Here is a 112476-nt window from a genome sequence, read left to right as displayed (position 1 = left end):
TTAACCGCTGTGCCACCCAGGCGCCCCTAATCGATTTTAAATTTTAAAAAAAGACTGGAATAAGAGAAATATGCAAGCGAAAGGAAGAGAAAGGGAGGCTACAGGGAGGTCCTGGGACTGACTTCCTGAGGGTTCAGAGCTGCAGCAAGGCCGTGAACTTGCAGGCTGGCTTAGGGGCCACTTTGCCCTGGGAGACAGTTTCCTCATGCATAAGGGGCGAGCTGAGATCCCAGGACCCTGAGATCATAACCTGAGTTGAAGGCAGATGCTTAACTGACGGAGCCACCCAGTCGCCCCTACGGCGTTCTGACTCTTGAACCCACGGCTCACCTGCCTGATTCCGTCCCCCGCCGTGTGGAAAACAGTGTGTCCTGGTGGCCGTCTCGCACATCAGTCTAGAACACCAGAGTGAAGGAATGTGGTGAGGGTGGAGAAGGAGAAGCGTGTGCCCAGGGCCCAGACCTGAGTGAGCGCGTGTAGAGGGGGGACTGGGAGGATGGTCTCAGGGACAGGCAGCGGGGCTGTAGGGGGTGGTGGGGGCTGGCTGGAGGGAAGCAGGGGAGGCAGAGGAAGGGCTGTGGACCGGTCTGCCCATTGCTGGTCAGGTGGCCTTGACGGAACCTGCTCTCCTGTCATTCCCACAAACTGTGGCTCAGCTCATGGGGCAGCTCTTGGGATTCACCAGAGTGGGTCCCCCACTTGGGTGGAGGCTTCAGATTCTCCATCATTAGTGTCCTGAGCCGAAGTCCCCAGCTCTCTCCCTGACCTGTCCTCAGGGTCTAAACACTTGGATCATAAAGAAGTGGAAAAACCCCAAACCCTTGAAAAGGGCTCTGTTCTTTCAGTCAAGACAGCGGGTGTGAGTCTTACGAGACCCAACCCAAACATGTCACATCATCCCCAGATACATAATTCCATTCATTCTCCTTGTGGTAGGGATCTGGGCAGAAAGACGGCCTCCCCCACGACGAGGAAGGTAAATAGAGGAGTCTTAATTCGTAACCAGCTCTGTTTGAAGTTCTAATTTTGTAGCTTTCCAGGGTGAGCATTATTTTGTGGTCTCACATTGTCTGGCACCTTCTTTGCTAACCCAAGCCACCATCGTTCACCTCAGCCGGCCTACATTCCTGTTCTTTAAACGTTCTGCTGCTCCAGGCCCGCACTGGGCTGGCGTTGTCCCCGATGAGTTTGCTGGATCTTAACCCACCACCGTGCTGGCCGCCAGCAATGGATGTCCTCTCACCGGGGCCCCGCAGGAGACCTCGCCAAACCTAGCTGGGACGTCGAGGCGCCAGTCAGAGCAGCTCCATGCCGTCCTGAACAGATTTGCACAACCAGAAAGCAAGGAAAATCATTGCCACACACCGAAGACCCACTGTTCTCATTTGTTCAGCTCAAGATTCCTGACTCCAGGGGAGCGCCCCTCATTACTCTGACGAGTCAGTTTCTCATTCCTCTGCTTCTGCACCGCCCCCTCCACCGCCGGATGTGGTCACTTCACACCTGAGGGGTTGCCGGGGGCTGGGCTTCTGCATTCATCCTGTAGGGACCCCTGACCCCCACCGCAAACTTCAATGCCTGTCCATTTCCCCAAGGCGTTGTGTGTTGGGGATATTTCCCATCAAAAGTCTTCTTTGGCGTGATCTGTGCCCACGCGCTCAGGTTGGCCGCCCTCTGTGGTTACCATCCTGTCATCTGCTGACAACACCGCAGACTGTGACTTCCCACCCTCCGTGCTGATTATCACAGAGCATCGGCGCGAAGCACGAGTACGGGCCCGCGGGGTCGTGGTCCTGAGTGGTTTTCTTCTTGTCTGGTTTCATCGTTCCCATCGAGTCCACATTAGTGGACACCGCACACCAGGTGCTTGGGACAGGCGAGCTGTGCCTTCAGTCGGGTTCCCTGGAAACTGGTGATGTGGGAGCTGGAGGCTTAGTGGTCACTCTCCTCCTCCTCCTTTTTTTTGTTTTTTAAATAAGCCCTTGGAGAGTGATGCGGGCACGGGCCCCGTACTCATCCGGGCTCCACTGGAGAAACAGACCAGGAGGAGGGGAGCTCTCTCTAGCTGTAGCTTTATCTGCGTATCCTTATCACCTATCTGGAGATTCACTGCAACAATCTGGCTTGCACAGTTGTGGGGGCAAGCCAGCCAGATCCCAGATTCAGCAGGCAGGCCCGCAGGCTGAAACTCTAAGGCAGGAGCAAACGCGGAATTTCTTCTTCAGGGAAACCTTGGGGTTGATCTTAAGGCCTTTCAACTGATGAGATGGGGCCCACCAAATTATCCAGGATGATCTCCTTTACTTAGAGTTAACTGACTTGTAACTATTAAATAGCATCACAGCAACACCTGGATTAGCATTTGGCTGAGTAAGGATACTCTACCCTAGCCAAGCTGGCACACAGAACTAACCGTCCCAGGCCCTGTGGCAGGAAAGGCAAACCCATTCTCAGAATATGTGTTGATTCCAGTCATGATTAATTGTTGCTTCAACAGTTGGAAGGGAGCCAATCGAATCAACTTGTCATCAAGTGGCTAGTTGATCTTTTTGAGGGATGGTGATGCCATATTAAGGGCCTGGCATTGGTCTCTTATTGAGAGATTGGTTAGTAGCTGCATGAATCGTGGAGAGTGGGAGCTCATGCTGGTTGGCCCACTTAAAACTTTCATCAGTTACTCCCGTTGAGTGAGCACTGGGCTGACCAATGACAGGGGCTGGTTCATGTCCACTGGGCGGGCCATTCAGTCTACTTAGTTGCGTAAGTGCGTCCACCACGATAGATGCCCCGTGATAGGCACTGATGTGTAATGTGAAGATCTTCACAGCTCATGCCCCTTCCCACAGGCCTGTCCCCCTGTCTCATCACCATGCCTCTTTGTCCCTGACCTTCTAAACTTTCTCTCTCAAGCCCCTGGCCAATTAGTCAAGCCATTTGCTGCTATCCATGTCTCCGATATATTCTCACCTTGGGCTATTTTTCTTCCCGCACGTCGTGAACGTCCAGGTGGACTGCCAAAGCTCTGCCCGCTGGCACTTTTCCTCACTGCTGTTTTCCAGGATCACCCCGAGTAGGACCGTAGTGCAAGCAATGTCTCTTCCCAGCTTGCATTCGGCAAGCCAGCCCATCAGTGAGCCAAACTCTGCATTTTTCCCCTGTACCTTCAGACGATCATAAAGGAGCCTCCACCCTCCATCCCCACCCCCGCTCCCAAGTAGCCACCACACATGTAAGCTGAAGGACAGATACCAGGGTCACAGTGGTGGATCACGTGGGGGGCTGGGCCACATGCCTGTGGAGCTTGCTCCCATATCTTACTTGTGTCGCCTGTTTTTGCCCAAGTTCACTCCTGGTTATATTCTTTGCCTCTTAGAGTGTTGCTAGGCCCGTGTGACATTATGGATCTGACAGCATTGAGCTCATGAGGGGAAGTTCTGGCTGCATGAGCACTGATGGCCGTGGTCAGGTGTTCTGTTTCTACCAGGATCCAGCAGCATTCCAGAAGCTGTTTCGGAAAAGGTTTCTAATGATCTAAGACAGATGGCATGGCCCGTGTCTACATAATTCTCCTAATGGGGCTTGCCATAACCTCCGTGTAATTTCTTCATAGTTGCCTCTAGCGTCACAGCTGTATGGCCCTTACCTGGCAAGCGGTAGGCCTGCTCGCACCGTGGCCTGGACCTCCCGAAGACACCCTTTCCCATTCTGGACCCCACTCTGTGCCATCAGTGTTATGAGTTGAAGCGGCATGACTAAAGTATGGAAAGATGCTTCCAGAATCCAAAAAGGCCTACCAGGCATTGCACTTGTTTCTTTGGGGTGGAAAGTACAGGATGAAGTAATGTGTCCTTTATTTTGGATGCCCTGGATCACTGGGCCTCTAGACATGTCATTGGCACGGCGGGTCCATAAATCATAAGGTTTATTTTCCACCCTTTAGAGTATATGTGTCTTAGCAGAGCCTCAACGTACTTGCCGCTTCCAGCCCATGCAGTCTGATTAACACGGTGCCCCCGAGAGCGGGTCACTGTGATACGCTCCAGGATGTCAGGTAGGTCCCTTTGGACCACATTATATGGGGGGGGGGACACAGGTAGAGCGTAGGGGGAATTAGACCATAATGTATACTTTTACCTGTCCGAATGAATGTACGTTTTTCCTGATTCTCCTTGGCAGGGATGGAGGGGAAGGTGTTCAGTAGATCCGTGGCTGTAAAGTCAGTCAGCTTTAACCAAGATACCACATCTGGCGCGGCCCTTTCTAGCGGGTCTCCTAGTTGTTGAGTTTGCCGTGGTCTGTTTGAGCCCCGGAGGCTCTGTCTGGTCTCGGCAGGGGCCAGACTGGTGAAGGTAGGAGGCTATCATGGCGATGACCACTCGTGACATGGTAATCCCCTCCACAGCTCTCTGCAGACCAGCACCCCGCCACCCCCGCCCCGGGTCTGACACGGCCTCTCCTTATGATTGCTGACCTCACCTGCTTCGGGCGTTTGCTGCCATCTGGCCTCTATCATGTAAGGCTCCCATCATCCCCGTGGCTGCTGGGGAGTCTAGTCCAACCTTCCACCACCCGACACCCCTTGACCCCAGCCCAGAACCCTGACCCACCTCCTATCTGTACATGGCGGCTGGGTCCTGCAATTTCACGTGTCAGACAGGGTCCAGTTGGGAGACAGAAACCACGCGGTCATCTGAACGGGGCAAGTTTAATAGGTAAGTAATGAAGTGTAACAGGGACCTGGAGTAATGAAGGATTGACTAGTGAACAAACAAAGAGAACTCCAAAGTGTTTAAGAACAGCAGCTAAAAGAACCCGCCCCTACCCCTGATGCTGAGATAGAGCCGGTAAGTGGCCTCCCCAGGACTGAGACTTCGATCTCATTAAGAAGACACAGCCATGGCTTGCCGGATGGCAGGAGAGTCATCGCGCCGAGCAGATGGGTCTTGTGGGAAATTTGCTCCGCAGAACTCACCAAAATCTGCCCTCTGGGGGCCTGGAAATCCGTGTAGGAGGAGGTAGGTCCTGGGAGGCAGTCCCTGCTGAAATGCCTGAGGGCATTGTGGGGAGGCTGCTGGACTCTGAGTGCTGCTGACTGCCGGGTCTTAGAATCAGAGCATGGGTAAGCTGCCCAGGCCGCGGAAGGCGGGAGCCGGAGAAGCTGCTGGAGCCTGCCAAGAGCTTCACCCGAGAACTGCGAAGAGTACCCCTTTCTCCTGCAATGAGGCAAAAATTGACAACTGGCCCAGTCCTTTTCTTCCTTTAGTAAGGCCAGCACTGTCCTAGCTGGGCTGTGACTTGACCTTCGCTACTGGTCTGGTGGCCAGGAGCAGAGGTGGGGTAGACCCAGAGACGCGGATCTGCGTTGGCTCCCGGCAGAGGGGAACGTTATCCTCTTGCCGGGAGGGATGAACCACTTCTGCAGTCCCAGAGGGTTAAAAGAGATCTGGAACTTACTAGACCCAGATGTCCCCAACACAAATGCCAGAGTCCCACCCCTTCCCAACCGGGCCCCTGACCTTGTCATGGTAGGTTCTCAGTGGATAAGAATTCAACTTTCTCTAGAGCTCTGCTATTTTAATAATTAAGTCTTGGACCTGAGCCCGATCTTCAGCTTTTGTGCTTGCTGGCCGCAAGAGATGAGAGTCGCTCCTTATATTCCTAAAGCAGTTAGTTTTCTAAGGCTGCATAAAAATTACTCTTGGTTTTGGCTCAGGTCATGATCTCAGGGCCGTGGGATCAAGCCCCGTGTAGGGCTCTGGGCTCAGCGTGGAGACTGCTGGATATTCTCTCCCTCTCCCTCTGCTCCTCCCCCTGCTCTCTCTCTTTCTCAAATAAATAAATTAAATCTTTTAAAAAAAATTACCGCAAGCAGCTGCTTCAAACAGCATCCACTGAATATCACGTGATTCTGTAGGAGTCTGGGCTGGGTTCTGCCCGGGGTACCAGGTCAGCTGTGCCATGAAACATACATAGCATGATTGTGGGAGTAGAATTTCATCATAGCGACAGCTTATGGGGTTAGGACGTGGAATCTGGGGCGCCTGGGTGGCTCAGTCGTTAAGCGTCTGCCTTCGGCTCAGGGCGTGATCCCGGCGTTCTGGGATCGAGCCCCACATCAGGCTCCTATACTGGGAGCCTGCTTCTTCCTCTCCCACTCCCCCTGCTTGTGTTCCCTCTCTCTCTCTGGCTGTCTCTCTCTCTCTGTCAAATGGATAAATAAAATCTTTTTAAAAAAAAAGGTTGTGGAATCTTGGGGGGCCACTGGTAGACTTCTGCCGACCATGCTCCTGCAGATTCATGTCCCTCCCAAATGCCAAATACATTCACCTCCCTCCAGATTTCCAAGCGTCAATTCAAAGTCCCAAATCTCATGGAAGTATCATCAGCTCCAAAGTCCAACCTGCATCATCTAAATCAGATACAGAAGAGGTCCCGAGTACAAGCCCTTCCAGAGCAGCTCCTGGACGCAGCTCCTGTCCACCTACGGACCCGGAAACTAAAGATTTAAGTCACGTAGCCCCAACATTCCCAACACAAGGGGCGAGACAGGCATAAAGGGGGTTCCAAAAGGGGGAAATGTCACCGGTCCAAAGAAGTTTTAAAATCGCGTCAGGCAAACTCTGTTAGGTTTCAGGCCTGGGAATAACCCCTCGTGCTCTGACTCTGCTCTCAGGGCTCTCGGAGCTGCCCTCTGAGTCACTCTTCCTCTCTCGTGAAAGATCGCGCACGTTTGTTGCACGTTTTACCAAACTGCTTTCTGTCAGTAAAATCTGGGGAGGCCCAAAGCTTCTTTCATTTTCTATGGTCTCTTCCAGTCCATCCTCATGCTGTTTCTCCAGGGATAAAGTCTTCAAGAACCGGTGGGTTCCGCTCCGTTAGACCAAAGGCTCTCCCCACCGATCTTTCCGTGATGATCTCTTCTCTTTATTTAACTTCTGCTGAGAAGGCCAAGGGGCAACACCCCCCAAGCTTCCTAGAGCACCCCCCCCCCGGTTTGATTGAGACCGTGAAGAATACCGTTGGTACAGATTGAATTGTGCCCCCTGAAATTCCTACGTTGAAATCCTAACCCCCTGCACCTCAGAAGGTGACCTTCTATGGAAATAGGGTTGTGGCAGATGTGATTCGCTAAGATGAGTCAACCTAGAACAGGTAGACTCTTAATCCTATAGAAGTGGGAAAGTTGGACACACACACACACACACACACACACACACACACACAGGGGAGCACCACGTAGGGGTGGGCACAGACACGGCCGACGCTTCTAAAAGCCAGGGAAGCCCAAAGATGGCCAGCAGCCGGCAGAAGCTGGAAGAGCGGCACGGGGGACGGGTGCTCAGCTTCGACAGGAACCAACCCCACTGACACTTTGATGGTGCTTTCGTAGCGGAGACAATACATTTTTATCACAGAGGCTGCCCAGTCCGTAGTCCTTCGGCCCGGCAGCCCCAGCACACGGCACAACCCTTGCTCTCCTGTGACTGGCCTTTGGGTCCTTCTCAAGTTTCAGCAGAAGGTTGCGGTGTCACGTCCCCAACCTCGCTCCTCGCCAGTGCTGGGCGGCCAGTTCCGAACGTTAGCACCGTGCGTGTTCTGGACAGGCCGAGCGTCTCCCCGCTCATCTAGTCCTGCCTGGCTCCTCTTTCAGTGTTCCCCTTAGTTTCTTTCTCTCCCCCTTGCATTTTAACATAAGCAGCAAAAAGGAACCAGACTTGGTCTAGAAAATCTCATTGAAAACATCCCGGTGTATTGCTTATATGTTCTGTGTTCGGTAGAGCTGTTGGGCACAGCCCTGCTAAGCTTTCTGCCGCGAGCAAGAATGGTCCTCCCTCCAGTGCTGACATGGTCCTCACCTCCTTCTGAGCCCTGGCCATCAGTGTCCTCACACCCAGGTGTCAGGGCGCCGCACTGGGGTCACGGTCAGTGGCGCTGTGGCAGCGCTGTGTGGGGACGGGAGCGCAGCGCAGCGTGCAGATGTGTGGAATCACTGTGTTGCACACCTGAGACCAGTGTAAACCGTGGGTCAGCGACAACTCAGTCAAAAACAAAACAGGGGCGCCTGGGTGGCACAGCGGTTAAGCGTCTGCCTTCGGCTCAGGGCGTGATCCCGGTGTTATAGGATCGAGCCACGTCAGGCTCCTCCGCTGCGAGCCTGCTTCTTCCTCTCCCACTCCCCCTGCTTGTGTTCCCTCTCTCGCTGGCTGTCTCTATCTCTGTCAAATAAATAAATAAAATCTTTAAAAAAAAAAAAAAAAAAAAAAAAAAAAAAAAAAAAAAAAAAACAAAACAAAACACCTGCCTTGGCAGAAGCTGCTGCCTCGTGCCGGGTGTGAAATTGTCCTTCAGCGCCCGGCACGGAAGAGCCAAGTTCATGCACCGAAGTCACGGCAAGGACAGCGGAGCAACCGAACAGATCTGCTGTTGTTTGGCCAAAATAAGAATCCTTTGTTTTTCGCTTTGTAAATATATACCCTGCAATCGCATTTGCCACGAAGCTTTTTATTACACATTTTTATCAAAGATTTAAGAAGAAAAGGAGTCCAGGTTTCCACTAATGGTCTGTTGGTGGAGATTGAGCGTCTCCCTCACGCAGTTCAGGGTCGGACTTTTCCTCATGTTCTTCTGACCGGCAGTGACTTTAACATGTATATTTCCAGGGGCGCCTGGCTGGCTCAGTCGGTTAAGTGGCTGCCTTTGGCTCAGGTCATGATCCTGCGGTCCTGGGATCCAGTCCCGCATCGGGCTCCCTGCTCAGTGGGGAGTCTGCTTCTCCCTCTCCTTCTGCTGCTTGTGCTCACTCGCTCTCTCCTTGCACACTCTCTCGCAAATAAATAAAAAATCATTAAAAAAACCACACAAACATACATATTTCTACTAATGGTCTGTTTAGAGCAATCTAAGCTTTTTTCTAGAAGGCTAGAATGCTCCTCATAATTCCCGCAGCCTCCACCCCCTGCCGATTCCAGAGCCATTCCCATATCTTTAGGTATTTGTCATGGCACTCTGCTTCCAAGTACCCCCCATCTGTTTTACTTTTTATTGCTGTGTAACAGATATCACAATGCAATGGATTTAAACAACCCAAGGCCCCTGTGACTTTCCCATTTGCCTTTCATTGGTGATTAAATACTCAGCCGTTCATTAACTTTCTCTGCTCCGGCAGCAGTACTCACCAATGGCCTTCAGATTCTACTGTCCTTAGAATGGGTACTCCCCCCAACCTCCCAAAAGCCTGTAGTATTGCCCTCTCCCCACACCGAGTGCATCCCTTCTCCCAGTTCACCGCTAGTGAAACTTCGAACGATTGTGCCACGCCAGCAGGAATGCGCGTCAGTTCCACCTACCACTAGTGGCGGGGTCTTCAGCGCCAGCTGCCCAGCGAGGGTCCCAAATCCCAGCTTGGACTCTGCTTCCCCCAAGTCAATCCTGGCACCGACTCTTAGGAACGGACTTCAGTGCTGAGAATCAAAACCTGGAGAGTGTTCCGTGAAGTAGGCTTGGACAGAGGTCACGTTGGACCTGGAGTTGAGCTGTTTCTGAAAGGCGGAGAATCTGGGTGGTGCCCCACAGCATGCACTATAGTTATTGTCTCCTGTATCTCCTAATAGCTAATATTTGCACTTTGTATTGTCTATTGCTGCTTAATAAATTACTCCCAAACTTAGGAGTGAAGAGCAGCAACCCATCATCCCATAGTTTCTGTTGGTCATGAATCTGAGCTCAGCTTAGATGAACATCTCTGGCTCAGGTCTCTCGTTAGGTCATCAAGCTACGGGCTGTGGCTACAGTCAACTCAAGACTGCTGTAGCTGGCGAGCCCACTTCCAAGCTCACTCCTGTGGCTGTTGGCAGGCCTCCGAGACCACTTCCAAGTTCACTCACGTGGTCGCGGGCAAGCTACTGTTCCTCGCAGTGTCCTCCGTAGGTGGCCTGTGTTTTCATGACAGAGCTGCTGGTGATTGGAAAGAGAGAGGCCACACCCAGTCTTTCTGTAACTAATCTGGGAAGTGACATCTATCCCTTTGGTCATATTCTATTCTGCAGAAGCAAGTCACTGAATCCAGCCCAACCGAAGGGGAGAGAACCGCACAAGGGCATGAATGCTAGGAGGTGGGGATCACTGGGGCCATCTTGGAGCTGCCTGTCACAGACACGACTTGCCAAACACTGAGCTGAGCATTTTACCTGCATTGCGTTATTTAATTCTCACCATGACCTTCAGGGAGCTGCTATTAATATCCTCTTTTAGCAGATGTGGAAACAGGCTCAGAGTGGTTAAACAGCCTGTTCACAGCCACACAGATTACTGTGTGGGAGAGAAAAGACTGAGCCCAGATCTGCCTGGGAACAAGCCTGTGTTTCTCTTTTACTACAAGGTCTCCCTCAATAACATCTTCGGAAGGATCCAAGTCGTTGCAGGAAGTGGAAGCTGAATAGGGCGTCACTAAGCTTTCAGTGCCTGGACCGAGGCTGACATGGACCGGTCAGGGCTCCACAGCCAGGCATTCCCTAACTCAGGAAGTTCAGGAATAAGGCTGGGAACACAGAAGAGCAGGCCAGATGACCGGCTGGAGGGGAACTCTGAAAACCAGCTGCAGACAGGAGGAAACCCTCCTTCCTTTCCAGTTCGCAGCTACCATAAGCATGGACTGGAAATAGGGGGAGCAGGAGCCTGAAGACAGAGGAGCGATAGGCATTATTCAGATACGGCTGGAGAAGGCTCAGCTTCTTGCATAAGGAACTATGCAAACTTACAAGCTCTTCATAACTGCTGGACCTAAATCCTAGGGCTGTTCTGAGTTATCTACTGCTGTGTAACAAACCACCCCAAATCTCAGTGGCTTACGGCAATAATAATTACTTCTGGTGATTCTTTGGGTTGGCTGGGCGGTTGCTCTGCTCGTCTACCTGGGCTCCTAAGCATGCATTCAGTTGGAGGGTCAGCTGGGACCTCTCTCTCCACACAGGCGTCAATCCGTGGTCTAGTCTGGGCTTCTGATCTCACTGGGCAGTCATGTTCCAGGATGCTACGAGACAGCTTGAAGCATAGGCTCCGGACCTGGCACCCCATTTTTGCCATTCTACTGGTCAAAGCAGCCGCAAGACACGCCCGGATTCGACAGAGTGGAAAATGGCCACACCACTAACTGGGAGCTTACTGGGAGGAAGGTCGGGGACACACTACGACAGGGTGGGCACACCAGGGTGTGAGACTCATACAGGGTCGTTATTAATCTCATTTATAACGGAGACCTTGAAAGGGGGTTCATGTTTGAATCGCGATGAAGGACAGTTGACCCTTGACCCACATGGGTTTGAACTGCGTGGGTCTGCTCATCATGTGGATTTGGGGGAAACAGCACAGTCCTGTAAATGTCTTCTTTATGATTTTCTTAATAACATTTTTTTCTCTAGCTTACTTTATTGTAAGAATACAGTAAAAATGCATATCTAAAATATGTGTGAATCGACTGGTATTGGTAAGCCTTCCAGTCCACAGAAAGCTATTAATAGTGAAGTTTGGTGGATTGGGGGAGGGGAGAGTCCAAAGTGATACACGGATTTGTGACTGCACGGAGGGCCAGCAACCACAGCCCCCATGCTGTTCAAGGGCCAAGTGCGGTCCTAGTTACCCTGGTGAGGGCAGTGAGTCACAGGCCCCATGAGAAAGGACTGCCCTGTGCCTGCGGTTTGAACGTCTCCAAGGCAGGGTGCTGGAATGAGCAGTGGGCTAATCTGTGCAGGGAGGTCCGAGTTGGGACCTCGTCAGAAATAGAAACCCGTTAAGATGTTGCATGTTCCAGTTACAACGGGTTCTATATGAAAGCGAATGCAGGCTGCTGTGGGAAGAAAATAATACACATATACGCTGCCTTAGAACAGGAGTCTTCAAACTGCAGGAGAACTTATGAGAGATATTCGCCTTGAATTTTTAATTCACTTATATAAATAAGCTTATAGATCTGCATCTTGGATTAGCTGAGTCATGAGAAGATCCATTTCTTACCACGGGTCACAAAGTTTGAAAGCCACTGATTTAGTCTCTATTGAGGTGGGGGTGGGTATCTACTCTCTCTCCGTGGAAAAAAAGGCTGGGACACAGGGTGCTAACCTCTGTGTTAAAGAGCAAGAGTGGTAGTCCTATGATCTGGACGGTCTCGTTCCCCTCTAAGAGGCCTTACCCAAAGGGAACTTGAACAGTAGGACTTCTTTCCCACTGCCTTCACTCCCTCGCTGGAAAGGCTTGTGAACAGCCGATCCTGCAGTTGGACCAGCCTCTCCCCACCTGACGTTGTATCACATCGTATTTGTTTATTGTTGAGTTTCCTCTACTCGGGACAGAAGCTCCATGGTCTTGTTCACCGCGTGAATTCCCAGCGGCTGGAGGAGCGCCCAGTGCATACGAGGCATTCCGTGAACATTCTGGACTCGACCGCTGAGGGAGGGAGTGAACGGGGCGGGGGGGGGGCGCAGGAAGAGGGGCCTCGGCCCGAGGGCCCTACTTTACGATCCGTGCTTTTCGGGGCCGGGACTCTGGTAAGCTGTGTCCGTCCGGGCTTCCGGGCTTCAGACCTCAGTCGTGATCCTTTTCTCAAACACTGTTTTCTAGGATATGTTCAGAAGGCCGCTCGCCTGGTCAGAGTGGGCGGGCGGGCAGCCCCAGCGGACGAGAACTCCCCACATTCTGTGGCCGGCAGCCCTGAAAACGTGTCATCCTGCAGACGGAGGCCGTCGGGTTAGTGAGCTGCGCAGGACTAAAGGCCACAGATGAGAGCAGATCAGGACGGCTCATCTCGCAGAAAACAAGGACCATTCACTGAGCAAGGAGACCTCAAAATGGTGCTCACAGAGGGTGAGGAAGAGAGGAAGGTAAGAAAGACACACGACAGATGGGGCTGCTTTTTTTTTTTTTTACTTTGAACATTAGCATTAAGTTTGTTACCGTACACATCCAAAGGCCCAGCACGTCGGAAATAGGAAGTGGCACACCTTGTACCAGAGTCTCACAAGAATAAAACAGACAATGCTACATCGAGTGGTTAAAAATACACAAAAAAAGTAGTTTTAACAGTCTATAAATTTTTTATACTTAAAATCATGATTGAGTTGAAATAAAAAAGTGCATTTCAATTGTTAAAAAAATAATATTGGTATAGTTAACACGAGGGGGGAGAAATCAGTACGTTGAGGGATCTGACAGGATGCTGGAAAGAGATGACTCCGGGAAGCTAGGCTAACTGGGAGATGCAGGGGGGAGCCTGGGTCTGCCTGGCCACAGCTCCCTGGGGCCAAGAGTTCTCCTCTCCCCAGCATCTTCGCCATCTGAAGAGATCCTGTCTTACCTCCCTGTCACCTCCCCAACTGAAAGGCTCCTCTACACTTTGCAGCAAGAGAGATACCTGCCCTACGCGAGTCCAACTTGACCTTCAATGGCGTCTTCGCAGAGGTAGGAGAGGGACACTGCCCCCTTCTGGACTTGACACAAGTACCCCAGCCGCATGGCCTGAATCCTTGCGACCTAGCAGGCGGAACAGGGACCAAGCAGCTTCTGTTTTGTCAAACTCCTTTGGACAAATGTTCAACATTCAACAACAAGCTTTGTAAACCTAACGCTAAACAATTCCTGGCAAGCAAACTGGGTTTTCTTTTCTTTAAGAAACGAGGAAAAGTGCAAGTGATTTCAGTACTGTTGGGGAAACCAAAAATAAAAACCAACAAGTTACACCTGGCCACCTGTTACCTAAACCAATCACAGCTTCAGTTTCGCTCACGTTTTGTCAAGTGTGGGAGTGGGTCAGAGGGGGTGGGGGTGGGGTGGGAGGTGGGGAAGGAGCCAGGCAGAGATCGGGTGAGAAGGCCATTCCGGGTGCAGATGCCTCCTGCCTCGACGGGGTAAACAGTGGTGCTGTTTGACGCTGAGTGTTTGCCCTCAGTCATGACGGGCTGTGAGGAAGATGTGGTGAGGACAAACCTCGTGGTCAGAGCGCTGATGAGGGTCAGGAGCGGCAGGACAAGTCCTGGACAGAGACGGAACGGAGACTGAATTCCAACCTGGAGAAGTGGCTGCTGCTGGGGACCTCCCGCGGGTCAGGACTTGCTCCCTGGCATACCAGACCTGCCCTGGAGCAGAGGGGAGAAGCATTTCCTCCGTCCTACTCCAGAGTCAGCCCTGCTGCTTGTCCCTCTCGGATGGGATCCTCCCGCAGCGATGGTGGGGTGTGTGAGAAAGAAGTAAGGAGGGCCGCCTCCCTGCTCTGCACAGTAGAGCGCCCAAGGGGAGGTCCTAAGCTCTCCATCTCAGGCCACCGTTGTTTAAAGATGCCTGACCCACGAGGACCTCTGACCCACGCATCAGTCTTTGTTTGCATCCTGAAGGCTGAGCAATCACTCGACTTGGCAAGAAGGGAAAATGTCTTAAACACACAGACCTATAAACAAGCTGGGAGCCAAGAGAGGCTATTCTGTAAGACTTCAAAGAGGCATCTCCCGAAGTTTTGAGAAGAAAGGCTCTAAAGGACTCTGTTGCCCTCTTGTGGACAGAGCCAGTACTGCGGATGGAAGAGAACCATACAGCCCTTGTCAAGAAATGAGTAAAATGCATATTTCAACTGATGGAAGATTGAGAGGAATTCATCTGATTTTCAGAGCCTGCGGATCTATCCTTTGGGATACAACTTTAGAAGTAAACCCCTAAATCATGCCACACAGTCTCTTTCTTTTTCCCTTTTGGCAAAACCTAATGAGTTGCATCATCAAGCACAAAAAGGATATTTCCATTAGCGTCAGAGATGCTAAAAGAATAAAATGTTTCCCACCAACCTTCAAACGCAATTAAACGCAGCCCTGACTCCTCTGCAGGATGTGATGGGACGTCCCTGTTCACCTGTGAAAGGCAGGCAGGGAGGAAGCTGGGGCGGCTCAGGGGAGCTGGATAGTCCCAAACAACTTGATTCTTTGGCACATCCGAGTCAGAGGGCGGCTCTCGGGCTGGTCAACACCAGCATTCCCTTCTGAAGCGAAGCACAAGTCAGCTTCTACCTCTTCTAGCCCCATTCCCATTTCCTTCGTGTCCCCAAAACTGTTTTCAAGGAATCTGTACCATCCCCTATCTCACCGAAGCTCGGAGAGTGTGGAGGGAACCAGGAACTAGAAGCGGAGGGGACGCTNTTTCGGGGCCGGGACTCTGGTAAGCTGTGTCCGTCCGGGCTTCCGGGCTTCAGACCTCAGTCGTGATCCTTTTCTCAAACACTGTTTTCTAGGATATGTTCAGAAGGCCGCTCGCCTGGTCAGAGTGGGCGGGCGGGCAGCCCCAGCGGACGAGAACTCCCCACATTCTGTGGCCGGCAGCCCTGAAAACGTGTCATCCTGCAGACGGAGGCCGTCGGGTTAGTGAGCTGCGCAGGACTAAAGGCCACAGATGAGAGCAGATCAGGACGGCTCATCTCGCAGAAAACAAGGACCATTCACTGAGCAAGGAGACCTCAAAATGGTGCTCACAGAGGGTGAGGAAGAGAGGAAGGTAAGAAAGACACACGACAGATGGGGCTGCTTTTTTTTTTTTTTACTTTGAACATTAGCATTAAGTTTGTTACCGTACACATCCAAAGGCCCAGCACGTCGGAAATAGGAAGTGGCACACCTTGTACCAGAGTCTCACAAGAATAAAACAGACAATGCTACATCGAGTGGTTAAAAATACACAAAAAAAGTAGTTTTAACAGTCTATAAATTTTTTATACTTAAAATCATGATTGAGTTGAAATAAAAAAGTGCATTTCAATTGTTAAAAAAATAATATTGGTATAGTTAACACGAGGGGGGAGAAATCAGTACGTTGAGGGATCTGACAGGATGCTGGAAAGAGATGACTCCGGGAAGCTAGGCTAACTGGGAGATGCAGGGGGGAGCCTGGGTCTGCCTGGCCACAGCTCCCTGGGGCCAAGAGTTCTCCTCTCCCCAGCATCTTCGCCATCTGAAGAGATCCTGTCTTACCTCCCTGTCACCTCCCCAACTGAAAGGCTCCTCTACACTTTGCAGCAAGAGAGATACCTGCCCTACGCGAGTCCAACTTGACCTTCAATGGCGTCTTCGCAGAGGTAGGAGAGGGACACTGCCCCCTTCTGGACTTGACACAAGTACCCCAGCCGCATGGCCTGAATCCTTGCGACCTAGCAGGCGGAACAGGGACCAAGCAGCTTCTGTTTTGTCAAACTCCTTTGGACAAATGTTCAACATTCAACAACAAGCTTTGTAAACCTAACGCTAAACAATTCCTGGCAAGCAAACTGGGTTTTCTTTTCTTTAAGAAACGAGGAAAAGTGCAAGTGATTTCAGTACTGTTGGGGAAACCAAAAATAAAAACCAACAAGTTACACCTGGCCACCTGTTACCTAAACCAATCACAGCTTCAGTTTCGCTCACGTTTTGTCAAGTGTGGGAGTGGGTCAGACTCGGCCGGGGCGGGGGTGGGGGTGGGGGAGACTGAATTCCAACCTGGAGAAGTGGCTGCTGCTGGGGACCTCCCGCGGGTCAGGACTTGCTCCCTGGCATACCAGACCTGCCCTGGAGCAGAGGGGAGAAGCATTTCCTCCGTCCTACTCCAGAGTCAGCCCTGCTGCTTGTCCCTCTCGGATGGGATCCTCCCGCAGCGATGGTGGGGTGTGTGAGAAAGAAGTAAGGAGGGCCGCCTCCCTGCTCTGCACAGTAGAGCGCCCAAGGGGAGGTCCTAAGCTCTCCATCTCAGGCCACCGTTGTTTAAAGATGCCTGACCCACGAGGACCTCTGACCCACGCATCAGTCTTTGTTTGCATCCTGAAGGCTGAGCAATCACTCGACTTGGCAAGAAGGGAAAATGTCTTAAACACACAGACCTATAAACAAGCTGGGAGCCAAGAGAGGCTATTCTGTAAGACTTCAAAGAGGCATCTCCCGAAGTTTTGAGAAGAAAGGCTCTAAAGGACTCTGTTGCCCTCTTGTGGACAGAGCCAGTACTGCGGATGGAAGAGAACCATACAGCCCTTGTCAAGAAATGAGTAAAATGCATATTTCAACTGATGGAAGATTGAGAGGAATTCATCTGATTTTCAGAGCCTGCGGATCTATCCTTTGGGATACAACTTTAGAAGTAAACCCCTAAATCATGCCACACAGTCTCTTTCTTTTTCCCTTTTGGCAAAACCTAATGAGTTGCATCATCAAGCACAAAAAGGATATTTCCATTAGCGTCAGAGATGCTAAAAGAATAAAATGTTTCCCACCAACCTTCAAACGCAATTAAACGCAGCCCTGACTCCTCTGCAGGATGTGATGGGACGTCCCTGTTCACCTGTGAAAGGCAGGCAGGGAGGAAGCTGGGGCGGCTCAGGGGAGCTGGATAGTCCCAAACAACTTGATTCTTTGGCACATCCGAGTCAGAGGGCGGCTCTCGGGCTGGTCAACACCAGCATTCCCTTCTGAAGCGAAGCACAAGTCAGCTTCTACCTCTTCTAGCCCCATTCCCATTTCCTTCGTGTCCCCAAAACTGTTTTCAAGGAATCTGTACCATCCCCTATCTCACCGAAGCTCGGAGAGTGTGGAGGGAACCAGGAACTAGAAGCGGAGGGGACGCTTCTCAGGGCCCTTTGAGACTACTTGAGAAGACAAAGACCAAGCCAACAGTCTGTCTCAGGGATGTGGCTCCCCCAAGAGTGAGGCCGCCGTGCCTCTCCCCAACCTGTTGTGCTGCTTCGGACTTTGGAGAGAAGCCACACGTTTCAAAGTGGTTACTTCAGGTGGCCAGTTACAAGAAAAGAGGCAAACTTCCAGGTCAGTAACGGGGACCATCGAGGCAGATTAAAGTGGAAAGGATTTAAAACATGAAACTCTTGTTACTTATTTCTGTAGTCTACTTTTTATGCATTCTGTAAACTGGCCTTTCAACTCCAAATAGTCAGGGAGGCCTTCAGATATCTTGAATTGATTCATTATCAAACATTACCCAATTCTTACAATTTTGCACCGTCTCACCAATTTACATACTGTCGCCAGGCAAAAAGGGTTAGGAGTTTATTAACAGCTGCCTTCATAGACTCCCACTTTGTGTGGTTATTAGTCTTGAAAACCTGAGTATTAGTATTATCAACTTTAAGAAGGACATGACATTTTGGGTCAGAAAGGAACAATTTTGACTACGACCAAAATACTCAATAGCTTTCATTCACTTAAAGAAAAGAAAATGCAACCCCATTTCCTCATTTTAAAGAGTTCTACTTGTTTTCAGTCTTAGAGGAGAACCGAACAGGAGCAAGGGGCCTGCACAACGACACACACGTCAGTTCTGACTGTGAAAGATGAGCCGATTGCTACCAGGGTTTACCAAGAAGGTGCTCCTATCACGTGGAGAACACACTGCAACCCCCTTTTTATTACATCCTTCATATATTATGAATCACACTTTTAAAATTCATGAGATGAGAACAAGTAGCAAGGAAGGTAACTGGAAGTTTCTGAGGGACAGGCGGATGGATGAGAGGCAGATCGACAACAATAAAGGACTTCTGATCAACCCAGAGAGCGATTTCCAATTCACTTGACTGAACTAGAATTATGGGTGCAATCTTCCGGAATGTTTCTGGAAGAGAGAGTGCATGCAGGAGCAGGGCACAGCAACAACAGCTTTTGGGATCCCTTCATCAGAAAGGGGAGGCATTCAGGGAGACCCACCATGAGAAGAAGATGTTCAAGGCAGGTGCTCAGTGACCCTTAATTTTAAAGGAATATCTTGTTTTTGATGAAAGAAAAGCAAATGAGGAGTAAGGATAAAATCTTTCATCACTAGCGACGGACTAGGTCAAGAAATAAGATGTAAGCAAGAGTGTAAATGTAATCTGCAAGTGACACGGGGCAACAGAACAGGAATAGGTCCAGAATTCGCATCCAAGGGTCTAGCAAGTTTGGGGAGCCACACCAACGGGAGTAAGGGTGACTTCCAATACTCAGGAGAATGAAATAATCAGAGGTAGGATTCAGACCAGGGAAAGGCTGTTCCGGGATGCTGGCTTTTTGAAGGCACTCAAGAACAGAGTGAAAGACTGAGCTGCAGTGAGCTAACGGGGTGGGAGTGGGGTGGGGGAGGGAGGTCGGGGGGAAGCGTGGACTCACTTATCTGTCACAAGGAAATAAACACAACTCCAGGAACGTTGTGACAATACATATATTATCGAGGAATACATAGAGTAATAAGGTAGTAGAAATCCACTTTGTAAGTAGTTTCTTACAACAAATATAGCTTCTGCTTAGGGAATAAGAAAGAGAAGTCTGTTTTCTGGATATGCCACTCTGCAAAACAGCTGTGACTTAAATCAAGAATTGGATAAGTGGCACATTAATCTCATTCTTTAAACAAATTTACTGAAGCTAAGGCTTCAAAATTGGGACAACCAAGGAGTTTGCTTTTCCTTTGAATCTTGCAAAACCTATCCTCTAAGACAAAAAGATCTGATCATAGAGTCTATAAAAAGTCTAGAGAGTATAAAAGGACAGAACTATGAAAGTGGACTTATTGATGGCAACTTTTATGGCTTCCATAGAAAGTGTGGAGAGGATCTCTGGTTTGCTTCATCGAGGTAGTGTCCAGGGCCGGAAGGCCGTCGTTACTCAGTTCAAATGCTACAGATGACAGGAGCAGGGTAGTACGGGTGTTCTTATTGCATAAAATGCCACTGTCTCTGGTGGCTAATGACCTTTCATTCCTGAAAAGACATGATCTTTTGGGAAATTTCCTATCTTAGTTTAGGCAAAGAGAAATTAAAACCCGATATTTATTTGCTCAATTTTATCGTCCGAAGAATTCCAAGCGAGCTGGCTTTAGTCATGGTAGAAGGGTTGATAAAATTCTTAAATGTAACTTATCCCCCTTTTCATTAAATACTCCCATGCGGTCTAGAACAGCACCGCAAAGTTCATCGTGTGGATCAGCGACGCAATACAAGTTGTCTCTTCTGCACAGTAGCTCAAACAGGAGGGTTTCCCCTAACTTGTTTCCATCCTTCTACCTCCTCTTCTTTTTACAATAAAATCCCCTGCCTACCATTCTGGGGAAAATAAATATCATCGTCAATGGATTTCTATTTCTGCCTGCTCTTCTCAAAATTTAAAACTTCCAGTGACATAAAAATGAAACACACATATCCATTTGACAAACAGAGGAACTGAAAACAATTTCAAGAACTAGGAAACTCAAAGTGGACAAGCATCTCTTCAGCGTATTTTGCCTTCAGTTAGTATCCTAGGGACAATAAAATTATAGGGAGCCTTCTAACCCCAATGAAAAGGTACTTCCAAAAAATGTCTTTTTCTTTTTTTTTAAAGATGGTACAACCACGGTAATGTAATGCTCAGTCATTAATTTAGGACAATTCGTGTAAATGGTAGACTGTGAACGTATACATAACTGATTTGCACAGATTTCTTTGAACTTCCATAAAGTCTTATGTGGAGACTCCCTGCTTGCTAAAAATAAGAATCAAATCACAAATATACATAGAAATGAAGCCACGTGCCTTTAAACTGCTCATCTTATTTTCTTCATTCAAATTAAAAAATCTAACTCAGAATGAGCCTACCTGACTCAGTTTGAGAAAGCAGCAAGCAGCCTTTTGTTAAGGCTGAGGAAGAGTTTATATTTGAATGATAAATCTATGAGAAAAAAGAATAGAAAAAGGAAAAAAAAAAAAAGCAACATCAACTCAAGAAAGTCCTTGGGAATTTTCCTCGAGTAAGTCTTAACCCTATCAACGATATAAGCCTTTGAAGACAGTAAAATTAAGTAATGAGAAACAGCCTCAACTGGGTATCTATATAATGCTGAAATGTGGCCTCTCTTGTCTTTAAGAGACGGACAGATAAGGGCTGAGAACTCAAACTCCTCCATGGTTCTTTTTTTCATAGACAGACAGCAAGCAGGCATGAAGTTCTGAAGTCACAGGGCGCTGTGCCCTATGTCGGAGGGAACACACCACAGAACACAACTTGCATCTTAGTGAAGGACCCCAGTCAAATTTCCAACCCTGAGTCTGAGTCTTAAGCACGTTAAACCTGATGCACAATTATGTTTAAGGCTTAATCCTGCAGTTCTTGTACTCAGAAGCACGGATGCTGTGAACATTCTTAATGCATTTCATTATATATATGTGATAGGACACTGACGAGGAGCCATTATGTTCTGAGCAGTGTTCCTGAAGACCACAATTCCCAAGTCAGGGAAGGTATACTTATCTAGGGAAAAAAATTAGAAGTTTCTAGATTGTTCCATAATACATTTCACTGTGAACTGTATTATGTGACAATGCTTATTAAAAAAAAAAAAAATCTTTTTTTTTTTTTGCTTCTGTTAAGGGTGGTGGTGATTATTTGCTTAATACTGGTTTTCCTATGTAGTAGGCATTTTTTTATGGCTATAATCACTTGGATGAAAAAATCAAATATGACTACCTGAATTTTCCAGTGTATAATTATAGTACACTTCATAAAATGGTTGATTTAACGGTCTCAAGTCTAGAATTCAGAATTGCTGCCCAATACGGTAAGTTTATGTAGAATAAAATAAGGTACTAAAACCAATTAAGTTGCAATTTACATCTTTAAAAAAAAACCATCTTAGTATTACAGGCTTGGCCATTAAGTAATGACATGTCTACATGAAGGTGTAGACCCGCCCACAAACTTGTCGTGGAATGGGAGGAGCTTGTGGGGTAAGGGGAGGCAGCCACTAAAGAAATAACGGTCACAAACAAGAAGTTAACTTTCCTTATTGGTTTGGGTACCTGGGTGTCCAGAAACTGTATACAAAGACTTAAAATAACATTCTTTAAAAATGACATCCACAAACAGGAAGAAAAGTAGGTCCTGGGATACTTTTCGGCCTCATTCCAAAATTTTCCTATGCTCATCATAGAAGAGGAAAGGCAATAACCAGAAGGAAAAAGTGAGGAAATTTTAAACCAAAAAGCTAGTAGTGAACGTGGTATTTACAAAATAGGGACTTGACCTCACTTGAGAGTTCCATTTTTTCCTACCACAGAGCTAATCAGCCAGAAAAGTGCTTGAAACATATCTGCACATTTAATATTAAAAATAAATAAAAGCCAGGGTTCTGATTTAGGCAATGATCTAGGAGCCTGAGGAAACACAAATGAAGACATGTCCAGATTAAAACACAGAGGGAGAGAGAGAGAGAGCAGACCTAGTTTTGGAACTCTGTTCTCTGAGATAAAAAACAAAAACCAACACCACGGTTTTTAGCTATACTGAGTCTGGAGAAATCTGATCAGTTAAATACGAGCAAAAAGTGAGCCCTTCTCTTCCGCCTTCCCCATAGAAGCTCCTGATTGACCGTGCTTCTCTGAAGCTTCCCAAACCTGAAAAAGGAGCCTGTCTTAAGGGTGTTAGAGACGCTGCTCTCCCCACCTGTGAACACTGCTGTCCCATAATTATCTGCAGAGAACAGGGTAGCCCAACGTAGGCATTTTCTTTCCCTTGCTACAACTGACCCTGTGACAGAAGGGCTCCAAGCTGTGGCTATATCCACAGATGAACAGACATCTGAAAGCCCAGAGTCCATTAGTTCTCCTCCCAACTTCTCAGCTACTGTCAGGACACCGTGTTTGTGGTCTTAGTGTACTATTTTACCTTGTCACAACAACTCTAGAGAAACGCAGCAACCTCAAAACCAGCAGCGTGTCGTGACACTTCCATCTGTCGTCACCACAGGTGGGACACGAGCAAGCTCTGGGGACAGGGAGACACAGACATGACCGAGGACACGAAACCTCCACCACTTCTTCCTCCTGACGGCAAGCAGCTTGACTCAGAGTTTTAAAACCCACAAGCTTGAGGTGACCCCCCCTGGAAAAGGTCCAGCTCCCTGCAAATCTTTGTTCCATGGAACGCGGTGACCCCACCAAGTGAAACGTGGAGGACAGGAGCATGTCGACGAGCCTAACACACAGACACTTGAATGTGACGCAGAGATCTGAAAACCTAGCAAGGACTTAACGCCAAGTTCGGAAAGTGACACCTCATCGTGCAGTGACCTGGTGTCTGGAGACCCTCGCACCTACAGCTGGTCTCTCTGCAGCACCTTTGAGTTGTACGGATGTAAGAATAACTTTGAACTATAGAAGTTATATGCATCTTTAAGAATCACATTTTGATGATTATAAAAATTTTTTTTTCTATTTTACAACATAGGCCCAGCTACACTGAAAAAATTACACCGCTTATTGAAATACATTTCATTTTAGAAACAGACCACTAAAGAAGTCTATACAAAAACTCTAAAATAATTTCTGTAGTAAAATAAAGAGTGCGTTAGGAGAGCTACACAAAGAAGACACTTCCCGTCTTTCTCTATAATGCTGGATATACTGGGAAACACGGCCGGCTCCATTCCGAAGCCAGCCCCAAAAGCTGAAAAGAATTTGTTACGATACACAGTGATACAATTAATGCTCTGGATTAATCTCACAGCCTTCCCGATTAGTACAAAGGAAACCAGGCCTGTCCCCTCTTTGAGGAGAAGTCCGGGATATAAAAGCAAGCATACCTCATGAGCTGATATGAAATTATAAAATTCCACAAGTCTGAGTATTTGAAATTTATAAAAGTCACCAGAAAATGCGAGCAAGACGGGCTTGAGTTCGGTGGTTCCCCTGGTTTAGATGACAGTTCCCTCCGTGAGCTCAAGGTAGTCTTCGCGTTCATTCCCTCGGACGTGCCGATTCACCAAGACGATGACAAAGCTCTCGGTGGAGGCTGAGGGGAGTCTGGCGGCGACAGAAGTGCTCACCAGCTCCCTCTCTGCACACGCACACGCGGGCACACGACTCGGGGAGAACACACGTGAGGAGGCGGACGTTAATGATGCTGTGCGGAACTGTTCTTCTCGGCCAGGTGCCGCAGAAAGTTGTCCTCGCCCTGGCCTCTGTGATTTAAAGGCTCGCTCTTGAAGAGAGCGGGAGGTGGGGGCAGGTGCGGGACCGGAGGGATGGGAAGGTGGTGCGGGTGGTGAGGGTGCGGGTGGATGTGGAGGTGTGAGAAGGGGTGGGGGATGGGCCGGGGGGGGAGAGCGCTCACAGGATTCATACTGATCGGAGGGGTGGGGGTGGCGGGTGTGTTCACCACAGAAGGAACTGGGGTGGCCGGGGAAGTGGTCAGTGGGATCTGGACAGCAGGCGGCACGTTCACGGGGCTGGTCACCCGGAAGCATTTCTCCTTGTGGGCCTTAAGCATGTTGGAGAAGCGGAACCGCTGGCCGCACACGTCACACGGATAGGGCTTCTCGCCTGTGTGAGTTCTGCGGTGCCTCTTCATGTTGGGGCGGCTGGTGAAGCTTTTGCCACAGATTTCACAGATAAAGGGTTTCTCTCCTGAGACGAACACAGACACAAAAACATGATTAACATACTAGGCGGTAATTATGTGCTCCCGCCATCCCTCATCTTTAACCAGGAGATTAGCGCTCCTCTCCCTTCAAGGCATGTTATAGTCTAAGTGCCATGAAAGAGTCTCCCAAAGTTGGGAATTCACAAGTAAGAGCAGACAGGAGTGAAACTTACACACAACCTACCATCTGGGCATGGTCTAAAAAAAAAAAAAAAAAAAAAAAAGAGGCCCCCTACAGTAGCAATCCTTCACATGTACGTGAAGAACCGTTCCCATCGTTCTCCCATGGTCAAGGCAGCTAGGACCGTGGACATGTTATCTCTGCGTCTTGAATTTGGGCCAAGCTCGTCTGTTAGCCATTTCTGAATTCCAAACAAAAGGAAGACTGCTAGACATGTCCCGTGGAGCAAAGAAGTCTCTTCGTGTCTCCTCACACATAATCCCTAGCATGTGGCGTACTTTTTGGTGCTGGACTTGGAAATGCTAGATGGCTCGTCCGCCACCAGGACTCTCCCGCCGCAGCAGCTCCCGGTGGGGGAGTTCCGGCCGTTCCTACAGATGATGTCTTGGGTCTGTGGGACTACCTGGCACACCTGAGCAGCACACGGCGTTCCTGGGGCCAGTCTCCTAACTGCCCCCAAGAGACTCTGCCAACCCCGACTGTCCTCACACCACTCCCAAATGTCCAAGGGTGTGGGGAGGGGTGGGAGGGGGGCTCCTGGCCCTGGTTGGGAAGCGTGGGGCCCATGAATCAAAAAGGAAACAAGGGGTGCCTGAGTAGCACAGCGGTTGAGCGTCTGCCTTCAGCTCAGGGCGTGATCCCGGTGTTGTGGGATCGAGCCCCACATCAGGCTCTTCCGCTATAAGCCTGCTTCTTCCTCTCCCACTCCCCCTGCTTGTGTTCCCTCTCTCGCTGGCTGTCTGTACCTCTGTCAAATAAATAAATAAAATCTTTAAAAAAAAAAGGAAACAAAATTCCATAATTCTAAAGGCACTGAGGGAGGAAATAAGGGGTTAATTTTTAGGGTTCCTAAGTTTCCTTTGGACCATGGCACAGTTCCATGCAGTCTGCTTTTCTACCCGGGCCACAGGGGGAAACGAAACGGTTTCTGAACATCTATGTCCATTCACCACTTCATACGGAATGCTACGGTGACACCTGTGTGCACGTGCTTCACGGACCACAGGCTTGTACTGATGAATTCCTTCGTCAGTGCTCAGTGGACGAAGCTTGGACCTTTCCTGGAACTCCCGCTGCGAGAGGCTGTTCTCACCGCAGTTACGGCTCCCTTTTGTTCTGACAGTGTCCTCACTCTACTCTGCATATATGATAGCTCTGGTGTACGGAGGCTTCCTGCGTGCCTGGTACCGTTCCAGCCACTTTACACCTATGAGCTCTGGTGATCCTCACGGCGACAGCCCGTATGAGGCAGCTGTTACCATTCCTATTTTACTGATAGGGAAACTAAGGAGTTTGCCCAGAGTTCTACAGCTAGAGGGGAGCCAGGATTTCATACTGCAGTCTGGTTCCATCCACAGCATGCTTTTGACACACAAAACATGGCACTGCACACCTTGACGCTTTGTGCATCCCCGCACAAACGAGGGAAAATCACGTCCCTCCTGTTCTCCAGTCTGGGACCCCTTCGTACACGAGCAGAGAACACCTCTTCACCATAGCGCAGTTCTTATTTCTTCTCTCTGCCTTTGGAAACTGGCAGCTCCCACTGCCCTCCTTCTGTGAATGCCGGAATTGTCCTCGCTTCCTCAAGAGACTGGACTGTGCAGTCAGGAGGGAACGGTCTCGGCTGTAATCACCAGTACTAGTTCCTGACATCCTTCTCTCTCAGCTTTTCATTATTCAGTCGCTGCCACGGCTAGGCTCTTCACTGTGATTCATATTCAACTTTCTAGATAACCTCAGAGCCCACCTTGTTTTTCCATCTTTTTAACCCGTTTCTTCCAATTACCTTAAAAACTTCAAATCTCTGTTAAACAGAACTGATTAAATCAATATGGCATACCCATCTGATGGAAAGCGCCATTAAAAACAGTATTATGAAAGTACAGAAATAGAATTACTAACAGGAAAATACATAATCTATTAAGCTTATAGTCTACGAAGTAAATTGAGCAAGTTATGAAAATGTACACATGGTATTATCCACTTTTGGTTAGAAACAGGTATAGAAAAAATATGGAAAGAACCACAACAAATGTCGGTGATTCTCTCTAGGTAATGGGATGATGAGTGATGTTTTATTTTTTGTGCTTACACGCACTTCCTGTTTCTCTCACATAAACACGATTTACTAGTATAATACAAGGTTTTAAAAGCACACCTGTCTGACAACCTCTCAATCCCCCCCTGGGCTCGCCAGAGTTAGCACTCTTTACTCCCAACAGCTATAGGGAAACAGAGCCAAAGGACTCACTCTCTGAATTATTAGTCTAATCAGAGCACGGGCTCACTTGATTCACTAATCACTTCTTAGGCACACTAGACCCTGTGTCCACAAACAGCACGGATTCATCATAAGCTCACTGAAATATACAGACACTAACTTTCTGCTGCGTGTTCCAACCGGGATCAAATCCAGGATCTCTCTAACCATCGCCCGTTTGCAGTCTTCTCGGCTATAATGATTTGCCACAGAAAGGCCAAAAACTATTAGAACCCACCTACCACAAATCCATGGATTCAAATTAAAAGTGGGTCCTTTTTATTGCTTAGTACTCTTTTATTCATTTCTTGAAGTCCTACCAAATTTTCCACATTAGTTGTTCCAGACATAAGCCTACAATCCCACTTACCTCTAAGTCTCCCTACTCATCAGGCCCCATCTCCTGATTGTACTAACGAGTGATGTTAAGGTCTCCGTGAGACCTCGAGGTAAGATTCCAACGAGGCTGAAATGAGGAAAACTAAAAATGTAACATTTGCAATCAACCACCTGCACAGTGTCCCACTTTAAGGGAGAGCTGGTAACCGGGTGGCTGGAAGATACACTAAAGCTAAGTCCAGCGAGGTAACTGGAAAAGTGTCTATGTCAACATCAATACACTTAAGGACGTGACCTCGCTGCTACATAAAAAGCGAAGCTGATTTTAAGAAGCAGTACTGTAATGAGTCTGAAGAAAGACTGACACACGAAGGCAGAAGTCTACAGCGAGACAGAAAAGAACAAGAATTTGGCTGGCCACCTAGCTGTTCTTTGCACTGTTCAGAGGAGAAAGCGATCTGGCTTCCGGTCGGCTTCGTATGAGCTGCCTTGAGCAGCAACCAGAAATCTGTATGTCTACACATGCAGCCGAGGTCTCTCTCAAGTCTTTAACTTTAAACCCAGTCTGCAAACTGCCTACTGGCTATTTCCACTTGACTGTCCCGTAGGGTCTCAAAACTAACTAGTGCAACATTAAATTCATTATCCCACTTAGCAAACCTGGTCAGCCCTCTACCCTTCTCTATCTTGACAAATGGCATTCAAGACCCAAATCTGGGATTATCCCTTGATCCTTCCCTTCTGCACCACCTTTATCCAATCAGTCCCCATACTCATCTAGCCCTATCTTGTGTACCACTTTCATCTCACCCACTGCCATCACCACAGTCCCTATCACCACCCTCACTCGCCTCCATTCCTGTGACATCCATCTGACTGGTTTCGTCATCTCTTTTCTTGCTCCCTACCTTCCCGTTTTCTAACCCGTAGCCAGGGTGAACTTTCAGACTCGTGTCGCAATCTGCTCATCCCACTGTCCTTAGAATAAAGTGCAAACTTTTTACATGGCTTATGGGTTTTTTTTGGTGACGTGGCACCTGCTTACTGCTCTCCAGTCTCATGTCTCATCAGACTTCCTGCCTGGCCGCCCCCATCCACCAAACTCTAGCCAATTTCGTTTAGTTCCATGCACTTGCTGTGCGCTCTTTAGTGAACCCTGCGTGTCTACCCAGCCAGCTCTATGCTGCAAGCCCTGTGAACCTGGGGACCTTTCAATCCCGTTCCCTACAGTAGCCCAGTTGAGTAGGTTCTTGGTTAATGTTTATATTTAAGTATTTGTTAATTCTCAGACATGCGTTCCGTGGCATACTGCCATCCCTGAAACAGATCGATACCTTACACTCAGGGGCCTGCCATTTTCATTTGCAGCGTTTCCTTAGCAGTGTACAAATTAAGTGTGTCTTACAAGAGATGGCTTCTTGGACTTCTGCATGCAGGGTACTCACCATTAAGATCACTCGACTACCTTCCTCTGCTGTAATGCCCTGTCCCTACCAATCTTCTGATGATAATTTAGCTTCTAATATAGATTTTTATTTAGGCAAAGAACATGTTGACCAAAGAAATAAGAGTTCTGAACCATCTGCCGCTCAGCCTTTTCACGTAAATAAATCAGCAATTTTATCTATATGTCATTAAGGCTATTTAACGCATTATCAATCCCTCTGATCTTGATCTGCTTGAGTGCACGGACTCATTCTGGAAGCTGAGAACCAGACTCTGGAATGGTGCGGTTTGCCCTTATGGTGTCCTGCACATCCCTCCATTTTATGACTCGCTACATTAAATTATATCAGAATCATTAAAATATGTGGTTCTGGAATCAGACTGCCTTGGACAAGTGATTTACTCTCCGAGCCTCGGTTTCCTCATTTAATAAATGAAGATAATAATAGGTGATTGTGATAAATTGGAAATACAAGGAAAGCGCTTAGAACAGTATCTGGCACATGGCAGACAATGCATTGTAGTGCTTCTATGATCACGATTACGATTATTACCACCACCAGCCCTGTCCCTGGACTGTAAGCTCCTTGAGGGCAAAAACCAGGTCTGAATTCATCCTTGTGTGGCCAGGCACTCAGCGCCGTACACGGTACAAGGAGAATCAGCAATTATTCTATGTTGAACTCACCCCACGTCCCCAAGGTCCTAGGAAACCCCGCCTGAGGGCTGGGTGGCCTCCCTAGACAGGGTCTGCCTCACTTCTCTTTAACTGCAAAGAAACAGCCCAATCAAGGGCAGTTCCTGCAATGGCTTAATCCCCAACAAAACATACTCTAAATGTGGTTACGCCCAGCCTCAAAAGAGCTCTTTCTTTTCTTCTTCAATGCTAATCCTTCTCTTTGTATTTTCCCAGGTCCCTTATTTAACACCAAAAACCAGAGACCCGCGAGCCTGTAGCGAACGGCAGAGCCAGGTGTGCCCAACCCCACTGGCCGGCCACTTTCCCAATTTGAGTATTACGAGCAATATTAAAAGGCAGATGACAAACCAGGGGAAAGTACTTTAATACTGGTGTGAAATGAGGTCCAGTATATGTAAATATGTATAAAGAGCTATTAGAAACAATAAAAAGAAGTCAAACACTGCAATGGCAAGATAAATACAAAAAAGGCACAAGCAATTCAGGAAGGAAAATATACTCACACTCACCAAGCACATGAGGAAATGTCCAAGCTCACTTAGCAATGAGTTAAATGCAAATTAATACAGTCAGAAACCATTTTCCACCCATCAAATCAGCAAGGGTTTTATTTAGCACTGGAAAACGTTGGGGAGATGGGCGCCTTCATAGGCAGCCGGTAAGAGCATATGTGGATGGTTGTTTTGGAATACGTACCACCAGGTCTTAACACTATGCCTGTCTCTTTGCCCTAATAATCCCGTTTCCGGGAATTTATCCTAAGCAAATAATCATGGATGTGTTATTTATAACACAGTTTTCTTTCTTTCTTTCTTTCTTTCTTTCTTTCTTTCTTTCTTTCTTTATATTTTTAAAGATTTTATTTATTTATTCGACAGAGATAGAGACAGCCAGCGAGAGAGGGAACACAAGCAGGGGGAGTGGGAGAGGAAGAANAAGAAGCAGGCTCACAGCAGAGGAGCCTGATGTGGGGCTCGATCCCATAACGCTGGGATCATGCCCTGAGCCGAAGGCAGACGCTTAACAGCTGTGCCACCCAGGTGCCCCAATAACACAGTATTATTTATAACAGCAGAAAAACTGGAAACAGAAATCATCTAAATGTCCAGCAGTTTAAATAAATGTCCAGTTGGCTAAATAAAATGGAAACGGCATTCTTTACTTTATAGGACTACCGTAAAAGTTACACTGATTATGTGAGGTAATGTACGTAAAGCACTTTAGATAGTGCCTGGCATATATGTGCGTAATAAACAATGGCTATTATTACAGCAAATTTACCAGAAGGAATATTATACAACCATTAAAATTATATTGCTGTTAATGACATAATACAGTAAAAAGGAAAAATCAACTACAATAAAGACCCAGTTTTTGTTTTATGTCTATATACATAAATACATAAACACTTATGTATAGTATCTATCTACATGTGTATCAAGAAACTAAAGAATTTTTTAAAAAAATGTTTGCCAAAATGTTAACAGTAATGATATTTCAGTGATGATTTTTGTTTTTAACTTTCACATTTTCTAATATTCTTTTTAGTAAGTATATACCACTCTTTCAATGAGAAGGATATTAGGTGGCTGTATTTCTTTGGAAGAAACAGGCAATGTTAAGCTTGCCTATTTGGTTAAAGAAGAATATTTAACATAAAATTTTATTCAACAAATATGTTAATCATAAAACATATACTCTGGTTTATATTATGGACATTTCAGGGTCTAAAGAAAGAAGGACAAAGGGGAAGGGAGAAAGAGAAAGAAAGGCAGGAGGAGGAGAGAAGAGGGAACCGGGAGAAAGACGCCTAGGAGACGCGCAGAGAGGAGGAGGGCAGCGTGGGGACAGAGGTGTCGCTGGCTGTGGGTTCCTTCCAACAAGTGATGCGGCCACCAGCTCTGGGGCACCCACCACGTCCCAAGCATTGTGTATCAAAGTGACACAACTTCTGCCTTCAAAAAAGCTTATTTTCTATCTAGTTCCATGGCATCCTGCTTTACAACAAAAAACTGAATCCTAAAAGCGACTCAGAACTAAGAGCCCATCCAAGAGTCACCAAATTAAAAGAGGAGAATTTGTTAATTACTCTGCTATGTCCTGCTGTCTATCCACTCAGGTCTCAAAGTTCTCATTACCCTTTAAGGTGGAATTTACTTAATTAAACTCCTCTCATGACCCTTCATCTAGACTCATCCTTAACATCGGAGGGTGCTCTGCTCTGAAAGGGAAAGAAGCCCACCAGGCAGGCATTTTTCTCTGAACTTCAACAGGAGAATGGGAGCTAAAGCGATCCAGCCACGGCACAGTTTCCTCACCTCTGTTACCCCGTGGACTAACAGGATGTAGAATCCTGTGAGGAGATTTTATTTACAAACCCGAAAAATGGTTCACACTGTTCAGTTTGTACAAAGACAGCTAACCCCAGAATATCAAGTTAAGGCTGCGATACAATGATGCAGTGTTTACAGGGGGCGCTACTCCTTCAGCCAGTAGTCAAATGCTTACGAGATTCACCTCCATGCTAGGAAGCAAAACCCCCCAGAAACACAAAATAGTTAAAATACGATTTAACTGCAGCTGATGGGAGTTGTTTCTGAAAAGCGGTAATTCTGGGGAAATCCAATCTGATCAAACTTTAAGCACACCGAGGGGGTATTCTATTTAAAGAAGTGTCCTTCAGTTTTGAAAGGTCCAGAAGCCTTTCCTTAAAAAAAAAAAAAAAAAAAATCGCATACATTGTGTACAATGCACAGTCACGAAACAAACTGCATACAATTTCAGGAGACCCTGTGCCCCAAGAAAACAAGCCAGGGTCTTGAAGGGACCCACGGTGAAAAGGCACTCACAGATAATCCTTTTTTTAAATGAACAGAGTGATGAAAGCCCCATTTTTCAGGCTAAAAAAATCTGGATTTTTATATGCCAGGTTTCTTGCAAGTGGAATTTGCACTTGGAATGCAAATCCGTGCTTTTGGTTTTTACATAGACAGACTCACAGGTGACCGTCAACGAGTGTCCGAGACATAGCTGTACTTTCCCCAAGAAATTCTTACCAGTGTGTGTTTTCATGTGTTCGTCGAAGTACTGCTTCATGTTGAAATCCTTGCCGCACCACTGGCACATGAACTGTTTGTGCCCGATGTGGATGCTCATGTGGGAGCGCAGCTGGTACTTGTACTGAAACCTCTCGTCACAGTTCTGCATTGGACACAGTGGAGAGTTTTGAATGCCGAGCACGGCAGCTTTCCTCGAGCCCACCCTGCAAACTCTCTGAGATTAGGCTTCTCTTTCACACTTAAAATAGAAGCTGCCGTGTCAACTATTTGGCTCTGCTATATTCCTGCCACTCAGTTATTCATAAAAGGGAATTTTCTCCCATAATTAGCACTGAAGTTACACCCAACTTCTCTGGATTACTGAGGGAGGAAACATAACCCACCGTGTGTTATTCCCGGGCTTAACCTTATCTATGAGGGTTAACAGCGTGTTAAAGATGACCTTTCTCTACCTGGCAGTGAAGGTGACATCTGGCGCTCCGAGCGCGTGCCTGCAGGGCCCGTGGAAACGCAGCCTCGCGCCTGTACTATGCATGTCTCTCTCTCACTGCTCACCACATCTACAAAAGCTCGCCCCTAGGCCTGGGCCTGGGGGCAGCACGTTCCTTACCTCGCATCTGAAGGGCTTCTCTCCAGAATGCTGCAAGGAGTGCACCTTGAGGGACATGCTGCGCTTGAACGACTTTCCACAGGTCTCGCACGTAAAGGGCATGTCTTTCGTGTGCGCTGCAACACAGAGCGCACCACACTCAGAATAAGCCCACCGAAAAGCTCACACGGGGAAAGCCTCCTGTCCTACTGCCAGGGCCGCGTGCCTTTTGGACTTTCTACACTTTAATTTGTGAGGCGTAATAGCAACATTCTGAAGAGAAACCGAAATAACAAGGTTGGAAAGGCACCTGTCCCGTGTCAGTCGGTGACGCTTGCTGGGGACGTGTCGCAGGTAGCTTCGACAAGTCAGAACGGATTAAAGGGAGGCCGTTCCTCAGAGCCTGCCCCATGCGAAGCATAAAACACACCAAAGAACAAGGAAAAATTATAGGCGTGAGAGAAAAGCCACAGAAGAAACTTACCAACCATGTGTTTCCGCACGTGAGCCATAGTATAGAATTTCTTCTCACAGATTTCACAGGAAAATTTCTTTTCTGCATACCCATGGACGATCTTGATGTGTTCATGAAGGGACCAGAGTTTCTTGAAGGATTTGTTACAGGAAACACACTGAGCAGGATAAATAGAAATAATCTTTATTTACGGGGGCTTGCAGAAAGGCATAGCTGCCGACTGGCTGATGAAACGGGCGTGCCTGAGATTCGAGGCACAAGGCGAGAATCCAAACAAATGCCAGTCCTCCGAGGAGTCCAGATGCCAACACCAACATCTGTATGTTCAACTTCCCAAGAGGCATCTTTTAGAGACGCTTTGGGAGTACGAAAACACTGGCAAAAAGTAAAACGAAAAGGAATGGAAAGTTCCACTAATATGAGAGACTTGATTGCTTTTATCAAATTAGTACAGTACCAGTGGAGAAGAACCAAGTTTTTAAAAATAAATGGATTACCAAGAGCAGCTGCCTTCTACACACAGTCACTAAGCAGTTCACAGGTGTTTACCAGGGAATACAAACTAATTTTAAATGAGCATAAATAAAAACGAGATAAAACACATATTAACGGTTATAGATCTGCAGAAGTGTAACAATGTTTCTGTACCTTAAAGAATGCATCGGAAGCCTTCGTTAACACAGTTATTGAGATTTTATTATACTTTCCCATATCTGATTTACTCTGTGAGACATGTCCCTCTGGCAGAATTTCCTGTGACTTCTAAGCTGTCAGTATCATCCTCCCGCTCCCTGGTAGCCAGCCCCAGATCGACAGGAGACACACGCAACAGTGCCTCATTCCTTGTATTACGAATCAGCAACAGTCTGGAATATCAGGCATAACATGTATCAAAATAAAGTGCTTCCGGTGAAAGCAAAACAATACTAGAAAGTTCTAGGTAACCACCAGCTCAGAGACATTTAAGGGAACAAGTTAGTTACTCACTAGAAATAAAAATCTCTGAACATCACAGTCACTTCAGGAAACAAGGACTCTGAGGAGTGGGGGGAAAAAAAGCCTCTGGTTGGACCCGCTTGAGAGGAGGACAGACCTGCCCCTACAAGGCACTGCGCAGGGCAGGCTTTCAATTTTCACTCATGACTGGCTCTCCGGGATCATGAGGAGCTGTATGTATGGACAGAGCAGCATTCTTCAGGAAGGTAAAGAGAGCTCTTTCAGCAGAAGCCACAGAACCTGAATGCAAGCTGAAGTGCCGCACGGTGAGCAACAGTGAGGAAAGTCACAGAATGAGGGTGTAGTCAGTGTTTCCTTTCTGCAACTTAACAAAGCACATTTAAGTAAAAAAAAAAACCAAAACCCCAAAACCCCCCCAAAACAAAAAACAACCAAACAAAAAACCCCACAACTATATGGACATCAAGATACAACTTTCAGCAGTGAGTCGGTGGTCGGAGAAGCCAAGGGTGACCCCTAGGGAGCAGCACCGCCTCACAGCGCCCTCGGCCTGACCGGTCACAATCAATCTGTAACCAAGCAAGGGCAGCGGTAGTTACCGGAGGGTCTGGGCGCCACGACTCAGCCTTCTTTCATTGCCAAGCGTGTCAGAGACCAAGTCACAAAAGCAGCGGATTTTTGGCAAACATAATTTATATTTAAAAGAATCTCTTTCAAGTAAAGCAGTGATCTCAATTGTTGATTAAAAGCGAGAGGTAAAGTGAAAAAAGGAGGCGCACTCCAGATGCAGCGCACGCCAAGAAACCAAGCAAACCAAAACAATCGCATTTTTCAAAGGAAGTCTGGCTTAAATACGGCACAACGCATTTGCATTTTACATATCTTACGGAGACAGTAATAGACTTACCTTTTATGAACATTCATTAATATGCATTCACATGTACAAACCAATACAGCTCAACATAAGATCATTCACTCGACATAATTAGCACACCTCTGAACCTATCACAATACAGTCCTTTCAAGACACCAGCCTGGTTTGAAAGCCACATTGTTACCTTAATAATACTGCACATAGCATTAGTAACCCTACTGCCAGGTGGGCAACATTTTCAACCAGCTCAGCCTCTGTTTAAAGTCTGCATATTCCCATGGGCTCAGCCTCTTGATAAATTTAATGTTGTCATCTCTCCACTGGTAAGAGCAAACTCACTCCTGGAGATCTTCCATTTTTCACCGGTCTGAGTCATTACGGTTTTTGTCCCCATCAGCTGCACTAGAATCTGGCATCCTTTCAAACCTAGAAGGGGATCTCTCTCTATTCCTGACCTTTACTCAGTATCTCCCACCTTGACAGAGAAGATGCCAGAATGAATTACGTATTAAACGTCTCACAACAGTGAATCTCAGTACAAAGTCGGTGTTGACTTTACCTCCCGGGCAATCAATCACCTACAACAGATTCCCCCTTCCAGTGTACCTGGGTTCCCACTAGTCCAGCGTCAGGTAAATGTAATACTTTTGAAAGAAAATGTTAAGCCTGGGTTTTGAAAAGACCAAAGCAGGAGCTTTTTAAAAAGAGACATCGGTGAAAACTGTCCCTTCAGCCTCTACTGTATTTATTCTCTTGGGCAGATACCAGGTGAGTCTCAACAGCCAGGTTCTATCCTGGAAAGTTTGCCCTCTCGGTGATGAAACCTACCTGAATATTTTTTTCACAGTCTGTTTGCTGGTGAAGGGACAGCTCACTTTCCAGGACAAACTTCTTGCCACACTTATCACAAATCTGCATACGCCTGTGAGTAACGTTCATGTGCTTCTCCAGGTACCAGCGAGTATTAAACACCCTGGGGCACTTCTCACAGGTCAGAGTCTCTTTCTCTTCACACTTGGCCTTCTGGACTGGCGCTTTGGGCTCCTTGGCGGCCCTCTTCTTCCGCTTCGGCGGCTCCACGCTCTTCCTACGCCCTCTCGTAGTCCTGGGAGTCGGGGAAGTGGTCGCCGCAGCCACGGAGCCGGCTCTCCTGGTTCTCCTTTGTGTGACGCTGGCCTTCTCCGCCGCCTTCTCCTTCTTCTTCTGTCTTCCGTTCTCTCCATAGTCATTGCTGTCATCGGTGGCCTCTTCCTCACTCTCCTCCTCCTCCTCCTCACTGCTTGTCTTAAGAACAGGAGTCTCTTTGGACTGAGAAGAGACACCCTTTTCCCCTTTAGAGACATTTAATGTTTGATTATTAAGGTTTACCTCCACTATGATCTGCTCCCTTTTGTAAGAGACTTCCTCCTCCTCCTCCTCTTCCGTGTCATCAGAATTCTCCCGGTCCTCCTTCACAGCGCGCACGTCAGACACTGCTCTTGGCTCCCTGAAATACGGCTGTTCCTCGGCTTCGTGGAGATGGGGCTTGCTCATCTTGGTGTCCACTAACACAGAATAAGGACTTCCTGATTCCCTTTTGTACACTTTGGTGGACAGGTCAAGTTCTTGGTTGGCACCATGGTAAAAGGTAGATGGCACTGGGGCACGACGGCTGTCTTCCTGTGCCATTCCTACTGCACGCGCCGCGCAGCTCTCCACCAGCTCCTGACGAGAGCTGGCTGTGTGGCTCATGGGTGAGTGGCCCGATTTATGACGCAGTTCAGACTGTAGAGAAACAGCTTTAAAACAGGGTAGTTATTAAGACTCAAATCTTTTTCCATCCACAAAAAATCACTCAAATGAAAAAAAAAAAAAGTATTCCTGGAACCTGTGTGCAATCCCTCCAGGGTGGCAGCACCAAAGCAGAGGTTGGAAGGTTTGGTATCACGGCAAGAGCAGAGCGCTAGCGACTTTCTTTCGAGGAGAGCTGCAATGGACTTGGAGCATCTTATCTGCAAAGAAAAGCAAAGAAGAGAAAAGGTCAGATACCACGATTTCCTTCTCACAGCATGCACGTACATCACACAACACAACTGAAAATGACTCAACTCTTTACAGAGGCGATTCCTTATCCTGCTTAAATGGATCCGTGTGGGCTACTGGTTTGCTAAATTCAACACAATTTTGTTAGAATGTAAATTCTAAGAAAGCAGGAGTCTATCTGTCCAGTGCACCGAGCTATCCTTAGAGCTTAGCGTAGTGCCAAGCGCTTAGTAGGTGTTCAGTACGTATCTGATGACAAAACGAACACGTACTATCACATGGCATTCGTTATGCTAGATGCTACAGGACACACTGATACGGCAGAATATACGGTCTCTGTCCACAAGGAGTTTACAGTCTTGTCATATAAACAGGTGTCCTAGGTGAAACGCACCAGAGTTTTATGCTGGCTGGCTTTGTTTTCAACATCAGTCACTACCATCCACCACAGTTAGGACTCAAAGAACAAAGCGGGCCGTGAGCTAGGCTGGGGACCAGGGAAATAAAACAGCTTTTTTTTTTTTTTTTTTAAAGATTTTATTTGACAAAGAGAGAGCCAACCAGCGAGAGACGGAACACAAGCAGGGGGAGTGGAAGGGGAAGAAGCAGGCTCCCGGCAGAGCAGGGAGCCCGATGTGGGGCTCGATCCCAGGGCCCTGGGATCAGGCCCTGAGCCGAAGGCAAACAGCCTCAGCCACCCAGGCGCCCCTAAAACAGCTAACTGGTGTAACTACAGAAGAGACAGAAAATGTCCGTGGCCTTAAATGATGCATAATCTCGGCAGAGATATTATTATAGATATTACTGGTTTCAGGTTCATCAGCGTAATTTCAAAGTTGCTAAGTGTTTTTAAGTTTGTTCCATGGGTAGCTCACTAGATCCACTCAATAGCCGGCAAATTTTTTCATGTGTCAGTTGCACAGAAGTCTAATAAATTCTAAGAAACAGTAACCATCAGGTCGATACGGTTCCAAGAAAAATGAAACCATCCATTAAAAAAAAACAAAAAACAGGGGCGCCTGGGTGGCACAGCGGTTGGGCGTCTGCCTTCGGCTCAGGGCGTGATCCCGGCGTTATGGGATCGAGCCCCACATCAGGCTCCTCTGCTATGAGCCTGCTTCTTCCTCTCCCACTCCCCCTGCTTGTGTTCCCTCTCTCGCTGGCTGTCTCTGTCTCTGTCAAATAAATAAAATCTTTAAAAAAAGTGTATTTAAAAAAAAAAAAAACGAGAAGGGCGCCTACGTTGCTTTGACATAACTCACACTGCTGTTCAGTCAACCGCCTCGCCCCTGAGTCGTGACTATCGCCAAAAGCACATACCCTGTCCCGCCGACACAAGGGCGGAAATGCGTTCACGGAGGGCCTGCCATGTGCACCAGCAGGCAGACGTGCCTCGCCTTATTCCTATTTAACAGCCACCACAAGACTTGGGGGATGCTTTTCAAACTCATTTTCGATTTTTAATCGAAGTAATCACAAAGAAAAGAAAAGCACACATCGCTGTCCAAGTCACACACACGGCCAGGTCTGTCACAGAAACAGTAGCCCTCTGTCGACTCCATCCTATCTGATCCTGCAGCCCGGAGATGAAAATGTTCAACTCCTTTGGCTCCTCCTCCCCAGTATTTCCTTCCATATTGCTAAACATGATGATATTTCGATTTCTTGACTTTTTTTCATTTTAAGATGTTACTACTTGTCTGCCACTATAGTTTTTTCCCACCTATTGCTCCCAATCCTCCCGATACAGTCATATCACTGCTTTTTGTTACATCAACATTTATTCTTACATGACGATGACTCTAATATGTAGTCCACGACTACTGTCATTCCTCTCTTACTATCTTCTGTTTTCTTTGTCCTTACGGATTTGTTCTTTTAAAAAAAAGGGATTTGGGGCACCTGCATGGCTTAGTCGGGTGAGCGTCCAAGTCCTGGTTTTGGTTCGGGTCATGATCTCAGGGTCATGAGATTGAGCCCTGTGTCAGGCTCCTCGCTGTGTGTGGAGCCTGCTTGAGATTCTCTCTCTCTCTCCCCCTGCCCTTCCCTCCATCTCTCCCCCCCCAAAAAACAAATTAAAAAATTTTTAAATTAAAAACAGGAATGACTGGGTGGCTCAGTTGTTAAACGTCTGCTTTCAGCTCAGGTCTTGATCCCAGGGTTCTGGGATCAAGCCCCGCATTGGACTCCTGCTCAGCGGGGAGCCTGCTTCTCCCTCTAGCTTTGCCACTCCCCCTGTTTGTGCTCTTTCTCTCTGACAAATAAATAAAATCCTTTAAAAAATTAAAAATTAAAAAATTTTACTTTCATCTCAGTGGAATTCTGAAAGGCCTGGTGATAAATGCCACCATGTTTTTTACCTGACATCTGTAGATATATTTGTACTTATTTGTATTTATAAATGAGCAAATTATGCCTCTAAGAGGCTAAATAGTTTGTCTAAGATTACATATCTATTAAATGACAGAAGACCTGCCTGACACCACGGCTCATGGTCTATTTCTACTCTGGCAAATGACACTCCAAAATAACTTAAACTCAGTTGTCCCTACAACCACATATCTTTTTGCACATATCAAAATTTCACATCTCATATTTTAAGTAGGAAGATCTCAGTGGCTTCTAATTCTACTTAGCCTTATTTTGCATGTGCCAAAACTTCTGACCCATGGAACTAATCTAAACTACTACAAATACCATTAAACTTACTCACATTAATTATCTCAAATTAAGCAAGGGAGGAGAGACTGTAAAATTCAATTAACCAGCAAAAGCCAGGAATTAAACAAAAAGCAGGAAGACAAAGAAAAATAATTGAGGGGAAATCCTCTGTGGTCATAATTAATGTGTTCTTCCCAAAGACCTCTGGGCTCTCAGCCTTCTGGGCACGTGGCAGGACTGCGTGTTCTGGCCCTGCCCCCTCCCCTGCCGTTGGGTGGGGCCGTGTGACTGCTTCTGGACGGCAGGACATCATGAGCAGAAGCGGTGCGCAGGAGGACAGGGCATTTTCTAACCAACGAGACCCTCTAGACCTCTCTTCCCTCCGCCACAGGGACCACCAATCTTCAAGATGACCACGGCTGTCACTGCTATCCACCCGGGTCCCGGAGTGACTACGATGACCTACAGGCTACACACGGCACAGTGGATTTTCTTTCTCTTTTTCATTTAATTTTACACAGACTGTGTTTCTAAAACCTCAGAGATCTTGCGTTGGCTAGTATTGCAGCGTCGTGCAGAACATGGCCTCTCCCAGCTGACACAGCTGGGATCCGGAAGTGGGGTGCTGTCTCATCCAGAGAACGCAAATATGTGGCAAAAGCTTAGGAGCTGGTGAAAATGGGCAAGGCAACAGGTACAGGAGGCTAACGGGACAGCAGTGGTGAATTCTCAGTGAGACGATCACCTGTCTCAGAAGATCGAGGACTCACAGCTCCCACAGGAAAATGGACGGCGAAGACAGTGTTGGCTACCGTTGGCTCTACCTGACAAATCATTACAGGCAGAGGATGAATTCAGAAAAGAACCGACGGGTTTACAGTCGGGATGAAAGGAGTTCAGAAAGTCAGCAATATGTAGGGTTAGAAGAAGCAGATGCTTATTGTCCACAATAGCTAAATCGTGGAAGGAGCTGAGATGCCCCTCAACAGATGACTGGATTAAGAAGCTCTGGTCCATACATACAATGGAATATTACTCAGCCATCAGAAAGAACGAATTCTCAACATTTGCTGCAACATGGACGGCACTGGAGGAGATAATGCTAAGTGAAATAAGTCAAGCAGAGAAAGACAATTATCATATGATTTCTCTCATCTATGGAACATAAGAACTAGGAGGATCGGTAGGGGAAGAAAGGGATAATGAAAGGGGGGGGGAATCAGAAGGGGGAATGAAGCATGAGAGACTATGGACTCTGAGAAACAAACCGAGGACTTCAGAAGGGAGGGTGGTGGGGGAATGGGATAGACTGGTGATGGGTGGTAAGGAGGGCACGTATTGCATGGTACACTGGGTGTTATTAAGCAACTAATGAATCATTGAACTTTACATTGGAAACCAGGGATGTACTGTATGGTGGCTGACATAATATAATAAAAAGTCATTAAAAAAAAAAAAGCAGCAGCAGATGCTTAATAAAAACAGAGAAGGTCTTGAGCTACAAATGCCGACTAGACCTCAGTCTTGAGGCAGAATCACGCCAAAGCCATACCCCCCACACCCACCGATACAACGTCCCAATGGATTAAGGCGGTGCCCAGTAAAATAGCTTTTCTGAGAGAGACACGAGGAGGTTCTCTCGCTGAAGCACTTTCCTGGTGTATTTTGCTACAAAGCCTGTTTCTCTAACGTGAATTAGTTCAAACGCTATTAGTAAATAGGGAAATGATGTCAGTGTAACACCGAAGTCCTGCTGGTTAATACGAGATTTCCCCTGCAAGTCGATGTTTAAAGGGATCAAGAGAAAGCTTTCTCACAAGGAACAAGATAGGCTTAGCGATGAACGAGGACCTTAAGAAAGAAGCTGAACATCCTACCTGTGTTCCTTTAATGCAAGTAGTGGCTCGTTCACCGGCTTCACGAACCACTAAACTTTCCACTTTGTATCTGGTGAACTTGAGGGCATATGTTTCCCTTCCTGTGTTTAAAAGTTTTCGATCGCCAAAACCTACACATCTCATACATCAAATTTTTAATTATAATGAAATCGGTCTCTATTGTAAGCGAATGTCTTCAAGACCCCACCCAATCTCAGAGGAGGAAACCACCCCCAGGGGATTAAGTCTGGAAAGGTTCAACCGATGGATGCTGGGTGCATATGGCAATGGAGATTTAGTATATTTATAATTCTATTTAATATATTTATTGTAATACATTTATTATATTATTGTTGTTTCTATTAGCATACTGGTCGCAGTGTTTCCCAGATTTTGAGGGCTCTGCCCCAACCTGATTTTTTCATAAGCCCCATTGATTTTAAAGTATGACTTTGCAGCATCCAGGAAGGTATATATGGCATTACAGCAGAAATACCCGTACTCAAAACTAAGTCAAGGAAGAAGTACTAAGACAGAGCTGTGTAGCAAATTCACGTGTGATTAGGAAAGAACTGTGGCTGCAGCGAAGGCCCATGAAGCTGACGGGAAACTACTCTATCAAAAGTCGATTAAGTTTTTGAGAGTTATACTGCCAGAAGAACTTCCAGGCTGGGTTAAAGAGACAGTGACTGTCAACACTTACAATGGTCTGTGGGTTCTCAAGCACCTATGGCAGGAGGCAGGATAAGAAAGCTGCCCGCTGTCCATTCCCCTAAGGGGGCAGAGTCTTCACTGTCCATTTCACATACAACCAAAGATAACAGGAAAAAAAAAAGAAAAGGAGGAACCAAGAGGATGAAGCTAGGGAGCAAAGAAAACACAGACAGACGAGCTACCCCTAATGAGCCAAATCAGGGTCTATTCCAGAACATTCCCCAACCCCGAGGAGGCCCGCTCAATGACTGCTCAGAGATTTCAAAATTTGCTACATATCTCCTATTCTTCCCCCTTACAAATGGGAGTATTTTTATTATGCTGCTGATAGTCATGACCGCGTTTTGTATGCGGGGGCAGTGATCATGTGTCCATTTTCTTCCCAAGTCTCTGGATGGAGAAAAGCAACATCTGGAGCCAGTGCAGAGACGACTGCGCACCATCTCCTCACTGACAGACCAGCAACCATCAGACCCTTGTGTTGCTCAGAGATCCTGGACTTTGAGCTTGATGCGTGACTGGATGGGATCTCGGGGTCCCCTCCCTTGTGGAGGGACTGAGTGTATTTTGCCTATGAGAGAGAGTGGACTGAGGATCTCATGACCAAAAGGTGGTTTATCAAGTGTTTCCAGCTGTCTCTCTGGCGAAGGCAGTGCTGCACCTGCGGCCCCTGCCGTTGGCACGAGGGACTACCTGACCGGTTCTGGCCATCGTGCTGTGAAATAAGAGACGAGCATCATTGCTGAGCTGTTGTATCTCATGGCTAACGAGAGACCCTCAGACCTCTTTCCCATCTCAGGCATGGTGACCAGTCATGTACAAGAAGACGGTTGTTTCCATCAGCCTGCATCACTGAGCGATATGCACAGAGCTTCCCCGCTGACTGACCGTGGCCATGCAGTGGGAAAGAAAGCCTTCCCTGACTTAAGCCGCCGAGCCTGGGGAGTGATTTGTCCCGGCAGCATCACCTCACTACCGTAGTTCTCTGTGAATGTGCACGTGTACCCGTACTACATGCATCAGCCACCTCAGCCCTCAGCTAGACTGCACAGACAGGAGAATTACTGAGTGAAAAGTTAAAAAATCAGAAAGACAAAGAGCTGAATTCACAGGGGAATTCTCTACTCAGTAAGTTAGAAAATAAGACTATTCTTTCTTCAAAAAATTACAGTTAGAGCTCTTTATTCTATTTTAAATGCTACACACGTATATGCATTCGCATATGAACCTGAGACTGGTATCTCCCACTATTACAATCAGGGAAACTCACAGAAACATTAATAAACCACACGGCCACGATAGAAGATGGAGTCTAACTGTTCACTCTGAAACACACATAGGCTTTCTGCCCACATTTTACTTTTTTCATTCGATTTTGGCACCTTTTGCCTTATCTCAGTTTTGAAGATAATCTTCCTTTATTCTCCTTCCAGAAGATTTAAACTATCTCCTAAGAGCACAATCGCGCGTAACCTTTACAAAACCAAAAGCACATTAGGGAGATTAGAACATTCCATGTTTCATTACCCAACTCTTAATGTCTATCCTCAGTTCTAACTTACTTACTACAAATCATCTGAACTTGAGTGTTTAGAATACTCTCTAGGTGAATACACTGAGCTCTAAGAACCTGAAAGCAGACAGAAGCAGCAAATAAGAAATGACCCTCATTAATACTTAAAGCTGTTTTAATTCCTCTCTCTTTGGTATTAAAACAAGTTCTTAGAGATCATTTTCTCCTGCTTCTTAAAATAAATTCTAAACTAAAGCAGGTCATTCCTCAGTGTCTTGCTATAATTAACGTTATACAACTTAGGAAAAAATGTGGTATGTTTATTAAGAGGTATACAAATCGAGAAGCAACCAGTCCTGGCACTCTACATTCTTGACCAACTAGTAGGAAGAAAATACAATCTTAAGGAAAAAATTAGGGGCTCCTGGGTGGCTCAGTCGGTTAAGCACCTGCCTTCAGCTCAGGTCATGATCCCAGGGTCCTGGGCTCCCTGCTCAGCACGGAGTCTGCTTCTTCTTCCCTCCCCCTCTGCCCCTCCCTCCGCTCATGCTCTCTCTCTCTCTCAAATTAATAAATAAAATCTCTAAAGTAAATAAGTAGATCTTAAGAAAAGAAAAAACTAGAAAATATAATAGCATATTATAGATAGTAAAGTGCAACTTCCAGAATGTGCTTCTTTCTCATGCCATTTTCCCCCAAGTGGACTACAAAATCAGTTTACAGCGTCTTCAAGAATGTTTACTTACATTTAGTCTTAGAAGAAAAATAACTTTGTTCCCTGAAACGTTTTCATAGTTAATTTTTGACAAATCCAACAGTTTTCTCTCTATTAAAATATGTACCTATGCAACCTCCTCGTGTGTTAGAAAGATTCTATTTGGGGCAAGTCTTTTCAGGTTGAAAGGGCAGCTGCGTAAAGTGTATCACTCTGCCACCTGTGCTTACCCACTGGCAGAACCGCCTCCACCGGCCTGTCTCCAAAGCTCAAACTACCCGCGGTCCTGCTGAACGCAGAGCTTTCTAAGGCGTACAACCATCCATGAGGATCGGGCCAGAAGAACAACTACCAAGAAATGGAAAGGAACAAGGAGGGAAAGGTAAGTGCATATCGGCAAAATTCGCCCCCCAAAAAGATCCACTAGGAACGATGGGCAGGAGGACAGGTGGGTCTGTGCTAATAATGGTCTGACACTTTACCCAAAGCTTTATGGCTTTTCCAGAAGGCTACTCACTTCTTTCTTATTAGGAAAGTATGTTAGTGACACATTTGCCAAGTAACAACTCATCTCAAAGTCTTGGGCAGTCATATAACTATTTAACAACTACTATACACTTGAGTAAAGAAAAAGTAGAAATCTGAAAGCTTAGAAGAGAAAAATCACTTCTAGTTGGAGAAATCGGGAAAAGTCTGTGAAGGACAGTGTATTTCAAAAAAGCCTGAAGGGCAGATATAGATATGTATATTATATTACATGTAATAAAACAAACACACAATTAAGCAAGATAAAATAAATTAAAAATAAGTAAAAAAAATTGAAGTTGAGGGGCGCTTGGGTGGCTCAGTCGTTAAGCGTCTGCCTTCAGCTCAGGCCGTGATCCCGGCGTTCTGGGATCAAGCCCCACATAAGGCTCCTCCACTGGGAGCCTGCTTCTTCCTCTCCCACTCCCCCTGCTTGTGTTCCCTCTCTGGCTGGCTGTCTCTCTCTCTGTCAAATATATAAATAAATAAAATCTTAAAAAAAAAATCGAAGTAGGAAAGATAATACTGGGAATTAGGATAAAATAAAAGCATAAACCTTTTTATACTAAATTTTCAGTACTGACAAAAATAAAAATTTAAATATCTGAATTGTAATTTTAAAAAGATTTTTTATAAGAATGCGTTCCTTATGACATAATTATTTCATTTCCCTACCTGTAATTACGTTGAGTTTAAAACTCATGTCCATACTAAAAGCTTAATTTTTTCTTTTACTTTTTTAGATTTATTTATTTGAGAGAGAGAGAGTGCGTGAGTGGGGGGGGGGAAGGGGAAGAGAGAAAGGGAGACAGAGAAAGCTCAAGCAGACTCCATGTAGAGTGCAGAGGATGACCCAGGGCTGGATCCCAGGACCCTGAGATCATGACCTGAGCGGAAATCAAACGAGAGCTGACTGCTTGGGATGCCTGGGTGGCTCAGTTGGTTAAATGTCTGCCTTTGGCTCAGGTCATGATCCCAGGGTCCTGGGATTGAGTCCTGCATCGGGTGCCTTGCTTAGCAAGGAGCCCGCTTCTCCCTCTGCCTGCCGCTCCCCCTGCTTGTGCTCTCTCCCTCTCTGACAAATAAATAAATAAAATCTTAAAAAAAAAAAAAAAAAAGAGCTGACCGCTTAACTGACCGAGCCACCCAGGTGCCCTTAATTTTTTTTTTTTAAGATTTTATTTATTTATTTGAGGGGGCAGAGACAGAGGCAGAGGGAGAGAGAAGCGAGCTCCCCACTGAGCAGGGAGCTGATATGGTGCTTGATCCGAGGACCCCGGGATCATGACCCGAGCCGAAGGCAGATGCTTAACTGACCGAGCCCCCCAGGCGCCCCTGAGATTTTTCTTAATACAGTAGATTCTACTTGTCTGAAATGACTGGAATCTCACGGTGTCCTTGTCTTTTTCTTAAAAAGAACCTCTAAGAGTAAGACAACTTTGAAGATACCTACGGTGAACAACGGAAGACTGACTACTTAAGACCCTGAACTGCTACGTAATTTTATCAAGTACAGTGAGAATCACTTAGACCTCTCTGACCTTGTTCTTTTACATAAAACAAGCTATGTTATTATGGCAAAGAATGCGTGACCGAACAGGCTTAATGACGGGACCCATGACTATAGCTCATGTTTAACCCAAGTTTTGGTACTGTCAACCCTTAAATTTTACCAATCCAAACCTCAGTCTGCCACCTTGAAAAACGGGAGCCAAGACAACAAACTGCAAAACTGCAAGGTCGGTAAACTGTACTTCTGATTTACCAAGTGTATATGGTAGTGGTGATAATAATTCACATTTATACGATGTTTTACAGTTTACACAGAGCACATTTATCACACACCTGTTAAACATTTATTAAGTGCCTACTATGTGTTTGGTATTGTGGGAGCTGGAGTAGTTCAAAAGTCTAACTAGGTAGGCAGACGTGAAAACCGGTAATCACTGAACAGCGTAACAGGGACAACGACAAAACACAGCCCAGCCCAGCGGTGAGGAGCACACACCGAGGCCTGACTGCCTGCACTGGAAATCTGGCTCTGACACACACCAGAGCTCGGGGGCCTTGGGCGAATTATTTAACCTCCCTACGTCTCATTTTCTGCATCTGTAAAATGGGGATAATAACTGTGTCTGCCTCATGGTGTGTTACTGGGATTAAATGAGTCAGTAGGTATAAATGCTCACAAGAGCCCTCTTGTGTTTCTTGAATAAACACACTCACCTTTACATACAAGGCACAGACGAAGTGCGGAACGAGGAGGTGAGTAACTGGTGTAAAAGGTGCTGGGCCTGTCAGAGGAAGTTTCAGAAATGAGCTAAAGCTGGAGCTGGTTCTGAAGGACAAGCAGAAGTCAGAGAGATGGAGAAGGGAAGTAGGCAAGTTGCACAAAAGAAACTCAACATGAAAAAGACAGGAATGAAACCACACAGGGTTTTGTTTATCTCGTTTAAGCATCACTGCCCTACAATGACTTGGGACTGTTGTTCCTATTTTACAGCTAAGGCTCAGTGTAGTAACGTTCCCGTGGCATTGCTGGTTAAGTGATGGAGTAAGGGCTGGAATTCTGGTTTTCTAACTCCTCATCCCAGCTAACCAACCCTATTGAGCTAACTTGGTAAATAACAATTACTTTACACAACGTATTTAGACCTTGAACAACAACAACAAAAAATCTCTAATGACACAAAGTAAAAAATAAAATTCTAGACTAGTATTCAAGGGTCTAAGTTTTAACCTTAGCTAGTGAACACCCATCTCCCTCCACAAGGTCTCGAACGTTGGATGAGTTCAGATGGAGGGGCGCATGGTGGCCCAGTCAGTTAAGCATCTGACTTTCGGCTCAGCTCATGATCTCGGGGTCCTGGGACTGAGCTCTGAGATCAGCAGGGAGTCTGCTTGTCCCTCTGCCTCTGCCTCGGCTGTGCTCTCTCTCAAACAAAAAATCTTTAGAAAAACTCACATGGATACATTTCAGTTTTCAGAGTGACTCATCTGCACTTCGTGTTCCACAGTAACCAGGTTGACCAAGTGAAGATTTAAATTGTTTCAGTTCATCTTCTTGGAACAAAATTCTTAGGCTTTCAATGGATGAAACCTGAACAAATCTGTGGACCTTAAACTTGATGTGTAAAGTGCAAGTTACGGATACAAAATCTACAGTGAAAAAAGTTGTCGCAAGATCCATAGCATTCTATAAATGTCCTTCATTTCCAAGGGTGAGCACAAAATCAGCCTGGGTTGCACAGCAAAGCTACCAACACAACATGTGGGAGTCAACTTCACAACAAGCAAAACCTCAAAGGACACACATCACTGCTCCACATTTTAGATCAATGTTGTAAAACGTTCTCAGATGCCTATATTTTATATAGGTGAAAAACAACTAATTTTAATGCAATCTCACCTAACACAATTTCGTACATCAATTATTTTTTAAGCAGTCCATCTAATCGGTTATCTGTAAGACATGGAACTGAGAAATGCCTGTCACCTTCAGTTTCAGACAAAGCTTTTATAAAAATAAATTTTCACTGTAGTTTTTTTACACATGCATTTAAATGAGACTGCCATTGTGTTTCCTCAATAATACGCAGGAGAAGCTAGGAGAAAGAGGACAAAGAAGAGGTGCTCCCCCTAAGGCACTACCTAATTACCTTCAAGCGTCAACAGTCCCAACATTGCCATAGAAGACAATAAAAACGAATACGCATTACTCATCCCAGTGGCTTAAGCAACCTTAACTTTCACCCGTAACCCCCTGGGGCAAAGAAGAAATCAAATACTAAGTAGGCTACCCTGCAGGACCTGGGTGATCACAAGGTGTATTCAAAACATCTTTCCATTATTCAATTCACAAACATCACCCACGGACAGGAGAATATAATTTAAACAAAGGAGTCCTTTTAAAAAGAAGAGTAAGAGTTTTGTATTAGTGCCATCTTTTCCATTAAAATCTGACAAAGTCCTGGCTGCAGGAATGCTCAAATGAAATTCTGTGCCCTTGGAAACAGTCAGAACATAACCATAAAATACATAATCTGGGAAAGTCTCAGTCTGGCCTTGACCCAAGGTACTTTATGGAATGCAGGGAGTTAATGCACTAGTCTGTTTTCAACATGGCCAATTGTGGGAGTGCCCTGATCATTATTAACTGATATTCTGCTCATTAGCTTTATTAAGAAAAATCAGAGGCTTTAAGAGGCCTTGTGAATCTTTCTTCAGACTGTGGCTACCTATAATGTAAGCCATTATGAGAGGCCTATCTATATGTTAACTGACAAGATCATCGTGAATGTGAATGAAAAACTCATTCAGAAAATGAAAACTGAGAAAGGCCCTCATTACATTCTTGTATTTTATAGAAATAAAAATGACAAATATTTCAGATGTGTAAACAACATCAGGAAATGCTAGAATTAAAAAAAGGAAATGCAAGAATTTACATATTAGACCTACCAAAAGACAAAGGACTGTTACTGTTTTCTAATTAACAGAAAATTTTTTACACTTCAAAAATTAACACTTGGAAAAAAAGTTTAACAGAAATAGTCTTCAACCAGCAGGCATAAACAAAGAGTCTAAAACAAAAATATCTGACAGCAGATGAGAAGTTTTAACCCAAACCATAACATACCCAAAACATGGCCGATGGGAAAAGACAAATGCTAACATACTGCTTGTCTTTTCCTTCCCATAAATCTGTATGTTACTCTTCTTAGCAGCAATTCTTCAACTTTTGAGAATCTTTGGAAAATTAAAAATCTTCTCCCCCAGAAAAATGAACATACAAAATTTTATGTGCAATTTCAAGGAGTTTGCCAATTTGGTCATTTCCAGAAACCCATCCATGGAACCCCTAGGGATCCATAAACCCCAAGCTAAGACCTCATATTATAGAGCAGATTTTTCCTTTTCCTTATTTGTAATGTATATTTAAATCAGGTTTATAAATTAATTTTTTCTCCTGTTCCTACACTCCTCTCAATCTCTACAGCATATCCATGATCATAAGTGAATTAACAGCTGAATGAGAAAGAATAGTGATAAGTAACACTAAATGCAAAATAATGATCTTGTATGAACCCCAATATACTACTTAGCCAGGTATATGACTTTGGGCAAGGCAATTGGTCTGACCCAATTCCACCCTGTAAAACTAGAATAACAGTACCCACACTGATATAATCTGATAATAGGCAAAGTTCCCAGTAGGTAGGGGGGAGGGGTTCATTGCTGGCTCCTTTCTCCTTATTTGAGAAACTCTTTCTTGAAGAAGTTATAAATTATGGGTGGCAGAGCAGAGATTTATGTAATTTTAGGGTTTGTTGCATGCATTTTTCCATAGTGAACATGACGTAATGAAGATGAAAAAAGGCAAGAGATAGGGAAGGGTAAATAAGTTTGAAAAATGAAATGGGCGGGGCGCCTGGGTGGCTCAGTCAGTGAAGCGTCCAATTCTTTTTTTTTTTTTTTTTTTAAAGATTTTATTTATTTATTCAACAGAGATAGAGACAGCCAGCGAGAGAGGGAACAGAAGCAGGGGGATGGGAGAGGAAGAAGCAGGCTCATAGCGGAAGAGCCCGATGTGGGGCTCGATCCCATAACGCCAGGATCACGCCCTGAGCCGAAGGCAGACGCTTAACCGCTGTGCCACCCAGGCGCCCCTGAAGCGTCCAATTCTTGATTTCAGCTCAGGTCATGATTTCAGGGTTGTGAGATCGAGCCCTGCATCAGGCTCCACACTCAGTGTGGGATCAAAATTCTCTCTCTCCCTCCCCCTCTGTCCCCCCTCATTCATTCTCTTTCCCTCCCTATAAATACATAGAATGAAATGGGCTAAACAGGCACATGAAAAGATGCTCATCATCACTCGTCATCAGGGAAATGCACATCAAAACCACAATGAGATACCACCTCACACCTGTCAGAAGGGCTAAGGGGCGCCTGGGTGGCACAGCGGTTAAGCGTCTGCCTTCGACTCAGGGCGTGATCCCGGTGTTCTGGGATCGACCCACATCAGGCTCCTCTGCTATGAGCCTGTTTCTTCCTCTCCCACTCCCCCTGCTTTGTGTTCCCTCTCTCGCTGGCTGTCTCTCTCTCTGTCGAATAAATAAAATCTTAAAAAAAAAAAAAAAAGAAGGGCTAAAATCAAAAACGCAATAAGCAACAAGTGTTGGTGACGATGTGGAGAAAAAGGAACCCTCGTGCACTGTTGATGGGAATACGAACTGGTGCAGCCACTGTGGAAAACAGTTCGACGGTTCTCAAAAGGGGAAACATAGAGTTACCATATGACCCAGCAATTTCACTCTTAGGTATACGCTCAAGAGAACTGAAAATAAATGTTCATACAAAAACTGGCATATAAATGTTCATAGCATTACTCATAATAGCCCCAAAGTAGAAACCATCCAAATAGACACGAACTGATGAATGCATGAATAAAATGTATATCCATATAATGGAATATTATCTGTCAAAAAAAGGAATGAAATACTGACACACAGTACAACATGGATGAATCCTGAAAACATTATGCTAAGTAAAAAAGCCAGACACAAAAGGCTACACGTTATATGATTCCATTTATATGAAATGGTCAGAATAAGCAAATCCATGGAGACAGAAAGTAAATTAGTGACTGACAGGAGCTGGGGGTAGGCAGGAGAGGACTGCTAATGGGTTCCAGGTTTCTTTTCAGGGGATGAAAATGTTTTGGAATTAGATACAGGCGATGGTTGCACAACTTTGCGAATATACTAAAAACCACAAGACTGTACTTTTTAAAATGGCAAGTTATGTGGTAGGTGAATTCTATCTCAATAAAAAGAGAGAAAACGAAATAGGCTATCTGGACACTAAGAGTCTCAAGGTGGTCTGAGAAAATAAGATTATCTGAAAATTATGAGAGTTTGCATAAAAATGACATTACTAGATGGCAAAGCAGGCCAGTAACGAAGAGCTGTGCCCTAACAGCAGGAATGCGGGGACACTGAGCGGAACAGGGACCACACCCTGCACGCCGAGCCGGGCTCTGCTGCGCTCTTCCACACCTCCTGGCAGGCTACTTGACCTTGCCCGCCCTTGGCTTCTTCAGCTATACAGTTAAGGGGTTCCCTTCCAGCACTGACATCTACTGTTTGGGTTATTTGCTTCCATTCTTTTGCCTAATTCATCTGGTCACCTACTGCCACACAGTCATTCCCAACCTTTTCAACAAGAAGGGCTGTCATACACGCCCCTCTCCACCCCCAACTCTCCTGTCACGTTCCCATGGAGCACTGCTTTTAAAATATTGTCTCAGAATTTGCATTTAGATCATACTTTTTTATTTCTTTTTTTTTTTTTTAAGATTTTATTTATTTGACAGAGATAGAGACAGCCAGCGAGAGAGGGAACACAAGCAGGGGGAGTGGGAGAGGAAGAAGCAGGCTCATAGCGGAGGAGCCTGATGTGGGGCTCGATCCCATAACGCCGGGATCACGCCCTGAGCTGAAGGCAGACGCTTAACCGCTGTGCCACCCAGGTGACCCATACTTTTTTATTTCTTATAACCAAATATATAAAAAAAAAAACCAAACAGCCATCTAACTTTTTGGTTAGACTGTCCAGCTTCACCATGATTTCCATTTGACTTTTGAACATTAAAATTAGGTTATTGGGGTGCCTGGGTGGCTCAGTCAGTTAAGTGGCTGCCTTAAGCTCAGGTCATGATCTCAGGGTCCTGGGATCGAGCCTGGTGTCAGGCTTCCTACTCAGCAGGGAGTCTGCTTCTCCCTCTCTCTCTGTCCCTCCCCCCACTCATGTGCCGCACGCTCTCTCTCTCTCAAATAAATAAAAAAAAAATCTTTAAAATTAGCTTATAAATCTCAGGTTGGGGATGCCTGGGTTACGGGAATATATTATGTATGGTCTTGAAATACGTGTGATACAAATGAGATCAAGCCCACAACCTTACCCGTGGTGTAGGTCAGGTTTTTCCAAAAAGTTTTTCTAAAACTGGGTCCACCACACTTTCTCAGGGTGGAGCGACATGACCACACTTAACACCATTCCGTGGAAGATTCTGTTCAGTCCTTTGCCTTAGTAAGAAAGCATTTAAGGCAAGATGCCCAACAGGATGTGGAAGAAATCCATGAAGCCTCAGATACCGGCCAATATCCACTGCTGCCTCTTCCTTTTTTTAATGGTCCTTTTTTTTTTTTTTTTTTTTTAAAGATTTTATTTATTTATTTGACAGAGATAGAGACAGCCAGCGAGAGAGGGAACACAAGCAGGGGAGTGGGAGAGGAAGAAGCAGGCTCCCAGCAGAGGAGCCCGATGTGGGGCTCGATCCCAGAACGCCGGGACCACGCCCTGAGCCATAGGCAGACGCTCAACCGCTGTGCCACCCAGGCGCCCCGGTCCTTTTTTTTTTTTAAACACAAGTTGCAGGCTGAATGAAATAAAACCAGGTGACCATGCCACAACTATGCCAAAATTAAAGGCAAAAGTGGTGGCATAGAGCACAGCTTTATTCAGTACAGGCGTTCTACACTGGATGCTGGCAGATGGACCCGATGGATCCTCTCTCCCTTTTGGGAACTAGAGCTGAACAGAGAGAAGAATGGATGGCTAGGCTTGGGGCTGTTGCCCTCAGCACACTGAGTTACAGTTACGAGTCTCACAAGACCGTATATCCAGCACCCCACAGTCCTGGAAGTGACGGGACTCTGTTTACTAAAACTGTTATCAAATACAAGGCTTATTTATGAATGCCCAGATCTCCTTTTTCCCCTCCAAAGAGAGAAATAGCTTTTTGACTTTTTTTCTGATTATAAAAGTGACATTTATAGTCAAGAAGAGTTTACACATTAAGCATTTTTTAAAAAAGATTTTTTAATTTATTTGAGAGAAAGAGAGTTGGGGAGAAGGGCAGAGGGAGAGAGAGAGTCTTAAGCAGACTGAGCACTGAACGTGGAGCCCCATGCAGAGCTTGGTCTCATGACCCTGAGATCCTGACCTGAGCCGAGACCAAGAGTTGGACGCTTAACCAACCTGCGCCACTCAGGCACCCCCACGAAGCATCTTCTTTTTTTTTTTTTTTTAAGATCTTATTTATTATTTGACAGAGAGAGAGAGACAGCCAGCGAGAGAGGGAACACAAGCAGGGGAAGTGGGAGAGGAAGAAGCAGGCTCCCAGCAGAGCAGGGAGCCCAATGTGGGGCTTGATCCCAGGACTCTGTGATCATGCCCTGAACTGAAGGCAGACTCTTAACGACTGAGCCACCCAGGCACCCCCCCCATGAAGCATCTTCTGTGCAATTCTCACACTCTACTCTTTATTCATAAGCTTTGACTATCATCTACATACAAAGTACCAAGAATCTAATATAAGGAAAAGATACTACTCATTCTTTCAAATAATTACTGTGTTGGCCCTAATCTTTACAAGCTTAAAAAGTGTTTGGAGAGCAAGCAACTATACAGAAAAAATAAGTCACAATTGCCAAATAAATGCTATTTCTTTTAAAGGTGCCATATAATTATTTAAAAGGGCAGGAAAGACTTTGGACGCCCAGGCTATGGGAGGCCCTGTGCAGGGCATGAGATCTGAGCTAGGTCCTGACAAGCGGGAGGGATCCGAAAAGGCAGAGAGGAAATTAAAAGACTGGCGGAGGGGAGGGCTGTGTGAATAAAGGTATCTTCAAGAATAAGCATAGTATATCCCGGGGGTGATGAAGACAAAGGCCTAGCCAAAGGAGTCTGGCCGGGGATTAGGAGGTGACAACGTTGTAAATACAGAGTAGGGACAGAAAATGGAGGGTTCTAATGGCAGGCCTGAGAAATACATGTAACACCAAAAGGTGGCAGAGAGGCAAAAAAGGAGAAGTCAACAGAATTTGCTTATTGATGTGATGGATAAAGAAAGAACTAGATCAAAGATGATGTACCCAATTTAAATTTCCCTTCCTACAGCTAAGAGGAAAACACAGGTGGGAGAGGCAAAGCAAAAAATATAAGACAATCAGCCTCAAATTCAAAGAGAGTATCTCTTTCGCACAGTGACTAGAGAAGTCTTTTGCTAAATACTGCTAAAATTCCTTTACAGTGACAACTACTCCCAAAAAATTAAGGCCAAACCTCCTTCAAGGTTAGACCCCTCATCTTACTTCTCTAATCTCATTTCCCTCCACATCCCCCCACAAACTCTATGCATTGGTTTTGGGGTCTACTCAATGTTCCCTGAACATCCTAGAATTTCTCTATGCCAGTCATCAGTGTATGTTGTCCCATCAGTCAAGAATGCCCTTATCTCCCTCCCTAACAAGTGAACCTCGCTAGTTTTTCAATATTCAGTTCAAACACTACTTCTTCTTTCTGAAATTCCCCAGTTCCATCACTTCCCCTTTATTTGTAACTACTACCTCTAGTATACTTATTCCTTCTATTTTGTATAAAAATTGTTTACATGTCCATATTCCCACTGCCAATGATTGGTTTAGAGGCGGGCCTGTGACCAAGTTTTGGTTAGTGAGATTTACGTGGAAGTCAGCTGGGAGGCTTCTGAGAAAGATTTCCAAACTCTTAAGCAGCAAAAAGAAAGCATTAACCACCCCCTGCTGGATGTCCTCTTGTCTCGAAATGATGCCTAGAATGGAGGTGCCCATCTTGTGCACATGATGGGAGATGGCCCAAGGACAAAGTAGACATCTCGAAGACGGCACAGTAGAAAGGTGGAAAGAACGTGGGTCCTTGATGATGTCACTAAACCAGACTTAAACCAATCCTAGACCGAGGCATCTTGTTCCTTGTAATGATACATTTTCTCTATTTTAAAATTATTTTGAACTGGATTTTCTATCAGTTGAAACATCCTATTTGATACAGTCACGTGTAAGATGCAAACTAGATGTCTAAGTAGAGATGTCAGTTGGCTGGAAGAGGGTGGAGATCGAGAGGAAGTCAGGCCTAGAGGTGACTATTTGGGAGACATTGGTATACAGAAAGAATTTAAATTTGGGGGCTGGGAAGACAGGATAAATAAAAGAAAGCTTTGGGGAGCCCTCAGGGCAGAGGAGAAAGCGCCAACAAAGAGAAGAGAAGCGAACACAGCTAAAAGGAAACACGCAACTGCAGGGCACAGAAGCTAGGATATAAACACATTTTCTCAAGAAAGAAGAACTGGTCAACTATCGTAAATGCTGCTAAAACACCGAGTAAGACAGAGAAAACTGACCACTGAATTTAGCGGCTGAATCATTCCCTAACCTGAAGGCCCACTTGTCCTCTGGCGAGCCTCTTGTTTCCCTGATAAAACCGCAGTCTTGAATTACTTAGTACACTGGCTCAGGGCTCAGACTCGGGCTGGGTTCTGCAGCTCTCGCTCCCTAGCTGTGGGGCCTCTGCTACCAGCTGGCGAGGGAGTGACCAGGACAGAATGGAAGCTGAGGGACAGAAGCTGGAGTCGGAGTCAAAACAGACACAAGGCTTGAGTTTGGTCTCTAAAGATGGGAGAGACCTGAGTGTGTCTGAATGCTGGTGGGAAGGAACACCTCTTAGCACAAAGAAGCCTTTACAAGAAAACATTCTGTAATTCGCTATAGTGGGAGGTTCGTTTGTTTAGCTTTTAAAAAATTGTAAGTAGGAGAAAAAGTATGATAAAGCCACAGTCTTAAGCTCTACCTCATTTCAGAACCTATCAACCAAAAGAAAAAAGATGGTACGTTACAAAAAGTAGTAATAGGGGGCGCCTGGGTGGCACAGCAGTTAAGCATCTGCCTTCAGCTCAGGGCGTGATCCCGGCGTTATGGGATCGAGCCACATCAGGCTCCTCTGCTATGAGCCTGCTTCTTCCTCTCCCACTCCCCCCTGCTTGTGTTCCCTCTCTCGCTGGCTGTCTCTATCTCTGTCAAATAAATAAATAAAATCTTAAAAAAAAAGAAAAACAAAAACAAAACAAAACAAAAAGTAGTAATAGTAAATGGAAAGCGCCTAATTTTCTCTTGGTTATACTATAAAGATGGTTCTAACGTTAAAACACACTCAAAGTACTAAAGCACAAAAGTCCAGATATCAGAAGCGAAGGAGACTATAGAGCAACCTAAAACCATTTGGAATACACTCCTAAAACACTGTCAGTGTTCAATACTTCCTCAAATCTTCAGTATTTTTTTCTTTTGGTCTTATTGAAGAAATATGTTGTCTGGAGATAAGCTTTCTATAAACTTGTGTACAACAACCACATAAGAAAATATTAAAACATTTTTATGTTCACTTCAGGAAATTCTAAAATTTAAAACCACTCCAAGTTAAAATATGACCACTTCAAAGAATAAGGGATAATCTCAAAGTTAAGACCAAAACAGCTTTTGATACAAACCACTGCATGTTACAGAAACAGTAACCTAGTTTCATTTTGAGTGTAGTGTTTGTTGCCCTCAAGGGACCTGCAACTTTCGAGCAAGTTTTTTCATTAAGTGCCAGATAACAGGTAAAGTATAGGGGGGGAATTTCAATACATCTTCATGCGACAACTCATCCTAACTCTTCAGGTTAAGGAAAGAAAGGCCCAATCCTTATGAACACACACACACACACACACACACACACACACACACACACACTGACAAACCTCTGTTAGTTACTGGTGACATAACACTAAAATTTTAACTCCAGGCTAACCTACAGAGCATGCAGCAACTTAACAATCTGCTTGTTAGGAGGGGGAAAAAAACTCTCGGCATCACACAAAATTATTCTTGGCTATTTGCTTCTTGGCCCAACAGTTGGTCAGTAATAACCTGAGCAGGAAAAGCTGATGGAAGATGTTCAAACACAAAAGTTATCTTTCCACATAGAATTCTTAATTACCTTTTCCCAAACGATTCTCTGTATTGAATTGTGAATGACTGTACATGTTTCAGTAAGACAAAAATCCCAAACATCCAGGCCTCTGAATGAACGACATGTTTTAAGACACTATCTGCTCATAAACTCCAAAGAAGTTACTTTTAGGGTATGAAATGAATTAATTAGTAACAATACACACTTTAGAGATTTATATTTTAACTGCACTGGAATGTCTAAAAAAAATGAGCCTACAAACAGCAAAGGCACCGAGCTCAAGAGGAAGTGAACAGACTCCTGGCTTGCAGACAAATGAGTAGGTGGAGGAAACATTTATGTGGGGAGGATGATTTTTATATAATGTCTCTTAATCTAAGGAAAACCACAGCTCTTCACAATATAAGTGCTATAAATAGATGTAATAAAAAACCTGCATAAATATTTATTTGCTCGCTTGTTTTTAAAATAACTTTTGTCATTACTCAAATCCAATGAGTGGTCAAGATAACCAAGCCAACATGACCAAGCAGGTTACCCAGTCAGAGGCCTGAGGACATATGACTAATTTTAATTCCCCTTCATCTATTTATGTCGGAGAAAAGATTTCAGTCAGTAACTTGGACTCCACATATACGTCCTTTACCACAATCAAAGAATTTTCACAGTAGTTCACATCAATGCAAATTTTCTATCACTACTTTTGGCAATATCTTTAAGAAATGTGGCTACAGCGACCAAAGATAGTTCTGATCACAGAAACACTGTTCAAGTAATCAATCACTCCCTCCTTCCTCAGCTCCTCCCCACTAAAAAACCACATTTATCTAAGAGTCACAAAGTTCCTGTCAGATAAGTACTAGCCTCTTTTATAAATGGAGGAAACTAAGGCCCACTGGCTAAAAGGTGAGTCAGAGGGATTCTGAAAGATCAAGAACTAGTCGAATATATGACTGCTCTGCTCTTTTCTCCCCTAAAATCCAACCAGAAGACAGAAGACTTTTTTTTTTTTTTTGTAAGTGTAGGGGAGAGGTGGTGGTGAGATTATCTAGATTTTCTCATGTTTTTATAACGAACATGTATTATTTCTATAATAAACAAAACATCTAAATCTAAACTAAAAGAATAAGGGAATTCATCATATCTATTCAGATTCAATATATAGGATCATTTAGATGCAAGTGTTAATGAAAGAAAATTTGAAAAAATTGCAATCATAATTTAAGCACAAAAAAACACTTAAAATCTACACCGAACCTCCAAATATCTGCAGGCTTTTTGTAACAGCCAACAAAAACTTACTGAGCACCAACAGTATGTGAGGTACCACAGACATTATTGTGAACGTGACAGATACGACCCCTGGTCTCAGGAGACCTATGGATATTGTCAATTAGTTTATAAGCAGGGTGAGCATATGTTCAACTTTGCTGGGCAAAGTCCTGGTTTATACCTGTTTCTCCCAAAGTAATTATTAATAACGCCCCTCTCACGTATCTCCCAGGCTAGACAATAAATTATATGGTTACCTACTTATGCAAAAACAAACTACTCTTCTCACAGGGTAACATATTTGTAAAATGTATATCATTTCAAGGTTTTATCTTTCTAAATTCATTTTATTCCTTTTTATTACACATTAAATTTTCTTAAATTATAAAAATTACTTATTTTAGACAATCATCTCACTTTACTATAGGTACTTGTTATATAATGAAATCAGAGATTGGCTATAATCGAGTAAGAAGAAATCAAAAACTGATTTTATCACATCAAACAATGTATACAAATAAATCAAATCAATAAAAAACCAAAAACTTTAAGGGCTATGAACCCCTGAGGGCGGGCAGTTCTTTTCAAAATACTACTTCAACATTCTAACCTGCGCTTAGCTCAGCTCTGAGAACATATTGTGGTTTTCAGATATTTCCTATTAAAAGGAAAGAGGACAGAACATGTATAAGATGCATCTGGAACACCTTGTCATAATGGAAAGCAAGGAAGCTTTCAAAGATTACAAGGGCTGTTTCAAAAGACTCAAGGGGTGCCTGGGTGGTTCAGTCGGTTGAGCGGTTGAGTGTCTGACTCTTAATCTCAGCTTAGGTCTTGATCTCAGGGTGGTGAGCTCAAGTCTCATGTTGGGCTCCACACTGAGCATGGAGACTACTTAAAAAAAATAAATAATAAAATAAAATAAAATAAAACGCAACTCTGTGATATTGAACATTTAAAAAGACTTAGGAGCCAGCCTAACAAACTCCTAATGGACAAAGAACAACTGAGTATCAATGAGGATTAACAAATGGACTGAAACACATCAAATATACTTAAATCTTTTGGTCGTCTTTAGAGGACGCTAAGAGAAACAACTCAATCCTTTGAAAACTGGTAAGTGAAGGGCAAGAATCAAGCACTGAGTCTGCCATTCCTATCAGATCTAAACCTTAAAGAAACTAAATACTTGTTGAGGGAAAATTTCTTTTTATAGAGGTATTCCAGCTAATAGTTGAAGGAGAAATTATAGGATTTGATATCATTTTACAACCCCTAATGAGTAGGCAAAGATCACCACTGGCTGATTAACAGTACCAAAAAAGAAACCACCAACACTCTATGTCTCCAGGTAGACTTGTATGCCAGCACCCATTAAACAGTCTTGCCCCACACCCATGAGAAAAACGGAGCCTCAATCTGATCAAGCTCATAGATTTAAAAACCAATTTATAAAAAATAGAAGGGACTGAGGATCATGTTAAATGACACAACATGGATGCAATCAGCAAAATCCAGACTATGAGAAATGATACAACAAATGATCCGGATTCTTCAACTAAAACTGCAAGAAAAAAAAGAGAGAAGAAAGGAAGGAGCACCTACAGATTAAAGAGACTTAACAGGGGCGCCTGGGTGGCGCAGTCGTTAAGCGGTCTGCCTTCGGCTCAGGGCATGATCCCAGCGTTCTGGGATCGAGCCCCACATCAGGCTCCTCTGCTGTGAGCCTGCTTCTTCCTCTCCCACTCCCCCTGCTTGTGTTCCCTCTCTCACTGGCTGTCTCTGTCCAATAAATAAATAAAATCTTAAAAAAAAAATAAAGAGACTTAACAGACATATTAACTAATCACTCTTCTTTGGACCCTAATTCAACATTCTAGCCTGTGTCTGTCAAAAAAACAAACTGGAGAAACAATTATGAGTTATTACTGGGAAATACAGACACTGACTGAATACTCAATGATGTTCAGGAAGCTTTTTAGTGTAATAATGGTGTTGCAGTTGTCTTATAAAGAAAGAATTCTTATATTTATAAATGATATGATATGATGTCTAGACTTTTTTTAATGTAATCTCTACCCCCAGCATGAGGCTTGAACTCACAACCCAGAGATCATGAGTCAGATGCTCTACCAACTGAGCCAGTCAGGAGCCCCTAGAATTGCTTCCAAGTAATTGGAGAGAGGAGTGCAGTGAGGGTCGCTATATATGAAACAAGACTGGCCATGGGAAATGGGCATATTAGGTTTATCACACTTTTCTCTTTATTTTTTTTATATTCGAGAATTTCTATAATGCAAAAAAGGTTTTTTTTTCCTTTTCAAAAGCAGCATTATCTCCTATGAAAGACCAAAAACACTATCATAATTTAGAAACATAACAAGACTCTAACCTGACAATGGAAAAAAAAATATTGTAACAACCACAATTAAATCTAAATTAACTTTTTGGTATGACTAAGAAATTAGAGAGCAAGTCAAATATGGTGTGAAAATCCCTTCATATTAGGACTACTGTATATTTTATACAACTTAAACTCATATCTCTAACAACTGTAATGTGGGCAACATGGTGTATTTCTTTTTTTTTAAATTTTATTTATTTATTCGACAGAGATAGAGACAGCCAGTGAGAGAGGGAACACAAGCAAGGGGAGTGGGAGAGGAAAGCAGGCTCCTAGCAGAGGAGCCTGATGTGGGGGCTCGATCCCATAACGCTGGGATCACGCCCTGAGCCGAAGGCAGACGCTTAACCGCTGTGCCACCCAGGCGCCCCAACATGGTGTATTTCTGATTTAAGAAAACTTTGATCCCAAATATGCTCACACATAATGACCAAACATAAAGGAAAAATTCAACATGTTAGAAGTAAAACAATTCGCTTAGGAAGGTCACAGCTCAGTCACGATTAGAATCCGACCTTCTAGAAAGTAGCCACCACTGTACTTTGCTTTTAATTTTCCAAGGACAGAACAATAAAACCCGAACTCTGTCTATACGTGGAACTATGCAGATCTACACTGCTCAAGTGCACAGCCAAGATTTCCGCAGGAACTGGCACTCGAGCCGCTTTCTGTGCGCTCTCTAGCCGATACACTACACAGCGGGCTCTGCCGCCGTTGTATGTACAGGTCCACCTAAGAGACTGTTACTCATACACAGTACACACACGTTTACAGACACACAGGTGCGAGCAGACGATCGTTTCAGATCGCCTCAATGTGCCACACCGTGAGATGACCAGGGATTCTCTTACTCAGGGCTGTGGTGCTGGCGTTACTGTCTAGAGGGGCTGAAGCATTTCACTGCACAAAAATCGGACATAAGCACAGGTGATAGCTACAGCTCTGTTAAATAAAAACCCACTTTCTTCCCTTCCTGGTTTGCTCCCTCCATCCTAAGTCAGCAACTGTCATGTATCCTCAATTCTAAGCCACATATTTTATTGCTTCTGAAACAAGACTGCTACATATTTTCCCTCAGTTCTCAGATGTTATGAAGTTTTTATTTTATGGTCAAGTCTATGAAGATCCAAATGAATCAACTACAGTCTCTGACTGAGGCCCCAAACCGCCTGCTCATTTTTGGCTGTTCCCTCTACCTTACCCCACTGTGTAATGAACCCACAAGTCCTAGGTTTACAAATTGTCCTGTCCTCCCTGTTCCAATTGCCAACACAACCTCCCAGTTCAGGCCCTAATCACCTCATACACAGATTATAAGTTTCTCTGACTCCCTCTTTTAAACCACTTTACACAGAGATCTTCTAAACGACATTTCCCTAAAGAATTTGGAACATGTAACTCCCTAGCTACAAAGCCTTTATTGGTTTCTAAAGCCTTCGAATAAAAATACAACTCCTCAGCAGAGCATTCCAAAAGCCCTCCACCATCTGAGCCCCACTTTTTCACTCTTGGCTCCCAAAGGCCTCTTCTATCTAACATCCTCGTGCTATTTCTCAAACACACCTTGATTTTTTTCCACCTCTAAACCTTTGACTATGTCATTCTTTCCTTCTACCTAAAACATTGCTCCCCTGCCATTTGATTATAAAATCCTAGCCATCTTTCAAGACCTAGCTCAAATGCACCTTCTTCTTGAAGCTTTTCTTGACCACATTGTTTCCTAGAATGCTTAAGAGGATTTTTTTTTTTTTTTTTTTTTTTTTTTTTTTGGTTTAGAAAAAAATGTAGCATGTCAATGGAGGGAACACTCAAGAGTTCTGCTTATTCTGGGAGGAAAAGTGATTTTTAAAAATCCACATCTACTTGATGCTGCCAATTCCTTCCTCCTCTTCCACAAACCAAACAGTTTCAAGGAATGATTCAAATTAATATCATGAGTTTAGATGCCATGGTTTGCCTCAGGAGGGATTCTTTGCATTAGCAAATGCGAGTGAAAGATACCCCGGTACTTCCCTGTCTAGAATGGTATTCTGCCTCACGGCCAGCACCTTTTTCTCAAGAGCCACCTAATACTTAAATTCTCTCAGAGCCAGTCATCGCAGAGTGTGAAACCAACCAGCATAGTAGACTGGTGACTGCCACTCTTGATTAACAGACAAGTTAACTTCCTAGTAAACAAAAGATGGCTTGTCCCATGTTTTCCTGGAGACAGCAACTTGTAACTATATTGGAAGGGGTACCACCGTGCAAGAGTTACACTCATCCACACTACAGATCATGTTTTTATATGGAACACAGAGGGGTGGGGAAAAAAATCTTCAAGCGTATCTAAAACGGCCTTGGGCAGAACTGTCTGTAAATGCCAAAAGATAACTTTCAAGGTATTAATGTTAAAGATAACTTACATTTATCTAAGTGGAGATCTACACACATTATATTTGGTGCCTACTGTGTAGGACTAAAATTAATCTATGAACAGATATTCAAGTTCATTTAAGCATAGAGTTTGAAAGCCTGATTTAGGATGTCTCCAAATAGAAAAGGGATATTCGTTGAAAACCTAGTGAAATCTGAATGAACTCTAGAGTTTAGAGTAATATACCAATGTTGCTTCCTCAGTTTATGTAATACTTTAACATGGTTAGGTAAGAATTTAACAATCAGGGGAACTGGATGAGGGATATACAAATACTCTTTCTGCAACTTTTCTGTAAACCTCAAGCTATTCCAAAATTAAAAACTTATTTTAAAAAATTTAAAAAGAAGGGCACCTGGCTGGCTCAGTCGGTGGAGTGTACAACTCTTGATCCCGGGGTTCTGAGTTCAAGCCCCACCTTGGGTGTAGAGATTACTTAAAAATAAAATCTTAAAAAAAAAATCTAAAAGGAGACATTGGGATAACACAAATTGAGTTATAATCACTTTAATTAGAAGATTTTCTTTGAATTAAAAAAGCATGTTGCTTTATCTGTTTATTTTTCTCCAAAGTGAGATTTTTTTAAACTGACTTGGTCTTTTTAAGCTTTGATGCTTTTAAACATTCTCAGGTTTACTTGGTAAAGACTATCAATTAGCAAACGGGCTGGGTTTTTTCAGCAGGATCCATGTGCGAACATGTGTACATACGTTTTGTGGCTTGAATCCCAAACTGGCTAATGCCAAGATACCCCGACTGATATATGACATGACCTGGCACAGCCGATTATCAAAGTATGGTGCAACCTTCCTTACAGGGGTTCAGTGCCATGTTTCTAAGGGTGAAGTGTACATACTTTTGGACCCAGCCATCTAAGAATTCACCATTAGAAGAAAATGCCACAAGCATAAAGTGATGTGCATACAAAGGCATTTGCTGTAGCATTATTTATTATAACAAAAAACCTAAAACCTAAATAAGGGTACACACAGACATTGGAGTACTACGTATCCATCCAGATTATGACATAGATTTATATTAATTAACACAAAAATAAGTCCATGTTGGAAAAAAAAAAGACTAAGGGACAGGATCATGCCATCTCATTAATGTAAAAACCATGTCCTTACATGTAAGCATATGTACAGTCATACCTAGAGATTCCTCAGGATGGGGTGAGGGTGGGGAAGGAGATACTTTATTTCTTTATATTTTTCTGTAATCCTTAAATAGTTTTAAATAAGCACGTGTAATTTTTTAGAAAAATAATAAAGCTATTCTTTTTCATGCTCTACAGGAGCAATTTGTCTCACTCGAAAAAGTCATTAAGGTCAAGTTCCTAAATATGTAATCTTTAAAAAAAAAAAGTGATCCCTCATTCATGACAGGAAATGGCAAAATATTTGTGATTAAATTTTATAAACTGTAACCCTAGAAAGCTAAGAAATAGTTATATTATAAAAACATCAGACATTAGCCAAAAGATTATAGGTTGTCAATGTTAACAGTAACATTAGCTATGTAATTTTTGCCTCTCGATGTGACACACACCATCACAATATTACGTTTCACTCCCAAAGACAAACTATAGTTATAAATATCAAGTAGTTTCATATGGATTCTATTTATAAATATGTATGCTGCTTATAGTGTTTTTACTTTAGCTCAGAATATTGGTCGATAGACTTTTGGTGCAAAAGCAAACACAAATCTGTCCTCTTGCCAAGGATTTCTCTTTCCCTATCAATGAATTTGGGAACCGCAGGAGAGCTTACAGCACATTCAATACTCCCTATTTTATGAGAGACAAGGATACAAGAGGCTCAGAAAAGTTAAAGGGTTCCTTTAAGGTCTAGCTAGTTGACAGCAGAGCCAGGCCTACCACCCAGATTCTGGTCATAAGGCTCAAAAGGAATGATTTCTACACACCTGCTAGATCGGCTAAAATAAAAAATACCGACAATATCAGCTGCTGACAAAAATCCAGAACAATTGGAACTTTCATGTTTTCGGTGAGGATGCAAAAGAGCACACTGACTCTGGAAAACAGACTGACAGACATACTACGGTGTGACCCAGCGATCCTGTTCCCAGGGATTCACTCTAGAGAAACGAAAACTCACATTCACCCTGAAACCTGTCCACGAATATTTATGGGGGATTTGTTTGTAATTGCCCAAAAATGGAAACAATCCAAACGTCCTTCAATGGGTGAATGGAAAAACAATCTGTAATCCATCCACATAATGGAATATTACTTGGCAATAAAAAGGAACTGCTAATATACACAAAAACCAGGATGAATCTCAAAGGCATTAAGCCAAAAGAAGTCAGTCTCAAAAGGTAACGTATGGTATGATCCCATTTACAGAACATTCCCCAGAAGAGAAAAGGATAGGGATGAGCAACAGGTCATCACTTGCCAAGGACACCGTGTGGGGGAGTGTATAAAAGCAAAGAGGCCGCAGCAGTGAGCTATTTCAGGTGATGGAACTGTTCTCTATCCCGACTGTGCTGGTGGTTACATGAATCTATAACACGTACTGATATTCACAGAACTGTACACACCAAATGTCAATTTTACCGTATGTTAATTTAAAAATTAAAACAAATGACTTACTTAGTCTCTGGTTTCTAAAAGCCAGAAATATTTATGGATTTTTAAATTCTTTTTTAAACTTTAGTTTTTTTTTTTAAGATTTATTTGAGAGAGCGTGCGTGTGTGCAAGTGAGTGGGAGGAAGGGGCAGACGGAGAGAGAGAATCCTCAAGCAGATCCCCCACTGAGTCAGAGCCCCACACGGGGCTCCATCTCACAACCCTGAGATCATGACCTGAGCCAAAAACAAGAGTCAGACGCTTAAGTGAGACTAAGCTGCCCTCTAAACTTCAGTTTTTAATTAGTAAAATCAAATGATTGAATGGGTCCTTTCTTATAAAACCTCATTGCCAAGAAAAGAACATATTTAACTTGGCAAGTTACATAACTTCACTTTGTCTCAATTTCCCTGCTGGTAAAATGGGGTAATAATAATACACAACCTCAAAGGCATATATGAGGATTAAATGGCAAAGGCTTTGTAAAGGTTGATAAATAACAAAAATACAGACAGTATATAGAACTCTGGGGACAGAAATGAAAGACAATGCCGACCAAGCAACTTTAAAGTTTTATCCTTCTGGAGAACCTGGTTCTGCTGAGTGCTTTTCTGATAGAGCCATCTCTGAAATAGTCCAACCCTGGAGTCGGATTTTCACACAGAAGTAAACACTCACTATTGAGTCCTTGGCAGATTTTTATTCTGTAACCATCCTACAGAAGCAAATTATTGTCTAAATCAGGCTCTGTGTTAAAGAAAGTCATATTACAGAGTTAAAAAAAAAATCTTTCCACATATTCATTAATCCCCTCAGTTCTACAGGCAGACAGTGTGTGTGCGTGTGTGCGCGCGTGTGTGTGTGTGTGTGTACTAAGCAATAGTAGGTGTACTACCCTCCTGGAACACCATAGTTTAAAAGATAGGCAAAATGAGGATCCAACCTCAACCCTTCTAGAGTTTTTGGTCTTTTAAGAATTCCCTTTCTACATGGAATAAGGTCATAAATACAATGATTTTCTTCATGTCGCATTACTTGGATTTCTACTTCAGACTTACACCTCTAAGCATAGTTTTTACCTTTAGCACTCTCCCAACCCCCATTTAATCCAGGAAGCATTTGCTCAGCATCTACTTCAAGAAAATAATTTTTCTTAAGCACAAAAGGGTGACTTTCACACAGCATGATTTTCAAACTGTCTGATCCACCCCAATTTTGAAAAATGAAATGGAATAAAAAAAAAACAACCGACTGCCTCACAACCAGTAAGGGTAAGTACTGTCTCATGAAGTTTTCGTTTCAGTTGTGGGTGGGGGTACGAATGTGAGAGAACACACGTGACCACACGTACGCGGCTTCTCACTGGGCGTCACAGTCAAAAGGCTTAAGAAAGAGGGCTATAGGAAATTCAATAGATTGAATTTCATTCATCTCAATGGATTGAGAACAGTCCAATTCTGCAATATTTGACTTCTGTGGACAAGTCTTTTAATGCTCACTGCAGCACCTGACCTTAGACACAGAAGTCACCTTCAAAGAAAAAAGATCTAACTTTCCATTTGAGTTGACGAAAAGGTTGAAGAGAGACTGGGAGGCAGAACAGTCTTTTGGATATTGTCATAATACCCGACAAGGCGGAATTGATGCAGAAGTGTATATTCTTTTTTTTTTTTTACGATTTTATTTATTCCTGTATTTATTTGAGAGAGCACGCACGCATGCGCGCAGCGGGGGGAAGGGGAGGGGCAGAGGGAGAAAGAATGAATCTCAAGCCGACTCCCAGACCTTATGACCTAAACCGAAACCAAGAGCCAGACCACGTAACCGACTGAGCCACCTGGGCGCCCCAGAAGTGTATACATTCTTTACCATAACCTGACAAGAAGAAACTAGCCATTTGAAAGTAGAAAATGTTTGTACTATGCATGTATTTTCCAAATTTAATTTAAACATTATGTCACTTGCCAATATTAACTTCCCACATTATACAAGATTTAAATATATTTTATGTCAAACAACCAAATATTTTCTTTTAGGGAACAAGATACACCTTAGGATCATGAAAGTTAAAATGTGGGGCGCCTGGGTGGCACAGCGGTTAAGCGTCTGCCTTTGGCTCAGGGTGTGATCCCCGCGTTATGGGATCGAGCCCCACATCAGGCTCTTCCTCTATGAGCCTGCTTCTTCCTCTCCCACTCCCCATGCTTGTGCCCTCTCTCGCTGGCTGTCTCTACCTCTGTCGAATAAAGAAATTAAAAAAATCTTAAAAAAAAAAAGTTAAAACGTATCTGCTTTTTTAAAAAAAGTCTTCACACTGTGTAAAATATATAAAGAATTTTTCTTTTTGTGAATAGTCTTGTAGATAAGAACTATCTTCCAAAATAATCTGGTTTTACCCACTAGGAGACTCTAAATAGCCTATTTTTAAAAAAGATGACTAGGAGTGCCTGGCTGGCTCAGTCAGTAGAGCATGCGATTCTTAAGACCTGGGGTCATGAGTTCGAGCCCCACGCTGGGGGTAGAGTTTGCATAATAAAAAAAAATTTTTTTTTAAAGATGACTCGTCCACTAAAACTTATACTAAAATCAGTTTTCATACTTAAAACCTTATTACAATTTAGACAATTTCCTAGCTATTTCTTCCCTAGACTAGATAAACTAAAGATGACTTTCCAGTGCGAACTCTAACAAAGTCAGTGCTAGAAATTGCTGCCTGCCTCACAGCATCGGCTTAGCTGGCTGCTGTAGAGCAGTGTTTCTCAACCTCAGCACAGCTGACGTTTTAGACCAGATCATTCTCTGTTGTGAGGGGCTGTCCTGTGCGCTGTAGGATGTTCCGCGGCCTCCCTGGTCTCTGACCACTGGATGCCAGTAGCACCCCCCAGGCCCTGCTTGTGTCAATCAAAGATAATCCCCAGACATTGCCCAACGTCTCCTGGAGGCAAAATTGCCCTTGGTTGAGAACCACTGCTTTACAGGTTTATATTTTAATCATTATTTCCATGTTTGGGCAATAAGAGGGAGAAAATGACAATAGTGCAATTACAGCCAAAAAATGTGACCAAATGCATTTTTCAATAGAAACGATGGCGCCCCAGCAGTGATTACAGTGCCTGGACCCGCACGAGCACTTCCCCCTGTCCGGCTGGGTGGCAGGCCCCCTGCACTTCACAATATTCCAAACCAGGTTAACTATATTTGAGTAAGTTTCTCCTGCTGTTATTTGTTTAAAACCTTGGGTTTCCAAAAAGTTTAAATATACAGAGTTATAAAAATATTAAGTAAACATTTTTAATAATTAGCAATGCAAGAAGGATTATTATTTCATTATTATGAAATGAGGCAATGAAAGAAATATTTAGCAGTTACAAAGATAAATCTTTCAAGAGATGTAACTATTTTTAAAACTTATTCTGTCACATTTTACCCCTCTTTAAGGATAAAAGTATATAGGGTTTGCTCTCAGGTTGACTTTGGGATTCTCTTAATATTGTAAAAATCCGAGCTAGGTCTTTGAGAATGTACTTAAAAAAAAGAGGGGGGGGTGCCTGGGTGGCTCAGTAGTTAAGCATCTGTCTTTGGCTCAGGGCGTGATCCCAAAGTCCTGGGATCAAGCCCCACATGGGGCTTCCTGCTCTGCTAGGAGCCTGCTTCTTCCTCTGTCACTCGCCCTGCTTGTGTTCCCTCTCTCACTGGCTGTCTCTCTAATGAATAAATAAAATCTTAAAAGAAAAAGGGAGGCCTGAAATTATTTTGCCCCACTAAATATTTCAATATTTAATTTGAAATTGGACATTATAATTTTCCTATGGATAAGTTTAGGGATATTTTTTAAATGCAAAAATTATTTAGTGGGTATACATTCACACGGATCAAAAGTTTTAAGTACAGAAGAAAATACAGTGAATAGAGCACCATTACTCATGATAGCCAAAACCAGAAATAATCCAAATGTCCATCAGTAGTAGAATGGACAATTATAACATATGCATACAAGTGAATAGTGTATGAGCAAAACTAATTATTGTTACACATGAAAACGAGTCAATTTTATAAACATAATTTTGAGCTAAGGACACCATACACATGTAAGTACATACTGTATTCCACTTACATATAGCTTAGAGATTTTTCCACAGCAATACGTAAAGAGTTTCCTCATTCTTTTTTGCAGCTATAAAATTTATTCTACGGCATGAATATACCCTAATTTATTTACCAATTCTATACTGACAGACATTTAGGTTTTTTCCAAACTTCTGTTGGGTTTATTTAGATGAATTTGTATGCTAGAAAGAAAACTGTAGGGCTCTCTACAAAGAGGATCTTTCAGGCGAGGTAACTTCAAATCCCAGTTAATAGTATATTAATACAGGAAAAGTCCCGGGGCATCAAGGTCACAGTCTTAACAGGAATTGGGGGAAAAAACACAGATTCACCTATACAACTAAGATCACACACACTCTCCTCATCCCCTCAAAAACAAACAAACAAACAAAAAACCCTCAAAAAAACCCAACACTTCACCATGTGTTTCAATGTTTACAGGCCACAGGCATTACTTCAGATACATTCAAAGGGTACACTGGAAAGGATGAAAACAGTTCATAAGGGCCTAGTTATAAATCTCATTTTGTAGGCCACACAGTGTAATTAAGAAGTTTTATTCCACTGAATCTCCAAAACTGAATCAAAATTCCAAAGCTGAAAAGTCTCAATTCCAAAGCGGTTAAACGCTCTATTCTTCACTAGCATTAAAGATAAAAGGAATCACCCAACACTGTATATCTTTGTGCAGTCCAGCTAAGAGTAAGAACCGTCTGGGGCCACATGCCCAGCAAGATCAAGAAATCAGGCTCTGGAGCCACACTCTGGATCATTTCTATTTCTGTTCTCTTCCAACAATCCCTTCTCACCACACACTGATTGGTTTAGCAAGAAACTGACAGAAGCAACTAGATCTCTGCTAGGCCATTTGACGCTTAGTAAACCAGAAAAAATGATAGTTTAAAAAAAAAAAAAAAGCACCCTCCTCCCCAGAAAAAGTTTACTTAGCAAAATGTATTACAGTTGAAGAAAAAAATACGTAACTCAATCATCTAAATTTTATTTGTTTAGTCAGTCCGGGCTCACATAGCGTAAGTGCTCTTACTATTATTATGAGAGATTAAATTTTTTCAAGTGTTCTGCAAAATCTAAGGCAAGTCTAAGACCATTATTTGCCAATCCCTCTTTATCAGCAATCCAATACTAGTGACTGATTCCATTGATGGGAAAGCCCTAGGTGGCTCCATAATAAAGAAAATAAGGATTAGCAGAGTCCCTTGAGGTAAATCCTAATGCGTTACTGATGTGCCTACCTTATCTGAAAAGTCTCTAGGTAACTCTTGTGGGTTCACAGACTTATCACAATGATAACCTGCAAAAATGACAGAATAATTTAATTCTACAGAAGCCAAGAAATTCTATTTTAAAAGCTCTCTGCACTGAATAAAACTGTATCCATGCCCTTGAATCCACTTTCCAAAGGAATCAATCTCTTAAACTATGTTTTAAAGAGGAAAAAAAAATCATATTTACCATAAAGTTGCTTTTTGCACTAAAAACAAGGCTAGGGACACACACACACAATTTGTAGGTATAGGCCTAATGTGGAGAGTTGATAAAATTTGACAGGTAAGGGGACCTTACTTTTCTTTCCTTCACCCACCAAACCAAAAATGCCTAAGGCACTCAAACTTATAACCCTAATAACTCAAGACCTCAGATGAGCAGGGGCGCCTGGGTTAAGCGTCTGCCTTTTGGCTCAGGTCATGATCCCAGAGTCCTGGGATCGAGCCCCGCATGGGGTTCCCTGCTCAGCGGGAAGCCTGCTTCTCCCTCTCACACTTCCCTTACTTGTGTTCCCTCTCTTGCTGTCTCTGTCAAATAAATAAATAAAATCTTAAAAACAAACAAACAAAAAAATCCCACCTCAGATGAGCAATGGGAATTCTTTAGGAGAAAACGTTCATAAGAGTTTTTTCAAATCAAACATAACGGCTATATAAACAAACAGATTAACTAAAATAAGCATCTGAGGTCTTCACTGATTCTACCAAGCACTTTATGGCGTGCATTAACCATGAAAATTTACACAAGGCTTTGCACGTGATTCAACTCTGGACACAGAACTCATTGAGACACGTTAATGTCCTAAAACACCCCTTTCACCACACAAGCTTTGAATAGGCTTGAAACAAGCACAGCCTGTGGGTAGCACTGCAGAATCCGGAGCTAAGCGTTACTGTCTCCACCACGTTCAGCCAGCCGTAGCGCAACAAACCAAAGTTCCAATAAGCACTCTGCACCTGCAAGACTTAGGTATGCTCCAAGTCAAATATTTGCAATTTTTTTCATCCCAAATCTGCACAAATGAAAGTTTGCAGATCGCAGCACCAGCCCTCCCGTCAGCCAGAAGGATCTCTCTTTCCCACATCAGCCGCGTCCTACCACTTACGGAGTCCTGAAAATGGACATGTGCCAGGAACTGTGCCAGCAGCTTGCTATGTTATCTCTAATCCTTAAAACAAATCCCATTCTACTGTTGAGGTAAGTGAGGCCAGAGAGGTCAAGGTGATTTGCCCAATGGCCCTAAAGCCAGTAACTGGGGGGAGCGGATTCCAATCTTGTTCTGCAGGCTCCAAGGGACCATCTCCCTGATATTCCTTCAGCTAAATGCACTAACGGCAACACAGTTTCCCTCTATCAAAGTAAATTCAAGCGCTAACGGTCAGAAATGTGACAACAGGCTGAGGAGACTATCCTACCTAAAGTGGGAGCACAAGATCCAAGAGTTCCCCGCAAGGAAACGCAGTCACCTCCTTGAGAATAACTAGTTCCAAAGGCTACGGTTCAAAATAGAAGAGAATTCACAGGGGTTTTTGTTGTTGTTGTTGTTGGCTGTCTCTTAACCGACTTTTTACAACAAGGGAAATGAAACTCAAGAGTATAGGCACATTTTTTTGGTGAAATTACCTAAAACCCTTGAGGAAAGGGTGATTTTTTTTTCTTTTAACATTTCACTTTCATGGTTTAATTTTGCAGACATTCAAAAACAAAATCACATCAGCATTACTAATCAACTTTTTTCGACAGACTTGAAAAGTATTTTCTTACCACACTACAAGGTTACTTCCCATACTTTGAGCAGAAATGGAAACAGCTCTGGGCGGCACGAATCAGATCTTGAGGCCACAGTCGCAGAAAGTAGGTGCTGTTTCCCCTGAGTAGGAGCCGCTGATCTGAAACGTCCTAAGGGAAGGGTGTCGGAGGAAGAGTGCTGAAGAAACTCAAGCAAGCTGTTTGTATTAACGAGGGAGCTGCGGGCACTATTACTCCGTGTTTCACTGCTGTGCGATTGTTTTCCGGCTCCTAGGCTCTGAATCTGCCTGGCAGAATGCTGTTCTCACAGCCATACGTGTTATGTGATCAGCTGCTCTGTGGCGTGTGGGTGTTTAACTAGGTAAGTGACTGGTTAGAAGAGAGAACGCAATATTAAATCAAGGAAGCACACTGTCCCCTGAGATTTTAGTGATCTGTCACCGTACTACGCTGACAAAGTAACATATTTGCAACTTTGAAATGGTTTGGGTTTAGGATAGGCAAATAATTTCCGACAGTAAAGCTTCAGGCATGACATGAACAAAAAATATAACCTGTAATACAAGCCACTTCAAGCATGTTTATTAGATAATAAAAAATGCAATATGTGCCATCTCAGCATGCTTTCAAACTTCATAGGGTGCACGGCATAATTATTAGAATAAATGCTGTTCTTCAGGTGTGTGGAACAGGTTCTATGTGAGATTCCAAGGCCCCCCTGCCTTCCAAAAAATACGTTAATACCACGAATTGCTTAGCCTTTCAGAACCCCAAAGATGTAAAAAAAAAAAAAAAAAAAAAAGGCCNAAAAAAAAAAAAGGTCTCAAAGGATTCCTTAAGTAAAAAATATTGTCAGAATTGTAAGCTCCTGGAGAGCTGGGGGCTCTGTTTCTTTAATGCCACTGCCCATCACATCCATATCACAAGTAGAATAAATCTCCCTTGGTTGAAATATAATCAAAAGGCAAAAGCTGGATGCAGAGTGATTTAAACAAGAATAGCCGATATTTATCCCCTGCTTGTTGATAGAACAGTGCAACGTTCATCCCTTGTTCTAAATTCTAAACACGGAGACTGAATTCCCTAACTGCAATTAAGATCCTTCCATTAAAACAAAACTTTAAAACGGATGATTCTGATGACAATGTCACCCTGAATAAAGACAAGAAATCATATTTAATAAAGTTGAAAAAATCTTCACAGAGCAGGTGCTCTACTCTGGGAATGATAAAGCCTTCTTTTTAAGAAATCAAATCAACCTCCATCAACACATCACGGATAGGCATCATGAAACAGACCACTGACTCTGCTGTTGAAATCTGCTACATTTAGAAAACAGTGCAAGGAACATACATCATCAGCTGTCAAATTCAGACAAATTATTTTGACTCCAGTTTTAACTTTTTCTGAAATTCTCACATACATCTCCTTTTTACAGGAAGACAGGAAATGATACCTTACAAACACCTAACCCACTGCAATCAAAGAACAAAACAGAAGGATACATATATGATCTACTTTGTTGCTTACTGCTCAGGACCAAAGTACTGTAATGCCAATTCTTAAGAAAACAAAACAAAACACAAAACTTAAGTTCCTTTCACTTTTGCATAATATAGATCTCAACCTGACCGTCCCAGGACTAGCTTCAATTGCATACAAAAATTAAGAGTCTCTTTCACTAAGAAGAGGACCCTAAAAGCTTCCATGATCCCAAAGAAAGGTTAAGAACCACTGAAGCAGACATTTCCAGAATCACTAAAACGCAGAGGTGAACATTTTAAACATAATTGTGTTAAAGGTAGTATCTATCTGAGTACATGTGCACAGTCCTGACACAGGCAACCAACCTGCTTGCCAGACCTGACCATCACTGCAGCGGACCACTCTCAAATCAGCCCCAGGCGGGAACATCCCCTGCCTTCCGCGCGCACACACATGGCAGCCACAGCAGCTCTTCATTCCTTAAGCATACACATGTTGTCAACAAAGCATGTGCTAGTTGCCATTCCCAGAACAATACAGGCCTGGCCACCTCTGGAAAAAAAAATACACATTCTTCCCAAAACATGACCCTATTTATTCACTATGCCTTGACGATCGACCTTAAATATTAAAACAAAATAATGAAATGCCCACACACATGTATCTAATCAACTGAAGAAAAAAGCATCACTCAGGTATTACTGAGGGTACAACGGGAGACGCAGATCAGGAAAACACTGTGATAACGATGCTTGAACGTGGGGACAATCAAAGACTCACACAGAACATCCTGAGAACATGGTTGTGCAAAGAACCCTTCTCCAAAAGCAAAAGCACATTCCTTTGATTGGCACAAGCCATTCCTGACAATGGATCCGCAATGACAGGGGCTGCTCTGGCAATCAGGAAGTGTGTGTGTGTGTGTGTGTGTGTGTGTGTGTGTTGTGGGGGAGGGATGTACTAAATGTGATCAAAGACTGGCCCTTTTCAAAGAAGAGCATATGGGATCTCGAATCGTGAAGACAGACTTCGAGGGTGAGGCAGGGGCATTTACCATTTCTACAGGAGACATCCCTCGACAATGAACATGTTATGTGCAGATGTAACGGGGGTGTCACTACCTTTAGTGTCTCCCATCTAAGAATCTTAAGTAGAGCCTGATTGGAGGGGAGGAGGAGGTGGGGGTGGAGAAAGGTCTGCATTACCCTCTGGGGTGAGCGTTGGGCGGGTGTACACTGGATGCATTTTATCTCGGGCGGCACAATACTCCCAGGGGTTGGAGGTTTGGGCGCAACCGCAGGGCCGGGGAGGCAATGGGTGCAAGCCACCAGCTGCAGGGCAGGGGAATGCTCGCAGGAGGACCGGTGCAAACCTCCCACGGCCCGCTAACCCAGGCAACCCCAGCCTCCCCTCGGGCCTCGGGGCGAGCGGGCTCTCTGCAAAACTGGAGCCCGGCGCGGGTCCGAGAGAGAGGGGGCGAAGGATCAGAAGCGGGCGCCCCCGGCCAGAGCTCGCGGCCAGAGGAGCGCAGCGCCCCGGGCCTCCCCGCCGGATGGGGGCTGCTCCGGCCTAGTGCACGCAGCTGCCTCGGCGAAGGGTTAACCCGGCGCCCGAGCCCCGGCCGGCCCGGCGGGCTGCGGAGAGGAAGGGCTGCTGCAAGGGGCGCAGCCGCGACTGTGGCGTGTGCGTGGGGGGGCAGGGGCCCCTACTCACCCTGGCCGGCCGCCTCCGCCTCCGCCGCCCCGACCGCCGCCTCGGCGGTCCATCCCTGCGGCGGGGGGCCTGTAGCCGCGGCGCTCGAGTAACAACCGCCGGCCGGGCCGGCCCCTCCCCCCAGCCCAACGTCTGTCCTCAGGGCCGCTCCGCAGACCCGGCCTCGGNCTCGGGCCGGCGCTGGCGCACCTTTTCTCCCCGCTGCCACAATGTGAGCGCTCCGCCGCCCAGATAACCGCCGACTCCCGCTCCACCCCCGCCCTCCCCCACTCCGCCCACTGCCCAGCGCCCAGGTAAAGGCGTGGACTGCGCGTGCGCACCGCCCTCCCTGGGTCTGGGGGCGTGGTTGCTGAAAGGAAGCCGAAACGCAGAGTGGGAGGGAGCTTGGGGCGGAGGGTGTGAGCCTCCCCGAAGTAGGGGCTGGTTGGGATTAAGGAAAGGTAAAGTGAAGAAGGGGGGCCGAAGTAGGAAAGTGGGCCCAAGTGAGACTTAGAAGTAAAGGAGCCTTTGACTTATGAAATAAAATTTTTAAAAAAATCTTGGCTGGCCTCTGTTCCTGGAGGGTAGGGTCAGTGACAGAAGACAGAAATAAAGGAGGCAAAATATAAGCAGTCGTGGTCATTCACCAGATAAATGGGACAGCTAATAAAACCTGGAGAAATTTAGAGATTGCCAGAACGGTCAGAAAAACAAATTTAGAGCCGCGTTTGTCCTGTGGCCAGGAACAGGGAAGGGGATGTGTGTGTGCTTGAGACATTGAACTACTGCGAGAAAGGAAGCCTCCATTGCAAGTATTACAGCATTATGACTAATTAGCTATTAATCATTAATATAATTAATGGTACTATTAGCTAACAAGGTAGCATTTATCCGTGTTCCGAGCCAAGAGAGGGTGTCTGTAATTGCGAGTGCTTGGCGTACAGACAGCAGAAGTGAGGCAGGCAAGGTGAAGGCCTAGGGAGGAGAGGCCCAAAGACAGCAACTTGGAGGGTCAGGATGACCCTTTCCCACCATCACACAAACTTCCCTGATGTTTCCCAAATCTTATCTCCATTGGAGCTCCTCATTCTCCTTCCATTATGAAAAACACACTAAACAAATGTCTTTACATTATGACCTACCTCTTTACACATTTTTCAATATGGATGCAGCTACTTCTCTCCAAAATAGCCCCCCCTTCCCCCCCCCCCCCGGAAAAAAGAAAAGTCCCTATAACAAGTAAAATGACCTGAATCTGGGATACGGTTAGGGAAGAGATTGAAACTTGATACACAAAAGGGTTCCAGGGCTAGCTCTGTCCTTGGCCCCTTCCGAAAACAGATGCTTGCTCTTTATTATACTTGGACTCCGCACTCCAGGGAGTGTAATTTGGCACCTTTGGGTTGTGTTCCTCAGTAGTGAGTGTCTTCAGTGGATAAACACTAAGATGACATCATAATTCAGCAGGTAGAGAGAAAATCTTCAGGCAGAGCAGGAGGAAATAAGAATGCACAAGTAAGAAAAGGTAAGACTTAGGGGCGCCTGGTTGGCCCAGTTGGTGGAGCATGGGACTCTCGATCTCAGGGTTGTAAGTTTGAGCCCACCTTGGGTGTAGAGATTACTTTAAATAAATAGAATAGAATAGAATAGAATAGAATAGAATAGAATAGAATAGAATAGAATAGAATAGAATAAAAAACACTTAAATTTAATATAAGAAAGAACTTGGCCTCCACGGGGGCTGGGGANGGGTGTAGAGATTACTTTAAATAAATAGAATAGAATAGAATAGAATAGAATAGAATAGAATAGAATAGAATAAAAAAACACTTAAATTTAATATAAGAAAGAACTTGGCCTCCACGGGGGCTGGGGGGCCCAGAACATCTGACTGAGACGTCTAGTTTTGCCCTTCTAGGACATTTAATCCATTCCCTACTCTGCCTGTCAGGGCAATCCAGCTTGGAAGACTGGTGTGCAGAGCGATGGCTAAAGAAGCAGGTAGCCTTCCAAGTGTCTATGACCCTCCACCCATAGGCCAGCCCTCTGAAGGGCTCCTAGTACTTAGAATAGTCATAGTATTACCTTCCACTGGAGGAGTGCTTTATGGTTTCTGCAGGGAGGTTATGTCCCTTATCTCATGAGATCTTCCAACAACCCTGTGAGGCAGGCAGGACAGGTATTATTCCCAATGAAGGAAATTTGGGCCAAGGAATGTTTAATGGCGCAGTCAATCATTCAACCCAGAAAACAATGGAGGGTTTGACTCTGAAAGACTGCTACATATTCCTGTGGGTAAAACCAGGTAGCCTTGGCATGTGATTGGGAATAATTTTAATATTTGCTTTTCCATCTGCATCTCCTTTCTTTCATGTGTTTTCCCCCTTTTCTTCTCTCCCCCTTTTCCACAGGACTTGCCCCTGTGTGTCTGAAGCCTTGGGGACCAGTACTTTGGAAGGCCTTGAGCTGCAGGGCTAGCAAGGAGATCCCAGTTGCTCTGCTCTCCCTTAACTCTTCCCTTTCATGTATTTACCCTCCTTCTGTGGGTAGTGACTCACAAAAGTGACCAATGTCCCCTCTTGACATGTCGAAAGAAGAGGGCATCTGCTCTTAACCAGACTGCTAAGCCCAGGCCCCTCTTCTTCAACTGCTGGCATTACAGCTGAAAGTCAACGCAAGCACCATTTAGCACCCACATCTGGTCTTACAAGAAGATCGGGCTTCTGTCATCCTGGTTTCCTGGCCTTGGATAGTTCTTCACAAACTTCTTCATTAAGGGAGTGGACAAAACCCAGTAGAAGCCATTTCCTTAAAACGATTTTATTTATTTATTTGACAGAGAGAGAGAGGGACAGAGCATGCGCCAGGGGGAGTGGCAGAGAGAGAGGGAGAAGCAGACTCCTCATTGAGCAGGGAGCCGGGCACGGGGCTCAATCCAGGAACCTCATGATCATGACCTGAGCCAAAGGCAGCCACTTAACTGACTGAGCCATACAGGTGCCCCATAGAAGCCATTAAAAAAAAAAAAAAGGTTTAGTACACACACACACACACACACACACACACACACACACACACAGGAATATTACTCAGCCATTAAAAAGGTTGAGATCTTGCCATTTATACCAACAAGAAAGGACCTAGAGGGTATTATGCTAAGTGAACAAAGTCAGAGAAAGACAAATACCATATGATATCAGTTAGAAGTGGAATCTAAAAAGCAAAACAAATGAATAAACACACAAACAAAAAAACAGAATCGGACCTACAAATGCAGAGAACTGATGGTTGCCAGAGGGGAAAAAACATGGGAATGGACACAATGGGGGGAGGAAAGTGGGAGGTACTGGCTCCCAGTGATGGAATGAGTAAGTCACAGGACTAAAAGGCACAGCAGAGGGAATCTAGTCAATGATGTTGTGATAGGATTGTATGGTGACAGGTGAGAGCTACACTCGTGGTGAGCACAGCATAAGGTAGAGAGAGGCTGAATGGCCATGTTGTACACCTGAAACTAATGTAACATTGTTTGTCAACTACACTCAAACAATAAATAAATAGTTTTAGTATAAAAAGGTCTGCACACTTTGACAGTTCTGAAAATCTTCAAAGACTTCACTTAAACAGCAGCAGACATATCTGGTTCTTGAACAGCCCCATGCAAGCTCCCAGTTCACTGCGTTTCCTCACTGCCCAAGCTTCCAGGAATGTACCCACAGTTACTGACAGTTCTTACCACCTCTACTTAAATAGGGGTGGTGGCTGTGGCTCCCTGTCCCCTCATTAATATAACCTGGTCCCAGCACACCAGACTTGGGGCCGGGGCCGTGGTCATGGGCTCCTAGGTTTTCCTACTTGTGGTGTTGCAACCTTTGCTCAATCCCTTTACCTTGAGACTCTGTAAAAAGACTGGGATTATGGGGTTCTTAGAGTCTTCCAGACCTGATACCTAGGATTCTATTCTAGAAAGTTGACTTGGTTCACTAATATCTTACAATGCCATTTCTTTGCTAAGAATCACTACTCAGTTCCTGTCTCCGAGCCCTTCCTACAAGAATCTGCCCCCTTTACAGAATGGATAAAGCTGGCCTGGACTCTCCTGTTTTATTCACTTTTACTCTAAGTGATGGTGTTCAGAGGTCTCTCAGAAAGCTGGACTGTTGGCTTTTCTGCCATAGGGCTGGCACGCATATGTGCCCTCATGCAGTGTGTATGTATGTTTATGTCCAATCTTAAAGGGATGTGGGCCAAGGGCACTTGCACTCTGTGTATCCTCACCTCCCACCACACCTGTTCTACTGGGATAGCCAGTGTCCCTCGGAGCAAAGCTGGGTTTCAGCTGCAACATGCTCTGGGGCCATCATTGGGCTCACAGCCCCCTGCAGCTATGGTCTCTGTACATCAAAATGCATTTTATAATTATTTTTTAAATATATAGATATTTATAAGATTTTACTTATTTATTTGTTTGTCAGAGAGAGAGAGCGCGCACACAAGCAGGGGGAGCGGCAGGCAGAGGGAGAAGCAGATCGATCCCGATGTGAGGATCGATCCTAGGACCCCGGGATCATGACCCGAGCCAAAGGCAGACATCCAACCAACTGAGCCACCCAGGCTCCCCTCCCCCCGCTGCCTTTTTTTTTTTTTTTTTTAACAACAAATAACGCAGTCTGGCTTTTGTCCGGACTTTGTGACACTGTACCGCAGCCCTTTGCTGGATACCGTACAAAGCAAATTAAGCACATGTGGTCTCTGCTCTCTGGAAGTTTGGACTTACATGGACTGCCACAATTCCGGCAAACACAAAAGGACAAAGCGATTCACAGTCAATTCATATATGCCAATAAATAAATGAGTTAAATAGATACGGAAAGCCATGTTTACCTGATCGACTAATTTTTTTTTGATCTATTAGTAGTGAGGGCCATGTGAATGAGGCTAAGGTCTTCAGCCAGTCCCGTCTCCGCCTCCTTGCTTTGCACACGGAAAAACACTGTAGTTGTCCTGCACGCTCTTTGGGCTCCTTCTCTTCAACATTGTGTCACCGTTCCCGGAACATCTACCAAGTGTCACACGAGGGGGGTTATCAAGGACCATCATTATGAAATCTCCATTAAAAGACATCTTCAACCCTTTTCCTAAAGCAAACCGTTGCAATAGCTTCCATCCGCTCTGCCTCTACCATCTCTACGGACCGGAGAAGGACAGATCAACTCAGTGCCCATCCTATTGGTAGAGGGCCTGCGATTCATCTTTATCCATGCAAGACAGCCCGTTAGGACAGCGCAGAGGTGGACTGGGGATTTGAGGGACATTGGTACCATTCCAGAGAAGCGAGGCCCCTGCCCCACCTGCAACAGCTTAGCTTCCGTGTCTCTAAGCAAAGGCAGAGAGGACCCTGGCGTTAGGGAATGTGGGCAGCTGAGGGCAGGAACCCCAGCAGAACACCCCCATCCCGAACTATAGCAGCCCAATACCGCCCCTGGGGCTTCTGCCTCAGGGTCTGTCTCCAGCAGAGTGATCTAAGTCAGTTGGGTCCGAATTGTGTTTGAGTCTTTAAAGAGGCTCACAGATTCTTTTAGGCAGCATGCTTAATTGTTGTCTGTAATTGATGTGACATATGCCCCAGAGGCATGCACCGAGGGCCAACTGAAATGATGGTTTTTTAAAAATTGGAATTAATTAATTAAAGAAGGCAGCTGTACTGGGCTGTGAGTTAGTGCCAAACTCCGTAACCCTAAACCAGCTAACCCACCCAACCAGCCTCACCACCTGAGGAACAATCCCGAGGTTCTCAGGGAGGTGGGATGGGAGACCCCGGACACAGTGCGGGAAGCGCGGGCTGCAAGGGGGGAAGTTGAGGGGTGGGTGTAGGGGGGAGGGGGTCAGGGGACCCTCTCCTAACTTTCATAACTCCCCAAAATCTTGGCTCTCGAGAATTGTTTGGGTGCCAAAAGAAGTGTGTTGGGGGGCTAGGGAACTGCAGGAAAGGGACGGCAAGGGTGTTCGGGGTTGGGGTGGGATGGGAGCAGGAGCTGTTGGCAGCAGCGAAGCAAGATGGACCTGCTCAGGTGAGGACCAGGAAGACTGGGGGTGGAGAGGACCCTGTGGGCGGAGCTCAGAGGAGGTGGAGCCCGGATGTGGGGGCGGGAACATGTCGCCTGGGGCCTCTGGCATTCAGAGGAGGTATTAATTAAACCCCTGACCTGAGGTGGTTAACAAAGCTGTGGCAGCTTTTCATATGAGTTGAGTTAATAACAATAATAACAATAATAATAACAATTAACGATAATGAGACCTTATCTGCAGCAAGTTATTCCTAGAGTTTTGTAGGCATTAAGTCATTAATTCCCCTGGCCCCTCGGGCCACCTTTTTCTAGAAGTAATGGGAGCGCAAGAGGACACAGACAATCCTTGTGCCTTTCTGCTTGTTGCCATTGGCTAGGCGGGTTAGTTCATTTACAGAGGTAGAAAATCCAGGATTCTTGAGGGCTTCATAAACTGTTACAAGCTTTTGCATTTACTTAAAAATGATGTGTAAATGGGATGAGTACAGAAATGTAGAACTCGGGGTGGGGGGGCGCCTGGGTGGCACAGCAGTTAAGCATCTGCCTTCGGCTCAGGGCGTGATCCCGGCGTTATGGAATCGAGCCCCACATCAGGCTCCTCCGCTATGAGCCTGCTTCTTCCTCTCCCACTCCCCCTGCTTATGTTCCCTCTCTCTCTGGCTGTCTCTATCTCTGTCAAATAATAAATAAATAAAATCTTTAAAAAAAAAAAAGAAAGAAATGTAGAGCTCGGTCACCACAAATACCTCAACAGTTGTGAAAACTCAAATCCCATGTGAGAGCACCAGGTTGAACAGTGTGCCACGGTGGAGAGTGACCTGGAGGTGACCAGGAAGTGATCTGGAAGTGACCAGTGATCATCTGTGAAGCCCTAACTAGTGGCAAGGCTGAGCCTCCGTTGCAAACAAGGTAAATTGGAGGACTTCAGGTGGCTACCCTCCACGGACCAAGGAGGGAAATTTAGAGCGAAAACTCAAAGCCAGTGAAAAGAGGGAATTATTCTACATTGAGGGGGATCACGTGGGATGAAGCCTGGGAACCAAAGCCTTGAGAAAACCTGGGTGCCAACAACGACCAGCCTTGTAGATTTCCAGGGTTGTTTCATTTTATGTTTCACATCACAGTGAGTAGGACAAATTATATGCAGTCAGTCCAAAGACAAGCTTTCATTTGCATCCCGTAGACCATCGTAGTCATCATCCTTATCCTAGTCAAGATCAAAGACAATTAGAGCATGCATTGTGTAGCCCTTTTTTAAACAAAAAATCTCAGTATGCTTAAACAAGGCATGCCAGTGGTCCTTAGGTCACAGCGATAGGAAGGATGATTCTCCCCATTAATAAAGAAGACACATGAGATCCAGAGCAGAAGCTGAGCTTGTCTGAACCTCAGAGTTGAGCAGCAGAAGACTCAGTCACGGTTTGTGACTGTGAAATAAGAGGGACCAGACCTCACTCTCCTGACCCTTGCCATCTTTCCAGAACCATGGCCTTCCTTCCCTTCTCTGTGTCACTACAGAAAAAATCACCTATAAGAAGGCACTAGAACTTTCAGAACTTTGCAGATTGCATCAAAGAATATGCAGTAAAGTGTTACACGGTGAAGTTGGGAACAGAATGTTCTGGTGAATAAAAGAATCTGGTTAACAAAGTAGTTCTAAACATTTAGTACTAAATACTAAAATTATTCATTATTTATCTGAAATTCAGATAAACTGGTTGTCTTATATTTTATCTGACAACCCTCCTTGTAGGTAAACTGCTACGAGATTCATATTTACTCTCCCAGGGTTTCCTAGAGTTCGAAGCAACAGGGAGGAGAGAGATACTTTGATAGCTTCAGGTTTATTGATTCTAGGAAATGGGGACAGAGAAGACAGCCAAAGATATATTAAGGAATCAAGGGACCCAGAGCCAGGTGCCCACCAAGTCATCATCGTCATACTGGGTACATGGATAAAAGATACATGGATAAAAGGTCACCACATCTTCAAACTAAATGGTTCTATCAGAGATCTCACAGCAGAAAGCTTAAGACAAACCATCACCTACATTTTTAATATTATCCAACATCCAGACAGAATCCCACCATAAAACAGGAACAGATCAGGGCAGCCTCTGTTCCTTATTTCTTTATGCCAGCGGAGAGGAGGAAGGCGAATGCTCCACAGAGCATTGTGACATCCGGAGTAGCTGCCTGTTTCCTCTGTCCCGGAGAATCCCCTGGTGCTCGGATACCCCCTTCCCTATCATGCTGATGGTTGGGGGGAAATGGGCCCCCTAGGGAGCTGGGTTTTGCTCTTCAGGACGTGGACTGTGAACGGCCTTTTCTTGATCAGGTCGCTATTAGCACTTACTGAGCACCAAGGTGTTCCCAGTTCATTGAGTGCTTTCCACTGTCCTGTTTCACTTCCATTATAACCCTTCCAACCGCCCTTTGGGGTAGGTAGTTCCATTTTACAGATGAGAAGACCAAGGCAGAGAGAAGTGAAGTAGGAAATGATCCAAGGTCACAGAACTCTTTCATGGTGGACTCAGGATTGAAGCCAGGTTTAGACCCCTAAGCCTTCTGTTTCAACCATGACGCCACACCGCCTAGCACCGTAATTCAGTCACGCCAGCCTTCTGCTCAGAATTCTTTTTTTTTTTTTTAAAGATTTTATTTATTTATTCGACAGAGATAGAGACAGCCAGCGAGAGAGGGAACACAAGCAGGGGGAGTGGGAGAGGAAGAAGCAGGCTCATAGCGGAGGAGCCTGATGTGGGGCTCGATCCCACAACGCCGGGATCACGCCCTGAGCTGAAGGCAGACGCTTAACCGCTGTGCCACCCAGGCGCCCCTCTGCTCAGAATTCTTCAGTGGTTTCTGTGGTAAGCAGAACAGTGGCCCCCTAAAGATGTCCATGGGGCCACATGGTAATTCGTGGCACCTGTGAATATGTTACCTCATTTGGCAAAAGGGACTTTGCAGTTGGGATTAAGGTAAGGATCCTGGGATGCAGAGTTTATCCTGGATTATCTGGTGGGTCCCGTGTAGTCAGGAAGGTCCTTAGAACAGACAGGAGCGTTAGAGGCAGAGAGGGAGCTGTGCCATGGAAGCAAGGGTCAGGATGCTGTGAGTGCTAGCTCTGAAGAAGGGAGAGGAACAGGAGCCAAGGAGTGTGGACAGCCTCGAGCAATGAGTAGGCAAAGAACTGATCTCCCCTAGAGCTGCCAGAAGGAACACAAGCTGTGGACACCTTGACTTTGGCCCAGCAAATCTTCCGACCTCCGAAATGTGGGGTAATAAATCTGTGAGTTTGAAGCCACTGCGTTGGTGGCAATGTGTTAGAGCCGAGGAGAAAACGAGTGCAGCGCCCCATCACTTACAGGGAAATTGGAACTGCTCTGCAGGGCATTCAGGGGCTTTGGGTTATCTGCCCCTAGCCCTACCCCCTTCCCCACTGTCTGCCGGGCTTTCCGTACTGAACTTCTCAAGAGGCCGTGGCCTCTCTTACTGCCGTGCCATTTGCATGTGCTGTTTCTTCCACCTGGAACACCGGCTCCTCACTTGTTTGTCTGGCAAAGTTCTCATCCTTTCCGTCTCGGCTCAAACAATACATCCTCTGTGAAGCCTTTCCTGGGGCTTCTTTCCTGCATTTCATATGCACGCCCATTAAAGGACCTGTCTGTTCCCTTCCTGGACTATAAGCTATTTGAGGGCACGGGATGGCTCTTCCCGCCTTTGATCTCCCTTTGCACCTGGCACGGTTCCTGGCACGTGAAATAAAGTTCCCCAAAGACTAGAGCTCTTATCCGGACTTGTGCCCTGGATGTGTTGCAGCCCCTCCAGATGCATCTCTCCTTCCAAAACAAGCATTGGGAGAGCCTCTCCTCTCCTCTCCCTTCCCCTCCCCTCCTCTCCCCTTTCCTAGTGAGAGATGAAGACAAAGGAAATCAGGTGTGGCAGTGTTTCAAATTCAAAAAAGAAAAAGGCACAAATCAAAGTTTTGTAATAGTCCCACTGCATCCACAATGTACAATGCTTCTTCTCTGGGTCTCAGTTTCTTCAGCTGGGAAATGGGTCTAGAGATAAGCTGCATAGAAACAGGAGCTGTGGTGGTTTCAAACTCCATTGCATCCTGCCCCCACCCCCCCGCCGCCATGCCTAGCACTGTTCTTTACTCTCAAGTGAATTCCCCAGTGTTGGGGAGCTGAAGACCTTGGGGAAGATTTTCCCACATTCTTCAGATTCATGGTTTCTAAGGAGTGTGCTGATGTTAGGTATCGTCTTGAGCTAAGGTTTCCCCACAGTCACTGCATTCATGGAACTGAGTTCCAGAATACTGAGTCAGATGTGTCTTCTGAGCCTCTAAACTCACCTGAGGGCTCTCCCACGGACACATCAGACACAGAGTTTCTGTCCAGTAGGAATTCTCTGATGTTGTATAAGATGGTTACTCCACCCAAATAAAGACTTACTCACATTTATTACACTTGTGAATTTTTCCCCCCGTATGAATTCTCTGATGTTTAATGAGAAGTGAAAGGCAAATGGAGGTCTCAATAAAGGCCTATTACGTACCCAGCCCTGTGCTCAGTGTTCGGAAGGAGTCCAAAACCTACAGAAAGGCCTCTGCCCTCTAGAAGTTTGCAACCTGGTTGAAGAGACAAGATTCGTGTGCATGAAAGAGTGGGGGAGCACGAGATGCTGTGTAAACACACCAAGCTGCATAGTTTAAGGGAATTAAATGAGAATTCAGAGGAAGGAGCATTCCACCAGAGATTAGGGAAAGGTGGCTAGGCTTTAGCTCGACCTGAAAGGATGGTAGGGCTGAGGTTGGAGGACAGAAGAGGAAGGTGTTTGGGATGTGCCTCTAGGGGGATGAAGATATCCTTCTGTAGGAACTCACTGGTTTGGTTCTGGAGGAGAGAGGGAGAGAGCGAGGGAGGGAGGGAGGAGGAGGCAGGGGAGAAAAAAGGAAAAAGGAAAGGAAAGGAGAAGAGAGGAGAGGAGGGGAGGAGAGGGGAGGGGAAGGGGAGGGCCCAATATAGTGAGTTGCCCCTCCATTTCAGAAGCTCCCATAGACTTAGGGCGGCAGCCTTTGAACATTTTATTTCTCTAATGCCGGTTCTTGTTTTAGACTTCCAACCACTTTCGCTTTTACCAGGCACACCGAAGGAACCCTCTAGCACTGCAATTCATACGCACAGCCCCATCCCCCACCCACACCCCCGCCCCTTTGCATTCCTGGGGCCCATTTCAGTTCCTTGACCATGCACGTCACCCTACCCCAGGTGACAGAGGTGCCAAGTGGGGAGAGAAGAGCACCCTCCAGAGCGCCCCAGGCAAGCACCCCTCCCCGGCCCCCGCACCCTCGAAAACAACTTCACCTGGGATGCTGACACTTGGCGAGAGGGAGAGTCCTTGGATCCAAAGGCCCTTTACTTATGTCGGTTTTATAGAGGATTTTTGGGAGCAATGGGAGTAGGGAGCACTTTAGGACTTGTCCTTGTTTTCTCCATTCTGCAGAGGGCGGCCCACGAGCAAGGGGGTGGAATTTGCAGCAGTCTGTCTCGTCTGGGTTAGACAGTTGGAAGACGTTTCTCCCAATTATAGTGGTTAAACACTGACTCAACAGCCAACAGCCCCATGAGGTGTCAGAGCCTTCATTCATGGACAAGTTTCAAAATGAGACGCGTCGGCACCACCTGTCATGGGCAGTGCCGTCAGAGACCAGAGGGGAGTGGATTTCACAGGCAACAAGGTGGCTTTCTGGAGGGATCTGACAGTTCCTAGCACGGCAGCGGCGACATTGTGAAGTGCCATCCCACTCCCCCTGCTCAATGGGTTTGTTTGTACGTGGAATTCTTAGGCTCTTAGTTCCGTCCCTGCTTCCTGCATCACTTCCCTAGGAGACAGGAATTCCCTGCATCACTTCCCTAGGAGACAGGAATTCGGGAAGGGAGGGACCTCACCTCTGGGGGGGGGGCGGACAGAATGGGGGCTGGTGCCTTTGGGTCTTACCATGTGGACATCCTGTGGGAATATTCTCCCCTCCTCTTCAGCAAGATACACCCCGCCCTGTGGAGAATCCAAGCAGGAAGTCAAAGAGATCTAGGAGGCCACGGTGGAAGGACAGCCCAGACTCTCGGCCCCCGGTGGCCATCCAGTCTGACCACACACCACATTCTACTTTCATCATTGGTGTCTGTCCTCCCTGCGAGTTCACTGGCCCCCCCAGGGCAGGAGGCATGTCTGTCCTAGTCACCATCGGAGCCGGCTCGGTACCTGTCACAGTGCCTGGTACACAGCCACCGCTCAGTAAATGTTTGCCCAATAAATCAGCTCTAAACTTGGAAGGGATCCCCTTAAAGAGCTCCTCGCGCTTGTGCAGAAGTAGACTGATATGGCCGATGCTGGTGTGCTGGGGATGGGAAGGGACGCCGTTGGGTAACAATAATCAAACGAGTTAGAAACACGTGGGTGGCCCTTGGAAAATAGCCCAAAAGTTCAAATTGTATCTGCAAAGCATCAGGGGAACGAGTGCGGGTTCTTCCGGTCACCCCCAGGAGCCGGCAAGTGGGTAGAGGCTTACCAGGCTGCATTTGGTCTGGAAGAGGGGAGGGTCACCAAAGAGCAGTGCCTCTTGGAGTAGCCTGGTCACTGGGGCGAGCTCAAGACGTGACTTTTGTGGCTCGAGGCGGAATGGTTCAGCCAGGTGGGCGTCAGGGTGAGCGCTGCTCCCGTGTGAACTCGGGGAGGTGGTTTGGAGCAGAAGCAGAGGCCAGTGCCATCATGGCCAAGAATGGCCAAGGAGGAAGAAGACGCCTTGGGATTCTGGTGTTTTATTATGTGGAGTGGGGGTGAAGCCCAAAGGGAAGATTTATCTTTCTCCAGAGAGAGCTTCCTGAGGACAGAGGCCATGTCTTTTTCTTTTTTCTTTTTTTTTTTTTAAGTTTATATATTAATCTCTGCACCCAACTTGGGGCTCCAGCTCAGAACTCTGAGATCAAGAGTTGCACTCTCTTCCAAATGAGCCAGCCAGGTGCTCCAGACAGAGGTCACATCTTATGTATCTACACCCGCAGCTCTAAGAAGAGTGCCTTGCACATAGTAGGTGCTAAATAAACACTTGATAAAGGAATGCTCAATGCTCGGCTGGTTGGCCGACCCTGGGAGGCAATGAGGATCTGAGAGCGTGTGGAGGCCCCTGGAGTTCTCAGGACCGCCTTCTCTGCTCCAGAATTCCTCGGTCTCTTCTGTGTCATCCCACCTCTGTTTAAAGCAGAAGATGTTCCCAAAGATTGCTGGTCTCTAGGTGGACGGCAGATAGTAGAGAGGGTGACTCTAGCCCCAACAGGCTGGGTCTCAGCCTGCAGCTTTGCGGGTCACACCCTCCCTTCTCCTGGGGGTCCCACGGCTAGATTGGGCCCATGCATGTTGTGGGGTCCCGCTCAGTCCCCCACCCAGGCATCAGGTCATCGATCACATTTCCTTGCAGTCTTTCTTCCTTTGATCTCATCTTGGCAAGTAGCGGCATGTCACCACGGGAGCCTCATGTTAAAAAATGCAAACACACAGACACACACAGACACACACACACACCACTTTCCTTGTCTCTGAGCCATTGTCTGTCCCTCTGCCTCTAGCCCTGACCCATCTTTACAAGACTCTTCCTCTCCCGGGATGCTGAATGTGGCCTCTGATGCGAGAGAGCCGGGCATTTTTCACGTCCGCAATGCTGGCCTCCTTTAGGGGACTGCGAAAGATCCACCCATATGGCAGAACCTTCCAGCAAGACGCGAAACCAAGAGCCTGACCTCATGATGCCCGCAGCGTCTGGCAAGGAGGACACCAGCTCTGCTCTCCTGGCCACGGTCCAGTTCCCTCTTCTAGAATCCACACCTTCCCTGGCTCCCCTCCAGGCTGACAAGATCTGCCCCATTTGGGGAAGGATAAGCATGGCCTAGTGAGTAGCGGATGGGAGGGGAGAGAGGGGTCTCTCTTCTAAGACCTGGGTCACATCAATCCCCAGCTCTGTGCCTCAGTTTCTCCCTTGAGGAATTCTGCCCATGCTTCTAGGGTTAGAAAGCTGCTCAGCAGTAAAAAGTTCCCCGAGCTCGCGGGGGAAGAAAGCTACAGTCCTGTTGTGTTCCCTTGCAGCCAGGAGCCGCCCGCCCCGCCCCACCCCACCCCAGAAGGCCTTGCTAGTCGGGGAGGCCGGGCCAGCAAGGCAGGGTCCTGCAGGATGAAAGCTCGGAGAAGCCCGAGCAGGAATAATAACCATGATAATCACCAGCTGCCGCGTCTTAACCATCCAGGAATGCAAGGCCCCACGCCCTGTGCGCCTCACACCCCAGGACACTCGAAGGGCTCCTCTCCCTTCGTTTTATTGCAGTGATCCCACACTCTGCCATTCCCAGCCCAACCCATTTGGGTTCCCAAGGAGTGCAGTCCAGCCACTGGTTCATCCACCACCCAGGTTCCATGGGAAGATTCGGCTCAACACGACCCAAGCCAGCAGCAGGACAGAACGCCCAGCTGCTTGGAAACTCGGGCTCTGGGCTTTCCCAGGGAAGTCGCCTGCCCTCACCTGGCCTGGAGCACTTTCCCACAGACGCGTCCATGTCTGGCCACCGTGAGGGCCAGGAGCGTTGCCTATGTCAATACAACTCTGAATTCAAGGCCTGGCTGGCCCACAGACTCACTCGCAATAGGACCGTGGGCAAGTTTTGTTTTGTTATTGACTTCTTTGGGTTCAATGCCCCAAAACCTTCTAAGACTTCCCATTGCTCACTGAAGATAAACTCTGGATCTCACAGTCTAGCGTGTGGCTGTTTAAAATCTGGTTCTAATCCACTTTTCCAACCCCACTCTTCTTTGCCCTCCAGAAACCCCCTGGAAGTAACAACTCACTGTTGGTCATATGCAGCCCATGCTTTTTCATGTGGTGCTCCAATACGTCTTGGGAAATGTCATTTCCTTCATCTACACCTGGCCAGACCCTCCTTGCCTTCAAAGCCCAAGTCAGAGTTCATTGCCTCCGTGAGTATGCCTGACCCTCGTCCCACCATGGAACGCGGGTTCCTCTGTATGAAGATCTCGAGCTCTTGTGCCCACCTCCCATGGTGCTTGCATGCGTGTCTTTTTTTTTTTTAAGATTTATTTATTTATTTGAGAGAGAGAGAGAGCAGGGGAGGGGCAGAGGAAGAGGGAGAGGAAGAGGGAGAGAGAAACCCAAGCGGACACGGGCCCGATCCCACGACCCCAAGATCACAACCTGAGCCAAAAACAAGAGTCGGCCGTCCAACCGACTGCACCACCCGCTTGCGTGCGAATCTCAACTCCTCCGGCGGATCATCTGCGTGTTGAAGTCTCATTCACCTCTGTGTCCCCATGTGCCTAGCACAGCGCCTTGCACACCAGGCTCAATAAGTAAGTGGGGGCCATAATGGTGGCCGATAATCATCCCCTTCCTATTCACTTCCCCACACAAATATGCTTTGAAAAAGTAAAAATAATTATTTTAATATAAAAGTTTATGCTTGTGCGTCCCCCCCAGCATCCTCGTTAGTGGAGTGCGGGCCCCCGGGGTCTCCCGTGAAGGTGTTAGGTTTCCGGCTTTGGCTCTGGGGCTGGCCAGCGGGATGCGTTCCCTGACCGCTTGCGGGTCCAGTCTGACTTGCCTAGTAGGAGGTGAGCCCTTCCCTCCTCGAAGAACGGCAGTCCCACCCTTTGGAGGCTTCAGTTTTTCGAAGCCCCAGCAGCCTCCTTGCCACATTGGACTTACACAGCAGAAGGCCCCCTGGGGTCTTGAGGTGAACGAGATGAATGGCTGGATGGGTTCGGAAAATTCTCACCTGGATCCTTAGTAGAACCCTTGGAGCGGTGTTCGCCCCTGCCGCCTGTTAGTGTTGTTAATAATAGTCACATGACTTCAGTATTTACTGACTGCTTTTCTCCAGGGAGCTCAACTCATCTTTCCCTCCAGGAGGAAGAGAGGGACCAAGGCGATGAAGAGAAGTGAGCCATTGTGGCCAGGCTTCGAATAGAAGCATTCTTCATTCTACGAAGATGCATGCAATCCATGGTATCACAGATGCATAGATCTGATCAAGTAGGAGACCAGTTCATGCCTTGGGACCCGAAACCTCTGCCTTCAGAACGCTTGCCCAAATCAAACCCTGTGTGAGATGACAACTCCGTGCTGCGAAGTTACATCTCATCAGTGGTAGGATTTGAGCATGCGCCCTGAATATGCGTTCCACTCCTTGTAAGTTGTAGACATGGCTGACTATCATTAGTATCTCAAGGCAATATATACTTGGGGTGAGGTTCATTTTTAACAATGGTAGGAGGGTAAGTTCACGTTTCTTTTATTCATTTTTTTTTTTTTAAAGTAAGCTCCACGTCCCGTGTGGGGCTTGAACTCACGGCACCGAGTTCAAGAGTCACATGTGTTACTGACTGAGCCGGCCAGGTGTCCTGGTTAGTTCACATTTCAATATAATTGATAATTACAAATTACAAAACAGTTCTGTGGTTCTTTTCATGTTAGAGCTGATCAGACTGTCGCTGTTTTCACCTCGTGATGGGGCTAAGAGTTTGTTCGAGAAGCTTCAGCTTTGCATTTTCTCCTGTGCTGAATTAGGAAATCTTTACCCTGAGGTTTCTCTGCAAGAATCTCTCTCTTTCTCACTATATATATATATATATATTTTTTTTTTTTAAGATTCATCCATTTATTTGAGAGAGAGAGAGAAAGAGAGTGGGAGAGGGGCCAAGGGAGAGGGAGAGATACAGACTCCCTGTTGAGCGGGGAGCCCTATACCATGCAGGGCTCAATCTCACGACCCCACCCCCACCCCGAGATCATGACTCATGACCTGAGCTAAAATCAAAAGTCAGCCACTCAACCGACTGAGCCACCCAGGCGCGCCCAGGAATCTTTTTAACCTCCCCTGTCCATTTTTGTGGAGGTTAATTTAGTGCAAGTTAGGTAACATAATCCATAATGTCACTTAACCAGGTAACACCTTTTTTTAAAAAATATTTTATTTATTTATTTATTTGACAGAGACAGCCAGCGAGAGAGGGAACACAAAGGGGGGAGTGGGAGAGGAAGAAGCAGGCTCATAGCAGAGGAGCCTGATGTGGGGCTCGATCCCAGAATGCTGGGATCACGCCCTGAGCCAAAGGCAGACGCTTAAATGACTGCGCCACCCAGGCGCCCCTAACCAGGTAACACTTTTCTACCATGATCTAGAAACAGTGAGGGACCTTGCCCACCTCTCCAACATGCTCCCATGCTTCCCCCACATGGCCCACGGCTCCTGTCCAGCCCCGGGTTAGAATAACAGTGAAGCTTCCTTGACTTTGTCTGAAGGGGGCTCTTCTGTAACCCCACCTCCTTCCTATCAACGCATGTGCCGGTTCAATGATCTCCAGCACCCTCCTGGCTCTCTCAGCCACCTCAAGGTCACTTCCAAAACCTCGTTGTTAAGCCCACTTCTCTCTCTTTATTCCCGATGTCCATTAAGGGCCCCATGAAATGCTCTGTTTTACAGACTAGAAACCACAAACCCGTCCCGTGGCTGAGGACCCTGACCATTGCTAGGGCCACTTAAGCAGTTGGCCTCCCTAAACCACTGTGCTTTTCCCTTCATTTATCCTCCACATTTCTTCCAGAGAAATCTTCCAGATACCCAAGCCCGATGTGGGTCTGCCCTCTTCCTAGCCTCTCCATTTGCCTTGTGCCAAAAGGAGAAAGTATGAACTCTTGGCCAGGCCCTATGGACCTTTCCAAATTGGTCCCCCCCCAGCCAACCACCCAGGAGCTGCCGAATACCGTGTTTGCTCTTACTCAGACAGCTTTTCACGTTCTTTCTTCTCTGCCTGCTGAATTCTATTACTTAACCTCCAAGACCAGCACCCCTGGCACCTTCCAAACTCTGTAGGTAGAGAAAATTACCTCATCTCTCTGCACCTTAGTGCTTGGTACGAAACTCTCCCGTGTATGCTGACATGGGATCGTTCAGTTGTTTGTATCCTCCCCGCGATGCTGGTTCCTGAACACTGGGGCACAGATCTTATTTCTCTCTCTACCCTCCTCTTCCCGCTCTCTCCTAGCCAGGTGTGAGGGCAGACTCTCTGGGAAGGGCTGTTCCACTGACCTGAGGTGTCAGGTCTCCCTTCTCCACCCCCCCCAACACCTCACACTTAAAAAGCAATTATTAGGCACCGGGTACTGTTCTAGCCGCTTTGGGTATATCAGCTTCCTTGATCCTGACCATAGCGCCGTGTAAGACCAGCACTTACGGCGTGCCCATTTTATAGATGAGGAAACTGAAGTCTGGCGAAGCCTCCTGACAGGCCTAGATCACGCAGCTCGCCCGGGGCACAGCCGGGAGTCAAGCTCTGCCTCCTGGATCCAGAGCCCGATGGTAACCTCCAGGGCATGGTCAGGGCTCTGGCACCGCACTCCCCCTCGCTGTTCTCCCTTTCCTCGACAAGAGTGGATGCTGTTCCCAAGGCCTGCGGAACACCCTTCCACCCTGCGCAAGGCTCAGGGACTGGTGGCTCAGGTGGCTCTCCCCTCCCAGACAAATGTCAGGCCCAGCAGTCTCCCCGTTGTCCTTGGGGGGTGGGGGGGAGGGAGGTGGGGGGTGGCCCTTTGCCTGCTCACTTCCTTCCTGGGCCAGGGCTCTTTGGGGAGATCTGACAACTGGCATCGGTGGGACCCCATCACTCCTCGGGGAGGGCCTACCTGAAGCACGCCCACGACCCCTTCCCCTGCCCACCAGCCCCTCAGGCACCTGGAGGGCGTTCCCCACTGTTCTACCTGATCGGCTTCCGGCCATTAATAACAGCTCGTTCTCTGGGGCTCTTCGTCTCTTCTGCCTTGCCTCCCCACGCTTCCTTCCTGTTCTTCTTTCTCTTTACAACAAGAGTGGGTATTTTTAACCTGAGGTTTTCGCTCACCTCTCACTGTCCGGTTGGGACTGGGCAGGGCCGCCGGCGAGCCGGAGGGCTGGGAGGGACGTGCCAGCCTTGGAGGCCACTGCTGTGTCCCTCACTGCCGGCTCCAGCCGTAGCCCTCACGCTCACCTCTGTTAGGCTCTCCCTCCTCTGCTTGGAGAGTAAACACCCCACACCGGCCGTGGGTTGAAGCTTTGGACACTTTACAGGACACACGGGGAGTCGAACTTAGCCCTGGGGGGATGCGGTAGGGACCATCTGTGGAGCCAGGTGAAGTTCAAGATCACCAGAACCTCACACATGCCCGGAAGAGCCACCGGGGCCATCTCTCAGGCCACCCGTGTGACCTGTGTTAGCGATGCCCTTTGGAGGGTTTAGGGGGACTTTCGTGGAATTCTCTCACCCTGGGAGATGCAGCTCAGAGAGCTCCCCTCACCCTCCCCACCCTCTTAGAAACTTCTCGAAGGTGGTCGCTGCTACCAGGAAGCCCTTTGTGCTTCTAGTTCTCCAACCTCAGCCCCCAGCCTGGCCCACCAATCAGTCTCCACTCTGTCCTCACCTGCTGATCTCTGGCCCCCACCCCGTCTCAGGTCTCACGCTTCTCTGCACCCCAGGAGCTCAACAGAGAAACTTTTGTTTGAAGTCTCAGCAACTGCAAAAGAGGAGATAACTGGCCTTTCAGGGTTTTGTCGTAATTGTTGTTTGTTTTGAAGTTTGGTTTCTGTACCCAGCTTTCTTAAAAAAGAGAACAGTGGCAACTGAACAAGTTGGTATCAGAGATTTTTTTTGTTTTGTTTTAAAGGAACTGACAGTGACTCACGGCAGGCTCTGGGCCCACAGCTAATGTTCCCTAAAGTAAGCGATAGTCTTAATGATGGCCCGGGGCACTGCCATGTCCTACTGCGTGCTCTGAGTCACCGCCAAGGATCGAATAGCTTCAGCCTTTTTTTATGTTGACCGTGTTTTAAAATTCCTTAAAAAACGAGCCCCCCTGTATAATGTACTACGGATTGAAAATCAGAGAAGTTTTTCCACACGATCGATCTAGTGGCCTTGAGGACTCATGAGGAGACGGAATATCTGGCCCTCTCATCTCTGGCTTCTGTCCTGGCCACACTCTGCTTCACATTCTGCTGACTGTCCCCACCCCTCCCTCCTGTGCAACCGTCCCAGGGTCCCAAGTAGCCAAGCCTTCGGGCCCCACCGTGAGCTGTGGCTGCAACCTTGTTCTGTCTCTTTTGTCCCTGGCCCCCCTTTAGGAGTTGGTCAGTCATTCAGTCTACAAACATTTCTTGGGCGCCATGCTGGGCAGGTAGGAGGATAAGGCAAAAGAAAGTCAGTGCAGGGAGAAAACTCTCCCACCACAAACACCTAGAGAGCTGCTTACTACAGGCTCTAGAGAAGCCCTTCTCAGAACTAACGGGGGGCAGGGGCGGGGGGAGCCAAACATGGTGGGAGGGGCTTGCCAGCCTTGGAGGCTTCCCGAAGGGGAGAGATCTGAGCTTAACCTTGACTGTCACTAAGGCTGTCCTGGCTGGGCAAGTAGGTGCACAGAGATGGGGAGCCCATCTTGGCGGGGGGACCCAGAATTCCCCGGCCACCTCCGCCAGGAAGCTGCCTTGTGGATCCTGAGCTGCCCCTTCCCCTCTGGGCCAGCAGGCGATAAGGACGGGGGAGCAGCCCCAGCAAGGAGGAAGTGGACTGGCTTCCTGTTTGTTTGTGAATCTCAGAGCAGCCCCGTCGTGCAGCCATGAACACCAGCTGAGCCGAGCAACCGGCTCAGCACCCCAGCCGAGAGTGCCAGGGAGCCCATCCACCAACCCAGCAAGGCTTCCTGCAGCTGGGCGATGCAGGGACTCCATCCCGGGGCGGCCATGCTTGGCTGGCTAGCCCCGTAGCAGTTATGCCAGCTTGGCACGGATAGGAGGTGGAGTAATGACTTCCCTAAAAAAGCCAGAGTCACACATTCATTACATGAAACCTCTGGGCAGCTTGGGGGTGCGGGCTCAAGCATTGCTATTCCCTGACCCTAAAGATTATTATTTCCTAGGACCCTGGGCACAACTCTTTTGCCCTCTAGGGAAATCTTGTGCAGAGATCACCCATCACCAGGTGCTTTAAAAAATCAGGCAGCATGCACTGTGGTTTTGTTTGCAACAGCAAAATACATGAAAACCACCACCAAGTCCTCCAAAAACCGACTGGTGACAGCAAAACACGATAGATCCATACAGAGAAAGTGCTGTAGCCATTCAAAAGAATGGGGATGAATTAGTAGGCGTTACTGTGGCGAGATGTCCAGAGGTATTTCCATAAATGAAAACAGCAAGGTGCAAAACAGTGTGATCCCTTTCGTGTAAATAATTGGAACAGCGGAGGACATGTTCATATAGGCTCACAGACACATGTACTGTTGAATGCATGACTTTTCTTCTGCAAAGAAATTAAAGCAACCTGACAGTGATTATTTGGAGGTAGAGGAACTGGGAGAAAAGTGGTGGGAAGGCTGCACGTTTCATTATTTATCTTTTGGTACTGTTTGCATTTTTTAGTAAGGTTTATATATTTCAAAATACTACCTGTGGGCAATGGAATTCTGCTCCATTCTGTTTTCTTTCTTCCATGTCTCTGTATCATTTAAAATACAAAAGATCGGGGCGCCTGTCTGGCTGGTTCTGTCACAAGAGCATGCAAATCTTTATCTCAGGGTTGCAAGTTCAAGCCCCATGTTGGGTGTAGAGATTACTTTTAAAAAAACTTAAAAAATAGCATTGAACCATTAAGTATTATTTTTAAGGCAGTTGAAAGAACCGGGCAGTGTGCATTTACAAGATGAAACAGGTGGGTCACAGATTCTGCAGGAAAATTTATGGGAGAAGATGGGAAAACGCTTTGCTTTAAGATCCGTACACATCAGTAACGGACAGCGTCGTCAATTCTTCATACCAGTCTGGGGATTCCTTACAGCAAACGTTTGAGCTGTCCAACCACCCCCATCCCCAGTTTCGTTCCCCATTTCATGGCCTCATCATTTAGCTTTTAACCCAAACCAAGCAATAAGGAAGAGACATCTGAAGGGAAGAAGAAGACAAACAATGTAAGGCACTTCGATACACGTGACGCTATCACCTGTCATTTGGACTAAGTTGTATGAACTTCTGTATAAAGGACCTGGGTCTGGTTCATGTTCTAATCCCGGGACTGTGCACCGTAGGTACTCATCAATCATTGGTGGATGAATGAACGGGGCAACTTGTAGAAACGGTCTTGTTGTCTGCAGGTCTGTTTGCTCTTCCTTAGGAGCGCTTTGAGAAATTGGAAGGAAACTCCCGGAGCGTCAGAAAGAGAATCTGATGTCTCCTTTGTGATTCATTAATTCATGAACAACTGGGTGAGCTCCCCAGATGGACCTCCGGCTGCCAAAGACTGAGTACCCAGCTCCCCGGGAGCCTCCCGGGTTTAAGAAAGAGGTAAAGCTGAGCTGGGTGGCAATCTCCCACCTGGCAAAGAGGGGTGGCACCAGTCTGGCTGGTGGTTGGGGCGGGACTCTTGGTATATTTACAGCCACGGATGCCCCAGGGGTTCTATATCAGGAAGTTGTCTACAAAGGGTCACCTCGACCTATTTACTTGTCCTCGGAGCTGGTGGTGACAGCCTGCTAGTCCCTTCCTTGAGATCTTTTTTCTGAACATCTTGTACTTGCCGACAGAGCCTGGCACCTGCAGGAGCAGGCAGGCTGCTGCCATCTGGTGGAGAAGAGAGGCCATCTCCTTCCCAGGCTGGCCTGAAACCCAAGAGAGACGGAAGGAACCTCTGACAACAGCTTCCAGGACCGTGGCTTTCAAACTTGCAGCTGTGGAACCCTTCCTTCAAACGACAGCAATGACTAAGCTTTTCATGCTGGACTGATCAGTTCACTGCTCTGGCTGCCGCAGGGAGAAGGAGGGACTCAGAGCCCCACTGAACCTGCAGGACACTCCCCGGAGCTCAGTTGGGGAATGGTTGATAGACTTCTGCGATCATTGTAAGGATGGGAAACGGAGCCTTGGGGGGGATATGAAGCAATCTGTGCAAATAGTGGCATAGCAAAGACTAGAGCACAGAGCCCCTGTACAAAACACACTTGGGCATTTGCCTAGCCAACCGTACCCTCGAGCTCAAACAGGGGCCGAAGACAGCTTCGTGAGTGCTCGGTCAAGCCACCTATCCCAGGACATCTGGGTTCCTGGGGAGGAGGAGCCCGGAACCTAACTCAACCTGTGTCCTCTTGCTTGAATCAAACCAGGGTCAGACCCATGATAGTCCCTATGTTCCCTCTTCAACAGCCAGCATGGAATCAGGGGCACAGAGATGCCCATTGCTATCTCAGGCTTCCAAAGAAGTTTCCTGGCCTCTGACATGGGGAGAGGCAGGCAGTCCCCCAGAACTCGAATAGGGAAGGTTCGGAACAAGAGTATTTTGAACATCTACTGCATGCTGAGCCCTGTGCTAGGCATTTTCACATTTGTCAGCTCATTTACTCCTCAGGGACACTGCGATGTGGATGTTCATTTCCTCGGGTTTAAAAAAATATATTTTGGGGCGCCTGGGTGGCACAGCGGTTGAGCATCTGCCTTCGGCTCGGGGCGTGATCCCGGCGTTAGGATCGAGCCCCACGTCGGGCTCTTCCGCTGTGAGCCTGCTTCCTCTCCCACTCCCCCTGCTTGTGTTCCCTCTCTCGCTGGCTGTCTCTCTGTCAAATAAATAAATAAAATCTTAAAAATAAATAAATAAATATATTTTATTTATTTCCTCGGGTTTAAAAAAATATATTTTGGGGCGCCTGGGTGGCACAGCGGTTGAGCATCTGCCTTCGGCTCGGGGCGTGATCCCGGCGTTATGGGATCGAGCCCCACGTCGGGCTCTTCCGCTGTGAGCCTGCTTCCTCTCCCACTCCCCCTGCTTGTGTTCCCTCTCTCGCTGGCTGTCTCTCTGTCAAATAAATAAATAAAATCTTAAAAATAAATAAATAAATATATTTTATTTATTTATTTATTTATTTATTAAGTAGTCTCTACACCCAATGTGGGACTCGAACTCACGACCCTGAGATCAAGAGTTGCATGCTCGGGGCACCTGGGTGGCTCAGTCGGTTAAGGGTCCAGCTTTTAGCAGAGGTCCTGATCGAAAGTTCAAGCTCCGCATTGGGCTCCATGCTGGGCACGGAGCCTACCTGAAAAAAAAAAAAAAAAAAGTCGCATGCTCTACCGACCGGGCCAGCCAGGCACTTCCATTTCCTCAGTTTTTTGCTAAGAGAAAAAAAGGATGCTTGAAGTATTTAAGTAACTTACCCAAGGTCTCCCAAGCTAATAAATGGCAGAATCAGGGCGCCTGGTGGCTCAGTCGGTTAAGTGTCTGCCTTCAGCTCCGGTCACAATCCCCGGTGCTCAGAGGGGAATCTGCTTCTCCCTCTTCCCCCGACCCTCCCCCAGCTTGTGCTCTCTCTCACTCTCTCTCTCAAATAAATAAATATTTTTTTATTTTTTTATTTTTTTTAAAGATTTTATTTATTTATTTGACAGAGAGACAGCCAGCGAGAGAGGGAACACAAGCAGGGGGAGTGGGAGAGGAAGAAGCAGGCTCATAGCAGAGGAGCCTGATGTGGGGCTCGATCCCAGAATCCCAGGATCACGCCCTGAGCTGAAGGCAGACGCTTAACAACTGAGCCACACAGGCGCCCCTCAAATAAATAAATCTTTAAAAAAGCCCGGCAGAATCAGAATCCAATCCCACATCTTTCTAACTCTAGAACCCGTGTCTTTCCAGTAAATGGAGTTGCCTTCTGGGACAGGAAATCTGGGGAGTCCAGCCCAGCCCAGAGTTCCATTGTGTCCGTCAGGATGACTGCCGCTGGCAGGCCTCGCGCAAAGACAAGATGTTGTCTCTGCCTCCCACCTGTGATGGTCCAGTGGGGGAAAAAAGTGTGCTCGGGGAAGTGTGAACCCTTCACACGCGCTCACTCACCTGTGAGTGCAAGGAAGGATTTACAGGACAAGGAGACTCGGCTCTAGAACATCTGGAAGCTAGAGATGGGATGGCAACAGCACTGGACAGTCAGGAGACCTGAACGCCACCCTGGGCTTTGCCACCCACGTCCTGCTGGACGTTGGGCGAGTCCCCTCACCCTCCTCACCTAAATGAAGGGGTCAGTCCTGAGGATGTGAACATCTCCCGCTCGGCTCTCCGCTGCTGTGATTTCAGCGGGGGCGGTGTTAGACAAGGAAGAAGCCCTGAAGGAAGTGAGTTTTGGACAGGATCTTGAAGAGGGGAGGGTTAGGGACATGGAAGGGGGAAATGCTCACACTGAGCGCTTGACCGAGGCAAGCAAGGACAAGAAGCCGTGGCTAGCTAGAGACGGCGAGCTCACCAGCTGTTGAACGCTTGGTTGACACTGGGTCTGCCGCCATCCACAACGAGAAGCATCTGTAGTTCTTTCGTTGTCTCTGGTTATCCAGGATGGGTGTGGTCTTTTTTTTTTTTTTTAAGATTTTATTTATTTATTTGAGAGAGAGAGGGAGGGAGCACAAGCAGGGGGAGGGGCAGAGGGAGAGGGAGAAATAGATTCCCTGCTGAGCAAGTGTGGGACTCGATCCCAGGACCCTGGGATCATGACCTGAGCTGAAAGCAGACGCTTAAGCAACTGAGCCACCCAGGCGCCCCCAGGATGGATGCGGTCTTAACCAAGAGACTTCTCCACCCAGTGGCTAAAGCTCCCAGAGGCCCCTGTTTCTGGGAGTCATTGAGTACTGGGCTCCCTTTCTTAGCTGTGCCGCCCCCCACCCCAGCTTTGGAAGGACAGTCCAGCAGCAAACCCTTCATGGAAGGCAAAAGGGTAGAAAGGAAGTGCTTTTACCCCAGGCCTGGAGATCCTCGAACCTCTAGGGACCATCGGGTCCTTCCCTCCTAATTCCCACTTGTTTGCTACTGCCATTCCCACTTCCTGTCTAGTTCAGAAACGTGTGCAAGCCTCGGAGAATGGCAGGCATTATACATCTGTGTGCCAGGGCCCTGGTGGGACTTTGCTTTCCAGATCGTTGAAGCCTCAGCCTTGCCACACGCAGGAACTCTAGTGACAATGACACTGTATGGGACTGAAAGCCCTCAGCCTGCTGGGTGTCTGAGACTTCCACATCCCAGGCTTCTTCTTCTCCAAGGCTATCCAGTCCCCCGAGTCAGGGCTCAGCAAACTTGTCCTGCAAAGGGGCGAAGACTGAATCCTTTCGGTTCTGCAGGCCATGTGGGCTTTGCTGGAACTTTCCACCCCTGCGCTGAAGTGTAATGGGCTTAGCTATGTTCCAACAACACTTGACTTGTGGACACTGAGGTCTGAATTACACCTAATTTTCATGTGTCACCAAATTGTCTTTCTTTTTTGATTTTCCCCAACCACGGAGAAGCATAAATACTACTGTTCGCTTGTGAGCTACGCGGTTGGGCTGTTCTCAGCCGGCAGGCCAGTCCCTGACCCAAGCAAGTGCTTGCAGCTGATTCAGCTAAACTCAGACGGTCTGAGCCTTTGCTACGTCCTGGGCTTTCTGGCTAATCCGGATGGCTTGGCTCAGGCTTCAGGGGTGACAACAGTTTTCAGTTCCCCCAAAGTGGCCTTGTCCTTTCGGCTTTTCTCTCTCTTCCAAAGCAGCTTGATTGGAGGGTGCTGGAAAGATCCCCTCCTCCCTATCCACCCAGGGTTCTGTGCAAAGGGGTTTTCTCTCACCTATAAAGTGGTTTCCCTGCCCCAGTACATTTCCACATTCTCGCTTCCAGCTCTGGGCATCCGGCCTTGCCAAAGCATCCCAGCCTCGACCAGCTCGGGCAGGCCTCATGGCTCTTTTCGTGTTGAATTCTCAATCCCTGTGTTGCGGGCGGTCCAGAGCCACCATAAAGGGAGACCTTATATGCTAGGAAAGCTGGGGCGAGTCAGCCAGAAGCGAATTCCCAGAGAGGAGGGATTTTAAGTTGGGCTCAAGACAGGGAGAAGGACAGGGACTGAAGGAGGGAGAGAGAGAGAAGTTCCAGACAGAAGCAGGAGGGACTGAGCTGCGGGCAGGCAGTGGTGAGGGGAGAGTCCCACTCGGAAGCCGTTTGAAGCAAGAGTGAGGACACTGGAAAGTCAGCCTGGGGAGGGGGGCACATCAGTGGAGGGGTTGGCCTGCTGGACCCCGAGCCTCTGATCCAGAGGAGCTTGAAGTAACTTAATGTGACGGTGTGGGAGGAGAGCTCAGAGGCCAGGCTTCTGATCCTCCGCCCAAACCTCGATCCTTCATCTGTTTCTTCGACAAACACTCAGGAGCTCCCGCCAAGAGCCAGGGACCTTCAACTTGGGGAAAAGATCAGGCAGTGGTCGGGGGAAAGAAGAGGAAGGGGGAATATTCAATCATATGAAGGTCCTGCCCTTTATAAACGTGGAGTAGGAGAGAACACACACACTACAACTCAATGAGGAGAGTGCTAAATGCCTCATGGGAATGTGGACAGGAATCCAGGCAAGGTAGAGGCCGTGAATGGGGGCAGAGGGGACTTCGCAGATGTTCTCCAGAAGAGAAAGTATTGGAGGATGGGGATATCTGGACCTGTGAAACGTGGGGGAAGGGCTCTCCAGGGTGAAGTGACACTGAGCAAAGAGGGTGCGGGGAAAGTATGGGGGAGTGTAGACAAGAACTCACTTTGGCCTGTGTTTTCAATGGGGAGGGTGTTATTGGCATTACTTTGGGGGCAATTCTTCGTAGAACGAGTCTGTCCCATACAAAGTAGTTCTCATGGCATCCCTGCCACCCCCCTCCCCAATACCAGTAGCTGCTCGTGTTCTCAACGCTCCCCACCCCACTGGGGCCACTAGGTTTGTTTGTGAAAGCAAGCAGGAAAATACACACTTGGACTAGAAAGGTAGCCAGGGGTAGCCGGACCTTGGAGGGCCTCGAATGTCAGGACAAGACCTTGTACTTTACGAAGTGAGCAAGGAGTGGCCACTGAAGGTTTTCCAGGAGGGAGGAGATAAGGTCTGCTTTAGAAAAATGAAGTTTGGAACCATGTGCAGGATGAATGGAAGGCCTAAGAAAGGCAGGGAAATGCTACAACCTCTTGCGACCTTTTCACCCAAGTTATCTTCAATCAGGGTGGGCTGCTTTGCTCACAATTATTGGTGGATGTCAAAGGTCAAGGGGCGGTCCTAACAGCACATCCCCCTGCTGATTGCTGAAATGGCCTATTAGAATAGCCTTTGCTAAATCAGGATTTGACTAATATTCCATGGCCTCTTCCCGTCTTTCAAATCAACCCACCTGGGGACGGCCACAGTGCAGGACCTCCCCCCTTGGTCCACCCTGGCAGAATTTGTGTCACAGTAGCAGAAGGAAGGAAAAGGCAACCCTTTGAGAATTCTTCTCTCCCGTGCCTATCCAGGGTCCCACTGCTGCCTTAATAAGCAAGTGACCTCTCAGGGTGCAAACAAGGAGGCAATTCAGCCTGACCCAAGGAGAGAGAGGGAGGGAGGCACTCCCTACTCTGGCCCTTCCCTGGCCGGGACAGGACATGGCTTTTGAATCCCAGGCTGATAAAGGCCCATTGTGGCAGCTTCTGGAGAAAGCCCCAGGCCATCAGGGAGCTCTGGGGCTAAGGAGCCAGTTAACATCACTTGAACATTTTGTGGAAATAATGATTTGGCGGAAGTCAAGGCAGGAGGAGGCCCCCGGGCTGCCAGTGGCATCATCCAGGGCAGGCCAGCTAAAGGCCACACCAGCAGTAACCTGTCTGCGGCTGGAAGGGCCGGCCTGGAGGTTGATGGGACCCACAAGCTGTGGGAGGGCCCCCCTGCAGACACCTGGAGGAGGAAACCCAATCTCCCACCAAGTGCAAGAAACACAACTGCTCTTTTTAAAAAGGGCCTGGGGGGGGGGTCTGCTGCCCTGCCCCTTGCTGCCCTCTCCCCTCCATCCCCCCCACGGGGGTGTCCACAGCAATAAACAGCAGAAAAAGGAAGAAGCCCGTCTGGAAGCTATTGAGAAATTCTGCTCTCTGCTCGGGGCTGTGTCGAACCTGGAGTACAGGCACCTCATCATTCACGGGCCTCACTGCTCCTACAGCAAAGAACCAAGTAGAAAGAGCCACCCCGAAACGCAGGGTGCCAGGGCAGGTGAGGGAGTTGGGACAGACGGAGGGGGGTGTTCACAGGTGTCAGGCAGGACCAGGCTTTGGTGTGAGGTTTAGCCAGGCCCATCACACTTTCGGAGCGCTCCGGGGCAACGGGAAGGGACTGGACCCCCGCTCGGAGGCCCTGGGAGGGGAGCAGGTGCACGGATGGGGGGACTGGGTCTCTGCTTTTCCCAGCTGACCACTGGCCCTCACTTGGGCGGGGGGTGCGGAATGCGAATCCAGGACAGAGACCGGCCTGCAGAGTCCTCTTCAAGACCGCTCTCCGTGGCCGGGTGGCGAGCCCAGGGGTTAAAATGAGCGCAGAGGTCAAAGCACCGTCTGCTGAGTGCTCACTGCACTTGTCCCCGTCTTGTGTCTAGAAGGATTTCAGGTGAGTGACTGGTTTGTATCTCAGTGATGGGTCTGTTTTCCCTCCCCACCATCCAAAACGGACCAAGCTGGACCCCTCAAATGCCAAGTCATTTGTACATCATTTCTACATCAAAGCCCAACAGATAAGCCAGATAAACCCACCGCAGAGCACCTGAAGCCATTTAACGAATGTCAACATCGACTTGTCTCCTGTGCTGTCCGCCCCCCTCCCGCGAGGGGCAGGCACTGCTGACGGGCTGCTGGGCAAGCCTACCGCTCCCGCTTAGGAGCGGTGCTACCAGAAGCCACAGAGGAAAGGCTGCTCACCTCCACTCATGTGGCCCCCAAGAACCCATCCTACGACAAACCTCACCTGACACCACAGATTCTTTTCAGGCTGGGGATGGACCTGGAACACAGCACAAAGCTGTGTTTTCTGAAACCAAAGCGTTCTCAGCCTTGCCGGAGAGTCTGTCCCAGCTGGTGATGCAAACACGTGCACACAGAAACGGCTGGAATGCTCTGTTCCGATCCCACGGCTCCCACAAACAAAAAAGCAAACCCGTAAGACTGAGCTGGAAGGTTCTGGGTGTCATTTATTGACAGCAGTTTACACACATTAGTGTTCTTCCCACGGCCATTTCCTTCAAAGCACAGGCAGAGAGCCCTCTGGAAGGGCAGTCTCTGAATGCGGGAGCCAGGAACGCAGGACGCACGTGGCTTTGGCAGGCGTGTTCAGACTCGGCAGGATGCAATCCTTTAGGCTGGAACTCTGTCAGGGACTTGGAGACACCGAGGTGGGGGGTGGAGAGGAAGTCTTCAACGGGACTCACATCTCCGGCCAGGCCCGCTCGCTCACTTGCTCTCCAAGTACATCCTGGCGGCAGGACCCTGGGAGGGAGCGTGTCAGGCCCACCCACCTTCACGGGGGCAGATCCTTCAGTCCGTGCCCCGCTGTTCACACCTGCTTCCGCTGGCCCCGCGGTTCAAGAGAATCAGCTTTATGGAGAGAGACAGATGACTTCCTCTGACCCTCCCCAGCAGCTCTTCAGCGGAGTCCGTGGAGGAACGGCTGGGACACACGGAGACCTGTGCTTTCTGTTCAGCCGCGTGGGCCGTCTTCCTCAAATCCCGCCTGCACGACAGGCTGGAGGCTCCAAGTGCCCCCCGGCCCAGGGCACAATGGCTCCGCCTCTCCCCTGCCAACCGCCGGCCTGGGCCGGAGTGCCAGCGGGCCCCGGGCTGCGTAGGCACTTGGCAATTCGGGGGAGGGAGGCGGATCAAAAAGTGGATGGAAATGGGGAGAATGAAAAAGCTTCGTCTGCTAATGAGAGATCTGAAGTGATTTCACTTTTATTTCCTTCACTGTAAGCCAATCATGAAATGTCACAGTGATTTCTGGGGCGGGGGTGGGGGCGGAAGGACGGCGGTGTGCAGAGTGGTCGGGGCTGGGCCCGGGTGGGCCTCACTGGGGCAGCTGCAGGAGCACGGACTGCCCGGCCGGCAGGTAGGTGATGTTCCGAGAGCGCGACAGCTGGTACGCGATGTCCTCGGCGGCCTCCAGCTTGCGCAGCTCGATGAGGCCATCGCCCGCAGTGGCGAGCGAGTTGGCGATCAGCTCAGCGGCCTTGGAGTCGCCCTCTGCGGAGATGATGGCCGCCTTCTTCTGCTGCTCAGCCTAGGACAGTGGAGCGGGGGGCGAGAGCAAGACCACACCTTAGGGTGCTGGACGGCAGGCGGTGGCCTTGGAAGGACCAGGCCACACCCCCTCACTGGCTCCCAAAGGAACTCTGGGACTCGACCTCCCCCTCCTCCAGAGACGGGCTCAACGAGCACTGTCCACCCCACCCTCCTCTTTCCTCCAACGCGCCGTCCACTTCCCGTCATCGTGGGGACACACTTCTGTCGGCTGCGTAAGTTCCTGCCTTATTTCAAAGTCCTCATTAACGTTAACAGCAACCCATCCCAGCCACCTTACTCTGTGCCAGGAGGAGGAAAACAGGAGAGGGAGAAAAGGTAGAGGCCACCCTCAGGCTCGCCTTTTCCTCCAGTCCCAAGTCAAAGTGACTTTCCTCAAACACACCAGTTTGAGGAAACAGAGCAGGCATGTGTGACGCTCCTGAGTTGACCCTGAGCTAACCTGGGTCCTGACCAGGAACCCAGGCACCAGAACGAGCTCTCCAGGCTCTCCCTACCCGTATCAACAGACTGACCTCTATCTGCAGTGCACGACTTGGTCATGGGAGGGGGGTATGGTTATCAACAAATGTTAACCGAGCACCTCCTAAGTATTACCACGGTCTTAGACGTGTTCTGGGCTCTGGAGATGGGGGGGAAGAAAAAAAGCAAGACAGTTCCTACCCACAAAGAGTTTACATTCCCTAAAACTAAATGTTGGCCCCCCATACATCGCTCTTTTCCCTGCTTCAAAGGACTAAGGGTTCTTGGATTAGGACTAACCCAAGAAAAACTAGCACTGGGGAGAAGGGACAGCAAGAAATAAATACACTTTTGCGAAGACCGGGCTGCTATGCAAATACAGCGTGTCCCACCACACTCGGCCACATCTGGATGGATTTAGGGCTTGAAAAAAAGGCAGTGACGACAGCACATCTGGTGCAACGTTTGATCCTTTTTGCTGTCAGCTTTCACTGTGAGACCATGGTTAAAAATGACTTCGCAGTGAAGCTGAAAATATTCCAGGAGAAAACATTTTTATTTGCAGGAGAATGTTTCTGATCTTAGGGAAGTGGAAGAAAAATGACCCTTCAGTGATTTCGGAACATAACTTCACATCTCCCTGACTAACCCCCAAAGACTCTGGAACCAATCGCAGGAGGACGGTTCCTTCAATCCCCTTCCGATGATCCCGGAAGGAGAGATGACAGCTGATGAATTTCCAGGCCACCCTGCAGACAGGGAGGCCGAGCACAGGAGAAAGGGGGGAGAGGCTCCTGCCATCTGGCTGAACGCTCACCTTCTCCACCACGAACCTGGCCCTCTCTGCTTCCTGCTGAGCCACCTGCTTGGCTTCCACCGCTTCTGTGAACTCCTTCCCAAAGGTCAGATGCGTCTAAGGGGAGAGAGGGCGCGCAAGATGAGACAGGGTCATTGCTCTGGCAGCGCTGCCGCGAGGCCCCCCACCCAACCACTGGAAGGAAGAGGCCACGAATGGCTCTGGCAGCTGGAGGCCTCTGTGAGGCCAGAACACCCTTCCACCTCCACATCCGTGGCCAAGCTGAGCTCACAGCCCAGAAGCCTCGGCTGCCTCAACGGTGCCCACATGTCATTCTGTCGCCTGCGGTGTGGAGATCTCACACGGGAAACAGCCCGTGGGCACCAGAAGGTACCTGCTCAATTGACCCCCTCCCACGGGGTGGAGACTGTGGGCTCCAGGACCCCCACCTCAGACTAGTGCTCATCTAAGGTCCTTTGATGGCCTGTTCGGAGCCCCCAGAGAGGCCAGATGGAAAACTGAGCCCCTGAGAGGGAAGGATGCAGTTGGTTCTCAGGGATTCGAGGGCGTGATGCTCTCTGCTTATGGCTTAACCAGTCCACTTCTTTCTCACAGCAGCCCCACCGCAAAACAGGAAGAGGATGAGAGACGGTGGAACGCAAATCATGGTATTCCCCATGTGTGAGTGCTTCTGGTAAAGGGTTTAAGAGAGGAGGCAGGGAAGGCTATTGCTTAGGGTGAGGGTTTACAACTCTGACTACCCACAGACCTTCTCTACTGACACATATCACTGAGGTTTGGCTGAGGCGATGGTCTGCAATGACAGTGGAAACGGGACGGAGCTCAACTCCTGATGCCTGGTCTAGGGCAACTTTTTTTTTTTTTTAAAGATTTTATTTATTTATTTGACAGAGATAGAGACAGCCAGCGAGAGAGGGAACACAAGCAGGGGGAGTGGGAGAGGAAGAAGCAGGCTCCCAGCAGAGGAGCCTGATGTGGGGCTCGAACCCATAATGCCGGGATCACGCCCTGAGCCGAAGGCAGACGCTTAACGACTGCGCCACCCAGGCGCCCCCCTGGTCTAGGGCAACTTGAACTCATCTACCCAACTTTTTATTAAAAAGGAAGACATGAAAGGAAGGATGGTATTGGTTTTGCTCTCAAAATCTATTTGCCCCCTCTCCTCCTTGACCCTCCCAAACTCTGCTTTAAAAAAAGAAGAAAAAAAAAACCAAGAAAAACATAAGCAGCTCAAAACTTCTCCTCAGGAGTAAATCCTAGTCCCACTGTCTTCCACAACTTTTAACACGCCTCGCTTTCAAACTGCAGCTGTTTTACATCGCCTGTTCCATTTCTGGACTCATGCTCAAAGTCTGGGGAAGTAAATACAGTCCTGAGAAGTGAAAAATGAAATGTGTAATTAAGGAATAAAGTTTCTTTCTCAGAGGGCCAGGTGAGGGCAGCAAATTCCCCATGAAATCTAATTTTCTTCTCACACCTCTTAGATAGGGCTTCTTGTGGTCAGCGCACATTTCCCCAGAATGGAGTATGTGGTTAAAGTCTAGCGAAACGCCAAGCTTCTCCTCAGGTCTTTACTCGCATCTTCTCACAGCCGAGGTGTCTAGGTTAACAGGGAGCGGGCCAGCGGCCTGAGGAACGTCCGGGCCGCCGCGTGCTGCAGCCTGGCATCCTGCCAGTAGAGGGAGCCCGCGGGCCCTCCCGCCGGCAACCGGTGCGAGGTGGGGCTGCGCCCTGCGGGTTAGCGGGCTGTGGAACGTGGCTGTTTGAACAGCTGCACAGAGGTTGTGGGGGAAATGGTGCCTTTCCCTTGTGACGCACAGGAGAATGAACAGGAAACACTCTACCTCGCTACCCGAACAAATCACTCCAAATGATTTTTCCCAGAGAATCTAGAAACACGACCCTTCCCCTCACCCTCCTTGATCTGAAACGCTATCCTGCCTGTATTGCTTTCTGTCGGAGTTATGGCATTCAACGTCCTATAAATACACACGCTATATGGTCCCCAGAGGCTAGCTTATACCTCCGAGATGTCCCCTGCCCCCCACGCCAGGCTTTGGGGGACAGAACCACTCATTTACACTCTATTGCCTTTCACCGGGGGTTCCCAGAGCTCACTTCCCTGAGCTTCAGACCCTAAGTGTTAGGAAATTCTGGGGGTCAGACTGGGAGGTCTGCACTAGGGAGAAAGAGCTCGGAGCCCTCTCTCGCCTCACCAGGCACTTTCCTCCTGCGTCAAACAGGGCAAGACATTACTTCCTACGGAGCTCCGGGGAACACTCACCGTGTTGGGGAGGTGAAAAATCTAGTGGTTAGGGACCCTAGATCGGGTAGGGCTAGAAGTCAGAAGAAAAATGTGTGTGGCAGAGGGGAAAAAAGAACCCTCATCTGAAAACAAACCCAAGGAGACTGCCTCATAGTCAAGAAGGTTCCACATTTTGGAGTCTCACATCTAGGAAAGTGGAAGGCAGGACCAACAGTGTCCACCCAGAGACGGAGCCAAGCCCCTGCACAAGACCCGCAGCCCCTTCCCCAACAGGCTCCGCCAGGATCTTACCAAGGACACGTCATCCAGGATGAGCCCAAAGGTGGCTGCTCGCTCCGTGAGGTCATCGCTCACCTGTCTGGAGACCAGCTCTCTCTGGGTGATCAGTTCTCCAGCATCAAAGCGAGCCTGGTTCCAAAGGAGGGCAGAGGAGCCAGTCAGGATGACAAGGAAGCAGAAAGGCCAGGAGAACTACCCACCACGCCCCAACC

The 112476-nt window shown here is 46.7% G+C and overlaps 2 protein-coding genes across 10 annotated transcripts in view; both read right to left on the bottom strand.

Annotated features, from left to right (window-relative positions):
- Nucleotides 1-21258: 21258 nt before the first annotated feature.
- Nucleotides 21259-77378, bottom strand: ZNF652 (zinc finger protein 652). 8 transcript variants are annotated; one of them, XM_034641665.1, is made up of 8 exons: nucleotides 77197-77378; nucleotides 74014-74148; nucleotides 72216-72274; nucleotides 36137-37299; nucleotides 33487-33634; nucleotides 33024-33139; nucleotides 32411-32555; nucleotides 21259-24409 (listed from the first exon to the last, which is right to left on the bottom strand). In XM_034641665.1, the coding sequence occupies exons 4-8, from the start codon at nucleotides 37037-37039 to the stop codon at nucleotides 23898-23900; spliced, it is 1824 nt and encodes a 607-aa protein (XP_034497556.1). In that variant the 5' UTR covers nucleotides 37040-37299; nucleotides 72216-72274; nucleotides 74014-74148; nucleotides 77197-77378; the 3' UTR covers nucleotides 21259-23897. The 8 variants fall into 8 exon arrangements, with proteins under 8 accessions (XP_034497556.1, XP_034497554.1, XP_019659901.1 ...); XM_034641663.1 differs by lacking the exon at nucleotides 72216-72274 and adding an exon at nucleotides 45041-45158; XM_019804342.2 differs by lacking the exons at nucleotides 72216-72274; nucleotides 74014-74148; nucleotides 77197-77378 and adding exons at nucleotides 45041-45158; nucleotides 47562-47585 and having other exon boundaries at nucleotides 36137-37086; nucleotides 37176-37299.
- Nucleotides 77379-107318: 29940 nt separating this feature from the next.
- The window catches only part of PHB (prohibitin), a 13201-nt gene continuing 8043 nt past the window's right edge, over nucleotides 107319-112476 (bottom strand). For both annotated transcript variants that reach the window (XM_034640601.1, XM_034640602.1), the window contains exons 6-7: nucleotides 109720-109815; nucleotides 107319-108420 (exon numbers count right to left, since the gene is read on the bottom strand). In XM_034640601.1, the coding sequence (XP_034496492.1) occupies nucleotides 108208-108420; nucleotides 109720-109815 (309 nt within the window). In that variant the 3' untranslated portion in view covers nucleotides 107319-108207. The remainder of the gene's footprint in view (nucleotides 108421-109719; nucleotides 109816-112476) is intronic.

Source organism: Ailuropoda melanoleuca, chromosome 13 (genome assembly GCF_002007445.2).
Source record: "Ailuropoda melanoleuca isolate Jingjing chromosome 13, ASM200744v2, whole genome shotgun sequence".
Classification (NCBI taxonomy): Eukaryota; Metazoa; Chordata; class Mammalia; order Carnivora; family Ursidae; genus Ailuropoda; species Ailuropoda melanoleuca.
Note: the sequence above shows the minus strand (reverse complement) of the source record. Positions and strands in the feature narration are given on the sequence as shown.

Bases quoted from the DNA above. Each gene is read 5' to 3' on its own strand.
- ZNF652 (XM_034641665.1), bottom strand. From the start codon at position 37,039: ATGAGCCACACAGCCAGCTCTCGTCAGGAGCTGGTGGAGAGCTGCGCG. The intron at 33,635-36,136 runs GTAGGTTTCATC...TATCCTGCTCAG, and splicing joins ACTGTGAAAAAAATATTCAG to TGTGTTTCCTGTAACAAATC. The intron at 32,556-33,023 runs GTAAGGAACGTG...TGTCCAATGCAG, and splicing joins AGAAGCCCTTCAGATGCGAG to AACTGTGACGAGAGGTTTCA.